Source organism: Schistocerca americana, chromosome X (genome assembly GCF_021461395.2).
Source record: "Schistocerca americana isolate TAMUIC-IGC-003095 chromosome X, iqSchAmer2.1, whole genome shotgun sequence".
Taxonomy (NCBI): Eukaryota; Metazoa; Arthropoda; class Insecta; order Orthoptera; family Acrididae; genus Schistocerca; species Schistocerca americana.
In genome coordinates this window covers 413,786,822-413,931,000 of record NC_060130.1, presented here as the reverse complement: position 1 = coordinate 413,931,000, position 144,179 = coordinate 413,786,822, and the positions used below count along the sequence as shown (strand labels likewise).

Sequence of the window (144,179 nt, the reverse complement as noted above, 5' to 3'; positions counted from 1 at the left end):
CATACATTTCTTCAATTTCTTCGTCATCTGCAGAGCTAGTTGGCATATAAACTTCTACTACTGTAGTATGCGTGGGCTTCGTGTCTATCTTGGCCACAATAGTGCGTTCACTATGCTGTTTGTAGTAGCTTACCCGCATTCCTATTTTCTTTTATTCATTATTAAACCTACACTTGCATTACCCCTATTTGATTTTGTATTTACAACCCTGTATTCGCCTGACCAAAAGTCTTGTTCCTCCTGCCACCGAACTTCACTAATTCCCACTATATCTAACTTTAGCCTATCCATTTCCATTTTTTAATTTTCTAACCGACCTGCCCGATTAAGGGATCTGACATTCCACGCTCCGATCCGTAGAACGCCAGTTTTCTTTCTCCTAATAACGACGTCCTCTTGAGTAGTCCCCACCCGGAGATCCGAATGGGGGACTATTTTACCTCCGGAATATTTTACCCAAGAGGACGCCATCATCATTAACCATACAGTAAAGCTGCATGCCCTCGGGAAAAATGACGGCTGTAGTTTCCCCTTGCTTTCAACCGTTCGCAGTACCAGCACAGCAAGGCCGTTTTGGTTAGTGTTACAAGGCCAGATCAGTCAATCATCCAGACTGTTGCCCCTGCAACTACTGAAAAGGCTGCTGCCCCTATTCAGGAACCACGCGTTTGTCTGGCCTCTCAACAGATACCCCTCCGTTGTGGTTGCACCTACGGTACGGCTATCTGTATCGCTGAGGCACGCAAGCCTCCCCACCAACGGCAAGGTCCATGGTTCATGGGGGGTGGGGGGGGGGGGGTCGTAATAACGTCACTTAATCTCAACCTATCGAAACCTTTTACGGCCTTATTTCGTTCAGAAAACTGGGTGTCATACAATTATATGGACCTATCATAGGCACAAACGAGTTCCTAATCACCCCATCAAAAAATGTGATAAAATTAACAATATCAGATACAGGTACGATTTACACTCAGTGACAACTGAATTTATCGTTAGGCCACTCTTTTTATGGGAAATGGATCTTCTCAAGGCGCAGGTGGCAGTTGGTAATACGCAGATATTCAGGAACACCTTGCATTATCATATGTTGTTGTTGTGTGGTCTTCAGTCCTGAGACTGGTTTGATGCAGCTCCCCATGCTACTCTATCCTGTGCAAGCTTCTTCATCTCCCAGTACCTACTGCAACCTACATCCTTCTGAATCTGCTTAGTGTATTGATCTCTTGGTCTCCCTCTACGATTTTTACCCTCCACGCTGCCCTCCAATGCTAAATTTGTGATCCCTTGATGCCTCAAAACATGTCCTACCAACCGATCCCTCCTTCTAGTCAAGTTGTGCCACAAACTTCTCTTCTCCCCAATCCTATTCAATACCTCCTCATTAGTTACGTGAACTACCCACCTTATCTTCAGCATTCTTCTGTAGCACCACATTTCGAAAGCTTCTATTCTCTTCTTGTCCAAACTGGTTATCGTCCATGTTTCACTTCCATACATGGCTACACTCCATACAAATACTTTCAGAAACGACTTCCTGACACTTAAATCTATACTCGATGTTAAAAAATTTCTCTTCTTCAGAAACGATTTCCTTGCCATTGCCAGTCTACATTTTATATCCTCTCTACTTCGACCATCATCAGTTATTTTACTCCCTAAATAGCAAAACTCCTTTACTACTTTAAGTGTCTCATTTCCTAATCTAATCCCCTCAGCATCACCCGATTTAATTTGACTACATTCCATTATCCTCGTTTTCCTTTTGTTGATGTTCATCTTATATCCTCCTTTCAAGACACTGTCCATTCCGTTCAACTGCTCTTCCAGGCCCTTTGCTGTCTCTGACAGAATTACAATGTCATCGGCGAACCTCAAAGTTTTTACTTCTTCTCCATGAATTTTAATACCTACTCCGAATTTTTCTTTTGTTTCCTTCACTGCTTGCTCAATATACGGATTGAATAACATCGGGGAGAGGCTACAACCCTGTCTCACTCCTTTCCCAACCACTGCTTCCCTTTCATGTCCCTCGACTCTTATAACTGCCATCTGGTTTCTGTACAAATTGTAAATAGCCTTTCGCTCCCTGTATTTTACCCGTGCCACCTTCAGAATTTGAAAGAGAGTATTCCAGTTAACGTTGTTAAAAGCTTTCTCTAAGTCTACAAATGCTAGAAACGTAGGTTTGCCTTTTCTTAATCTTTCCTCTAAAATAAGTCGTAAGGTTAGTATTGCCTCACGTGTTCCAACATTTCTACGGAATCCAAACTGATCTTCCCCAAGGTCCACTTCTACCAGTTTTTCCATTCGTCTGTAAAGAATTCGCGTTAGTATTTTGCAGCTGTGACTTACTAAACTGATAGTTCGGTAATTTTCACATCTGTCAACACCTGCTTTCTTTGGGATTGGAATTATTATATTCTTCTTGAAGTCTGTGGGTATTTCGCCTGTCTCATACATCTTGCTCACCAGATGGTAGAGTTTTGTCATGACTGGCTCTCCCAAGGCCATCAGTAGTTCTAATGGAATGTTGTCTGCTCCCGGGGCCTTGTTTCGACTCAGGTCTTTCAGTGCTCTGTCAAACTCTTCACGCAGTATCTTATCTCCCATTTCATCTTCATCTACATCCTCTTCCATTTCCATAATATTGTCCTCAAGTACATCGCCCTTGTATAAACCTTCTATATACTCCTTCCACCTTTCTGCCTTCCCTTCTTTGCTTAGAACTGGGTTGCCATCTGAGCTCTTGATATTCATACAACTGGTTCTCTTCTCTCCAAAGGTCTCTTTAATTTTCCTGTAGGCAGTATCTATCTTACCCCTAGTGAGACAAGCCTCTACATCCTTATATTGGTCCTCTAGCCATCCCTGCTTAACCATTTTGCACTTCCTGTCGATCTCATTTTTGAGACGTTTGTATTCCTTTTTGCCTGCTTCATTTACTGCATTTTTATATTTTCTCCTTTCATCAATTAAATTCAATATTTCTTCTGTTACCCAAGGATTTCTATTAGCCCTCGTCTTTTTACCTACTTGATCCTCTGCTGCCTTCACTACTTCATCCCTCAGAGCTACCCATTCTTCTTCTACTGTATTTCTTTCCCCCATTCCTGTCAATTGTTCCCTTATTCTCTCCCTGAAAATCTGTACAACCTCTGGTCCTTTCAGTTTATCCAGGTCCCATCTCCTTAAATTCCCGCCATTTTGCAGTTTCTTCAGTTTCAATCTGCAGTTCATAACCAATAGATTGTGGTCAGAATCCACATCTGCCCCTGGAAATGTCTTACAATTTAAAACCTGGTTCCTAAATCTCTGTCTTACCATTATGTAATCTATCTGATACCTTTTAGTATCTCCAGGATTCTTCCAGGTATACAACCTTCTTTCATGATTCTTGAACCAAGTGTTAGCTATGATTAAGTTATGCTCTGTGCAAAATTCTACAAGGCGGCTTCCTCTTTCATTTCTTCCCCCCAATCCATATTCACCGACTATGTTTCCTTCTCTCCCTTTTCCTACTGACGAATTCCAGTCACCCATGACTATTAAATTTTCGTCTCCCTTCACTACCTGAATAATTTCTTTTATCTCGTCATACATTTCATCAATTTCTTCATCATCTGCAGAGCTAGTTGGCATATAAACTTGTACTACTGTAGTATGCATGGGCGTTGTGTCTATCTCGGCCACAATAATGCGTTCACTATGCTGTTTGTAGTAGCTAACCTGCACTCCTAGTTTTTATTCATTATTAAACCTACTCCTGCATTACCCCTATTTGATTTTGTATTTATAACCCTGTAATCACCTGACCAAAAGTCTTGGTTCAACTGGTTCAACTGGCTCTGAGCACTATGGGACTCAACTGCTGAGGTCATTAGTCCCCTGGAACTTAGAACTAGTTAAACCTAACTAACCTAAGGACATCACAAACATCCATGCCCGAGGCAGGATTCGAACCTGCGACCGTAGCGGTCTTGCGGTTCCAGACTGCAGCGCCTTTAACCGCACGGCCACTTCGGCCGGCCCAAAAGTCTTGTTCCTCCTTCCACCGAACTTCACTAATTCTCACTATATCTAACTTTAACCTATCCATTTCCCTTTTTAAATTTTCTAACCTACCTGCCCGATTAAGGGATCTGACATTCCACGCTCCGATCCGTAGAACGCCAGTTTTCTTTCTCCTGATAACGACATCCTCTTGAGTAGTCCCCGCCCGGAGATCCGAATGGGGGACTATTTTACCTCCGGAATATTTTACCCAAGAGGACGCCATCATCATTTAATCATACAGTAAAGCTGCATGTCCTCGGGAGAAATTACGGCTGTAGTTTCCCCTTGCTTTCAGCCGTTCGCAGTACCAGCACAGCAAGGCCGTTTTGGTTAATGTTACAAAGCCAGATCAGTCAATCATCCAGACTATTGCCCCTTCAACTACTGAAAAGGCTGCTGCCCCTCTTCAGGAACCACATGTTTGTCTGGCCTCTCAACAGATACCCCTCCGTTGTGGTTGCACCTACGGTACGGCCATCTGTATCGCTGAGGCACGCAAGCCTCCCCACCAACGGCAAGGTCCATGGTTCATGGGGGGCATTATCATATATGACACAGAAATACGATTAAAATGATCATATATGACACAGAAATACGATTAAAATGATCAGAACGGGAAACAGAATCTACCGATACTTTACAAGAAATGATAACTAGATAGAAAGACCTGAGGACTTTACATGATGATAACTTGGTGCAGGGGTCACACTCATTATCCTAGAAATAGAAATAAGTCCATTCTGTCATTCACTTGACGTGATACAAGAAAGCTTTAATCAATTAGCAAACACAGAAGCGACTCCTCAACCGAAATAACGTTGGTGCAGAAAACAGTCCATCAGCACCATGCCTATCTGAAAGTATGGAGTCACCAAATCCACATTAAACCGAGGAAACAAAAATGCAGCCTTTCAGGATTAAATCCCTTGACTGTTAATTTAAGCAAACACGATGATTGCCTACAATGCAACACGAAAGGTTTAACGAATCCCTGCCAAACCTGAACTTACGCTAGACGTAATCCAAGTAGCGCAATGTAGTCACTATAATGCACGAGTGTATTCAAAAAACATTTTGCTGCTTCTGCTCGGCGCCGTCGTCCGCCGCCTCTCTACAGAGTAGCGAACCAATCGGGAAAATGCAAAAAAATATCGCTTGACGCTTCCCCAATCGAAGGGACGCTAACATGTTGGGCGACCGTTTTCTGACTCATGCTAGTTCACCGAACAAATTTCTGAATAGAAATCCAGTGGAAAATTTCCACGATTTCGTATGGTGGGTGCTTGTCCAATCACAAAACACTAAAAAGGTGGGATGTCTGTCACTCTAGATTACACCAGGCTGCATGTCAAAATTTCCAAGTCTTATCAGTACGGTACCTTAACATGAAATGAGGGTTTTCACTAAACCATCTTTACAAATAACATCAGCGCAGGGTCTTCGAGTGACACAGGTACTTTAAGAAAGGTAACAAATTCTGATTCTAATAACACGCGATTATTCAAAAGATAGAAAACAGCGGAAGGAAATTACACAGTATTCACGTACCAGCATGCACTAATATTACAGTCCACATATTGCTGAGGGGGCTCATTAGTTATAATGACCTGAGCACTCTACATGCTGGTAAGTTGGTGCATGGGAAGCACTCTATATTACAAATAAAGGAAAAAAGCAACATATTTATTCAGTCCGTTCAGTTTAAATGATACAAGAAAGCGTTCATCAGTTAGCACACACAGGAAAAAGGGAAACTACTCTGATCAGTACTGGCCCCTCTGCACATTCAATTACCCATTTATTACAAAGCTTATTCATGATGGGGATTATGGAAAAGCTAAAGGTTGTTGAACGTCAAACAGAAAATTAAGTAAACTGTTCCCAGAATACAAGCAGGAAACCGATCTTACCACAGCCTAGCACAACTGCTTCGGTCCAAATATCTCTCCATACAGGTCAAGATTCGACTGTACAAAACCCTGATACAGCCTGTTCAAAATGGTTCAAATGGCGCTGAGCACTATGAGACTTAACATCTGAGGTCATCAGTCCCGTATAACTTAGAACTACTTAAACCTAACTAACCTAAGGACATCACACACATCCATGCCCGAGGCAGGATTCGAACCTGCGACAGTAGCGGTCGCGCGGTTCCAGACTGAAGCGCCTAGAACCGCTGAGCCGCACGATGAAGCCTGTTGTTCTATATGGCTGTGAGACATGGAGTATCCGGAAACAGGACTTCCGTAAGCTCCTTGTTTTTGAGAGAAAAGTGCTTCGGAAGATCTTCGGTCCGGTTCTGGATGCAGATACAGTGGAATGGAGGATCAGATACAACCAAGAGCTTGAGGAACTATACCAGCAGCCCAACATAGCAGGAACTGTCAAAGCCAAACGAATGCAGTGGGCCGGCCATGTGGCCCGCATAGAGGATCACAGATGGCCTCGGAAGCTCCTGGATTTCACACCTACAGGAAAGAGACCACCAGGGAGACCCAAGAAGCGTTGGAGGGATGGACTCCATGAAGACTTAAACCAAGTTTCAATAGATGTGAACGGATGGCGGATAGCAGCAATGGACGGAATACAGTGGAGGAGGAAACTTGTAGATGCAAGCGGTCCACTGGGCCTGATCACGTAGTAGAAGTAGTAGTAGTAGTAGTAGTAGTAGCTCCCAACGGATTCTTTCTTCAAGTACGCAAAAGAAGTATAAGAAATAGAACAGAAAACTAGGCAGCTAGACTGATTCAGAGTAAGGAAGGTATGACAAGTGACACTTACATGAAACGGGGTTGAAACATATATCTTTCAAGTTTAAAATGTTGTGTAGTGAAGTCCTGGGCACGTGGTGACCACTCGGCCTGATCTCTGCTACCTGTTCGTCTCGGGGGAAACAGGACAGCCTGACATGTCTCTACGGCCTGTCCGTAATGTGGTGTGGCAACATCGTTTTAATGTATCATATACCCCCCTTTCCATTTGAAAATTATTGGTTCCATCCTCGATAGTCGCCATGTTGATGACACAGCGTCACGGTTTTGCTCTTTATCCCACCCAGTGCAAACTGATTTTATATCTCTGTTTATCCACCTGTGTGTTTCAGAAGGGTGGTTCCGCACCTATCTATGTAGGATTTACAAGTGGCTGACAAAGAACTACACTCCTGGAAATGGAAAAAAGAACACATTGACACCGGTGTGTCAGACCCACCATACTTCCTCCGGACACTGCGAGAGGGCTGTACAAGCAATGATCACACGCACGGCACAGCGGACACACCAGGAACCGCGGTGTTGGCCGTCGAATGGCGCTAGCTGCGCAGCATTTGTGCACCGCCGCCGTCAGTGTCAGCCAGTTTGCCGTGGCATACGGAGCTCCATCGCAGTCTTTAACACTGGTAGCATGCCGCGACAGCGTGGACGTGAACCGTATGTGCAGTTGACGGACTTTGAGCGAGGGCGTATAGTGGGCATGCGGGAGGCCGGGTGGACGTACCGCCGAATTGCTCAACACGTGGGGCGTGAGGTCTCCACAGGACATCGATGTTGTCGCCAATGGTCGGCGGAAGGTGCACGTGCCCGTCGACCTGGGACCGGACCGCAGCGACGCACGGACGCACGCCAAGACCGTAGGATCGTACGCAGTGCCGTAGGGGACCGCACCGCCACTTCCCAGCAAATTAGGGACACTGTTGCTCCTGGGGTATCGGCGAGGACCATTCGCAACCGTCTCCATGAAGCTGGGCTACGGTCCCGCACACCGTTAGGCCGTCTTCCGCTCACGCCCCAACATCGTGCAGCCCGCCTCCAGTGGTGTCGTGACAGGCGTGAATGGAGGGACGAATGGAGACGTGTCGTCTTCAGCGATGAGAGTCGCTTCTGCCTTGGTGCCAATGATGGTCGTATGCGTGTTTGGCGCCGTGCAGGTGAGCGCCACAATCAGGACTGCATACGACCGAGGCACACAGCGATCTCCTACACTGGCCGTACACTACTGGTGATCGTCGAGGGGACACTGAATAGAGCACGGTACATCCAAACCGTCATCGAACCCATCGTTCTACCATTCCTAGACCGGCAAGGGAACTTGCTGTTCCAACAGGACAATGCACGTCCGTATGTATCCCGTGCCACCCAACGTGCTCTAGAAGGTGTAAGTCAACTACCCTGGCCAGCAAGATCTCCGGATCTGTCCCCCATTGAGCATGTTTGGGACTGGATGAAGCGTCGTCTCACGCGGTCTGCACGTCCAGCACGAACGCTGGTCCAACTGAGGCGCCAGGTGGAAATGGCATGGCAAGCCGTTCCACAGGACTACATCCAGCATCTCTACGATCGTCTCCATGGGAGAATAGCAGCCTGCATTGCTGCGAAAGGTGGATATACACTGTACTAGTGCCGACATTGTGCATTCTCTGTTGCCTGTGTCTATGTGCCTGTGGTTCTGTCAGTGTGATCATGTGATGTATCTGACCCCAGGAATGTGTCAATAAAGTTTCCTCTTCCTGGGACAATGAATTCACGGTGTTCTTATTTCAATTTCCAGGAGTGTATATTAATAGAATCACAACAAAGCAGACATTCAAGGAAGACAGGCATTCTGTTGGCACTGAATGTTTTGGTACGTCTTGATTTACGATTTCATTTGGTTCTTTGAATAAGCTTAATTTAATAGTAATGGAGAAGTGTTTGATTCTGAGAAATGAACACTAAAAATAAAGACGAAGATGCTGGATAAAATAAGGAATTTTTTTGAGTCTGCAATACCACAAGAATTGAAAAGTGGTGCAACCGCAGTTTAAGGGGCAGAAATCAAAACTATCTTTTACTTTAAACGACTTCTAAACCATAGCTTCTCAGAATAAGGTGTTGCCTCCTGGCTGTGTAGATATTGCGGTATCGACGGCGTCTTCGTCGACCGCAGGCGGCGCCGCACGCGTCGCTCACGGCTAAGCGAGGGTGTGGGGGTGGCGGGGGGGGGGGGTAGGGGGGGAGAGAGAGAGAGAGAGAGAGAGAGAGGGAGAGAGACGGAGAGACGACGCCTTTGATCCTGCCGCCGGCACGCCGCTGGGCGAGCATCGCTCTCCCACCGCTCGCTGTTCTTCGTTGGGTGGCGCCACGCATACCCGCCACTACATAGCTTTAAAATCACATCACCCCGCTGCTCCCGACTCTGATCGGCCGGAGCATCATTTTAAGTAGCCGCAATTCAGAGCTCGGCCCAGATACCGCGCGTCTAGACCGGGGCCGGCCACAGCATGCCAAACTTCACACGTGTAGCGTATCCGGACCGCTTGCGGGCCAAGGCCCAGCCCGTCATTCGGCTTTGCTCGGTCGTTCTCCGACCAGCACGAGATTTCTTTCAGCAGTGAAGCGCTACGTAACTCAGTCCACACAACTCTCTCAGTTTGGCGGAGTCGTAGTGTCAGCGCTGTATACCCTTCGCTATTGTTCCGTGGCGTGAAGGACGTTCACAGGTCCAGTGCTTGTTTGCAAAAACAGAGGAAGTCCAGCGATCTATCGTCACATTCCTTTGAAATGAATGTGAATGACAGAAGACAGGGATAAGAATTCTCAAATCGCAAAAGCGACGGGTACTGCATATTTTCTATGAAACGACATTTCAATACCATGCAGAAGTATATAGTTGACATACGAGATTCGTTGTTCTGTACATCAAGAAGTACATTGTGCTGAATTTGCAGGTACTGAGCACGTCGAGAGATTGGTGGTACGAGTATTAATATTTTTGAAGTCGCACGCATTGTTCCATTTCCTGCTACAACAGTTTTTAATGGAACTGAACGGAGAGTATGGAGACTTCGTATGTTACTGCAAAATACGTTGGTTAAGTCAACGACATGCCTGGAACGATTTTTCGACTTAAAACTCTTTCTTGTTGAATTTATGAAGGAAAAAGGGATGCAGGAATGAAAGTCAGAACATCCAGAATGGATTGCAAGCTTCGCAATTTAAGTGGCCTTGACTGTACACAGTCCATTGTAAGATACTGCAAGGTAACTTCTTTCTGATTTTATGGGGACGCATTTAAAAAGAAATTAGCTTTGTAGAATGGTCGCATTCCGACAAAGACACTCCAGTTCCCTATGCTCGGCCGTCCGTGGTGGCCGAGCGGTACTAGGCGCTACAGTCTGGAACCGCGCGACCACTACGGTCGTAGGTTCGAATCCTGCCTCGGGCATGCATGTGTGTGAAGTCCTTAGGTTGGTTAGGTTTAAGTAGTTCTAAGTTCTAGGGGACTGATGACCTCAGAAGTTAAGTCCCACAGTGCTCAGAGCCATTTGAACCATTTGAACCCTATGCTCACTGGCGTTAAAGAATACGAGAGGTTTGAAGAAGTCATTGTGACCTTGGAAGAACTACAAAAATAGTTTCCTAAACGTTTTGAGGATACTGCCAGTCTTACACGTGTTTTCATGGTAAATTATCGTTTCAGTTGAAAGTGCCCCTATGCAAGTGCAGATGTAACTGTTTGATCTGCAAGGTAAGTCCCGTTTTAAAGACAAATACTTTTAACGTTGAAACTGTCTAGGACGTCTATATTGCTTTAATCAGGCAAAGTTTCCACGTCTCCATAATGAGGTTGCAAAAGTGCTACAATATTTCCAGCAACATATTCGTGTGAAAGACATTGTTTCGATTATGAAAATTGGTGAACTGGAGCCGAGCTCGCGGGCGCAGACTATATGTACCTGGCGCGCCAATGTCCGAGGGCTTCTCCGCGGTCATTTCCGGTGCGGTTCTCCTCTTGCTACCTGCGACGGTCGTTCGCTGCAGTACGGGAGGCCAGGATCCGTTGACCTTAAGGCTTTCCTATTTCTTGTGCAAACTGTTCGCGTGTTTTTGTATTTCTACAGCTTCTCTGAACAATCGCGTGTGATAGTGCTTCTCTACAGCCAGAACTCCCGTGTCGGCGAATTTTATTACGTGGTCGGTCTCATTCAGTGCGTGCTCTCCCACGGCCGATTTCTCCACCTGCCACAACCTGGAATGTCGCTTATGCTCTTTGATCCTGGTGTTGATGGATCGTCCAGTCATTCCGACATAAACTTTTCCGCATGTGCATGGTATACGGTATATTCCCGACATTGCAAGTGGGTCTCCTTTCTCCTTCGCCGATCTAAGACACTCTTTGATCTTCCTTGTCGGTTTGAAAATCGTCTTTATGCCATGTTTGCGCAATATACGGCCGATTCTGTCCGTCACTCTGGGAATGTATGGCAGAAAGGCCGTACCCGACATTTCTTTTTCTGGTTCCTTACTTCGCCGAGTGTTTGGCTCTGTTACACTTCTAATACAATTTTTGGAGTACCCATGGCTCCTCAGGACAGTTTCCAGGTGTTGCATTTCTCGTTTGAGGTGTTGCAGCTCACATATTCGTCCTGCTCTCGTTATGAGCGTACTAATCATGCCTCTTTTCTGGCTCGGGTGGTGGTTTGACAGTTTGTGCAGGTATCGGTCCGTGTGTGTCGGTTTTCGATACACGCAGTGTCCCAGGTTTTCACCGTCCCTTGTGACCAGCACATCTAGAAATGGCAGTTTCTTGTCCTTTTCTACTTCCATGGTAAATGTTATGTTGGCATGGAGGCTGTTCAAGTGTCTTAGGAAGTCACCGAGCTGTTCTTCACCATGGCTCCACACCACGAAAGTATCATCGACCTACCTGTACCACACCTTAGGTTTGCAAGTCGCCGAGTCTAGAGCCTGTGCTTCGAATTGTTCCATGAAGAAGTTGGCCACCACTGGACTGAGAGGACTACCCATGGCGACACCTTCCAACTGTTCGTAGAAATCTCCATTCCACGTGAAATAGCTCGTGGTGAGACATGCATGGAAGAGCGTTCTGATATCCTGCGTGAAAATGGAACCGATGTGCTCCAGAGCGCCACTGAGTGGCACTTTCGTAAATAACGAAACAACATCAAAGCTGACCAAGATGTCGTTTGGTGCAAGTTTCAGTTTCTTCAGCTTCTCAATGAAATGTCCTGAGTCCTTAATGTAGGTGTCGGTCTTCCCCACGTGTGGCTGGAGCTGTCGGTCATCCAGGAGCGCTAACGATCGGTCTCAGTGGAACGTTCTTATGGATCTTGGGTAATCCATACAGCCGAGGTGGTAGGGCTTCTGTGCTGCGCACGTTTCTCTGTATGTCCGCCGGCAGAGAAGACGCCTTGATTAGTCGATTCGTATTCCGTGTGACACGCTGCGTCGGATCTGCGCTTAGTTTTCGGTACGTCGTCGGATCTACTAGGTCTAGGATCTTTAGCTCATAATATTCCGTCTTCATTACGACGGCCGCATTCCCCTTATCGGCAGGCAGTACCAATATACTCTTGTCGGCGTTGAGATTCTTAATGGCTTGTACCTCTTCTTTCTTCAGGTTGCAAGCTGGTGGTTTTGCTCGGCGCAGTATCCTGGCTGTTTCCGTGCGTATTTCCTCTGCCCTTTCACAAGGAAGGGTCCGAATGGCTGCTTCGGTGTTGGCAATGATATCCTCCATAGGCATAGTTCTCGGGATGATAGCGAAATTCCCTCCTTTTTGAAGAACAGACACTTCCTCTTCGGTCAATTGTCGTTCAGTGAGGTTGACCACTGTGTGTGACATGTTGGGAATCGCCTTGTCGGTCTGCTTCCGGCATCTTTCAAACTTTTTCTTCTGTCGCTCGGTGCAGCGCTCGAGTTCGTTCTGCATGCTCCTGTGAGTGATGCTGTCGATCTTGTCCCAGTCATCTCGATGCATTCTGCTACTTAGTTGATAGAAAATGTCCAGAAGTTCCTGATCCATTCTTGCCAAGTCTCTCCGTGTTGTATGTATTCGCTCACGAAGAAAAGCTCGTTCCATTCTGTCGTAGATACGATGTGCTTGGGCGGTGGTGAATAGGCGCTTACATCTCAAGAACTTCGGTGTAGCACATTCATCTCGGCACCGTGACAGAATGGCGAGAGAGGACATCAGTCGCGCTTTCTTCTTCCGTCGTTGGTCAAGGCGTCGGTACAATCTGCAAATCTCCTCCCCGTAGAGGCGTAATACAAAATTGTTAACGATTTCGTGGGCACTTGTTGATAAACTGCCCATTGGCTTCTGTCTCGGGTTCTTCGGCCGACGTTCATCTAATGATTGTTCTGACGTTTCGCCAGCACGAGTGACTGGCATTGTCAAAGCTTCACCCTCCATTGCCGGTGGTGAACTGGAGCCGAGCTCGCGGGCGCAGACTATATGTACCTGGCGCGCCAACGTCCGAGGGTTTCTCCGCGGTCATTTCCGGTGCGGTTCTCCTCTTGCTACCTGTGACGGTTGTTTGCTGCAGCACGGGAAGTCAGGATCCGTTGACCTTACGGCTTTCCTCTTTCTTGTTCAAACTGTTCGCGTGTTTTTGTATTTCTACAGCTTCTCTGAACAAGCGCGTGTGATAGTGCTTCTTTACAGCCAGAACATCCGTGTCCGTGAATTTTATTACGTGGTCGGTCTCATTCAGTGCGTGCGTGCGTGCGTGCGAATACATACAACATGGAGAGACTTGGCAAGAATGGATCAGGAACTTCTGGACATTTTCTATCAACTAAGTAGCGGAACGCATCGAGATGACTGGGACAAGATCGACAGCATCACTCACAGGAGCATGCAGAACGAACTCGAGCGCTGCACCGAGCGACAGAAGAAAAAGTTTGAAAGATGCCGGAAGCAGACCGACAAGGCGATTCCCGACATGTCACACACAGTGGTCAACCTCACTGAACGACAATTGACCGAAGAGGAAGTGTCTGTTCTTCAAAAAGGAGGGAATTTCGCTATCATCCCGAGAACTATGCCTATGGAGGATATCATTGCCAACACCGAAGCAGCCATTCGGACCCTTCCTTGTGAAAGGGCAGAGGAAATACGCACGGAAACAGCCAGGATACTGCGCCGAGCAAAACCACCAGCTTGCAACCTGAAGAAAGAAGAGGTACAAGCCATTAAGAATCTCAACGCCGACAAGAGTATATTGGTACTGCCTGCCGATAAGGGGAATGCGGCCGTCGTAATGAAGACGGAATATTATGAGCTAAAGATCCTAGACCTAGTAGATCCGACGACGTACCGAAAACTAAGCGCAGATCCGACGCAGCGTGTCACACGGAATACGAATCGACTAATCAAGGCGTCTTCTCTGCCGGCGGACATACAGAGAAACGTGCGCAGCACAGAAGCCCTACCACCTCGGCTGTATGGATTACCCAAGATCCATAAGAACGTTCCACTGAGACCGATCGTTAGCGCTCCTGGATGACCGACAGCTCCAGCCACACGTGGGGAAGACCGACACCTACATTAAGGACTCAGGACATTTCATTGAGAAGCTGAAGAAACTGAAACTTGCACCAAACGACATCTTGGTCAGCTTTGATGTTGTTTCGTTATTTACGAAAGTGCCACTCAGTGGCGCTCTGGAGCACATCGGTTCCATTTTCACGCAGGATATCAGAACGCTCTTCCATGCATGTCTCACCACGAGCTATTTCACGTGGAATGGAGATTTCTACGAACAGTTGGAAGGTGTCGCCATGGGTAGTCCTCTCAGTCCAGTGGTGGCCAACTTCTTCATGGAACAATTCGAAGCACAGGCTCTAGACTCGGCGACTTGCAAACCTAAGGTGTGGTACAGGTAGGTCGATGATACTTTCGTGGTGTGGAGCCATGGTGAAGAACAGCTCGGTGACTTCCTAAGACACTTGAACAGCCTCCATGCCAACATAACATTTACCATGGAAGTAGAAAAGGACAAGAAACTGCCATTTCTAGATGTGCTGGTCACAAGGGACGGTGAAAACCTGGGACACTGCGTGTATCGAAAACCGACACACACGGACCGATACCTGCACAAACTGTCAAACCACCACCCGAGCCAGAAAAGAGGCATGATTAGTACGCTCATAACGAGAGCAGGACGAATATGTGAGCTGCAACACCTCAAACGAGAAATGCAACACCTGGAAACTGTCCTGAGGAGCCATGGGTACTCCAAAAATTGTATTAGAAGTGTAACAGAGCCAAACACTCGGCGAAGTAAGGAACCAGAAAAAGAAATGTCGGGTACGGCCTTTCTGCCATACATTCCCAGAGTGACGGACAGAATCGGCCGTATATTGCGCAAACATGGCATAAAGACGATTTTCAAACCGACAAGGAAGATCAAAGAGTGTCTTAGATCGGCGAAGGAGAAAGGAGACCCACTTGCAATGTCGGGAATATACCGTATACCATGCACATGCGGAAAAGTTTATGTCGGAATGACTGGACGATCCATCAACACCAGGATCAAAGAGCATAAGCGACATTGCAGGAGAAATCGGCCGTGGCAGAGCAGGCACTGAATGAGACCGACCACGTAATAAAATTCGCCGACACGGAAGTTCTGGCTGTAGAGAAGCATTATCACACGCGCTTGTTCAGAGAAGCTGTAGAAATACAAAAACACGCGAACAGTTTGAACAAGAAAGAGGAAAGCCCTAAGGTCAACGGATCCTGGCTTCCCGTACTGCAGCGAACGACCGTCGCAGGTAGCAAGAGGAGAACCGCACCGGAAATGACCGCGGAGAAGCCCTCGGACGTTGGCGCGCCAGGTACATATAGTCTGCGCCCGCGAGCTCGGCTCCAGTTCACCACCGACAATGGAGGGTGAAGCTTTGACAATGCCAGCCACTCGTGCTGGCGAAACGTCAGAAAAATCAGTAGATGAATGTCGGCCGAAGAACCCGAGTCAGAAGCCAATAGGCTGTTTGTCAACAAGTGGCCACGAAAGCCTTAACAATTTTGTAGAAACAAATTATCTTATATATTCAACGTACCAAAAATAATTAAGTAATACTGAAAATTTGCTTTTTTGTTGACATGTGTTGTTGAGAAATGTGAAATATAAAACCAAGCCGTATGCAGTGTGACTTCACTGCCATTCAAATGCGGCAATTTAAGTCTCCCCCTCTTCCCCATAGGTAGCGTAACGTTCCAGTGGGGAAGTGTGACAGCCCGTTTGAACGTTATAGCACTCTTGGCAGGGTATGGGTCGTGAGCCGAATTGTTAATCATTCCTGATGTAGGCTTACCAGCATTATTGTGGAAGACTGCAGTGAGAACGATACAGAGCGTTGACATCATATGGATGTAGTGTGGTCAGAAATAGTCTGAATAGCTTGTAAGGGTGTTGCAGCGTCAGTAATGCTGAGAAATAATTTCTAAGAAACGTTTCGCAGTTTGCAAGTTAGTTAGATCAGAAGTTAGCCAGTTGCAGTATTTCTGACTTTTCACCCATCATATTCAGGTACAAGAAGCTCTTAGAGCAGTTGAGAAGGCAGTAGTTGCAAGATGCCGTAATGTGGTGTGAAGTACCGATGACAGATAGTTTGTTCGGAACGGGTATCGTGAGAAAGACGGCCCAAATTGTGGTCCTCCTCCGTGATTAGCTAGTGCATTCAGGAGCTGCGCGCCAAAATGCCAGTATTCTCTTATTAATATTAGACAAGCTAAACAGCGTATTTACTTGCATGTCACTTTTAAAGCATCTCTCAATAGCGTGTTATCATTCCATTATTTCACAAGTGTTAATAACCAGCAGAATAATAAACAACTGCGAATCTAAAAGGAAGACGAAGCACTTCGGTGATCTTCGGATCGCGCCGAACTTGGATGGCGGGCGAAGTGGTTCGGCTGTAAGATCAGAGCTGGTTCGGCAGCGTCGGAGGGCAGACATGTCTTCCGCTGTCGGTGTTTGTTAAGACTTTATTAGCAATGCATGGTTATTTGGTATATACAGTTGAGAACAGTGTGACAGTAATTACGGAGATAGGAAGTTCATTAATTTGTTGAAGAATAGAAATTATTTGTAACTCTAAAGTGGAATGCAATTGTGCAGCTTCTCGTGTTCTGCTAATAAAATGCGAGTGGCATCTCATATAAACAAACTGATTGGAAATTAAACACTCCTAAAATAACAGTTCCTCCCTAAGAGTTTCTTACAGCCTCAAGATAACGGATAGTGCTGTTTTCTGTGCAGGGGACAACAACTATAGAAGGCTGCAGATTGGTAAACACTTATTAGAACTTATTCATTCCATTCTGTGCGGTGGAAGCAAATAGGCACTTCGCGTGTATTGCAATCTCATTACAAATGAGATCAGTGACACGTCATCTGTGTTAACACAGAGAAGGTATGAAGGAGAGATATATTTTTGAAGGAAGGGGTTTATCATACGCACGTATATATCGCTTCTCCCTTACACTCTCTCTCTTGCAACTTGCCGTAGTCAGGCCATTGTGCGAAAAAATACAAGCGGCCCTCCAGAGAGGGTGTAACCAAAAGTGTTCTTCGTTTGGTTTCCACAAACCAAACAAGAGAACGGTACAAAAGCTGGACATTTCATGGTTATAAGGATCGAACCCGAGCCAAATGCTGGCAGTCTCGTGCCCTATCATCTACGCATGTTAAAGGCGCTGCAGTCTGGAACCGCAAGACCGCTACGGTCGCAGGTTCGAATCCTGCCTCGGGCATGGATGTTTGTGATGTCCTTAGGTTAGTTAGGTTTAACTACACTCCTGGAAATTGAAATAAGAACACCGTGAATTCATTGTCCCAGGAAGGGGAAACTTTATTGACACATTCCTGGGGTCAGATACATCACATGATCACACTGACAGAACCACAGGCACATAGACACAGGCAACAGAGCATGCACAATGTCGGCACTAGTACAGTGTATATCCACCTTTCGCAGCAATGCAGGCTGCTATTCTCCCATGGAGACGATCGTAGAGATGTTGGATGTAGTCCTGTGGAACGGCTTGCCATGCCATTTCCACCTGGCGCCTCAGTTGGACCAGCGTTCGTGCTGGACGTGCAGACCGCGTGAGACGACGCTTCATCCAGTCCCAAACATGCTCAATGGGGGACAGATCCGGAGATCTTGCTGGCCAGGGTAGTTGACTTACACCTTCTAGAGCACGTTGGGTGGCACTGGATACATGCGGACGTGCATTGTCCTGTTGGAACAGCAAGTTCCCTTGCCGGTCTAGGAATGGTTGAACGATGGGTTCGATGACGGTTTGAATGTACCGTGCACTATTCAGTGTCCCCTCGACGATCACCAGTGGTGTACGGCCAGTGTAGGAGATCGCTCCCCACACCATGATGCCGGGTGTTGGCCCTGTGTGCCTCGGTCGTATGCAGTCCTGATTGTGGCGCTCACCTGCACGGCGCCAAACACGCATACGACCATCATTGGCACCAAGGCAGAAGCGACTCTCATCGCTGAAGACGACACGTCTCCATTCGTCCCTCCATTCACGCCTGTCGCGACACCACTGGAGGCGGGCTGCACGATGTTGGGGCGTGAGCGGAAGACGACCTAACGGTGTGCGGGACCGTAGCCCAGCTTCATGGAGACGGTTGCGAATGGTCCTCGCCGATACCCCAGGAGCAACAGTGTCCCTAATTTGCTGGGAAGTGGCGGTGCGGTCCCCTACGGCACTGCGTAGGATCCTACGGTCTTGGCGTGCATCCGTGCGTCGCTGCGGTCCGGTCCCAGGTCGACGGGCACGTGCACCTTCCGCCGACCACTGGCGACAACATCGATGTACTGTGGAGACCTCACGCCCCACGTGTTGAGCAATTCGGCGGTACGTCCACCCGGCCTCCCGCATGCCCACTATACGCCCTCGCTCAAAGTCCGTCAACTGCACATACGGATCACGTCCACGCTGTCGCGGCATGCTACCAGTGTTAAAGACTGCGATGGAGCTGCGAATGGCATGGCAAACTGGCTGACACTGACGGCGGCGGTGCACAAATGCTGCGCAGCTAGCGCCATTCGACGGCCAACACCGCGGTTCCTGGTGTCCGCTGTGTCGTGCGTGTGATCATTGCTTGTACAGCCCTCTCGCAGTGTCCGGAGCAAGTATGGTGGGTCTGACACACCGGTGTCAATGTGTTCTTTTTTCCATTTTCAGGAGTGTAGTTCTAAGTTCTAGGGGACTAATGACCAAAGAAGTTGAGTCCCATAGTGCTCAGAGCCATTTGAACCATCTACGCATAAGAGCAACTGACACTAGTTGCATCTGGCGGCCCGCTTGAATTTGCTCACGTAACGGCCTGATTGTTTACCTTCTATGCTAAGTAACTCGGAAACGGTTCAATGTATACAATTTTTTCTTAAGAATAATTTCTTAGCACAACCTACCCTGCAACATCCCTTAAAATATTTTCGGACTGTTTCTGACTACCTTGTATAGCTCAGCGCCACAGAAGAACCTACCAGCATTAAGAGTTGTTAAGTGCACGTAGTGCAAATAAACTTATTAACATGAAACCTCTTTGTAGATGTCTGAATGTATTTATTGGCCACCTCAACTACTGATACTACAGATATATTTTTTTTTACTTTTTTTTAATTTTAGGAAGACTCATGACGGGGACAAGTGCAACAGTGCTGCAACAGACACTAGGCAGTGAGGTACAGGCGCAAGTAGGAGTACTTTACCCTAGAAGCTGGAAAACAGTTGTTGTGCATCGATATGTGGTACAGCTAGTCTGTATTCACTTCTCACTTGCAGTACATCTGAAGCTTCTCTGCTTGCTTAAGATCACTCTGCGTTTCTGAATGTGTTAAAGTGTGTGGTGAAAATAAATCTGGATTCCGAAGATCCTGGTAAGTACCACTGTATATAATTAGTTTCATTCATATTATTTACTACTTTTATCAGTAATCATTTATTCTTGTAGTTCAATGTGTTTCCCTGCATATTTGTTAATACAGTGTGACAGAAAAATCATTCCTTTATTGCAAATTTAAAAGAATAGCCGATGAATACTGTAGTTTGATTTTGCATATCTTGTTTACATTATTGAGTTTGTAAGCTACAAAAAATGTCATCTCCGAAATGATTTCTGAAAGCATATTATTTTGATCCTGGACCCTTCGAAAGTCAAATTTAGACACGAAAAGGCCTCTATGGCCTTATGAAAAGATCTTCTGAAAACGATTTTGTAAAAATAGTGGACCTTGTGAAGAATTATACATCATCAGATCCTACTTTCCCTGATGAAGAAAAGAAAGGTTCGAAAAGTAAGCCGTCTTATAAAGTCACAATTAAAGAAAGTATGGCTTGCTTCTCACAAACTTACCTTCTTAAAAGAAAGCTATAGCTGCAAATTACCATCAAAATTCCATGCTGGAAAACTGGAGTTTGTAAGCCCTCAAAGTTGTTCATAGAGTTAAGCGAACGCAGTAAAGCACGTATGACACAGCTACTGGGAAACAATTTTGAAGCCACAGAATTTATGTATGCCAGTCAAATGGAGCTCCGAGATTATGAAAATGTTGAGGGTTCCTAAGTGGTTAAAGATATCATTTCATCTCCTACACGAGGGGCTAAATAAAGACAAGCGTTAGAGCGGAGTCGTAGATACTTAAAAGCAAGAAAACGATTTTCACGTATCCAAGACTAGTCAATATTTGTGGAAGCTCCGTTGGCTAGGAAACAATACAAAATAATCCGAACAGTGTGTAAGGTCACGAGCAAAGATTCAACTTCTAGCCCTGCTTAATCATACATGTGTGCGATCAATACTGTATCTGGAAGAGGTTTTAAATAATCTTCCAAATGATGACATAAACGCATTGGAACTTGTGTACAAATGAGTCTGTGATAGTTCACACGATATTCAGCTTAAATAAAAATTTGAAAACAACCTTGACTCCGATGTGAACATATTTCAGTCATCTTTATTGCCTCTCGAAACTCGAGCGAATAAAAACCTAATTGTTTGCAAAAGTCCTACACCATCATCTCCTCGCTATTGAAGACTTGGATGCGGCATTATCTGAATAATGAATAGTAATAAATAAAGACACTAATAAAAATTCAATAATTTTCTCTTATTTCATGTTACAAGTACAGTATCATCCTACAAATACGTTGTCTAGGGTCTCAGAGTACAGGAAACACCAAACACTAATTTTGGCCAACTTTTTGCGTGAAATACCCCTATATGTGGCGTGGGGTTTCGTGCAATGTCGGAACACTGCGCAGTGCTGTAGGACTCGATCGACTAGTCGCGCTAATCTCGCTGACAGCGTCCTTCGGCAAATTCTGAGGCAGACTTGGTACGACAGCGTCCGTGGCTCCGCGGCTTTCGAACGCAATTCACGCTCCATGCGAGTAAACAGGTTTTGTATGCGATGTGTCACCGGCAGAGTGAAATTGCTGTCGGTCATCACCTCAGGCACTAACTCCAGAGCCGTAGATGTTTGCTTATGTATTTGTGTGTACACTGACGGAGAACTCAATTTCGAAAATTGAGCTAACGTGTTCCGCAGTCCTGAGTTTGTGTACGTATATAAGACTCAACAACCCTACTACATGGTGAGTAATTATCTTTGCTCTTCACAATGTTTGTTCAAGGAATAGGGGTTTCTCACTGTACCGTCCAATTACATCTATTAGTTCATTAAGCACATTACGGACCATTAGTAACTGTTACGCTAACAACTCCAACTATGATCACTGAGCAAGAGCCAAACATTCACAGTAATTTAAACACAAAGAAGCATTTCTTACCAGGAAAACGTGTACTCTAAATTGCCCACGTAGATTAGAGATAACTTCAATTAACGTATATTAAAGATAGAAAAAGCGTACATCATTCTTAACGTTGAAGATTATTTCGATAACACGCTGAATGTGCTATTTCTACATTTGCTGTAAATTAATTATTAGATACCTCTTTCGTTCTCCTGGGAGAGGGGGGGGGGGGGGGTTCAGACTCACCGAAGAACATTGTGGGAAGCTTCTCAGTGACAAGTGATGAAATACGAACGGGAAGTGTAACGCTAGCTTTAGTGTAATGAAACTAGGTATATGTGAGATCCTGTCCACTCCCGTAATAAAGGGTGCCTAGGAAGCTGTTTTCTCGGATAGCTAGACAACATACAAGCAAATCATATTAATGGAGTTTATTACAGTAACTGAACTTAACAATACTTAGTTTTGGGTCGCAGGCAAATGGCGACACGAAAATAATCAATTACCTTCGCTATACACAATTTCCGTGGAAGCAGTCACACAAGTTCATAAATCACTGCTACTGAAGTTCTTCCAGTGCGCCGGCCGGAGTGGCCGAGCGGTTCTAGGCGCTACAGTCTGGAACCGTGCTACCGCTACGGTCGCAGGTTCGAATCCTGCCTCGGGCATGGATGTGTGTGATGTCCTTAGGTTAGTTAGGTTTAAGTAGTTCTAAGTCTAGGGGACTGATGACCTCAGAAGTTAAGTCCCATAGTGCTCAGAGCCATTAACTATTTTTTTCTTCCAGTGCGGTTCTCCTAGTGCAGCCTCGGCTAGGCGGCGCGTCGCTTATATCCTCTTCGTGTAGATGCCGCTCCTGTCGTGGTGTCGTCCTAGTCAGCGTACTATTGGCTGACGTCTCACGGCCTTCTCTGCTGTATCGTTCATGCCGACTGGCCGGCGTTTGATGTTACGCGATAACAGTGTACATGAAAAAGACATACCAAGTGAGGCGGCACAGTGCCGAGGTGAGACGCCAGATTTGTGCCTTGAATTGATGCCGGTTCAAATACCAGTCCGGCCTTCTAGATTTGTTTTTCTTAATCTTATTAAGCCGCTTAAGACAACAGCAGAGATGGTTCCTTCTAAAAAGGCAAAGACGATTTCCTCCGTAGTCCGAGTACATGATTTGTCCGTAATGACCTAATCATCGACCTGACGTTGAACCATGATCTTCCTTCCTTTCCTTACACATGAGGTCGTCACAGTAAAAGCAGAAATTCCTGTTCACTGACACGTGTAAGAAATTATGTGCCGGAATGTATGAATTACGTTCTTGAGAATGATTTTGTGTGTATTAAATTAATTTATCCAACAGAAAAATGGTTCAAATGGCTCTAAGCACTATGGGACTTAACAGCTGAGGTAATCAGTCCCTAGACTTAGAACTACTTAAACCTAACTAACCTAAGGACATCACATATCCATGCCCGAGGCAGGATTCGAACCAGCGACCGTAGCAGTAGCGCGATTCCGGACTGAAGCGCCTAGAACCGCTCGGCCCTAATAGAAAAGAGTCACGGCATGAATAATCTACATCTAACAATAATCTTGACCTTATTGGACTCCTACAGCTGATTAATATGAATGTTAGTAAAACCACAGCTGCTTTGGTGCATCAACGAGGGGCGTTCAGTAAGTAATGCAACACCTTTTCTCCTCATCAGATTTCGCTTGAAAAAATGTTGAATTTGTTGTGGGATATCGTAGAATATTTGCTCTTCAACCCTTACAGTTTCACGAAGATCCAATTTGTACTGCTGCTATCCGCAGCCTTCAAAATGGCGTCTGTAACGGAGCTGCGTTCCAAGCAGACAGCTGGTATTGAGTTTCTTTTTCCGGAAAACCAGAGCGTCACAGATGTTCGTAGACGCTTGCATAAAGTCTACGGAGAACTGGCAGTGAATAAAAGCAGAGTGAGCTATTGGACGAGACATCTGTCATCATCTCAGTAAGGTCGCGCAGACATGCCGATCTCCCACGTGCTGGCAGGCTGCACACAGCTGTGTCTAAAAACAATGTTGACACATGCGGACACTCTCATTCGAGGAGATCGATGGATCACAATCAAACACTCGCTGCTCAGCTCGACGTCTCTGTTGGTAGAACTGACACATTCGTTCACCAGTTATGGTACTCAAATGTGTCAGCCCGCTGCGTTCCTCTTCACCTAACAGAAGACCATAAAGAGCAACTATAAAAAGGTCCATCTGTGACGAATTGCTTGCGCGTTACGTGGCTGATCGTGACAATTTTCTGTCTAACATCGTCACAGGCGATGAAACATGGATTCATCACTTCGAACTGGAAACAAAATTGCAATCTATGGAGTGGCACCACACTACCTCTCCTCCGAAGAAAAAGTTCAAAGCTGCACCTTCAGCCGGTAAAGTAATGGCGACAGTCTCCTGGAGCGCTGAGTTGGTTATTCTGTTTGATGCCCTCACTCATCATGCAACGATCAACCTCGAAGTGTATTGTGCTAGCCTTGGGAAACTGAAGATATGACTTCGGCGTGTTCGTCGCCACAAAAACGGAAACGAACTTCTCCTCCTCCACAGCTACACGAGACCTCACACATGTGTGCTCACCCAAGAGTAGCTCACAAAAATTCAATGGACTATTCTTCCTCATCCAACCTACAGCCCGAATCTCGCATCTACCGACTTTCATTTGTTTGGCCCAGTGAACGACACACACTGTGGGAAGCAGTAAGTGGATGACAGGGAGGTTATTGAGGCAGCAAGGCATTGGCTCCGGCGTCTACCAATTCGGGTATACAGCTCCCCCCCCCCCCCCCCCCACCCCCCGCAAGTAAGGTGGCTCAAGACCGTTGCATTGAACGGGGATTATGTTGAAAAATGGAGTTTTGTAACCAAAAGAGTGGGGAACCATTTAAAGTATTGGAATCCTGTATAAAACAAATCTGCTTTCAGAAAAAAATGTGTTGTATTACTTACTGAAAGTAGTGAGTCAATGGGGCTAAGAGGACAAATAATTTATTCAAGATGGCAGCTGCATTTGCCCTACCCCCTAGGATGTCACAGCCCCTCCATGACCTTGAAATGGCAGGAAATGTTGGCAACAATACGGCGATTGGGGTACCCCCCCCCTAATCTAACCTCCCCTCTGCCTCTCTCATGATGTCACCTGCCCTCGCCCCTCCCTCCTATGATGTGACGCTGTCTCTATACAGTACAGCTGCCAGAGAGGAAAGTTAGGTTAGTGCACAATACTTATTTTTGATCAGAAATGGTAATCCTGTACTGAAAAAGAAGGCAGGGTATTTAATTTATTAATTTAGTTGTAGCTCAGTTCTACTACCTCCAGTAACCTAGCTCAGAGACATGTTTGTTCACGCCGGCCGGTGTGACCAAGCGGTTCTAGGCGCATCAGTCTGGAACTGCGCGACCGCTACGGTCGCAGGTTCGAATCCTGCCTAGGGCATGGATGTGTGTGATGTCCTTAGGTTAGTTAGGTTCCAGTAGTTCTAAGTTCTAGGGGACTGATGACCTCAGATGTTACGTCCCATAGTGCTCAGAGCCATTTGAACCATTTTGTTCGTTCACCTCGATTTTCAGGGACAGATTAAACTAGTTTGCACTACAGCCACCACAGGACACTGTTGGCCTCCCACTCCTCCCCCACCCTCTACCACTCCTATGTCGTCCCCCCCCCCCCCCCCCCCCCCCAACACCATCCCTCTCCAGGAAATTGCGCAGAGCTGACTGTCTCTGTCCAACTGCCAGGGAGGATAGTGAGGATGCTTAGGTTAGTGAACTTTACTTATTTTTGGTGAGAAACTGAATTAGGATAGCTCCTGTGCTAAAAAAATTGCTCTGAGCACTATGGGACTTAACAGCTAAGGTCATCAGTCCCCTAGAACTTAGAAATACTTAAACCTAACTAACCTAAGGACATCACACACATCCATGACCAAGACAGGATTCGAACCTGCGACCTTAGTGGACACGTGGTTCCAGACTGAAGCGCCTAGACACATCTATAAACATGGTGTTACATGAGCGTCTAAAAGTGCAATACAGCTCAAAATTGACGATGTCATACAACTGGTGTTATCTTACTGGAAAAAAATTCACAATATCGCGTGAAACTAGTATCTTGAAGACACAAAATAAATAGTAACTCTACATAAGACGCCCCATTCACCTACAGCTCGAAATAAGTCTCTCTGCTTCACTAGTGAATTGGTGGAAATAAGTCTGTCTAAAACGATAACTGAAACAATCCCCAAACTGGTATATACATTATGATGTGTTGAAGAAAAAACCAGAGCTACATGATGTTAAAAAATCAGACCACGCATACCTGCTACAGAGGTGTTCATCACTTTTCTGACGCGCTGAGTGGACTTAGTTTACATTTGTTACTGCAGTCAGGGATGTTAAGTCACTATTTTTAGCGTTTCTCACTTTTCGAAGCACAGTTCTGCAGTGGGAAACCCACACTGGTGTCTAAGAACACACATGAAATTCAGTACAATTACATATCTAAAAGTTCATGAAATACTCGTATTTCGAAATCCACAACATATCATGAAAAAAATCACTGACACTCAGCAGATTGGATGTCTAATAAATTCATGTAGAATTCGAAGCACTGTCCTACAGACGAGAAAAATGGCTGGAATTTTCGGTGAATTTACGATGTCCTATAACTACTGGTTTGGAGATGCTCTAAAGCCACAATGGTTGGTGGGGGACAGCATCCCTCCTGTCCGAATCGGAGGAGATTGGTTTGCAGGATTTTTCTCTGAACACACGAACAAAAAAAAAATCACAGGACTCTCTGATGTCACGGAGTTTTCTGTAGATGCCTTATTCTGCTTCTGTCTTGTCCAAACCGGTCTGTAGAGTCTCCTGTGCCCTCCCCTCCCGTCCCTCCCCCCCCCCCCCCCCCCGCCCACGCAAAGGGTGGCTTGTGACTTTCTGACGTCATGGAACTTCCAATGAATGGAGCCTCCCGATATGTTCTTTCTGCTGGTGTGGGAGCACAGTCCACCACTTTCTATAGATTGACATATTACGAGAATTTCAGCGGAAAACTAATGTGTACAGATCGAAGAAAAAATGCAGCTGTCACACTGCACTGACAGTTAAACCCAGTGAAAGTAGTCTAAACATCATGAAATACGGGAACTATTGCCAGAGATACTTAGTCAATTACACTTCTCTGCCACTATTGAGAAAATCTTGAATGTTTCGGCGTGAAACCGATATCCAACCAGATTATATTACCACAAACGATGCCATATTGCTACGTCGCTGAAGTAAAAGCGGTTCAAAACCTGCACCACACAAAATCTTAACTTCCGCATCCTGCATACAGCTGTCACGCCCCAGGCACTCCTACATACACCACGAAGACACACAGATCCCAAAAACAGATGGTGATGGTGATGATGATGACACAAACACCAAGTCCCCAAGCATGGAAAATCCTCAACATGGCCGAGGACCCCATAATCCAGAGGCAGCAACAGTAGCCACTAGACCACTAGCTGCGTACCCAAAAACAGAAGCATATGCGTTGTATATAGTCGCGATGCTCTATACCCCCAGCGAGGTCGGTCAGTCATCCACCGCAGGCAATGCTCACGAGGCAACGGCCACCGCACGCGTAGGCCAGATGCGAGATTGGGAAGCACTCTGCGGACAACGGTGACTATCAAAATTGGTCTGCAAAGGCTGGACTGTTTCATACGGCACAAAGGCGTCCGCTAACAGTACTGTTTCTGGCCGGGGCTGCTTGTTGACATCGTTTCTGCAACGAGTTGCGACGATCTCCAGACTACTACAGAGGAATACCGATTTCAATGATAGAACACATTCCAGATTGTCATTGTACTCTACAAACTCAACTAAGGTTTAAGTGCGCATAATCATATGTGTTGCAAGTATTTCTCCATCTTGATGCAAACAACGCATCGGAATCGATGGCAGTAAACCCCACAGTCGAACAAGAGGCTTCTGTTTCCGGTCTGCAGAAATCAGTCACAAATGGACAAAGGAATCAAGCGCGGGTCACTTCCTGGAAGCCATTAAATGTATTTCTAGGAGAGACATTCTGGACGTGCAAGCACTGAGTAAAAGTAGTCCTCAGGTAAGTAAAATCAGGCTTATGTAGGAAAAACGTTAGGTGGCTCAAAGCTACTCTTTGACCTTTCACGCTGACGATACGTCTATTCCTTCCTCATACCTGTAGCTATCGGAAACTTTTAGCAGTGAAAAATGGTCTCCTGTGCGTATCTCTGTTCGACTGATTTAGTATTACACATTAAATAAGTGTTATTTTGTGTTAAGGTTTTCCAAAACAATTTCTCTGCATCCCTTCAGCTAGTGTGCGAAACTGGTCGAAGCCACTCTCAAATCTTGAACGTTTCACACTGCTGATATCTTCATGCCTATACCCGCCAGAAACTGTTATGATCTGTCGTTCATTGGATTTAGTATCAGGAGAGAGATGTTCACAATATTGCTATCGAAAAAATTTACGGGAACACTGCATTGCTGTATAACCTAATCCACATGAATTCGTCAACGAAGTTCACTCAAAAATCGTTTCTAAGCACTCTTACAGATCGTGCGCAAAGACTGCACAGCGAAAGCGTGCCGAGCCGCGGAGGGGCTGTCAAGAATGGCCTCAACTGCGTGGTGAGAGAGCATGCGGAGTCGTAAGAGTGACGTGGTCCATTCTGCAGGACCCAAACACAAATATGCACTCAGTCTCACGAGTAAAGATGGACAAAAGCAAACAAACTGTTGCCGGTCTAGAACGATAGCATACTTTCGCAACACCTGTATGTGCGTGGCATGCAGCCAGTAGACCTCTCCATTCGTAAAAATCTGTCAATCATTTTCACCTACAACTTCCTTTCAGAGATAAAGCTCTGCTACCTCCCAATTGTCAAATCTTTCAACAATAGCCTCCAATAATACGGCTATTTCTAGAGCATTCTGCCGTCAATACTAAAATCTTTCTCAGCACAGAGTGAGGTAATACCCGTCGAAACCAAACAGTTCTTCGTAAACAAAATTGCTGTCTACAGTACCTCATGAACCGTTAGCGTTCTGACTTCAAAGACATTCCACAGCGCAGAGGGGAACTGCTTTTTGCGAACTGAAACATGACTGTCTTTGTGAACAATAGCAAAATACCTGTCTCCGGACCATCCCTTTACAAATGTATATCCCCGTCTCATATTCATAGCGACTGAGCAAAAACACGTTTGCACATCGCTAAAGTATCGTGAAAGTAGTTTACAAAAGTATGTCATAGACTACATATTATTTCTGTGGTGTCACCATCAGACACCGCACTTGCTAGGTGGTAGCCCTTAAATCGGCCGCGGTCCGTTAGTATACGTCGGATCCGCGTGTCGCCACTGTCAGTGATTGCAGACCGAGTGCAGCCACACGGCAGGTCTAGTCTAGAGAGATTCCCTAGCACTCGCCCAGTTGTACAGCCGACTTTGCTAGCGATGGTTCTCTGTCTACATACGCTCTCATTTGTAGAGACGACAGTTCAGCATAGCCTTCAGCTACGCCATTTGCTACTAACTAGCAAGGCGCCATATTCAATTAGTAATGATAGTATCTTCAAGAAGTATTCTGAACAGATAATATTGTGAATCATGTACCGTCAAGAGCGACGTTCATCATTAATGGATTAAAGTTAAGTATCAAACTAATTACGTCAGCTTTCTGAATTCTAATTCCTTGTCATGTTCCATACCTCACGTCAGTACTGTTCTTCCCTCCTCACGCCAGCCTGCGTGAGCTAAAACGCGTGCATTTCAGCCTTCTCTAGTAACATGGTGTTGGCTCTTCAGGCAACACAACAATTTCTTTGATTACTAAGCTAGAAATTTGACAATGTAAAGGAACCAGAAAGTTTTCGTTGACAGCATAACGTTTTTTGAGAAATACATCACCTTCTCTTTAAAAAATGGAGACTACCTCCTTAATATGAATATAACAGAAACACAGAGTTTCCATTACACTACCCATTGAATCATTTACACATGTGCAATGACCTCACACCTCCACGCACGGTTTGGAGCTACTCCAAAAGTAGGGGCAGACTTGGGACTTAATCACAGCATTGCTCTTTCTTTAATCCCATTCCCTGTTCAATAGCGAACCTGTCATGATACTGTATTCCGCCTACAGCTAAATATCTCCACACCTGGCTGAGAATGGCTTACAAGTTCGTGGCGTCCTCCATCGGTAATGCTGAACTTCAGTATGGCGTTGGCCAAACCCTTAACCTTCATGACAGCTTCCACTCTCGCAGGCATACCTCCAGTTTGGTGCTGGAAGGTTTCTTGGGGAACGGCAGCCCATTCTTCATGGAGTGCCGCACTGACGAGAGGAATCGATGTCGGTCGGTGAGGCCTGGTGCGAAGTCGGCGTTCAAAAAAAACATCCCAAAGGTGTTCTATAGGATTCAGGTCAGAACTCTGTGCAGGCCAGTCCATTACATGGATGTTATTGTCGTTTAACCACTCCGTCACAGGCCGCGCATTATTAACAGGTGCTCGATCGTGTTGAAAGATATAATCGCCATCCCCGAATTCTCTTCAACATTGGCAAGCAAGAAGGTGCTTAAAACATGTGCTGTGTGCTGTGATAGTGCCACGCAAAACAACAACGGGTGCAAGCCCCTTCCATGAAAAACACTACCACGCCGTAACACCACCGCCTCCGAATTTTACTGTTGGCACTATACACGCTGGGAGACGTCGTTTACTGGGAATTCTCCATACCCACACCCTGCAATCGGATCGTCACTCCGCACTTCGTTTTTGCACTGTTTAATCGTCCAATGTTTGCGCTCATTACACCGAGCGTGGTGTGGTTTGGCATTTACCGGCGTGATGTGTGGCTTATAAGCAGCTGCTCAACCATGAAATCCCAGTTTTCTCACCTCCCATCTAACTGTCATAGTATTTGCAGTGGATCCTGATGAAGTTTGGAATTCCTGTTTGACGGTCTGTATTGATGTCTGCCTATTACACCTTACGACCCTCTTCAACTGTCGGTGGTCTCTTGTCAGTCAACAGACGAGGTCGGCCTGTACGCTTTTGTGCTGTATGCGTTTCTTCTCGTTTCCACTTCACTATCACATCGGAAACAGTGGACCTAGGGATGTTTAGGAGTGTGGAAATCTCGCACACAGACGTATGACACAAGTGACACCCAATCACCTGACTACGTTCGAAGTCCGTGAGTTCCCCGGAAGGCCCCATTCTGCTCGCTTGCGTTGTCTAATGACTACTGAGGTCGCTGATTTGGAGTACCTGGCAGTAGGTGGCAGGACAATGCACCTAGTATGAAAAACTTATGTGGGGGGGGGGGGGGAGTCCGGTTTTTTTTTTTGTCATCAGTCTACTGACTGGTTTCATGCTGTCCGCCACGAATTCCTTTCATGTGCTAACCTCTTCTTTACCTTATCAGACCACCTAATTTTCAACATTCGTCTGTAGCACCACATCTCAAATGCTTCGATTCTCTTCTGTTCCGGTTTTCCCACAGTCCATGTTTCACTACCACACAATGCTGTACTCCAGACGTACATCCTCAGAAATTTCTTCCTCAAATTAAGGCCGGTATTTGATATTAGTAGACTTCTCTTGGCCAGAAATGCCTTTTTTGCCATAGCGAGTCTGCTTTTGATGTCCTCCTTGTTCCGTCCGTCATTGGTTATTTTACTGCCTACGTAGCAGAATTCCTTAACTTCATTGACTTCGTGACCATCAATCCTGATGTTAAGTTTCTCGCTGTTCTCATTTCTACTACTTCTCATTACCTTCGTCTTTCTCCGATTTACTCTCAAACCATACTTTGTACTCATTAGACTGTTCATTCCGTTCAGCAGATCATTTAATTCTTCTTCACTTTCACTCAGGATAGCAATGTCATCAGAGAATCGTGTCATTGATATCCTTTCACCTTGTATTTTAATTCCACTCCTGAACCTTTCTTTTATTTCCATCATTGCTTCCTCGATGTACAGATTGAAGAGTAGGGGCGAAAGGCTACAGCCTTGTCTTACACCCTTCTTAATACGAGCACTTCGTTCTTGATCGTCCACTCTTATTATTCCCTCTTGGTTGTTGTACATATTGTATATGACCCGTCTCTCCCTATAGCTTACCCCTACTTTTTTCAGAATCTCGAACAGCTTGCGCCATTTTATATTGTCGAACGCTTTTTCCAGGTCGACAAATCCTATGAAAGTGTATTGATTTTTCTTTAGCCTTGCTTCCATTATTAGCCGTAACGTCAGAATTGCCTCTCTCGTCCCTTTACTTTTCCTAAAACCAAACTGATCGTCACCTAGCGCATTCTCAATTTTCTTTTCCATTCTTCTGTATATTATTCTTGTAAGCAGCTTCGATGCACGAGCTGTTAAGCGGATTGTGCGATAATTCTCGCACTTGTCAGCTCTTGCCGTCTTCGGAATTGTGTGGATGATGCTTTTCCGAAAGTCAGATGGTATATCGCCAGACTCATATATTCTACACACCAACGTGAATAGTCGTTTTGTTGCCACTTCCCCCAATGATTTTAGAAATTCTGATGGAATGTTATCTATCCCTTCTGCCTTATTTGACCGTAAGTCCTCCAAAGCTCTTTTAAATTGCGATTCTAATACTGGATCCCCTATCTCTTCTAAATCGACTACTGTTTCTTCTTCTATCACATCAGACAAATCTTCACCCTCATAGAGGCTTTCAATGTATTCTTTCCACCTATCTGCTCTCTCCTCTGCATTTAACAGTGGATTCCCGTTGCACTCTTAATGTTACCACCGTTGCTTTTAATGTCACCAAAGGCTGTTTTGACTTTCCTGTATGCTGAGTCTGTCCTTCCGACAATCATATCTTTTTCGATGTCTTCACATTTTTCCTGCAGCCATTTCGTCTTAGCTTCCCTGCACTTCCTATTTACTTCATTCCTCAGCGATTTGTATTTCTGTATTCCTGATTTTCCCGGAACATGTTTGCACTTCCTCCTTTCATCAATCAACTGAAATATTTCTTCTGTTACCCATGGTTTCTTCGCAGCTACCTTCCTTGTACCTATGTTTTCCTTCCCAGCTTCTGTGATGGCCCTTTTTAGAGATGTCCATTCCTCTTCAACTGTACTGCCTACTGCGCTATTCTTTATTGCTGTATCTATAGCGTTAGAGAACTTCAAACGTATCTCGTCATTCCTTAGTACTTCCGTATCCCACTTCTTTGCATATTGATTCTTCCTGACTAATGTCTTGAACGTCAGCCTACTCTTCATCACTACTATATTGTGATCTGAGTCTATATCTGCTCCTGGGTACGCCTTACAATCCAGTATCTGATTTCGGAATCTGTCTGACCATGATGTAATCTAATTGAAATCTTCCCGTATCTCCCGGCCTTTTCCAAGTATACCTCCTCCTCTTGTGATTCTTGAACAGGGTATTCGCTATTACTAGCTGAAACTTGTTACAGAACTCAATTAGTCTTTCTCCTCTTTCATTCCTTGTCCCAAGCCCATATTCTCCTGTAAACTTTTCTTCTACTCCTTCCCCTACAACTGCATTCCAGTCGCCCATGACTATTAGATTTTCGTCCCCCTTTACATACTGCATTACCCTTTCAATATCCTCATACACTTTCTCTATCTGTTCATCTTCAGCTTGCGACGTCGGCGTGTATACCTGAACTATCGTTGTCGGTGTTGGTCTGCTGTCGATTCTGATTAGAACAACCTGGTCACTGAACTGTTCACAGTAACACACCCTCTGCCCTACCTTCCTATTCATAACGAATCCTACACCTGTTATACCATTTTCTGCTGCTGTTGATATTACCCGATACTCATCTGACCAGAAATCCTTGTCTTCCTTCCACTTCACTTCACTTCACTGACCCCTACTATATCTAGATTGAGCCTTTGCATTTCCCTTTTCAGATTTTCTAGTTTCACTACCACGTTCAAGCTTCTGACATTCCACGCCCCGACTCGTAGAACGTTATCCTTTCGTTGATTATTCAATCTTTTTCTCATGGTAACCTCCCCCTTGGCAGTCCCCTCCCGGAGATCCGAATGGGGGACTATTCCGGAATCTTTTGCCAATGGAGAGATCATCATGACACTTCTTCAATTACAGGCCACATGTCCTGTGGATACACGTTACGTGTCTTTAATGCAGTGGTTTACATTGCCTTCTGCATCCTCATGTCGTTGATCATTGCTGATTCTTCCGCCTTTAGGGGCAATTTCCCACCCCTAGGACAAGAGAGTGCCCTGAACCTCTATCCGCTCCTCCGCCCTCTTTGACAAGGCCGTTGGCAGAATGAGGCTGACTTCTTATTCCGGAAGTCTTCGGCCGCCAATGCTGATTATTTATCAAAATTTAGGCAGTGGCGGGGATCGAACCCGTAACCGAAGACGTTTTGATTATGAATCACGCTTATCAAACTACCGTACATCGAGAGCCAGTTAATAAACAAGTACGAGATGGAACAAATCAGTGTCAATGTTTTCTGCAGCAACAGCTTCGGTCCGAATTGTAATGCCACATTCTCTATGTGACAAACCGACAGGACTTGTAGTCACTCGCCTTCAATTAGATGCATTGCTGGAACGTACCTCCACGAATTATAGCAACTAGAAAAGATGGAAAACAGAAAAAAATGACGATATGCGTTCCACTTCAGGTCAAGCCAGATGCTCACTGATAGGCATTTTACGGCAGTTAACGCTCCCAGTGACATTGTATGGGATTTCTAGTCCTACTAATGTGCGAATTATTTTACGTTGAGGTCAACAACCAACTCCGCCACATATCTTCCCGCATACTTGCATCACCTATGAACATTCCACATCTAAAACAAATACACTGCAAGCGACTGTGCAGTACGTCATATTTCCCAGACATTTTTTTTTTTGTCACATTTTAGAATGGGGTATTCCAACCAATACGGTCCTAGCAGCGTCCATATGATGCTTTCGCTTGACAGATCAGTCACGTAACATGAACAGATGTGAGCTCACAGGACTGGTACACAGCAACTATGAAGTGTCAAGCTGTCGTATTGATGTTACCGTTCACCAGTACGTATCATTTAACCTTAAGCTGATCTGCGCATGTTAACGTCGGGTTTGCTGCTGACAATGACCTCAAACTTATACTACAAATTGAAAATGTATAGTTAGGTAGGAAGGGGGAGGGGGGGGGGGGGGAGGGGCTCGTTCAAAGACAGTAGGGTACGGTGTGCGGCAAACTGACATACAGTTGACGCCTAAGTACGACACATTCTGTCTCAGCATTCAAGTCGTCGACAGCAGAAGTGTTAGTGCAGCAATTAGTCAAAGTGCTTGGTATTGATACGTTGGAGTTGACAGCTTGAGAGGCATCACAGGACGTATTTATAAACAAAAAAAGTGCTGTGAACACACATGGTCTGCAGGAAGTGATATGTGCTACACTGGAGTGAGAGTAGACCTGTGTTACCGTTTTGCCTAAGATGGTGGAACACTGAGATTTAGATGTACTGTTCATGATTTCGGCCACTCAATTATTCTGAGGTAAACGGAAGTTCACTGCAAGATGATGTATCTACTCCATCAGGCGTTGCATGCAAGTAATGTGGAAATCAAAGCATACAGAGAAAGTTATTAGCGAAATACTGTCGGATAGTTTCCAAATGTCAGTGATTGCTATTTAAGAACAGTGATTCTGTGTGTGGTACTCCCTCCAACCATTAACAGATGTTCCATTCAAACTAGAGTCTTGAATGCCACGCCATATATGTGCATACAGACTCCATCCCGATTTCCAAATGTAATCGGCTTACAATGAAAATACAGCCCATCCAGCGAAGCAATGGAATCAGATGTCTGTAACACAGTTACCAAACGTCTGTGCAGAAGCAGAAAGCATATATTTAGTTCGGATTCATTTACTGGAAACTTAAGGAAAGCTAGGGAGTACCAAGCCAATGAGCTAAAGCACGGATAAAGTGTAACAGGTAGCAAGGTGACTGCTGTTGCTAGAGGACACACTCATCCTGATTTGTACCGGCTTCTACTTGTTTGTTAATTGGCTTTCGAATATGATAGTTGGATAATAGTGTAAGTACTGGATTTGCTTCTCAATAAATAATTATCACTAGGCATATGCGTAATACCCATGTAGATATAACCTACTCTAGACGGAATACGGTATAATGATCGGTTCATTTTTGACAGTGAGTGGAGGCATATAAAGGGCAATGCTGTGATTACGTCCCGAATCTCCTCTTACTCTTGCAGTAGCTCCGAATAGTGAATTGAGGCGTCATGCCATTGCACCAATGTAAATGATTCAATGGATAATGTATTGCAAACTCTGAAGTACTGTTATATTCGTAATAAGGAGGTATGCTACATCTGAGAAAAACGTGAAGTACGAGTATTTCTCGCGAAACATTATGCTGTCATGAAGACTCTGATATCATTTCATCGTCGTATATCTACCATTGTACTCATATAAATAGTATATTGTCTATGACATACAGTTATACGTGTTTTTCACTATACTTTAGCGATGTAGTTCAAATGGTTCAAATGGCTCTGAGCACTGTGGGACTTGACATCTGAGGTCATCAGTCCCCTAGAACTTAGAACTACTTAAACCTAACTAAGCTAAGGATATCATACACATCCATGCCCGAGGCAGGATTCGAACCTGCGACCGTATCGGTCGCGCGGTTCCAAACTGAAGCGCCTAGGACCGCTCGGCCACCTCGGCTGGCTAGCGATGTGAATATGTGTGTTTGCTCAGTAGCTACAAATATGAGGCAAGGATAAACATTTCGAAAGGGATGGTCAGGAGGCAGGTATTTTGCTGGCATTCACATGCCAGTCATGTTTCAGTTTGCAGAAAGCATTTTCCTGCTGAGCTGAGGAATGTCTTTGAAGTCAGAACGCCTAACGATTCATGAGATACTCTAGACAGGCATTTTGTTTAGGAGATACTGTTTGGCTTCGACACGTAATACCTCTATTTCTGCTGGGAAATCTTGTGCCATTAATGGCATAATGCTATGGAATAAACTGTATTATTGGAGACTGCTGGAGAATGCTCTAGAAATAGCCGTAATATTGGAGGCTATTGTTGAAAGTTTTGACAATGGGGAGGTTAAGGAGCTGTATCTCAGGAAGGACTTCGTCTGTGAAAATGATCGACATAGTCTATTACTTACTAACGGAGAGGATTGCTGGCTATATACCACACAGCCAAAGATGTTGCGAAAGTATGTTATTGTTCTAGACTGGCGACAGTTTCTTTTTGCTTTCGTCCATTTATACACTGAAAAATAGATATGTCACTCTTGCGAAATCAGAATAGGACTCCACGTGCCATCTGAACATGCAGTTGACGCTATACACACAAGCCACCACCGTTGACTCCGGCCCAGCAGCTCGGCATGAGTTCACTGAGAAATCTTTACACACGATTCATAAGTGTGTTTAGGAAGGATTTTTGAGTGAACTCCGTCAAGAGATTCATGTGGACCACATTACACAGCAATGGAGCGGTCCCATCAATTTTTCGAAAGTGGTATTATGAACATCTCTCTTGTGATGCTAAATTCAATGAACGATAGATCATAAAAGTTTCTGGCACGTATAGGTACGAGAGAGGAATAGAGGTATCATTAATCTGAAGTATCAAAGAGCAGCTTTGACTAACCTAATGTTTTTCCTACATGAGTCTGGTTTTACTCAGGCGGAGACCACTTTTATGCAATGTCAGCACATCCAGAACGTTTGAAAACACACTGCTGTTGACTGCTCAGTTCTTCATCCATGATGAATATCAGGTATTTTGCGGTCGTTCCATGGCGTAAGGGGGGGGGGGGCATTTTCCTGAAAATTATGTTTAACGGCTTGCAGGAAGTGTTCTGGTCTTGAGTCTTTTGTCCATCTGCAACTAATTTCTAAAGACCAGAAACAAAAGCCTTTTGTTCGACTGTGGGGTATACCAGAATTCTACACACTTCCCACCATTATTTGGCTGAGGGAACATCGATAGTGACGCGTTGCTTGCATAGAGATGGTGAAACACTACTGTAAGAGACAATTGATGGTTTTATAGATCTGAGAAACACGTATGATTATGAGTTTTACGACCTTAGTTGAGTTTGCAAACTACAAGCATGACCTGGAATATATTATATCATTGGAATCGGTATTCATCTGTAGTAGTCTGGAGACTGTCGCACGGCAGCAAGCAGGCATGGCCAAAAAAAGTACTACACGAATATGTAATAAAAATGGTGGTTCCTATTTTTTAAAAACGCAGTTGATATCCGTTTGACCTATGGCAGCGCCACCATCGAGCCAACCATAGCGCCATGTGGTTTCCCCCTTGAAGCTAGACGAGTTTCGGGCTTTGTATTTTTTGTTTGATGGTTATTTCGTGAGATATTTGGCCCAGTCACTATCAATTGACCACCCTGTATATATGCAGGATGTGGAAGTGTAGATTATGTATGGGTATCAATTGTGCATAGTACTGTGACATAGTGATATGGCATGGTGATACAATCGTTTGTAGTGGTACACTTTCACGCCAAAACATTCAAGATACACTCAACAGTAGCAGAGCAGTGTAACTGAGTGTCTTTGAGAATATTTTCCATATTTCATGATGTGTAGGTCACTTGCAGGGTTTAATTGTCAGTGCACTATGACTGCTGCATTTCTTTTTCGATCTATACAAAAATAGTTTTCCGCGGAAATTCTTGTAATTTGCCCTTCTGTAGAAAGTGGAAGACAGTGCTCCCATACCAGCAACAACTTTTTGGCAGATAAATTCATTAACTACCAACTAGTATGCTCCATTCACTGCAGGAGTTTCTACACACTGGATTGAACAAGACAGGGGCACAACAAGGCATCTACGGAAAGTTCTGTGACGTCAGAGAGCCATGTGATGTCTTCTTTGTTCGAGTGTTGAGTGACAAGTCCTGGCAGAGCAGTCTTCTCTGGTTGGATGGGTGGGATTCTGTCCCCCAGCAACCATTGTGGCTTTAGAGTATCTCCAGACCATCAACTGTAGTACATCGTAAATTCATCGAAAATCCCAGTCATTTTTCTCGTCTGTAGTACAGTGCTTCGGCCTTAAGAAGAATTCTTTAGACATGCAATCTCCTATGTGTCTGTCTTACACGACGTGTTGTGGGTTTGGCAGTGTGATTTGTGATGAACGTTTAGATATTTAGTAGTTCTGATTTTCCCGTCTGTGCTTAGACACCAGTGTGGATTACCCATTGCACAACTGTGATTCTAAAAGTGAGGAAAGTGAAAAACGTGCCTTAACATCTCTGACTGCAACAGAAAATATAAACTATGCCCACTCAGCGTTTCAGCAAAGTGATGAACGCCACAGTAGGAGGTATGTGTAGTCCGATTCTTTAACATCACTGCAGTTCTCGTTTTCCTTAGCGCACTGTAATTTGTATGCATATCAGTTTAGAGGGTTGCTTCAGTTATAGCTTTAGACCGAGTCCTTTTCCCGCCATATCACAAGTGGGGCAGAGCGATTTATTTCGACTTGTATGTCAAGGGGGCGTCTATGCAGAGTTGCTGTTTTCTTGAGTCTGCTATTAGTTTCGAGTCGTATTGTGAATTTGTTTCTGGCAGGATTACAACAGTTGCGTGACATCAACAATTTTGAGCCATACTGCGATTTTAGGTATTCATTGCGTAGCACTACAAGTATAGATGTGTAATGAGGAGCGATCTTTACTTCGTTTCCCAACAAAAATGAAGTACACTAACCCAACCATCCTCTCTGGCAGCTGGAGAGACACTGTCTACAGGGGAGGGGTGATTGAGTAAGTGGGGCCATGGCGTCGTGGGAGTGGGGAAGGGAAGGGCAGGAAAGGAGGGAGAAGTCAATAGCACCCTCTGGAGGATGTAATGTTAACTAGCTCAGTCAGTCCTGGCACACATGTCTCCAAGTTAAGTTATTGAAGGTAGCCTAATTAAGCTATAGCTGTTTAAATAAATAAATTAAATACCCTGCCTTCCTCTCTAGCACAGAATTTCCATTTCCCACAGAAATTAAATGAAGTACACAAATCTAACCTTCATCTCCGGCAGCTGGACAGAAACTGATGGTTTCCTACCATTTCCAGGGGTGACGTCATAGGATGGGTGGGGGTTGAGTGATGTGATAGTAGTTGGGGAGGTGTAGGGAGTTCTGTTAGTGGAGGTAACCAAATTGCCCTATTTCCCGCCAAAATTTCCCCTACATTTCTAGTGGGTGGAGGGGTGTGTGATGTCATAGGGGGTGGGAAAAACTCAGCTTCCGTTTTTAATAAATTATTTGTCCTCATACCCCCATTGTCCCACTACTATTGAACACCTCTCATTTTAAACCAGAACCGATTTCTTTTATATGGACGTTCTCAGGTGACACAGAGACAAATGTTTCTGTGCCATGATTTAAAATGCCTAATCGCACTTAAAAACTGCCACTTTGTCATCATAAGATGTTCATATACAGGGTGTTACAAAAAGGTACGGCCAAACTTTCAGGAAACATTCCTCACACACAAATAAAGAAAAGATGTTATGTGGACATATGTCCGGAAATGCTTAATTTCTATGTTAGAGCTTATTTTAGTTTCGTCAGTATGTACTCCAACGTAATCAAATTGTAAATTTTCACAATCAACATGTGTGGGCTGACGAGAATCTGCACGCAACTGTGCAATCACGTCATCAACACAGATTTTCTGTGAACGTTTAGGCAGGCATTGTTGGTATGTCTTGATTGGGCCCCATGTTCTTCCACCTACGCTCAATGGAGCACGTTATCATGATTTCATACGGTATACTCTACCTGTACTGCTAGAACATGTGCATTTACAAGTACGACACAACGTGTGGTTCATGCACGATGGAGCTCCTGCACATTTCAGTCGAAGTATTCGTACGCTTCTCAACAACAGATTCGGTGACCGATGCATTGGTAGAGGCGGACCAATTCCATGGCCTCCACACTCTTCTGACCTCAACCCTCTTGACTTTCATTTATGGGGGCATTTGAAAGCTCTTGTCTACGCAACCTCGGTACCCAATGTAAAGACTCTTCGTGTTCGTATTGTGGACAGCTGTGATACAATACGCCATTCTCTAGGGCTGCATCAGCGCATCAGGGATTCCATGCGATGGAGGGTGGATCCATGTATCCTCGCTAACGGAGGACATTTTGAACATTTCCTGTAACAAAGTGTTTGAACTCACGCTGGTACGTTATGTTGCTGTGTGTTTCCATTCCATGGTTAATGTGATTTGAAGAGAAGTAATAAAATGAGCTCTAACATGGAAAGTAAGCGTTTCCGGACACATGTCCACATAACATATTTTCTTTCTTTGTGTGTGAGGAACGTTTCGTGGAAGTTTGGCCGTACCTTTTTGTAACACCCTGTAGAATGAAGCCGGTTATGGTGCGATAAATGCGCCCCAAGACCAGTGGTGTTCTTTTTATTAACTCTCACAGGTAAGAATGACAGGTATTCTTTAAAAAAAAAGTTTTGAATAAACTAGCGCCTGTGTAATATAGTGCCAGTAACACATCTGCAAGCACTTTGTCCAATGGTTCACGTTTCTGTCGCTATCCAGTCCCACAGTTTTGGCGCTGCAGTCGCTGGTAGTCACGGGAAATTCAAAAATCCAAATGACAGATAGCAGAAAATTTAAAAGTACGTGAGAAATGTAAAAATCGAAGTCGGCATATGGTCCAGTATTTGTAAATAGGTTAGAACTTTAAATATCGAAGGTAGCGGAACTGGCCAAGTTGTGTTGGTGGAGAAATGAAAAATCTTCCCACTCTCCAGTCATTCAAAGCCTAGTATTATAATGAGATACCCAGTAAAAATCCATGGTCGCAAAGCTAGTCCAATTACGTTTGTGTGAGAGTAAAACATAAAACAAAATGATGGAAATAGCCCAGCTGTACGTTGTACCCCCTGCTCCCCTACTTATCTTCAGCCAATCTTAACGAAGTATTAATATGATGCCTAAAAATAGAGCCTGGTTACATTATTCGCTTGAAAGTCAAAGATATTTATGTAAATATTCATACCTCTGTATTTAATCTGCGTAATATTAAAATGATAGGAAAGACTGGTGTGAAGCTGTGTTATTTCCGTGAAGAACAGAGGATTTTGCTTAACATATTTGCCTATAATTTGGTTACACACACACACACATACAAATATTATTGCAAGACGGCGATGATGGGCAATTGACTGGATATTTTTGAGTGTGATGGTCATCTTACAGGGTGACCACCATTATCCTGCATACTATTACGTGGGACGTTCACAGAGTGATTGCCCATGCTGATGATAGTAGCTCTGACAGTGACAAAGCTACTACATTGAGTCTTCCTGCTTTTATTAAACGCCATCGTGCTCAGTCAGCCGGAAATATGTGATTACTAAGCATGAGTCAGCAGATTTTCTATCTTTTTATTTCCAAATATCGAAGAAATGTGATCGAAGGTTCGAGATATCCCAGAAACTCAGCCTCGGATGTGAATGTTGAATCTCTGCAACAGAAAACAGATAAGCGGGAGCATGCCATCTCTACACCGCAATATTGAGTTAAAAATTGTTTGCACTAATCATTCTTTACGGGCGCAAGTAATATTTGACGACAGCTGCAGATGGCAAGACACCGCAAGAATAGTCAGTAGTCCCCTAAAGCCTCCCACAATAAGATAGCATGACCTGAATCCTGGTTGCTGTTCTCTGTCAGTGTAATACTGATTGTGACTATATTTTCAGTTCTTCAGTAGAAACAAAATATGGTCCCTCACTATGTGTTCCCATAATCCAATTCGTGCTGCAAAATCCCGTGCAATAATTACGTAAAATGTTTCTGAATCTGCGAAATGCACTTTTTACGAATATCTTTCAGCTTATGGAATGCAACTGTAACAGAACCTTCTTAAATTATAAGCAATATTCGAAGCTAATCTCTGTAATAAAAAACGAGGGAGGGAGCAGGCAATTCGGCATCATTTTCTTATACAAGCATTTCCACTAGACGGAACAAAGGCCAACACGTGCACGGCTCATGTATGCTGCCTTACAGCCAAACTTTCGGGAAACATTCCTCACACACAAACAAAGAAAATATGTTATGTGGACATGTGTCCGGAAACGCTTACTTTCCTTGTTAGAGCTCATTTTATTACTTCTCTTGAAATCACATTAATCATGGAATGGAAGCACACAGCAACAGAACGTACCAGGGTGACTTCAAACACTTTGTTACAGGAAATGTTCAAAATGTCCTCCGTTAGCGAGGATACATGCATCCACCCTCCGTTGCATGGAATCCCTGATGCGCTGCTGCAGCCCTGGAGAATGGCGTATTGTATCACAGCCGTCCACAATACGAGCACGAAGAGTCTCTACATTTGGTACCGGGGTTGCGTAGACAAGAGCTTTCAAATGCCCCCATAAATGAAAGTCAAGAGGGTTGAGGTCAGGAGAGCGTGGAGGCCATGGAATTGGTCCGACTCTACCAATCCATCGGTCACCGAATCTCTTGTTGAGAAGCGTATGAACACTTCGACTGAAATGTGCAGGAGCTCCATCGTGCATGAACCACATGTTGTGTCGTACTTGTAAAGGCACATTTTCTAGCAGCACAGGTAGAGTATCCCATATGAAATCATGATAACGTGCTCCATTGAGCGTAGGTGGAAGAACGAAACTAAAATGAGCTCTAACATGGAAAGTAAGCGTTTCCGGACACATGTCCACATAACATCTTTTCTTTATTTGTGTGTGAGGAATGTTTCCTGAAAGTTTGGCCGTACCTTTTCGTAACACCCTGTATAGTTTGAGCCATGATTCAGAACAGCAGGCGTGATCATAAGAATTATCTAGTGTTTCACGTACTTTTAATAAGCGAAACAAATACATATTCACACCTGTCTACTTGTAAGTAAAGCTAATTCGCTTTCGGCTTTTAGTGCAAAGCTTGTGCTTATTCCTATGACTCCAGGTGGAACTTTTGGGTGCTTTAGCAATTTTCTGTTTCTTTTCCTATGATATCAATGTTTTTTCAATCAGTAACACTAGATATTTTCGATCGTTCACGCAATTTATAGGGTGAAAATTATTTAACTTTATGAAATAAAATCGTCATAACTTCTGAACACTTTGCGTTAGGACCTTCAAACTTCACAGTTGGCCGCAGAGCGTGATGGGAATTACTGTGCGCAGTATGGTTTGTTTTAGCGACGAAACCCACTTTGATTTGGATGGTTTCGTGAATAAGCCAAATTGGCGCACTTGGGAGACTAAGGATCCGCATTTCACTATCGAGAAATTTTTTCACCCTGGAGACGTGACTGTGTGGCGTGCAGCTTCCAGTCCCGAAATAATCGGTTCGATATTCCTTGATGGCACGGTGACTACCGAACGGTACGTCAAGGTTTTGGAAGATGATTTAGTCCCCATCATCCAAAGTGACCCTGATTTTGACAAGATGTGGTTCATGCAAGACGGAGCTCGACTCCATCGAAACAGGAGAGTGTTTGATGTCCTGGAGGAGCACTTTTCCGACCACATTCTGGCTCTGGGGCACCCAGAGGCCACTGCCATGGGCCTCGATTGGCCGCCATATTCTCCGGATCGGAAAACATGCGACTCCTTTCTGTGGGGCTAAGCTGAAGACAAGATATACGGCAATAACCCCAAAACCACTGATGAGCTGAAAACAGCCATTCAGGAAGTCATCGACAGCATCGATGTTCCGACACTTCAGCGGGTCATGCTGAATTTCGCTATTCGTCTGCGCCACATCATTGTCAATGATGGCAGGCATGTCGACCATGTCATAACCAAAATACGAATATCCGCAGTGACGTTTACATGTTGAATAAAGTGTATGCACGTCGTAGTTTTTAACTAATTTACGCTTTCTTTCATATAGTTCAATAATTGTCACCCTGTGTATCAACAACAGCAGAAGTAGAAAAGATAGACGAAACCCTTTTGTACCGCTCTGGACAAGAAATACCTGACAACCTAAGGAACACAACTGAACATGACTGAATACAGTTCGTTCACACACGCCTACAAAAAAAAAAATTCTCGGCTCATTCACCCAGACGTTTTTGGAATATGGACTCTGGGTAAGCCTCACCCTCTGTAATTCCTTGTGTTATGTACGGGTGTCGGATTTCGTGGGGTTTGTACTGTATATAATACAAATAAATGTCGATATTTTGATCCAGTTCGTTATTATTGGTTTTCAAATTTAACCCCGTCAGGCACGAAGAAACAGAAGTACGGGAACGGGCATGTCGCCCTACGAAGATATTCATGGAAGGAAGATGCCGTCGCCATTCGGTGTCATTAAGCTCAAAGAAGAAAGGAATGGTGAAACAGTTAGGAAATTTGCTCGAATCGTTAGGAAGACGTGGAAAAAAGTACAGAAAGCAAATACCAGAGCATTAGAGATGCAAAAGAAATCAGGGAATGTACACGCTAAGTATCTGGATTTCAAAATTGGACAATGGGTTTTTCTATCCACTCTCTATGCTGCTAAGGGAAAGACAAAAAAAATTGTGACAAATTCAAGTGTTCAGATGTGTGTGAAATCTTATGGGACTTAGCTGCTAAGGTTATCAGTCCCTAAGCTTACACACTACTTAACTTAAATTATCCTAAGGACAAACACACACCCATGCTCGAGGGAGGATCCGAACCTCCGCCGGGACCAGCCGCACAGTCCATGACTGCAGCGCCCCTGACCGCTCGGCTAATCCCGCGCGGCTGTTACAAATTACCAGGGCCATTAACAAGTTGTCGAAACCGCATCACCGCATCACGAGTTATCGTCCAGTCACAGCTACCCATAAAAACAACTATTCCGCATGCAAGCTGGCTGAAACGGTAGAAAATACTGTTCTGTAGAGTGCTGGACGGCAGAAACAGAACACACACTCTGGCCCGTAGAACCTCAATTACGCATCCACAATACAAAATCGACCGTTCTAATGCAAATTTTACTACAGATTCTAGCGATAATGCAGTAACAGGTAATCAGGTACAGAAAAGGGAATTAGCAAAATACATGATGGGTATTTCTGGGTTTTAAATAATAGGAAGTACCGACATATGATTAGACACCGTATGCTTAAATAAGTATTAGTCATGCAGTAGAATGTATTGATAGGGGCATCTAGGTCCCACAAACTGCACAATAATTTTTCTTTTGCCATACAATCACAATTATGTAAGATGCGCTTGGCAATACTACTTTCCATATTACAGGTATCCCCTTCTACCACAGTGGGGTCCCACATCGTTGCAGCACTGCTTTTCTTGTTTGTAGGTATGAATAACATGAGCTATGGATTACAGGTGTACCGGTTGAGGAGTGGCGCCATTTTTGCTAGACAGGGCACGGTGGTACTAACTAATCATCAGTGGACGGTAGTATTGAGATATAATCTACGGCAAATACGTAATAAGCTTAGGAGGTTAGAGGTACAATTTTGTACCTTAAACTGAGAAGCAAGAAAAGCACAGATATTTGATGAGACAGCAAGCGGATACAAAACTCTGCAGTACTCATGTGACCAGTTACGAAGCCAGTTGTGTCAAATAGAAGGATTAGTGCCACATACAGTCAAACGATTTAAACGAGGGTGGATGAACGCAGGTGGTAAATTACTAAAACCCATTATCTTCATGGCAGACGACGACGATACCACGCAGTTAAGTAATACATTACAGGACGTTACAGTTACAGCGGATCTCAATAAGGCCACTATTGCCTGGCGCACTAAGAGGGTGTATGACTTAGGACAGGCAGTAGTCAGTAACACCAAAGCCATTAGGAATGTTACGCAAGCACTGAACCAGTATCTCCATTGAATACCGATTTAAAGAGAATACAAACTAGACTATATATAGAGGATAAGAAGATCTCAGTAGCGAGGTTACTTCTATTACTCACAGTTACGTTAGTGAATGCACGGCCAAGCCATCCACCATGCAGAACAGGAATATTTGTTGCCAGTTTTACTATCGCCAACAAACTTTATATTCGGATTGATTCGGATCCGTAAACAGTTACTGGAGTCACTAAAATTAATCTTCTCTCCAGATAAGGAACACTTGCCACAGTACTACCACTTAGTTACCGTTATAGTGGGCGCAGATGACGTAAAGTTAAGAATTCATTTTTCCTTCTAGGTGACTGGCAAAACAGATGTCTATGACTGTCATACAGTGCACTCCTTCCCAGTGAAATGGAGACAACTTAATACATCTGTACAATTTCGAAGAGTTCAAGTATTCCTAATCTCCAAAACATCGAATGATACTGCAGTAATGACAGCTGCAGAATTACGTAACTGCATACACGAGTGGTCTACCATATGCCACCACGTGTCATGAAGTAAACACCGATAATTGTGAATCCCAGCTATTTTGTGAGCAAATCAAAGTCTCAAATTGCCCACAGGACATGCTAACTGCTACACCATATTGTTTCGGGCAAGTAGGAGAACACCAGCTTTACGCAATTAACCAACCGACCGATATCTTTGCACACTGTTTCGATCATGGTGCCGCTACTACAGTCGAACACGTTGAACTCTGCGATAGTGGACTGATAGTTAATCACACATTATGCTCACTCTCAGGCGTGAAATTTCACTTACCCGCCACCATAACAGGCTCAACCATTTTGACTTCATCGTACCCACTAATTTTCTGGCCAGAAACACCTATGCAACTATTGGCTCCTCAGAATCTGTTTTACCTAAACAACTCCCTTCATTCCTCCATCCTGCAGTCATTAGATGTTCTTATCACAGCACAAGGCAAGAAGATGCCAACGCTATGATGCAGCACACTGTGCAGTCGAAAGAAGATATCAAACGAGAATTATGATACTGCGTATAGGTATTTCTGGAACCATCTTCTTCACAATTATGCTTTTACTGTTTCCTGTGTATCAGACGAAAATCGAAGACAAACAATAACATATCACTAAACCAAATTCCAGCTGAATAGCTACAAATATCCTGAGCATACACGTGTACTGCTAACATGTACGTAGAGATAACTGTTGCATGCTACTTCACTGTATTGTTACTGATCGTCATTCTACCATATTACAAACAATACTTTCAGAAATTTTCTTAGTGCTAATGTACACTCCTGGAAATTGAAATAAGAACACCGTGAATTCATTGTCCCAGGAAGGGGAAACTTTATTGGCACATTCCTGGGGTCAGATACATCACATGATCACACTGACAGAACCACAGGCACATAGACACAGGCAAAAGAGCATGCACAATGTCGGCACTAGTACAGTGTATATCCACCTTTCGCAGCAATGCAGGCTGCTATTCTCCCATGGAGACGATCGTAGAGATGCTGGATGTAGTCCTGTGGAACGGCTTGCCATGCCATTTCCACCTGGCGCCTCAGTTGGACCAGCGTTCGTGCTGGACGTGCAGACCGCGTGAGACGACGCTTCTCCAGTCCCAAACATGCTCAATGGGGGACAGATCCGGAGATCTTGCTGGCCAGGGTAGTTGACTTACACCTTCTAGAGCACGTTGGGTGGCACGGGATACATGCGGACGTGCATTGTCCTGTTGGAACAGCAAGTTCCCTTGCCGGTCTAGGAATGGTAGAACTATGGGTTCGATGACGGTTTGGATGTACCGTGCACTATTCAGTGTCCCCTCGACGATCACCAGTGGTGTACGGCCAGTGTAAGAGATCGCTCCCCACACCATGATGCCGGGTGTTGGCCCTGTGTGCCTCGGTCGTATGCAGTCCTGATTGTGGCGCTCACCTGCACGGCGCCAAACACGCATACGACCATCATTGGCACCAAGGCAGAAGCGACTCTCATCGCTGAAGACGACACGTCTCCATTCGTCCCTCCATTCACGCATGTCGCGACACCACTGGAGGCGGGCTGCACGATGTTGGGGCGTGAGCGGAAGACGGCCTAACGGTGTGCGGGACCGTAGCCCAGCTTCATGGAGACGGTTGCGAATGGTCCTCGCCGATACCCCAGGAGCAACAGTGTCCCTAATTTGCTGGGAAGTGGCGATGCGGTCCCCTACGGCACTGCGTAGGATCCTACGGTCTTGGCGTGCATCCGTGAGTCGCTGTGGTCCGGTCCCAGGTTGACGGGCACGTGCACCTTCCGCCGACCACTGGCGACAACATCAATGTACTGTGGAGACCTCACGCCCCACGTGTTGAGCAATTCGGCGGTACGTCCACCCGGCCTCCCGCATGCCCACTATACGCCCTCGCTCAAAGTCCGTCAACTGCACATACGGTTCACGTCCACACTGTCGCGGCATGCTACCAGTGTTAAAGACTGCGATGGAGCTCCGTATGCCACGGCAAACTGGCTGACACTGACGGCGGCGGTGCACAAATGCTGCGCAGCTAGCGCCATTCGTCGGCCAACACCGCGGTTCCTGGTGTGTCCGCTGTGCCGTGCGTGTGATCATTGCTTGTACAGCCCTCTCGCAGTGTCCGGAGCAAGTATGGTGGGTCTGACACACCGGTGTCAATGTGTTCTTTTTTCCATTTCCAGGAGTGTATTTCAAGCTGTTATGGAAATAATGTATTATAAAATTTTCGTGACGGACTAAGGATTCCACTTTGTTTTTGTTTCTTGTTTGTTAGTCATTTGTTAATGGACATACGAGGAAATTCTAGGACGAATTCTTCCGGATGAGGAAAGAATGTAGGGTGTATAATAATTAAGTAAAATAATTACGTGTTATTTATGGTTGTCAAAGCAGAGATCCAGCAGAAAAATATTTGAAGACATATTATAGTTTAAGCGAATATCTTAGAGACTTTGATACGTTAAGCCACAATATTCGGAAGCGGCAGCAGTCGAACAAGCAGGCCGATGACCAGCGGAGTTTGCGCAGCAGCAGTCAGCACTTCGACAGCTCAGCGACCGAGCAGAGGGGCAATGCTTCCATGGATAACAACGACCAGCGCAGTTCGCACATCAGCGGTCAATGCTCCAGGAACTGTCATCGTGCTGAACTCACGGGCGTGACGTATCTGACGATGCGGAGGAGGGTGACAGGGCAATGCTCGACCACGCCAGCAGAGGTAAAACAAGAAAAGCTGGCACGTGTGTCGACATCGCTCAAGTTTCTGCCCAACGTGAGAAGCGTAGATCAATGCCTGAAGAGTCAGTCACCGCCCTAGAGACTTCACGACGTTGGCGAAAACACAGAATAAATGCCTCTGACAAATAAGCATGACGGGATCCTTTGAGGGGAAAGTAGTAAGAGACGAAGAAACGTTGCCTGGACACATGGACGTCATAGTTCGATGCAACGACGTAGCCGTTACGCTGCCTGATGGAAGAAGATCTTGGTACCGCGCCAGTAGGTCAACGCAGAAGATGCCATCCCAGATGCTACCAGGAAGGAGTTCGTGTTGGTCTTACCCAGGTGGCTGATGAGCACGAAGGGACCCTAGAGGTTGATGAACTCCGCCAGAAGGCGCCGAACCGGAGGGCCGTTGGTTCGATTCCGGGATGGAGCACTGTGCAACATGCCATAGCCGCTTGTTAATGACGGAACTAACGAATTCACGAGGAGAAGGCCAATTCACGAGGAGAGGACCGCGCCGCCGCCACAGTGGGTCACAGGTACGGTACTGAATGGAAGCATACCAGCCTGGCACTCCGCTCCAACAAGAGCCATCTCCGCATCAGCAGTCGCTAGAATCTGCACGCTGAATGACACTGCGCCGCACCGCTGCCGCGAGGAATTGAGCGAGCCAGAACACAATACGCTGTTTGTTTACAGGGTCTTATGTATTAATAAATGACTGATAGTGGAACCACCAATGTTTCACTCACACCTCGTCCTCTGAGCCAAGGAAAGAACCGGTTCCACAGCCCACAAAGTGTCGCTTTCCCTCCCGTTCATCATTGACAAAATAATGACCTCTGCTCCCCTCTGTCAACTGTCGTCTCTGCAAATGAGAGCGTATGTAGACAGTGAACCATCGCTAGCAAAATCGGCTGTACAACTGGGGCGAGTGCTAGGGAGTCTCTAGACTAGACCTGCCGTGTGGCAGCGCTCGGTCTGCAATCACTGATAGTGGCGACACGCGGGTCCGACGTATACTAACGGACCGCGGCCGATTTAAAGGCTACCACCTAGCAAGTGTGGTGTCTGGTGGTGACACCACATTCCTCCCCCGCAAATCGGCGGACGGTTGTGGTATAAGGCCTCCGCCAGCCGTGGGGAGGACCCCATGCTGACGTATTCGACGAGGTGGGGAGGATAACGACAGGCGTGGCTGTGCCACCCGCACCCTGCCATTCGGACCGCGGGGAGCTAGGGAACGCCTGAAAACCTACTCCAGGGTGCACGCCAACATGCGGTGTATGCGCCTGTAGGGAGACAGAAGGGGCCGAAGGGTCGACCTCCATCGGGCCGGGCCCCGACGGGCGAAGACGACATATGGTCCGGAGCGGGCAAGAGTTCCATGTCGGAGGACAACTGGTCCCTGGGAGCGATAGGCGGCGCGTGACCCAGGGGGGCGCCCGGCGGCTGCAGCGACGCGTCCAGTGCGGGCGTCGCCGGCGGGACAGGCGGCGGCACGTCGCCATGGGGCAAAATGGAAGGCAGCGTCGGTAACATCTGGGGCTGAGGCGAGCCAGTAGATGGGTCCCCGGGACGCTGACCGAACGGCACCGTCACTGAAAGCAGACGGGGAGCGGCAGATCCCGTGCGACGACAGAGGCGCAGCTGATTGAGATGCCAGCGCACCTCACCAGAGGCCCCCAAAACCAGATACATAGCGCGTCCGAGGCAGCGAAGAATGCTCCCTTCGAGCCAACGCCGTGAACCTCGATAGTGGCGGTAGTCGACAACGTCGCCTGGGGCAAAAGCAGGTGTCTGCCGCTGCACAGGATCCTGATGCGGCGGATGTAGCAAAGACATCAAGATTCGATGATGGCGACCGTGGAGCAACTCAGCCGGCGAGCGACCATCTCAGGGCTGAGAGCGATACGAGGACAAAAAGAGCATTAACGCGTCCTCCCGAGAATGCGACTCTTTCAACTTCAACATCTGTGACTTGAAAGTCCTGACCAATCGTTCAGCGTTACCGTCTGACTGGCGAAAACGGCGCGGACGTCAGATGTTAAATACCATTGGCATTCCAGAAGGACTGAAATTTTGCGGACATGAATTGTGGGTCATTGTCGGAAACAATTGTCCGTGGAAGACCTTCAATGCAAAATATAGCAGATAACGCTTGTATGGTGGCAGATGATGTCGTGGAAGACATCCGGACAACAAAAGGAAAATTACAGCCTCAGACATGGTAACTGGATGTCTCTATAGGCCCCCTGGCTCAGCAGCTGTTGTGGTTGAGCACCTGAAGGATAATTTGGAAAATATTTCGAGTAGATTTCCCCACCATGTTATAGTTCTGGGTGGAGATTTTAATCTGCCGGATATAGACTGGGAGACTCAAACGTTCATGCCGGCCGGAGTGGCCGTGCGGTTCTAGGCGCTACAGTCTGGAACCGAGCGACTGCTACGGTCGCAGGTTCGAATCCTGCCTCGGGCATGGATGTGTGTGATGTCCTTAGGTTAGTTCGGTTTAATTAGTTCTAAGTTCTAGGCGACTGATGACTTCAGAAGTTAAGTCGCATAGTGCTCAGAGCCATCAAACGTTCACAATGGGTGGCAGTGACAAAGAATCCAGTGAAATTTTTTTAAGTGCTTTATCTGAAAACTACCTCGAGCAGTTAAGCAGAGAACCGACTCGTGGCGATAACATATTAGACCTTCTGGTGACAAACAGCCCCGAACTATTTGAAACAGTTAACGCAGAACAGGGAATCAGCGATCATAAAGCGGTTATTGCATCGATGATTTCAGCCGTAAATAGAAATAATAAAAAAGGTAGGAAGATTTTTTTGTTTAGCAAAAGTGACAAAAAGCAGATTTCAGAGTACCTGACGGCTCAACACAAAAGTTTTGTCTCAAGTACAGATAGTGTTGAGGATCAGTGGACAAAGTTCAAAACCATCGTACAATATGCGTTAGATGAGTATGTGCCAAGCAAGATCGTAAGAGATGGATAAGAGCCACCGTGGTGCAACAACCGAGTTAGAAAACTGCTGCGGAAGCAAAGGGAACTTCACAGCAAACAAACATAGCCAAAGCCTTGAAGACAAACAAAAATTACGCGAAGCGAAATGTAGTGTGAGGAAGGCTATGCGAGAGGCGTTCAATGAATTCGAAAGTAAAGTTCTATGTACTGCCTTGGCAGAAAATCTTAAGACATTTTGGTCTTATGTCAAAGCGGTAGGTGGATCAAAACAAAATGTCCAGACACGCTGTGACCAAAATGGTACTGAAACAGAGGATGACAGACTAAAGGCCGAAATACTAAATGTCTTTTTCCAAAGCTGTTTCACAGAGGAAAACCGCACTGTAGTTGCTTCTCTAGATTGTTGCACAGATGACAAAATGGTAGATACCGAAATAGACGACAGAGGGATATAGATACAATTAAAATCGCTCAAGAGGAAAGGCCACTGGACCTGATGGGATACCAGTTCGATTTTACACAGAGTACGCGAAGGAAATTTCCCCCCTTCTTGCAGCGGTGTACCGTAGGTTTCTAGAAGAGCGTACCGTTCCAAAGGATTGGAAAAGGGCACAGGTCATCCCCGTTTTCAAGAAGGGACGTCGAACAGATGTGTAGAACTATAGACCTATATCTCTAACGTCGATCAGTTGTAGAATTTTGGAACACGTATTATGTTCGAGTATAATGACTTTTATGGAGACTAGAAATCTACTCTGTAGGAATCAGCATGGGTTTCGAAAAAGACGATCGTGTGAAACCCAGCTCGCGCTATTCGTCCACGAGACTCAGAGGGCCATAAACACGGGTTCCCAGCTAGATGCCGTGTTTCTTGACTTCCGCAAGGCGTTCGATACAGTTCCCCACAGTCGTTTAATGAATAAAGTAAGAGCATATGGACTATCAGACCAATTGTGTGATTGAATTGAAGAGTTCCTAGATAACAGAACGCAGCATGTCATTCTCAATGGAGAGAAGTCTTCCGAAGGAAGAGTGATTTCAGGTGTGCCGCAGGGGAGTGTCGTAGGACCGTTGCTATTCACAATATACATAAATGACCTTGTCGATGACATCGGAAGCTCACTGAGGCTTTTTGCGGATGATGCTGTGGTATATCTAGAGGTTGTAACACTGGAAAATTGTCTTGAAATGCAGGAGGATCTGCACCGAATTGACGCATGGTGCAGGGAATGGCAATTGAATCTCAATGTAGACACGTGTAATGTGCTGCGAAAATATAGAAAGAAAGATCCCATATCATTTAGCTACAATATAGCAGGTCAGCAACTGGAAGCAGTTAATTCCATAAATTATCTGGGAGTACGCAATAGGAGTGATTTAAAATGGAATGATCATATAAAGTTGATCGTAGGTAAGGCAGATGCCAGACTGAGATTCATTGGAAGAATCCTAAGGAATTGCAATCTGATAACAAAGGAAGTAGGTTACAGTACGCTTGTTCGCCCACTGCTTGAATACTGCTCAACAGTGTGGGATCCGTGTGGGGTTGATAGAGGGGATAGAGAGGATCCAACGGAGAGCAGCGCGCTTCGTCACAGGATCATTTAGTAATCGCGAAAGTGTTACGGAGATGATAGATAAACTCCAGTGGAAGACCCTGCAGGAGAGACGCTCAGTAGTTCGGTACGGGCTTTTGTTGAAGTTTCGAGAACATACCTTCACCGAGGATTCAAGCAGTATATTGCTCCCTCCTACGTATATCTCGCGAAGAGACCATGAGGGTAAAATCAGAGAGATTAGAGCCCACACAGAGGCATACCGACAATCCTTTCCACGAACAATACGAGACTGGAATAGAAGGGAGGACCGATAGAGGTACTCAAGGTACCCTCCGCCACACACCGTCAGATGGCTTGCGGAGTATGGATGTAGATGTAGATGTAGAACCAACCATCGAGCATTCCAGAATGGACCAGCAAAATCGATGTGTAAGTGTTGCCAAGGGAAAGTGGCTTTTGGCCATGCAAAGAATTTCCGCAGTGGTGCTGATTGTTGTTCGGCACATACTGTGCAAGAAGAGCACATATTTGTAATCGCGGCATCGATTCCGAACCAAGTACAGTGCTGACGAGCAAGTTGTTTCGTTCTCACTATACCCCAATGTCGTTGGTGGAGAAGCTTTAAGACAGAGGACTGTAACAAACGTGGGACCACGACCCTGGACTGATCATTACCAGAACGCAAAAGCAAAACACCACGTCGAACAAAAAGTCGCTCCTTGTGAGCAAAAAATCGGCGAACCAACGGGTCCCCGATCCGTGCCTTTGACAAGGGCCATTGCGTAGCAACAAAACGCAGAACGGTAGCAAGGACAGGGTCGGCAGTTGTGGCTGTAGCTACACGACGAAAATCAATCGGAAACGATTCGACCACGTCATCGGTTTCCGAATCAATGAACATGCAAGCAAGTTCGGAGGAATCGAATGCCCTATCCTCAGCAACAGGCAAACGGGACAACGCATCGGCGTTTCCGTGCTTAGCAGTGGGCCGATACAAGATATCGTAGCGGTACTGCGAGAGGAAAATATACCAGCGAATGCATTGCTGCGCTGTACGTGGAGGTACAGGCTTGTTCGGATGAAAAAGCGATGTCAAAGGTTTGTGGTCTGTGATTATGGTAAAGTGACGACCATACAAGAAGTCATGAAACTTTGTAACACCAAATACGAGAGCCAATGTTTCTTTCTCGATCTGTGATTAATTTCTTTGCGCAGATGAGAGCAATTTGGACGCAAAGGGAATAGGGCGATCGTGCGAGCCATCTTTGTGCGCAAGCACAGCACCGACCCCGAAATCCGATGCATCCACCATCAACAAAAGGGGCTTCTGGGGATCGAATGGCGTAAGGCAAGCATTGGAAAGCAACGCCGATTGCAACCGGCGAAAGGCGCGTTCGCATTCCGTCGTCCAGACGAACGGAACACCTTAGCGGCGTAAGCGATGAAGCGGAGCTGAAATGGAAGAGGCATACGGCACAAATCTGTGATAATAGTTGATCTTTCCCAGCACACTCTGGAGCTGCTTAAAATTCTGCGGCGAAGGCAAGTCTTGTATGGCACGGAGGTGCGTGGGACTGGGATGTATGCCTTGGGCATTGTGTACATGTCCCAGGCATGGCAAGTCACGAGCAAAAAACACAGATTTGTCCTACTGTAAGCGAAGACCATTTTGTCGCATGACCTGAAATAATGTTCTGAGATTGGCTGAATGTTCTTTTTCCGTCTTTCCGGAGATCACAATATCGTCCAGATAGTTTGCTGCAATAGGGACCGGCGCACAAACAGTTTGTAGATATTGCTGAAACAATGCAGGGGCGGATGCACACCCGGATGGCAGTCGTTTGAATTGATACAAACCAATATGCGTGTTAACCACCAAACGCGCTGGGATTCTTCGTCCACCGGTATTTGCAAGTACGCATCTGCTAGGTCCAACTTCGAAAAATATTTGCCCGGGCACAGTTTGTCAAAAATGTCTTCTGGATGGGGAAAGGAAAAGCTGCAATCACTAGTTGTGGATTCACTGTTGCCTTGAAGTCCACACAAAGTCTCAATTTTCCCATAGGTTTTGGCAAAATTACTAAGGGTGATGCCCAGAGAGAAGCCTGCACACGTTCAATTACACCTTGTGATTCCAAATCGTGTAATGTTTTTGCAACCTTATCACGCAATGCGTGGGGAACATTGCACGCTCTGAAACATTTCGGTTGCGCGGCTACTTTCAGTTCCAAATGTGCTTTATAGTTCTTAGCACAACCGAGGCTCAGTGCAAAAATGTCTGCAAATTCTTCACATAGGCGAGAAACACTGTCTGAAGGCACAGTCTGATTCACTGATAGGACCTGATTTACTGTAGACAACATAAACAACTGAAATAAATCGAAACCAAACAAGTTCACTGCAGAAGAAGAACGAAGGATGTAAAATGACAAGTTTTGTTTGTCCTTTGTATGTTGCAAGAAGGCTGCACTGCCCTAACACAGGGATCTCTTGACCTGAATAGCTAGCTAACTTAACATTTGCGGCACACAATGGAGGTGTGCCCAGCAGTTTGTAAGTGTCTTGATTGATCAGTGAAACTGCAGCTCCGGTATCGAGCTGGAATGGTATCACTTTGCCGTTAATGTCCAAGCCTACAAAAAGTTTATTGTCCTGCTAACGACGAGAGCGACTGTCTCGTTCAACGTGAACTGACACTGGTACAAAATCACTTGCGACTTGATGGGATTTCCGGCGATGTCGACGCACACTATTTGTGGGACGAACACAGTCACTGTTACAGAGAGTGGCACTGGGCGGAGTAGAATGAACAACATGAATTTCCATGGGCGAAGTTGCGCGAGCCTGAGTATCCTTGGTTCGATGCTGATTCCAGCGCAAAGCCAAGGGCCTGGAATGGTTTTGAGTTTCCGATCCAAGCTTTTTCTGGCAAACACTTTGAACATGTCCTTTTTTATTACAGTAAAAGCAAATAGCTTGGTGCGATGGGCAGTTCTCACGCGAATGTTTAGTAGCGCACCGCGGGCATGATTTGAGCACTGAATTTGCTTGCCGGCACGGCACACGTGGCTGAGAGCCTGGCGGCAGCAGCGCGGCCGGACGCGAGGGCTGTTTACTGATCCCTGCAGCTCGCCCGGCTGGCCAGTTAACCTGACACACAGCTGGCGAAGTTTCAAATCATTCCTGAGCAAAGTCAAGTGTGTCCTGCCGATGCAATATGTCCATCACTTGTTGAAGGGATGGATTGACTAGTTTCAAAATCTGTTCCCTTAGACGAACATCAGAAACGTTCTGTGCAATAGCATCACATACCATAGTATCTGAATATGGGAGTCCACATTGACACTCAAAAGCACAATCCCTAGTAAGGCCGTGCAAGGTTGCAACCCACTCCCGATTAGTCTGACCTGCCGTACGTTTTGTATGAAAGAAGGTATACCGTTTCGCAACGACATTGACTGATTGTTTGAAATATGCATCTAATGCAGACAAAATTTCCTCGTATGAAAGAGTTGCTACGTAGCGTCGGGGAAACAATTTGACTATCGCACGGTAAGTTTGCACACCGACGACAAAAGAAAAGGCTGCCGCTCGCTACCTTGAATTCTGTAGGCGGTGAGATGGAATCCAAATTGGCGTGACCACTCCATCCAGCTTTCCAGTGCAGCATCAAAAGATCGGAAGGTCGGTGCAACAGCGTGTTGTGGCTCCGTTAGCAGTGGAGCGGCGGCTGCCGCATCGTTTTGCATTGCACGTTGACCCTGGGCGAGCTGTCCAAGCGCATCCAGTAATGCCTGCGTCTGCTGATTCTGTAAGCGATAAAATTCGAACAGTACATCTGGAGATTGTGGCGGAGTCATTACACAATTAAATCAGTGAAGTATAGATAAGAACACCGTTTTTACACTCGTCACCAATGTTGTGTTGGCAGAAGAGCCAACACTGTGTTACGAATGGAGGCCGAAATGCACGCGTTTTAGCTCACGCAGGCTGGCGTGAGGAGGGAAGAACTATACTGACGTGAGGTCTGGAACATGACAAGGAATTAGAATTCAGATAGCAGACGTAATTAGTTTGATACTTAACTTTAATCCATTAATAATGAACGTCGCTTTTGACGGTACATGATTCACAATATTATCTGTTCAGAATAGTAATTGAATATGGCGCCTTGCTAGGTCGTAGCAAATGACGTATCTGAAGGCTATGCTGAACTGTCGTCTCTGCAAATGAGAGCGTATATAGACAGTGAACCATCGCTAGTAATGTCGGCTGTACAACTGGGGCGAGTGCTAGGGAGTCTCTGTAAACTAGACCTGCCGTGTGGCGGCGCTCGGTCTGCAATCACTGATAGTGGCGACACGCGGGTCCGATGTATACTAACGGACCGCGGCCGATTTAAAGGCTACCACCTAGCAAGTGTGGTGTCTGGCGGTGACACCACAGTCCCCATCCAGGGAAGTTCGGCCGCCGAGTGCAAATCTTGTTTCAGTCAACAACACAATGGGCGATTTGGTTGCTAGTGATGAGGAGGAAATGATGACAAGCAGAACACAACACCCAGTCCACGAGAATAGAAAATCTCCAACGCGGCCGGGAATCGAACCTCGGCTAGCAGTATGGGAGGCAAGCACATTAACACTGAGCGAACCAGGAGGACTTTGAAATGGTAACTGCATATCGAAAAACCAAATTAAATACAACTTTTGAGAATGAATGTCTGCAGAACTCGAGAACAGCACTGTGCGGCTGACCCCGGCGGAGGTTCGAGTCCTCCGTCAGGCATGGGTGTGTGTGTTTGTCCTTAGGATAATTTAGGTTAAGTAGTGTGTAAGCTTAGGGACTGATGACTTAGCAGTCAAGTCCCATAAGATTTCACACACATTTGAACTTTTTTTTTTTTTTTCGAGAACAGCAATATCTTGAAGGGTAGGGAAGATAGTAATGACACAGTTCTGCTATCCTGGGGACTCGTAGGCATTGAACTGGTGAGGAGCAAGGTGCCATAACGACACGACCCAACAAGGCGTTGAACTCTTAGGCAGTCACAAGCGAATATTTCGACGCCGCAGCTGAGCAGCTGATGAAAGTGCAGCGGACGACGTTGCTCACAGTAAGAGCGAGGCGACACAATGGCGGGCAGCGGTAGCGGCAGGAATGGTGGGGTCCTTTGCGGAACTCGTAGCAGTGATTTCAAGCGGCTGTTGGTCTGTCGGAACCCAGAATGTAATTTCCTTACAAAGAGCCGATCTAAGTAGATGCCTGCAGAAGAATACATCTGCCGTGTGAGGTGGACACGTGAGTGCACAGACGTAAATAGGACACGTGATTGCAGTGCTGTGTCTTGCCACTTGTTAGTCGACCGTAGTATCATTGCACCTGGGAGTTAGGGCACTTCTGTCGGCTTATCGTGAGCCAGCGCGTAATTAGGGCCGATAGCATATGCACATCTGTCCTGAAAGCAGTAGCAGTGCGATGCGTTTCCCTTAGTCACCACTGTACTTGCTTACAGTAAGGTCACCGCGCGTTTCCGATAACGGTAAAGTGGAAAATATCGTGATTGAATAGAACACGCCGTGTACTGGAGAGGCTGGGGCCCCCTGACGTTGTGGCGGCTGTAGGCGGCTTGACTGTAAACAGACCATGACTGAAACTTCCTGGCAGATTAAAACTGTGTGCCAGACCGAGACTCGAACTCGGCACCTTTGCCTTCCGCGGGAAAGTGCTCTACCAACTGAGCTACCGAAGCACGACTCACGACCCGTCCTCACAGCTTTACTTCTGCCAGTACCTCGTCTCCTACCTTCCAAACTTTACAAAAGCTCTCCTGCGAACGACGATTTCCTGAAAGAAAGGAAATTGCGCAGACGTGGCTTAGCAACAGCCTGGGGGATGTTTCCAGAATCAGATTTTCACTCTGCAGCGTGGTGTAAAGTTTGGAAGGTAGGAGACGAGGTACTTGCAGAAGTAAAGCTGTGAGGACGGGTCGTGAGTCGTGCTTCGGTAGCTCAGTTGGTAGAGCACTTGCCCGCGAAAGGCAAAGGTCCCGAGATCGAGTCTCGGTCTGGTACACAGTTTTAATCTGCCAGGAAGTTTCATATCAGCGCACAGTCCGCTGCAAATCACATTCTGGAGACCGTGACTATTTGCAAACGACATCCGACGTGAGGCAGGAGCCGTTTGTCCCGCGAAGCGTACTGGTTGTTCGGAAATTCCCGTTACAAACTTCTAGGGCTCGTAGACGGAAGTGAGTAGCTAATATTTTGAATTGGGATCCATGCCCAGAAAAGTGCCTTTTCCGTGCAAAACCATTTCAAACCATGTTGGTAACGCGACCACTTTTACAAGTAATTTATTAGGCGTGACCCAGTACATCACTTGTTTCAGAATACCACTCATTAACAGCAATACAATTCGCTCGTTTACTCGTTGACGTATTCTGTTCAATGTGATGCAGTACAGCCTCTTCCAGATCGAGTGGGCGTCGTCTCCATGGAGCCCCACAGTCACTCCTGACAGTAAAGGTAACCTTTCTCGAAGCCATTGCGTAATTGTGGCCCAATGGTTTTGCGACCAAGTCGGATGTTGCTAAGAGCGATCTTGATAAAGGCAACGAGCAACTCTTCCATTACAGTGAGCTTCGCCATTGAGGAGGATGATGTCGGTGTTTTCTGCAAACGTGTGCTCAGCCATGTTCCTCTAACTCCAAAGATACGTTAATGATGCTCGAACCAGGTCAGATAAGTGAGATAGACGTCAAATGACATCAGCTGATCCGATGTCACCCCCCCCCCCCCTCTACACTGACTACCTGTTGTATTCGTATCTAGCAAACTTGTTTTCAAACGGCTGCAGCATGGAGACGGTATCGTTCCGGACATGGGTTCCTATTCAGAATATTGTTACTCACTCCCCTCTACAAGTTCTAGAAGTTCGTAACGGGAATTTTCGAACACCCTGTATAACTAAGTGTGGTGGCCGAATACGCCGAGATTCTGCTTGGCGTGGATATTGTGAAGTCGTTGACAGGGCTCCAGAACTATGTGGTACCAGATGTCTATGCACATTTCAAGCAGTTTCCGCAAATTACGAGATAGTGGTTTACGGGAATGCAGCTGGCGCTCAATATGTGTTGCTGTGGGTGCGTATCAGGCACACTTGCTGACCAAGACAAAAATTTGATTTCACTATAATGTCCCTCAAACCAATGTAGCACGATTATGATATTGCAACACGAACACTTATCCTGCTGGAAGATGTCATCACCGTAGTAGGTGACTTCAAGCATGAAGCGATGCAGGTAGTCCGCAATAATGTTCACGTAGTTCACTGCAGTCATGATGCCCAAGATTTGCCCCACAGAAGCGATGGAAGCCCAACTCAACGTTCTCGATAGCATAATTCCGCCGTCACCAGTCTGCATCTGTGGCGCAGTGCATGTTTCGTGCAGCCATTCGCCTGGATTACGGCGTGAAAGGACCCAACCATCAACCTGGTGTAACAAGAAATGCAATTCATTCGACAGGCGATGCGTTGCTATCGATCCACTGTGAAAACTCAGTGATGCTGCGTCCACAGCAGTCACAAGTGACGACGTCGTTGTGTCAACACAGGAAAACGTAGGGGTCGTGCGTTGTGGAGTTCCATGTTCAACAACGACCATTGAACTGTGTGCTCCGAAACACTTGTGCCTGCACCAGCATCGTACTCTGTCGTCAGAGCTGACACAGGTCGCTGCCCATCCTGGCTTACACAGTTGGGAGATCTTCCGACCTCTGCGTTTTGCCAGAAGGTGTGGTCGTCCAAAAATATAATGCCTACTCGCTATTTCACGATCCTTCAAGGACTTTTCATAGGTACTCGCGACAGTAGTATGCCAGAAGCTACCAGCTTCTCCGTTCTAAAGATTCTCGTTTCCAACAGCAGTGCAGCAACAGCGTACCCTTTGTCAAAACCGCTTACATCAGTGGGTTTCTGCATTTACGTCCCGTATCTTCACTATAAAGACTGACCACTCGTCTCTGATCCCCTTACATTCTTTCCTTACTGTATCGAGTGCCCACAACACCAGCAACAGGCATTCAGTCTCGCGGCTGGCAAAGCTTTAATATTTTGGCTCATCGGCGTATCACACACTGGACCAGGGGTCTGCAAACTACGGCCCGCGGGCCGAAACCGGCCCGCGAGGCTGGCAACCGGACCCCGTTAGCTGGCCGGACATCCCTGGTATCCGGCCGGCCAAATATTTGAGGTGGTGCCTATACTGCCAACAACTAAGTTTCGAGGCCTGTCGTGACCAATACACCGCGACATTGTCGGAGCTCTATCTTCACAAAGCGGAAGGTCGTGGTTAAACTTGTGGCTATCCACAATAAACAGACAGGTCATGGTTAAACTTGTGGCTATCAACAATAAACAGACAGACCATTCTCCGTGCGATAGTGAAAAAAAAGGTTAACAGACTAGTTTGGCGAAAACGTTTTGAGTAAAATAATTCTTTGCATTTTATTCTACTCACGAGTCTGATGTAAGTCTTTCAAATGGACGCCACTTCGGCGATTAGCCTTAGTAATAGGTCGTTATGGATGATGCTTCTGCCGGCCGCGGTGGCCGTGCGGTTCTAGGCACTTCAGTCCGGAACCGCGTGACTGCTGCGGTCGCAGGTTCGAATCCTGCCTCGGGCATGGATGTGTGTGATGTCCTTAGGTTAGTTAGGTTTAAGTAGTTCTAAGTTCTAGGGGACTGATGACCTCAGATGTTGAGTCCCATAGTGCTCAGAGCCATTTTTGAAGATGCTTCTTAAGCAAGGTTTCACTTTCTTTACGTATTTCGATTTTCAGATTTTCCTTGTCTCTTCGAATTCAAACTTTGAATTGACCCACACCTATTAGTATAGCGCATAAAACACTAAAAAAAAACTCGTGAGACACTCGCAACATAGACACAATCACGCAACAGAACTACCAAATATATGCTCTGGCTCTGCTACTCGCTACAAGACTACATGACTAAACTTATTGTTGCGCTGCTTGAAACAACAATGCGTTGACATACTCTAACTGCGTTATTTCTTGTAGTAATAGTGTTGCTAACATTGATTTAGAGATTTAGCTAACTTTGCAGGACGCTTTCGTGAAGAATGTGCTGTGACATACTTTTTCGTCGGTGAAATTCGCCAGAATAAGATATATATGACGGTAGTATCTGTTCCCGAAAGAACAGTTACCGTGGATGACCATGCAGCTTTGCTAGAAATGAAATGATAGTTAAATGGACACCCTAGCTGCAAACAGGCGTTGATGTGCTTCATTGGGGACATGTTGAAAATGTGCGCCCCGACTGGGACTCGAACCCGGGATCTCCTGTTTACATGGCAGACGCTCTATCCATCTGAGCCACCGCGGGCACAGAGGATAGTGCGTCTGCAGGGACTTATCCATAGCACCCTCCCCGTGAGATCCACATTCCCAACATGTCCACACCACTACATTCGTAGTGCGCCTAATAGATGTTTGCCCTCATACTCATTACTCGTGGCAGATTAATCTACCAAGTCCCGTACGAGTTCGGGCATCGCTTGTGCGTTCGCACAAGAAGGTCAATGGCCGGGTAGCCATATATTTTTAACTATATATGACGGTAGTATCTGTTCCCGAAAGAACAGTTACCGTGGATGACCACGCAGCTTTGCTAGAAATGAAATGATAATTAAATGGACACCCTAGCTGCAAACAGGCGTTGATGTGCTTCATTGGGGACATGTTGAAAATGTGTGCCCCGACCAGGACTCGAACCCGGGATCTTCTGCTTACATGGCAGACGCTCTATCCATCGGAGCCACCGCGGGCACAGAGGACAGTGCGTCTGCAAGGACTTATGCCTAGCACGCTCCCCGTGAGATCCACATTCCCAACATGTCCACACCACTACATCGTAGTGCGCCTAATAGATACCCTGCCACGAGTAATGAGTATAATGGGCAAACATCAGGCGCACTACGAATGTAGTGGTGTGGACATGTTGGGAATGTGGATCTCACGGGGAGCGTGCAAGGGATAAGTCCCTGCAGACGCACTATCCTCTGTGCCCGCGGTGGCTCAAATGGATAGAGCGTCTGCCCTGTAAGCAGGAGGTCCCGGGTTCAAGTCCCGGTCGAGGCACACCTTTTCAACATGTCCCCAATGAAGCACATTAACCCCTGTTTGCAGCTAGGGTGTCCATTTAATTATCATTTCAGAATAAAATATGCCAGAAATTCGGTCAGGTACGTCCACCAATCAAAATTATGTAATTAAATAAAAATCGTAGTTCGTTTCAGTGCTAGCTATTCCCACAACCTTAGATTTTTGCGATTTCATCTTTCCTTTAGCCTTACATTACGGTTATCATGGAGCGCTAGGGTTCTTTAGTAACACTAGGTAGATATTGACCGTTATGACTTCGTGGAGGAATCAATGTGGCCCGCAGACTAAAACGTTTGGAGACTCATGCACTAGACAACCAAAGATTAGATGGAGATATCTCTACTAAAATTACTGCTATGTCCAAAGATGCTACTAGACTGGAGGAAGAATCAATGGTCGACTCAGTAAACAACTACACTTTTAGGTTCTCTTGTGACGGAGATGGAGTACAGATAAAGTGAACGCCTTTCAACATTAGTAAACGCAAAGCTAGAAAATTGTAGAAAAACGCACGAAGACCTGCTGAGGATCGACACATGGTGCATGGATTGAGAAATGACCCTCAACATAAACAAATTTAAGTAATTGCACATAAATATGCAGGGAGGCCCATTATTGCACGGTTACGCGATCGGGAAACGATCACTGGAAGTAGTCACATCCATTAAATATTTGGTATGCGAACGGAGCGATTTAACGTGGAACGACCACATGCAAGTAACTGTAGGTAAGGCAGATGCCGGACTAACAATCATTGATGGAATCCTCAGGAAGTGTAATCTATCCACGAAGGGAGTAATTTATAAAACCCTCGTGCGACAAATACTTCAATATTTCTCTTCAGTGTGGCATCCACATAATGTATTATTTATAGAGCAAATAAGTAAGATCGAAAGAACAACAGCACGTTTCGTTATAGATTCATTTAGTAAGGGCTAAAACGTGACGGAGATGCTCACCCAACTCCAGTGGCAGAGACTACAAGATGCATTCTGCAGTGCAGTGTGGTTCACTGTTAAAATTCCAACCACTGCTCCCTCCTACGTACACTTGGAAAAGGAAATGTAGGTAAAATTAGAGAGACCTTGGCTGACACAGAGTTTCACTAACAAATATTTCCTCACGGACCATTCGCTACTGTAATAGGAAATGGTGTGAGTGACAGTGGTACACATAGTACCTTCTGCTACACGCCATATGGTGGCTGGCGGAGTATAGATGTGGATATGGACGTGAATGTGGACGTGGGCGTAGAGCGCTGAAGGTATGTATATTGCATTATCTTGCAACTGGACGTAGTGACCACATGGTTACAACAAATAAATGACAGAAATGAGCAGAAATTTCATATCGCACTGAACTGTGTCGCACTATTACAAAAAAGTACAGAGTTTTTAATCTTTTATAACAGTAGCTGGCATAGTTATAGCCTCAAAATTCTTAAGTTCCGAACCAAGCTTCATCAACGTGAAGAAATGAGTAGTCATCCAGGAAAACTGAAAGGTATCAAATTTTATGCTAAAGTGGCGTGAGGCGCCCATATTAGTTTAAACAAAATCATCAGACGGGACTAGTAAAAGTTTTAATCCCAGTAGGTGTCAATAGCATTGGAGTTCACCTTCACTCTATATTAGCCTTGCTCATCCCCAGTTAGATATACAGGTTATGCTTCGTAAATCATTTTAAAAAGTATTGGAAAAAAACACTAAATAACTATTAACTTTCATAATGGTTACAGGTACACAGAAAAATGAACAAATTAAAGTTGCTTCGCTTGAGCTACTTCCAATTCACTTGTAATCTGCTGCTCGCCAAACAGTGTGATGCGCAACCAACTAGCTGTGAGAGATCCAGGACTAAGACAGCTGCATGCTTCCCCATACAACTGCTTGTGGAAACAGGCCACCAAATCTTGCTGAAACTTCCGACTCTTGGCTCAAAGGTAGTAATGTAACGTAGTGACCAATAATATATTTGCCACATAGGTTAGAGAGGAGGAAACTTATTGAGCATCAGTATAGGCAGTTAGTAAACAAAAACTGGATGTTAAAGTGACAAAAGTACTAGACTTCCTTCATATCACCGGCTAAAAGATCTTAACCGATAATCATAGCATATCATTAAGTGCCAGACCAATATCGCCTAGTAAATTTCATTTTCAGGAACGCTGTACTGCAGAACCTCGACGTATGTGGGAACACGACGCTACCTGACATCCGAGTAGTTCATAATGAAAGTCCCTCAAATGTTGCTGAAACATTGTGTGGGCTCAAAGCAAAACGAATCATGACACACATTAACAATTTTACTTACAGTGTGTAATCACAATATGATTTTCTCTACCGAGGTATTTCCCAACAAAATCTAAAACACAAATGACATAACCGATTCACAATTTGTTTGAAAATATTGGTTACCATGTACTCCTAGTGTAAGATATTCCACATTAGTTCTGATTCGTCTACCACGCCTACTACCTAGTTACAAGACAGTCTTGGGTTCACGAGCAGTCAGTTCCTATCAACCTCAGTTTCTAATGACCTCGATGTCGACGGGACGTTAAACTTGGATCTTCCTTCCTTCCTTCTTCCTTCCTTCCTTCCTTCCTTCCTTTCTTCCTAATGCCCTGTATCGTTCTTCTTATCCTTTTGGCTAGTCTTTGTGTTTTAAACTTCAGTCTCGAGAGCACTGAAGCTATTGGCGAAGATAAAAATGACACTGTCTGACATTGCACGTAACTTTCGCAAGCCAACAGCGACTGATTGTCGAAGGAATCATTTGCTCTGTTTTGACAGTAGAATATAAGTCCAGAAAGAAGCAAGAGTAATATAACATTCTCTTAGAGAAACTAGTATCTTTTTAAAAGTACACAGCAGAACCGGAACAGTAAAAACCAGCCGCTAAAATCTGATAACGTATTTTGATGCCACCCCTCAAATGGAGGCGATATCATGTTGACAAATAAACTACACATAGAAACAAGTTGAAAAATGATCAAAGCTCAAAAATAACGGCAAAACATTATTAATTACAACTGGCGTAAATTTGGACATTCATTCCACGTATGTTGCCGAAGCGATCGAGAGATGATAATGAACCGTTAGTCAGTTACAGATGTATTGTCCCCCACTCTTTGCGGTTCCTTACGTATTGTCATAAATAGGTCACAAATTATCAGCGAGATGATGATTTTCGTTAAGACGAAGCGTTTGTGTGAAGGACTTCATGTGCAGGGGTACATCCCAAGTTGAAATTCGCGGAAAAGGACGCCAGATCCTGGTGACCCAACATCACCTTGTTAGGTTTGACATAAAATGTAGTTCCACAGTCGTCAGCTGATTATTTCCTCTGGATAGGAGAATTTAAAGATTGCCATGGGAGAACAGCCACTTTCACTTTTTAGTTTCCGCAACTGGTATAGCGTGTCGCCAATACACATGTAATTGTGGTATCGGCACCATGATGGTATATGTTTCACTGTATGCTGAAGCCTCAGAAAAATACAGAAGGATCAGCTTGAACGAATATTTATTTCACTCGTTTTACTAGTTAGCACTAAGGAAACCCAGGTTACGATAACTGATCATGCCTAGGAGATCGGTGTGCTAAGCCCACGCTCCTCCATGCCGTATCCAGCGACACCTTCGGAAGAGGATGACACGACGGACGGTCTGTAGCGATGGCTCCGACAGCGACTGTGGCCGGAGTTCACATTACTAGGGACAACACATTGGCTCATTTAACGTTAGTAGTACAAATTTATGATCCTTACCATGCCTCAAGGTCAACCATATTCTAACGTAGGTAACTCCAAACACGTTCCCACGTTTAATAGAACTTAGCATCATGCAGTGGCTACTTGAACCACGGTCTCATGAAGAATTTTTGCAACATTGGCGAGACTATAACAGGACTTGTGATAGAATCCAGGACGACCAATTAGGGAAGGCAACAACGGAATTTTTCGCTATTCTTTTCTATCTTGCCTATCCTTCCAAGAAGAGCTCAGCCTAATCGGGGAGGTAGTAAGCTCCAGGAAACCTATAACGAAAGTAAATTTCACTATTACAGTGACTTTCTACACTTGCGAGACCAAGATCCACTGCTTAACTATTTGTTGGAGACTCCTCAGGAAAATAGCGATTTATAGCTACTATTTGGCAGATGGAATTGGCTGATGTAACGTTGTTAGCGAGTACGAAAGAAGCTGTTCATAGCCAGTCTGGAAGACAAGCTAAACGAGCTATATTACATAACAATAAAAATGATGCTCTGCCGTTATTAATATAAGACTGATGGGAATGCGGTTTCTCTCGGCGAATTTCTTTGATGTAATCTTCTCAGGTTATCCTCTCTATCAATGCATTGCTAACGTAAAGGGTATTAGGGTTACAAGTGCAAATATTTCCATTAACAACTGCGGACAGTGAACTGAACAACATTACAACCATATTTACTTCATTTGCAGCTGTTATGAGTAGTATGTTTTTAAGTTGGTTAGAACTTCCAAGTACACTTGGCATAAGCAAGTCCCTGGGCAGCAGGTTAGATATTGAAGATTGGATGCATGGACGATACTGACGGAACATTTCGATGAAACAGCTTTGGACACTGCGCTCCTGAAATCAAAGATGTTCTGCAGATATATGGATGACAGATTCGTAGTTTGCCACATTGTGAAGAAAAACTACAAGAATATCTGTGCCACCTTAACAGCACTCACGATAAAGCCAGGATCATCAAGGAGGTGGAAGAAGAGGGAGGCTTACCGTTCCTAGACATTCTGCTAAAGAAGAACCCTGTTGGCACCCTGGGACATTCAGTCTACAGGAAGATGGCACACACGGAACTGCACCTAAACACCAGTAGCGACAGCCACCCAGTGGAACGCAAATCTTTGCTCACCATCCTGGTACACAGAACTTGAGCCATATGGAACAAGTGGAACCTGCATACCGAGTTACAGGATCTGCGCGAAACGTTTCGCAAGAACGGTTGCTCAATGACAGAAACCAGAAAGCTCTCAAGCCGAGCAGAAAGAAAACAATTTAAAAGAGGTTATCAAACTCTTGCCAACGGCCTTGCCGCAGTGGTAACACCGGTTCCCGTCATATCACCGAAGTTAAGCGCTGTCAGGCTGGGCTAGCACTTGGATGGGTGACCATCTGGTCTGCCGAGAACTATAGGCAAGCGGGGTGCACTCAGCCCTTGTGAGGCAAACTGAGGAGCTACTTGATCGAGAAGTAGGGGCTCCGGTCTCATAAACGTATATACGGCCGGGAGAGTGGTGTGCTGACCACATGCCTCTCCATATCTGCAACCAGCGACGCTGAGGATGACACGGCTGCCGGTCGGTACGGTTGGGCCTTCCAAGGCCCATTTGGACGGAGAGAGTTTTTATCAAGCTCCTGGCGTTCCTTCCGTAAGCAGGGCCGTCCACAGCAAAGATTACCAGGATAATGGAGAAGCATAACATAAAAACCATTTGCCGCTAAACGGCGAAAGTCAGGCATATGCCTGGGTCAATCAGAGACCATCATCGGCTATACACAGGAATGGAACTCGCAGTGCTATCCAGAACATTTGGAGAGCATTCGTCTCAGCCAAATCGACGACTTTGCAGTGACAGAGGACATTATCAACGAAGGATACGTGTTTGTTTTTGAACAGACGACGGTGCTGTGCTGTGGCAACGGGTTTTGGGATTTGGTCATCAAAAAGGCAGGGAAATGATAGTAACCAACGATCTTGTCAACCACGATCATGGTTTGCCAGTGAGAGCAGAGGGCTTTAACAAAAATACGTCAGGAACGCTTTGATTTGAAAGCGCCGGAGGCAGCGGTCGAAATACAAGAACCTCAAAAAGTAGAAACGGATAAATTGCTCCAATCTGTAGTTATCAATGTATAGATTGAATCTGATATTTGTCAAGAGATAAGTGCGACCTAAGTAGATAGACAAGACCTGCATAGTTGCTGATCTACTATTGCAGCTTGAATCGATTATTACTACTGCATACCATTATATCTACACTCTTCATTTCGGTACAATTTTTTTCGTTGCGATATCTTCTGAAATTAATAACAATAAAATTACAATAAAATTGAAAGCGTGATGCTCGTTTAGATCATCTAGATATTACTGTTCCCTCCTGATGAATCAGGTGGGATGGCATGATCAGTGAACAGTCTCATAAAGCTTCCAACGTGAATAGTAGGGTCATATAACATTCCCTTCGGCTATTCCCAAAGTTACTTTTACATGAAGGATTGTAGTTGTTTTAATTTCGGGGAGGGGAGGGGGGGAGGAAGGTACGTTGTCAATTGGCCGTTCGTGATTTTTTATAAGAAATATCCCTTTTTTGTTTATAATGAAACACAAGTACTCGACTGAACCTTGAAAAAACGATACTTCTTGAGATGGTACTTTAGGCAAGTTTCCTGTAAGGTAGAAAAAGGTGAGTAGATTTTCGAAATGGTTGCGGGCTTCAGACCCCATGACCATTATATTAAAACGTTGGAATCTCTCGTATCATATGCTCCAAGTATTTTTTTTTAATGACAGTAGCGCTGTCAATGCCAAAAGACACCTGCTGATATTAGTAAGGGCCGAACGGTGTGTTCAAAACGAATACTCCTTTGGATTCCAGATGTAAGAAAAGTTGCAAGGACTTCTCTGACATATCGATTTTTCAGTAACATTCACCATCTTTTAATTTTGGAAAAAAGTTCTCAGAGCGTGGAGTCGACTTGGCGTCAACTAGCATACGGAAATTAACTGCTTAAAAGTCTCCACGCAGTCTGAAGGAGACCGTACTAAAGGTGGCCACAACAAGCTAGATGAGACCCGTGTGATCACTTCTTGCTGTGGGAGACAGTTAGGCCCTAAAGTTGTCACAGACAACTTGGGGTAAAGGAAGTGCTCGGGCAAGACATGTGACTGCATTAGGCTGCAAAAGGTTTATTTTTTGCCCCTATATCAGAGGTACAGCCCTTACTTCCTGACACACCACCCCAATATATTACACTTCAAAACACACCATTTCGAGAGCATGTTCAGATTATCTTACATAGGAAGTCTTAAAATCAGACAGCAAAATACAAGAAAGCGTTCCGTGAAATACACTCCTGGAAATGGAAAAAAGAACACATTGACACCGGTGTGTCAGACCCACCATACTTGCTCCGGACACTGCGAGAGGGCTGTACAAGCAATAATCACACCCACGGCACAGCGGACACACCAGGAACCGCGGTGTTGGCCGTCGAATGGCGCTAGCTGCGCAGCATTTGTGCACCGCCGCCGTCATTGTCAGCCAGTTTGCCGTGGCATACGGAGCTCCATCGCAGTCTTTATCACTGGTAGCATGCCGCGACAGCGTGGACGTGAACCGTATGTGCAGTTGACGGACTTTGAGCGAGGGCGTATAATGGGCATGCGGGAGGCCGGGTGGACGTACCGCCGAATTGCTCAACACGTGGGGCGTGAGGTCTCCACAGTACATCGATGTTGTCGCCAGTGGTCGGCGGAAGGTGCACGTGCCCGTCGACCTGGGACCGGACCGCAGTGACGCACGGATGCACGCCAAGACCGTAGGATCCTACGCAGTGCCGTAGGGGACCGCACCGCCACTTCCCAGCAAATTAGGGACACTGTTGCTCCTGGGGTATCGGCGAGGACCATTCGCAACCGTCTCCATGAAGCTGGGCTACGGTCCCGCACACCGTTAGGCCGTCTTCCGCTCACGCCCCAACATCGTGCAGCCCGCCTCCAGTGGTGTCGCGACAGGCGTGAATGGAGGGACGAATGGAGACGTGTCGTCTTCAGCGATGAGAGTCGCTTCTGCCTTGGTGCCAATGATGGTCGTATGCGTGTTTGGCGCCGTGCAGGTGAGCGCCACAATCAGGACTGCATACGACCGAGGCACACAGGGCCAACACCCGGCATCATGGTGTGGGGAGCGATCTCCTACACTGGCCGTACACCACTGGTGATCGTCGAGGGGACACTGAATAGTGCACGGTACATCCAAACCGTCATCGAACCCATCGTTCTACCATTCCTAGACCGGCAAGGGAACTTGCTGTTCCAACAGGACAATGCACGTCCGCATGTATCCCGTGCCACCCAACGTGCTCTAGAAGGTGTAAGTCAACTACCCTGGCCAGCAAGATCTCCGGATCTGTCCCCCATTGAGCATGTTTGGGACTGGATGAAGCGTCGTCTCACGCGGTCTGCACGTCCAGCACGAACGCTGGTCCAACTGAGGCGCCAGGTGGAAATGGCATGGCAAGCCGTTCCACAGGACTACATCCAGCATCTCTACGCTCGTCTCCATGGGAGAATAGCAGCCTGCATTGCTGCGAAAGGTGGATATACGCTGTACTAGTGCCGACATTGTGCATGCTCTGTTGCCTGTGTCTATGTGCCTGTGGTTCTGTCAGTGTGATCATGTGATGTATCTGACCCCAGGAATGTGTCAATAAAGTTTCCCCTTCCTGGGACAATGAATTCACGGTGTTCTTATTTCAATTTCCAGGAGTGTACGTATTTTGAATATGAAAGTTTATGCCACCAGCCTATAGGAGTGCAGGAAGGTCACGTGAGACGCCATCACTCTTGCTCCTGCAAATTATATGAAAATACACAGTGAGGTGTGGCAGATAATTATGCCTTTATGGAGGTACGAGTAGCTTACAGAAATACCACTTGCTCTAATACCATTAAATGATGTACTACATTTCTTTTGTATTTGGTAACTAAACCAACTGAACTGAAAGGCAAGTAATACTATATAACTACACTTGTACTGACATTTTAGCCTCCTGTTACCGGTTATGCAGACTTATCAACCACCCATTTACTGAAATCCACGATCTGCATGTCTTTCGCCGGCCGCTCTGGTCTAGCGGTTCTAGGCACTTCAGTCCAGAGGCTGCTACGGTCACAGGTTCGAATCCTGCCTCGGGCATGGATGTGTGTGATGTCCTTAGGTTAGTTAGGTTTAATTAGTTCTAAGTCTAGGGGACTGATTAGCTCAGATGTTAAGTTCCATAGTGCTTAGAGCCATTTGAACCTTTTTTTTCCCCTGTCTTTCAGTAGAAACCATCGACACGGTCGTCAATTTTTCCGGGGTCTTATAATTCCTTAAAAACGCTTCTATTCTTTTCAATGTAGAAAAACACGTTTCTGCTTCGATTGACGTCATTGGAATGGCAGTGAAAATTTTCTCCAAGTTTGTAAGGTGGCTATAATTTCGCACCTTACAAGCACTCATCTACTTACTTTGCCGTGATTTACAACCAGAATTAGGTATCGTTTGATCAGTTGTACATCGTATATATGATAATTTAAAGAAGACTGATATTGTGACGTACACCTACTAAAGAATTGTTAACACCTACTGCATGAAAGGTGATGCAGTGTGTCCGCAGCTCGTGGTCGTGCGGTAGCGTTCTCTCTTCCCACGCCCGGGTTCCCGGGTTCGATTCCCGGCGGGGTCAGGGATTTTCTCTGCCTCGTGATGACTGGGTGTTGTGTGATGTCCTTAGGTTAGTTAGGTTTAAGTAGTTCTAAGTTCTAGGGGACTGATGACCATAGATGTTAAGTCCCATAGTGCTCAGAGCCATTTTTTGATGTAGTGTCTTTATCATCAAATCGGCGTAATGAATGATTGCCTGTACTATTAGAGTTTGAGACGCGAGTGGAAATGAAAGGGCAGGCGTAACTATGGCCCTGGATGGAAAAGCCCGCACAGGTGTGTTGGTCCTGCTTAACAGAGGAAGTAGTCTTACCCGGACGGTCGCGCACCTGAGCGCTCAGGCATAATAGCGTGGCGGCTGGCCAGTATTGTTCAATATGGCTCTGAGCACTATGGGACTTAACATCTGAGGTCATCAGTCCCCTAGAACTTAGAACTAATTAAACCTAACTAACCTAAGGACATCACACACATCCATTCCCGAGGGCCGGTATTGTAGCTAGGCTGGAAGAATAACTGGAAACTCTGAAAATCTTGGACACAGCAGAAAGGAACATGGAAGCGTTACTTCAGAAATCATGCAGGCTGAGTTATTTCCGAGAATTTTTACTCTGAGAAGCATGCCATTGTACGAATTCCTAATTAACAGCGATAGGTATTTCCTCGCTAACTTTCCGCGTTGGACGGCAAAAGATTAAAATATGGTTGGTCGGCGTTCGGAAGAATCTTTAGAGGGAGAATATTCCGTGGTTTCGAGCATATGATTCGCTTTCTTCCGTTACGAGGGAGGGGATCCGAGTTTTCCTGGGAAGCTCGCCGTGGAGAGAAAGCAGATTTCCGTTTTGAGCGTCTGTGTTTGACGGTCGCTCAGTATCAGCTTTTATTGGTACAGACGGACGTGTTGTCTTTACTCCCAGGAGATTTTATAGTTACAACGGTTAGGCACTGTATTTTTGCGAATTTATACGACTCTGGACTTCGCCTCCGGATAGGGATTCATCTTTGAGTACGCAGCGTTCTTTTGCCTGTACTCACGTTGAGACGTTATCTGAACTCCGTCCTTGTGGCTGGGAGATTGAGTTTCGAATTAGCGTTTCTCATCTGTAGAACACAGAGAGGAGAAGACAGTATTAGATTATACTAGTCAGAGGACCGTCTTCTGCCGTCCTAGTGTTTGAATGAGGTTTTTTTTAAATATATATTTTGTGGCTGGAGTTCTTCCATTGTCACAGACATGTACGAGAACAATCACTGTGATGCACCGGATGCAGCACATACGGTGATATTGCTAACTGTTTTGGGATATTAGGGCTATAAAGCTAAACAGCTGTCATCACGCAAATTTTATTTTCATTCAGGTTGCACTCCACTTTAGACCATCTTTGAAAGTAGTGTCTTCTAGTGTTTGGTACGTAAATGATGTCAGTCATCTCCCATAATTTACATCACATCGCGTAGCCATAAAAGGGGGCAGATTTGGGCAACTTATCAATCATATTAGTTAGGAAATCCATTTGTATCTTTTTATGTCCATTGGGCATGGATATGCAAACATTTGTTATATATGGTGGGGTTTTAATCCGCAATAAATGTATAGGCAGAAACAGCATTTATCATTTGTGGCACGCCGGCCGAAGTGGCCGTGCGGTTAAAGGCGCTGCAGTCTGGAACCGCAAGACCGCTACGGTCGCAGGTTCGAATCCTGCCTCGGGCATGGATGTTTGTGATGTCCTTAGGTTAGTTAGGTTTAACTAGTTCTAAGTTCTAGGGGACTAATGACCTCAGCAGTTGAGTCCCATAGTGCTCAGAGCCATTTTTTTTATCATTTGTGGTTACTAGCTCACTTAATCATTCATTTATGTTGATGTTGTAATTTATATGTTATAGAGGAAGAAAGAGGAGATAATATCACCACTAGGAGATCCTAAGCTCTGCTTCAGGGGGTAGTAAGAAAGGGCCAAATCTTCATTTTCGCGTTCAGTATTTTCCGTTTCGCACATTCATTTTACACCCGTCTGGTGTAGCATCTTGGATATGCTTTAACCTACCAGGATCCTGCCTAGAGTCTTCTGATAGTAGCTATAAAGTGGTTTGAAACCTCAGAAATTTTCAAAGTACTTTTTTTCCCGTTAATAATGTTTAGGTGTTATTCATAGTTATCACCAGCTCGCGTGTATACTCTGCAGTGGTAAAGTTAAGAGATAACATTAAAAATAATATTTGTGTATTTTATTGTATTTCTTGTCAGAGGTGTTGCGCTTCAGCCCGCTGGCTGCAATTTATTGATATTTATATTATGTCATTTGTCGTTATATTTTGTATGTATTGTAACGACACTGCTCGTTCACGACGTTGCGATTAGTTTAGCTTGTTTGTTGTAGATATTTTATGTTGCATGACCGTTACTTAATAAATGTGAGCAGTGTAAATTGTGTGTACTTTTAAGAGAGAACTGTTGGCAGGGATTACTCCATGACAACTAGGGCGAAAGCGCGCTTAGTAGCACAACAGATCGCTAGTTGTATCAATATAGAAATGCAGATAGATGGGGTAGTCAAGAAAGCCAATGGGATGAGAAAGAGTTAGCTTTGTTAGCAGCACAAGGCACAGGTGCTGGGAATATCGATCCAAGAGAACTTTTCGAGGATGATATACACAGTCAAGCCTTTGGTGGGCAATCTGATAGCGAAGATGAGGAACAGTGATCCACTGAGGCAATCGTAAAGATACGGGACTATAATGTAGGGAGTCCAAGTGAACCTGAAACGACTAAGAATCGTGGTAGATCGCCATCAGTGACATTGTCACGAGACAGCATATCAGGGGCGCGCGATCATGACTTTTTTGAATACCAAGAAATTAAAAGGGAAAAGGGCATAAGACCACCTAGGAGTATAAGAAGAGAAAGACACAATAGGAGAGAAGATTTAGATAACACAGGTGTGTTGGATATCATTGCATACCCAAAAGCAATGGGAAGTGAAATGGGAAATAAAATTCAAAAGGTCAGCTCTGAATTGCGAAGTGAAATGGGATGTAAAATTCAAAAGGTCAGCTCTGAATTGGCAAGCCAGATAAAAGAGGGAAATGATGAAGTACGCTATGAAATGGTAAGTAAAATTCAAATGGTCAGCTCTGAATGGCTAAGCCAAATAAATAAGGGGAATGATGAAATACGCTCTGAAATGGGAAGTAAAATTCAGAACGTTGGTGTCGAGATTCAGTCGATAAAACATGAAACAAAAGAAGTGAAAAATGAGGTAGTGACGCTGCGAACAAAACTGGAACGAGAGTTTGCGGAGATCAAAAGAACCGCGAACGAGGCGCGATTACTAGCGAGAGGCGCAAAGCGGATTGCTCTTGAAACATTAGAGAAGACAGAAAATACGAGAAAGATAAGTAGATGTGCATTAACGAAGTTGTAGAGGTGCTTGAAACAAGTAGAAACAATGCACCTGTAAAAGACAGAAATTGCGCCAAATAAGGCCTTGACCGTGGAGCTCTCACAATTTAAACAAAACATAGAAAGCGAAACTAAACAATTATCTCAGGAAGTCAGGTCGCAACCTAGTCAAAAATCACATCTCAGAAAAGAAATAGTAGGTGATTTGGAAATAACAGAAACCGAAAGAGGCAGTTCAAACTCAGCACAATAATGTCCAAGGCCAGACGATAATAGAATGTGCTTGTATGTAAGAGTTGATCGTCAACTACAGGCTGAGGAGGAGGAGGAGGAGATTAGTGTTTAACGTCCCATCGACAACGAGGTCATTAGAGACGGAGCATAAGCTCGGGTTAGGGAAGGATGGGGAAGGAAATCGGCCGTGGCCTTTCAAAGGAACCATCCCGGCATTTGCCTGAGGTAATGTAGGGAAATCACGGAAAACCTAAATCAGGATGGCCGGACGCGGGATTGAACCGTCGTCCTTCCGAATGTGAGTCCAGTGTACTAACCACTGCGCCACCTCGCTCGGTAACTACAGGCTGAAAGCGTATCTGCAGAGCAGAGAAATATCGCTAGAGATATGGCCCCTGCGTCTACACAGGACACGACTGGGTCGCTAATTGCGAATACGGAGAACAGCAATGAGATATTTCATACGCATAATTTTTACCCAATAATGCTCTCCATGGGACATTTTTCCAGTGATGAAAACATGACAGGGAGTAGAAGAGTGGACGCCAAAGGTAACGGTAGACAGGAAACGTTAGTGTCAAGTGAGTTTGTGGTAGGCCGAGCGGGAAGAAATTGTAATGAAATTTTCGATTTTAAGCACTTTATCTCTGTACGAAAAATCCAGCATTACGAAGACGAGGGTAATGTTTTACACCCAAAAACTTTTATTCGACAATTTCATTTATTATTACCTACTCACTGGCCTCTGATGTACAAACTGGCCATTGTACGTTCACCTATCGAGGGAACATCGACCGAATGCATGCGGAACTTTGCAAATACGTGCACGTCTTACGAAGAGTTTCGTGACGCATTTTTAAACAAATACTGGTCTAAGGAGACACAGGACAGGATCAAGCAGCAAATAGTGATGAGCAGAGACCTGGAGATTTCAGGGTTCCGTAGTCCGGTGAAGTATTTCGAAACCTTGACGAAGAAAAATCAGTATTTGAACGACCCATGCACACCGACTGAGATCATAAGATTGTGTTACATAAAGTTGCCAATTTCCTACTAGCAAACGCTCGTCGGCCGATGTGGAAGTGATGTAGAAGGATTCAAGGGTATCCTATGAGAGTTGGAGTTCGCTTTCAGCAATCAGCAGGCGCGAGAAAAACGTAGGCAGAGAGATGTGCAAAGTGAAAGAAGGGAGACAACGAAGGGAATGATAGAGGCCATAATTGGCCAAACAATGTAAATCGGCAGCCTCACCAAAACATGGACCATAGATATAGTAGGGCAGAGAATATAGCCAACAAAATGAGCGCAGATGGGAGCCACAAAATAATGGCACTTCATGGGGCGACAATAGAGAAACTCGTCAACGGTCTGACCAAGGATGAGGTGGAATGAATAACAACAGGAATCGGGAACAATCAGTTGAAATTAAACCACCTAACCCTGGGAGAGTACGCCAAAATGGCATAGAAAGTGAATAATCACTAGGCCAGACGACGGGCACTAGTGAAAATGCGCTCGTGAACCATATCGGTGGTAATAACGTAAATATTATAGAATATGAGGACTTAGGGAGATATTACTCGAAGAAAAGGAAACATTACCTGACCAGGAAATCTATCCGGCGGTAAAAGTACCAATTGGAGGTATTATGGGTAGTGCTGTAATAGATAGTGGAAGCGAACTCTCAGCTATTTAGGATAGGGTGTTCGCTAAATGCAAGGATTCAGTTAATCCACCGACGCCCACAGTAAAAAAACAAAGGTACGAGGTGTGTTAGTTGGAAACGGTATGGAAATATAGCAACAAACACGTCTAGATTTTGAATGCCAAGGACACCAGATGACTGCAAATCTGTTCATAATACCGAAACTAAAAGCTGATATAATAATCGGGGTAGAATTTCTTTCAGCGCAGAAATCTACCGTTGATACAGGAAAAGGGGAGTTAACGTTAGGAAAAGAGAATAAAATAAAAATCAGATTTGATGAGAAGGCAATAAAAGCTCAAATTCCGGCGTGCTGTTTAAAACTACAATTCACGGACCAACATACAGTTCAGGGGGAAGAGTGTAAAACAAATAATGAGAATAGAGCAGAGTTCAAGTCACAACGTGAGCAGATCAATGAAATTAACAGTAAGATTGATTCGTAACTCGATATTCTGGAAAACATACATAATATGGACAGGAAAGAGTTTGAGCTTGCACTCAAAAATAACGCAGAGTTATTCTTTCCTAAAACCGGATGCATTAAGGGGTATCAACATAAATTTGAAGTAAAGAAACATAAACCATTTCGGGTACCTCCTTCTTCCATCCCACGGTCACATCGGGAAAGGTTCTCGGTGAACTACGAAGAATGGAGGATGAAGGCGTAATTGAGGACTCGAGATCTGAGTATTATAGTCCATTACGCCTAGTTGACAAAAAGGACGGTGTAATTCGACTGGTGTTAGACTCACGCCAAATAAATACCATTATTGTGCTAGAGACGGATTGTTTGAAAGGCTTGAGGAGCTCCTTCAATGTTTTCACGGGGTTTCAGTGTCTTCCTCACTTGATCTGTGATCGAGCTTTTGGCAGATAGAGCTCGATCCTGACTGCCGAAAATACACGGCCTTTATTGTCTTCGGAAGTTGTTTTCAATTCAAAAGGCTCCCTTTTGGATTGAATATATCTTCAGCTGCATTTATCAGGGGTTTTAGCAAAATATTGAGTGGAGGGTTAAAAGAGAAGCTCACATGTTATGTAGGCAATATATTGATAGCAGAAAATACCTGGGAGAGACATAACAAACTCTTAGATGAAGTGTTATGCCGTTTGAAAAGATATGGGGTGACTGCAAATATTGATGTCTTGTTTTGGGAGCAGTAGGGTTAGCTTTCAGGGACACATAATAACAGGAGAAGGGATTAGCCCTAACCCAGAGAGGATGACAGCAGTTTCAAAGTTTGCCACTCCTACAATCAGAAAATAGCTAGGAGGATTTCTAGAAATAGTAAATTTTTATAAAAGTTTATCTATGTAGAAGCATTAGCTAGTCCCCAACCCTACCAATTGACGGGAAAAGGAACATTCTACGTGTGGGATGAGTGTGCAGACCCATAATTCAATAATTTGAAGGTGGCACTCGTCAATGTTCCTTTTTTATCACATCCTGACTTATCACAGGATTTTTGTATGGCCACTGACAGTGCGAAGACCGGTCTGTGAGTTATGTTCTTTCAGGAGTTTGAAGAAGACCACAAATTAGTACATAGAACAACCGCCTGTGGTAGCAGGGTACTATCCAAAAGTGAAAGGAATTACTTTGTTATCGAACTTCAAGCCCTTTCAATAGTATGGGGATTTAAAAAGTTTAGATATTTTCTGTTTGGGAGAAAAACAAAAGTCTATTCGGACCAGAATTTCTCCTAACCGCCAAACTTCCACATGGAAGACTAGCGAGGTGGGTAGCTGTGATTCAAAATGAGGAGTGTCTGTTATTTTAAAAACATGGAGAAACGCATAAGGAAAGCAATAGCCATCTGTAAAAACGGCCAAAAGGCGCAATCCATTACCATAGGGATCCAGGCTCCTTTATACCCCATTATTCCTGAGAAACAAAGGAATAGGGCAGCGACGGATTTAATGGGACCATTACCCAACATACCGAGGGGCCATCAATATATATTGGTGGTGCTGGAGCTGACATCCAAATTTTTGACACTGACACCACTAGAAATGGCGACTGGTCTAACTGTGAGTCGAGCCTTGTGCAGAGACTTCATAATCCAAGTGGGAACTATAGACTGTATTATCTCAGATAATTGACCTCAATTAAAATCTGAAGCATGGAAAAGAACACTAAGAGGGTATAAAATAAAGCCCATATTTATTAGTAGATTTCATCCGAGTTCGAACCCTGCGGAGAGAATGATGAAAGATTTGGGTAGTTTATGTAGACTATATAGTGGAAAGAATCATGCTAGCTAGGATGTATTTCTTAAGGATTTTCAGGATGTGATAAACGAGCTCCCCCACAGTACTACATTGTTGTCACCTATGGTGGTTCTGATGAATAGGGACCCTCCAGATAAAATTCGAGGGCTGATCGATTTTCCACAAAGGGCGCACTGACAACATAAAGTCATAGTGGAGGAGGCTTTGTACAATATTCGGGTCCCTGGAGAGAACCGCAAGGAGCACAAGGTGCACACGCACCAAAGGCGAACTAAGGGAATTTGTAGATGGACAAAAAGTCTTAGTTAAGTCTTATAGGTCGTCCAATAAACAAATGAAGCTATGTCAAAAGTTCTTCACGAGATGCAGCGGCCCTTTACGTATAAGAAGACTAGCGCATGCAAATGCGGTTGAAATTGAGTCTGTGACATCAGGAAAATCTTTGGGACTTCATCATGTGAGCCATTTCAGGCCATTTATAGAATAAGTAGCAAGAATTAAACTGAGCTTGTATGGCGAAAGTGAAGTATATTGTATATAGTTACCAATTAAGTTGTTGCATTGAAGAAATATGTAGATTTATCAATATTTTCTGTGCTAGTATCATGTTAAAATAGGTACTACAGTGCATAAAAGGGCAGGATATCGACAGTGAGAAAATTAGGAAATGTTTCTTTGTGTAGGCTATAACTATGTGCACAGTATACTGAGCGCACTATTTTAAAGATGTTTGGAGTTTAAGATGTGATATCTGTCCCTGAAGGAATAAAGTAAAAATGAGAAACGTGTGGTGCTGCAAAAATGTTGTAAACATGTGTGAATAGGTAACTTTGTTATCGAATTGATGTGTAATGTATTAACAGAGAATATCAGCATTTTAAAAACATTTTAGAACTACTTCATGAAATGAGTGTCAATTTTCCATTTTTAGTAATGGGTTCACAAATGAGTGACTTGCTAGTAGTGGTTTGCGGTGACACGAAGATCTGTCGTCCAAGTATTGTTTGTCTCCATTCAGAGAAACGAGAGTTCACTAGGTGGCTCGCTCCGCGTGTCTACGTGAGAGTGCACCATTATTTGTATGTGGAAGTGTTGTATTTATGCTGTTCAGAGAGATGGAAAAATCGTGTACATGGTGGCCAGTTCTGCGGAATACCATATGAGCGCACCGAAATGTTGAGTGTTATAGCGTCATGAAGTGGACGTATAATAAGGGGATATCGACACTTAAAAATTAATAAAGGAAAATATGAAATGCAATACATTCAAAGTACATGACATTGTGGGTAATACATAAGGGCATGGCAGTCGTGTTGATGAGCAGTGATTTGTATAACTTACTAAAATCTTTATACCTGTAGGTACCACTAGTAAAATAAAATCTTACTTTAGTAACATAAATGGAAGAGTTAATGACAGATAAAGGTAATAACAGCAGCTCCGGAGAAAGGACAGCGACAGATAAGGTATTACTGAGTAAAACATGAAAGAAGGTACGTGACACTATAATTAAAGAAGCTATCAGTAATTTTGTACCAAACTTGCTATGTAGTTTATGATTATCCACAGAAAAGAAGCCAAAGCACGCAATGAAGAAGAGGTCCGCCTAATCATTCATTTGTGTATGTTTGTGCTGACGTACACTTTCTTGTACACAGATGTTCACGACGACACCCACGACAAAACAAGAAGCCATGAGATCGGACGATCCTGTGATACCCAACGAAAGTGAAGTACTTAGAATAGAGTTATAGTTAGACTAGTATAAACATCCTACTGGCCAGTAGTTTAACAAGTAGTTTCATAGGTAGTATTTGCATTTATTAACTTTGTGATATGGTGATGATCATAATTCTACTGTTATGTGTATTTTTTCATAGGTATACAGGTGCCAAAAGATATTTAGTAAATAAACTACATAGGTTGACGAATATGTTCTTTTATAATTAACATTAACTTTGTACATGAAATTCTGATCAGATTGTAAGAGTAAATAAGTGAGCGTCTTGGATGATAGTAAGCTCGTGAATGAACGCAAAATGACTATAGAAGAACATATCATGATTCAGTTGTTCCTCTGCCATCGTATTCTTATTAGTTCACTTGTACAGACAGTTGAAGGTTATATTATTTTGTACTGGATGAGATAATCCTATAAGAATTACCTCATCCTAGTACAAAATAGTTCATTAGGTGGGGGTATTTTGAGGTGGCTATAATTTCGCACCTTACAATCACTCATCTACATTCTTTGCCGTCATTTACAACCGGAATTAGGTATCATTTGATAGGTTGCACATCGTATATACGAATATTTAAAGAAGACAAACATTGTCACGTACACCTTGAAAACAGTTTTTAACGCTTATTGCTTGAAGGTGGTGGAGTGTCTTGATTATCAAAACGGCCTAGTGAATGATTGCCTATACTAGTAGAGGTTGGAACGCCACTGGAAATGAAACGACAGGCGCAACTCAGGCCCTGGGTGTAAAAGCCCGCACAGGTGTGTTGGTCCGCCTTAACAGAGGAAATATCCCTAGCTAGACGGTCAGGGCACCTCAGTGCTGAAGCGCAATAGAGTGGCGGCCGACCGGTATTGTAGCTAGGCCGGAAGGATAACCGGAAACTCTGAAAATCGTGGACGCGGCAGAGAGGAACAAGGAAGCATTACTTCGGAAATCACGCAGGCTGGGTTATTTCCGAGGATTTTTACTCTGAGAAGTGTGCCATTGTATGAATTCCTGATTAACGGGGATAGGTATTTCCTCGTGAACTTTCTGTGCTGGACGACAAAAGTCCATAGTATGGGTAGCCGGCGTTCAGAAGAACTTGTAGAGAGGGAGAATATTCCGTGGTTGCGAGTATATGATTCGCTATCTGTCATTACGAGGGAGGGAAGCTGAGCTTTACTGGGAAGCCCGCGGTGGAGAGAAAGCAGTCTGCCGTTTTCAACGCCTGTGTTTGACTGTTGCTCAATATCAGCTTTTGTTGGTACAGACGGACTTGCTGTCTTTGCTCTCAGGAGATTTTATAGTTAGAACGGTTAGGCACTGTACCGTTGTGAACTTATACGATTCTGGACTTCTCCTCCTGGTAGGGCGTCGTTGTTGAGTACGAAGCGTTGAGTGATTGAGAGCACTTCTTCTGCCTATACTCATGTTGAGACGTTATCTGAGCTCCATCCTTGTGGCTGGATGTTCACGTTTCTTGTCTGCAGAACACAGAGAGGAGAAGACAGTATTAGATTATACTACTCAGGGGACCGTCTTCTGTCGCCCTCGTCTTTGAATGAGTTTATATACATATATACATATATATTGTGGCTGGAGTCCTTCTGTTGTCGCAGACATGTACGAGAACCATCACTGTGACGCACCGGACGCAGCACATACGGTGATACTGCTAATTGCTTCGGGTTATTAGGGCAATAAAGCTAAACAGCTGTCGTCACGTAAATTTTATTTCCACTCAGGTTGCACTCCACTTTAGATCATCTTTGAAAGCAGTGTCTTCTAGGGTTTGGTACGTAGATGATGCCAGTCATCTCCCGTTATTTATATTAGATCGCGTAGCCATAAAAAGGGGCAGATTTGGACAAATGATCAATCATATTACTTAGGAAGTCCATTTGTATCTCTTTATGTCCATTGGGCATGGATATACAAACATTTGTAATATATAATGGGGCTTTAATCCGCAATAAATGTATAAGTAGAAACAGCATTTATCATTTGTAGTTACCAGTTCACTTAATTATTCATTTATGTTGATGCTGTAATTTATATATTAAAGAGCAAGAAGGAGGAGATAATATCACCATTAAGAGATCCTAAAATCTGCTTCAGGGGTTAGTCAGACAGGGTCAAATCTTCATTTTCGCGTTCAGTATTTTCCGTTGCGCACGTTCATTTTACAACAGCCTGGAGTAGCATCCTGGAAGTTGTTCGTTATTATAAATTCCGTTAGACTAACAGCATCTGATAATAATCTGAATTCTTGTGCAAAACAGATACAAGAGAGTTCATGGTGTTGTAGTTGTCCAAAATCTTATACACTGAGTATATTGTCTTCTAAGGCATGTTTAGGGAACTTAGACCAATACAAGGGGAACTTAACGTCCACAGTAACTCCACCAGTACCATGTCGCTGTAGCCTAGTCACTTTACTACGTATGATTGTTTTGGCACTAAGTTCGATTTACAGTTGACAAAAATATGAAGTGAAGTTGCGCTTGTGAGAAAATATTTCATCATGTTCAATTAGTGGATGAAGCAAAAAGTTTGTGATTGCTGTTAAAATACCAGTTTTGGTAATGTTATGGATTGAAGGTGTGGTGTGCGTACTGTAAGACATTCAGTACACACACCATCAAGTTATTTGACTTGTCGCTCTAACGAAGTAGACGAGTGTCAGCAATATGTCTTGTGGTCTTATCGTGGCGTGTTTATCTTCTGCCATTAGGTCAGACGATAGAAATGCCACTTGCGCGCTTAGAGTAGCAGATTGACGGTGACCAACTTTAAACAGAACTTGATTAATTTTCACACACATTTATTAAAGTAATAACAAGCATAAAAATTACTTAACTTGGCTCTGGATGCTATTTACAATTGACAATCTGAAGTTCCTTTGGTATTGGTACGTTAATCTTATTCTCATATATATCTCTGATACTTGACATTCACCTTCATGGCTATGTACAGGAATATGGTAATCTTATTGGGCGCAGACTGAAACCTGATTATAGACTGGTACAGACAAATGTAGAACTCGTACAGACTGGTACAGACTAATGCAGACTGGTACAGACTGGTGCAGACAAATGCAGACTGTACACTCGTTATAATACCTCGCGCGTTCATGTATCACTGCGCGAGTGTGATCCGCGAGGAGAAAAGGTTCTACGTTAGCAGCAATCTCATTGGCTGCGTTACATATTAATACGCAGATCGGCGGAAGCAGAATTTCGTCCGTCTCTATGGCAGCGCCATCTTGTAGTGCGGAGACGGACGAGCGCTGCGCCTGCGCTGTTGTGCTTAGCGGGGCGCGCTCTAGTGGGAAAGTTGTGTACGCGCTGACTATCCGGAACTATGTACACAACAGAAGTTTTTTTTTTTTCCTTTATTGTAATTTTAATCACCTATACAGGCGGGCTGGCAGCAGCACATTACGCTGCTCTTCAGCCTTAAGTGGAACAATAACATGACAGAGGTGATACAGACTATACAAAAAACGGCGATACAAAAAAAACAATAAACGTGAAGCCGTTCACGTTGGACGATAAAAACACTAACACTTGTGGACACGGCACACAAAACACGGAGAACGGCGATGGCACATGTGAACAGTGGAATTGTAACTGCACGAAACACAAAACGAAGCACACACACGAGATACTGATGTCGATGATCGCCGGCGCACGAATGTTCACTATGCGTGTGCGAGTCCGGGGACCTGCCAAGAGAGGAGGAGGAGGAAGGGGAGTGGGAGAGCGAGAGGGGAGAGCAGAGATGCCACAGGCAGGGGAGAAAGGGGGGAGGGAGGAAGGGGGAGGGGAAACCCGGGGGAAGAGGGGTGGAGGGAGGGGACGTGGGAAAAGGAAAGAGAAGGGAAGGGAAGAGAAGGGAGGGAGGGTGCCCAAAGGAAAGGACACCGGGAGTTGGGGGTGGGGCAGGGTCAAAGTTGATAGGAGGGGTAGATGGAGGGGAGGAGGGCATCATCAGGGAGGGGGAGCTGGCGGAAGCCACCTTGGGAGAGGGTAAGGAGGGTGGAGAGATGAAGACCGGGTGGGACGTGCGAATACAGGCGCGGCAGCGGGCGGGGGTGGGAGAGGATTGGGGAGACGAGCGGGTGAGGAGGATCGAGTTTGCGGGAGATGTACAGGATCCATATCCTTTCAAGGAAAAGGAGGAGGTGGGGGAAGGGGATGAGAGGTTGGAGCCGAACGGGGATCTGGCGGTGGTGACCAATGGCAACTCCGCCACGCGCAATTGGGAGGGGGTTATCGGAGCGGTGGAGGAGATAGGGTGAGGTGTGGATGGAGTGGTGGGGTTGGAGGAAGGTTTCATTGAGGAGGAAGGCATCCACGCGTGGGTGGCAAGGGTGTGCAGGAAGAGGTTCTTGTTGACGGAGAGGGAGCAGATATTGTTGAAAAGGATACGTTGCTGTCGCGCCATGACAGGGATTTAGACGAGGGTGTCAAGACGGGAGAAGGTGAAATGGGCCTGGTTGTTGGAGTAGGTGGCGTACATCTTGAGTTGGAATATGGAACGGGCGGCAAGGGAGATCTGCTGGAGAGTGTGGGGGCGCTGAAAGGGATGAACATTTTGAAGGACGATGGTGATGAACCTGATGATGTCCTCAGCATTGGGGGGGGGGGGACGAAGGGAATTGCCAGGAGGGGTGGGGGCGTCCAGGGGATGGACAGGGATGGTGAGTTCAGGAGTGGTCGGAGGGGGTCGGGCTTTACACTTTTGGGAGTAGGTGGGATGGGGGAGATTGCAGGTATTGCAGGAAGGAGGGGATTGGAGGTTAGGGCACTGCCAGAGGAAGTGCGCTTGCCTACAATGCGGGCAGGTGGGGGCCTCGCGGCACTCAGCTGTGGGGTGCGTGTTATAGCACAGACACCTCTGGCAGCGCAGGGATTGAGGAGGAGAACGGGAGGGGTCAACCCTATAACGCTGGTTAAAAAGGAGGGCACCCTCCTTCAGGAGACGGTCTATGGAGGGGGTGTGCTCAGAAAAAACCCGCGTAAGGCGGGTGGGGCCGGCAGCGTTATGGATCCGGCGAACCGCACGCACCTCCAGATGGGGATGGGCCTGAAGCTCCGCCAACACCTCCTCCTCCGTGATCACTGGACTGAGCCGAGTGATCACGGCGGTGAGGGTCGGCGGGCGACGCGGAGGTTGGGGTTGGCGGGAGGGAGGTGGCGAGGGAGCAGGGGTGAGAGAGGCATGAGGGCCAAAGCGGGTGACAGGGATGCGGGAAAGGAGGTCTGAGTGGAGGGTAGGGCTGGGGGAGGAGATGAGTACCAAATCACGGCGAGGAGTGAGGAGGGAGATGGGGGCACCAGGACAAATCGTGCGAAGGAAGAGGGTGAGGTTCCGGGCTTCAAGGAGGGAGGGATCCGGACGGGAGAGGAGGTAGCGGTAGGAGGAGGGGGTAGAGGAGGAGGAGGAGGGGGCAGGGACGGGTGGGGAGACATCCATGGCATCAGGGGTGGGGGAAGGGGGACGAGGCGGAGCCTTTTTTGGAGCAGACGAGGCAGGGGTGCCACTGGGGCGCTTGACGGTGGCGGAGGAGGTGTGGGGGATGGGAACAACTGGAATGTGGCGGGGAGTGGCAGGTCCCGGGGCTGGAGTCAGCGCCGGAGATGGTGACGGTCACGGTGACGGCGAAGGCGACGGCGACGATGACGATGACGGTGGCGGTGGCGGTGGCGGCGGTGATGGCGAAGGCGACGGGGAGAGCTGGGCATGGACAGTGGCCCAACGGGCCACCACCCTAGCCGGAGCTGCAGTGACAGGCTGGGGGAGTGGGGGGAAAGGATCAGATCGAGAGGAGCGGGAGGAAGGAGCTGGAGAGGGGGCGACAAAGAGCGAGGGCGAAGGGAGAGGGAGAAGAGGTGGGATGGAAGGAGGGGGGTGGGACTGGGCACACCACGTTATAGTGGTGGAGGCGGCGGAAGGGGAAGTGTAAACTATGGCGGTGGTGGTAGTTGTGGCGGTGGTGGCGGGGGCGGACATGACGACAGGGAGAAACAATAACGCACAGAACGAAAGGGAAAGGACACAAACCGGGGCAGACGAAGACAAAGACGGAGGAAGACGAGGACGGCCGAAGACCAGGGTCGGACGGCGACGGCGGCGGCGGCGGCGGCGGCCAGGCGGCGGCGGCGGCGAGCACCGGCTGGCGGCGGCGAACAGACGGACGGACGGACAGCAGGCAGCAGCGGTAGCGGCGGAGACGGACAGCGAGCAGGCAGGGGGACGGACGGACGGACGGACGGACGGACGAACGAACAGCTACAGCAGTAAGCGGCGGGCAGACGGGCAGACAGACAGACAGACAGACGGACACAATCTTCGAAAGCGGAGATTCCAACCTGAGAGTAGCCCAGGCTTTGCAATCTGGCGCCTTCGAATGAGGGGATCCAACCCTCTGATGAGGCACAACAGAAGGTAAGACGCAGCCTTTAACGGCAAGGAAGAAAGGTGCCGTTTTGAGAGCCAAGAAAGCTTGGCTGAAATTATCCTCGCAGAGTGGAGCAATCTACGGGGCATCTGGAACGGTTTCTTCATAGGGGATTTGCAGGTGTGCTGCAACACCCAAGTGTAGGTAGAGCTGAATGACCTACCTGCTGCTACATGCAGGTGCAAGTTCGTCCCTGCTGAGACTACACTGTGGCGCGCTTCCCACTGGGGAGACGCCGTAGCAAAGTAACCTCCGAGTTTGATCGAAAGCCGGGAGCATTTATGGGCCCATTACGAAGCATTATGGCGTTAAACGTCCAAAGATTGTTAGTTTTAACATATTCTGGAAGATATATTAGTTTTATTAAACCAAAGATTAGAAGAATAGGCGGGAAGTGAATGTAAAATTTTTGGATGTAGTGCAACACCGCAACATTATCATTCACTGTCCCTGCTTAGAAGGGAACTGCAGTTGAAACAGTGTGTACTGTCTTATCGATGTAAAAATCCAAAATGATTAAATACATCGATGCGGAAAATGTTATCTGTAGCAAGGGTACTAGAATCTTCAAATGTGACGCGTCGGTGCACGCATTTTTATGTTATCTCAGTTTGGAAAAGTTCCTCTAATCTTATGTTCATGTGCTTTGTGGGACATAACCTACTTTGAAGAAGTTTACAACGCCAGTAAACCTAACTTCATGTATGTGTTCCAGTTTATCACTGAAGCTGAATCTCCCTTATAAACTTGAAACAGTAACAGCTCGTGGAAAATTTTAGATTCAGTTAATAACTTCCGTGATGTGCCTGCCTCAGATATTACGTTGATTTAGATTTTATTTGCGAAATACTGCTCCTGGTTAATAACATTCATTCTATGTGTAGACACTACCTATGTGGCTGTATTTGCTACACCGAAACCATCTGGGGCATCGGTGTCTTGGAGGTGTCAAAAACAATTTTGATAGGGCGGCAACTGCCGTTTGCAGTAGGTTGGCATAGAAAGAGAGCTGGAATAATAAGACGTATGACTTCTATTTCGAAGCACGTCGCCAGAAGGCTGTTTGCGTAGACCGCTACGAGCCTTGCACGTAACTGGGTTGTATACCACGCAGAGGTGACGGAAGTCATGGGATACCGCCTGATATCGTATCGGGCCTACTTTTTCCCGGAAAAGTGCAGAAGCTCGACGGGGCATGGACTCAACTAATCGCTGGAAGCTCCCTTCACAAATACTGAGCCATGATGCCTCTATAGCCGTTCATAATTGCGTAAGTGTTCCAGTACAGGATTTTGTGCACGAACTGACCTCTCGTTCATGTCCCATAAATGTACGATGGGATTTATGTCGGCGATCTGGCTGGCCAAATCATTTGCTTGAATTGTTCAGAATGTTCTTGAAGCCATTCACGAACAGTTATGCCCTGGTGACATGGCGCATTGTCATCCATGAAAACTCATACGTTATTGGAGAACATGAAACTCATGAATGACTGTAAATGGTCTCCAAGAGACGAACATAACCGTTGTCAGTCAATGATAGGTTCATTCCATGTAAACACCATTATGGAGCCACCAACAGCTTTCACAGTGCCTTGCTCACAACTTGGGTACATGGCTTCGTGAGTTCTGCGCCACACCCAAACCCTTCCATCAGCTCTTACCAACTGAAATGGGGACTCATCTGACTAGGTCACGATTTTCCAATCATCTAGGATCCAACCAATATGTCACAAACCCAGGAGAGGCGCTGCAGGCGATTTCATGCTGTTAGCAAAGGCCTAGCGTCCGTCGTCTGCTGCCAGAGCCCATTAACGTCATGTTTCGCCGCATTGTCCTAGCAGATACGTTCATCGTCGTCTCACATTGATTTCTGCGGTTATTCTGTGCAGTGTTGCTTGTATGTTAGCACTGACAACTCTACTCAAACGCCGCTGCTATCGGTCGTTAACTGAAGGGCGTCGGCAACCGCGTTGACTGTGGTGAGAGGTGATGCCTGAAATTTGTTATCTTCGCAGATTCTTGACACTATAGGTCTCAGAATATTGAATTCCATAACGATTTTCGAAATGGTATGTCCCTTGCGTTTAACTCCAGCACCCATTTCGTATCAAAGACTGATGTTTCCCGTCGTATGTTCATAATCACATCGGAAACCTTCCATATGAATCACCTGAGTACAAATGACAGCTCTGTCAATGAACTGTCCTTTTCTACCTTGTGTACGTAATACTACTGTCATATGTATATGTGCATGTCGCTATCCCATGACCTTCGTCACTTGCACCTGGCTGCGCTCTCGCCGAGGGAGCCAGTTGTTTGTTCAGCAGTGCTACGATCAATGAGGAAATTGCAGAATGGTTTCGCCAATATTGTTCTATTTCCCGCCCAAATTGGAAACTTTGTGCAACGTTGAGGACTTGTTCTAATGAAGGCTCTGAACATCTTAAAGCTTGCACGAGAACCGTGGGCGCACCAAATAACGCAGTCTGAAGTGAGGGAGTCTATGTATAATCGTTTGCACATTTTATGCGTACATACAAAGTTACAACGTCGGCTTAAGCGTTTTAGTACTGCTTCGGAAAGTGATTTGTGACGCCGAAAAAATTCAAACCTAGCGAACGCTGTATGGGCGTTGCGGTGAGCTCGCTGCCTACTGCGTCTCTGTGATGCCGTCGGTTGTGAGACAGAGTAAATATTCTCGCTCTTTGGGCGCTGGACACAGCAGCCTTTTCTCTGTCATCCCTGTTTCGATGCCATTATGGACACTGAGAGTCTGAGCAGACGGATTTAGAATTAGATTGGTCTTTTTTGATGCGGGACGGGCGGGGCATGGCCTATTTATGTTAGCATACTTTCCAGGCACTGGTTGGCGCAGCAGAATGAGGGAAGAATGGTAGACCGAGGTTGGTAGGGTCAAGCCCGTATGCCGAAACTTTTTTTTTTATTTTCAATTTGTACGTTACCTACACTCCAAATAAACCAAAACAATGCCAAATATATTGCATTATTAATATTTTAGTAAAAGGCACCGAGCGTTTCTAGGCGCTTCAGTCTGAAACCGCGCTGCTGCTACGGTCGCAGGTTCGAATCCTGCCTCGGGAATGGATGTGTGTGATTGGTTGGGTTGTTTGGGGAGGAGACCAGACAGCGAGGTCATCGGTATCGGGAAGGACAGGGAACGAAATCGGCCGTGCCCTTTCAAAGGAACCATCCAGACATTTGCGTGGAGCGATTTAGGGAAATCACAGAAAACCTAAATCAGGATGGCCGGACGCGGGATTGAACCGTCGTCCTCCCGAATGCGAGTCCAGTGTGCTATCCACTGCGCCACCTTGCTCGGTATGACGTGTGTGATGTCCTTAGGTTAGTTAGGTTTAATTAGTTCTAAATCTAGGCGACTGATGACCTCAGATGTTAAGTCCCACAGTGCTTAGAGCCATTTGCATTTGAGTAAAAGGCATGAAAAGAAAACGCAAAGGACAATCGGTGATTGGAAATAAATTTCCGAGAAAGGATTGTATCTACAGCGTACACAAGGACTCTGCAAATAACTTTCCGAGAACTGATTGTAATTAAAGCATACAGCTCTCGCTGTCTATTTTTATCATCAGGCAAAGAATTTGATCAAAAAGTTTCAAAACTGCCGTTATCTCATCGAGAGAGAAAAGGAAATCGCATTCCGAGAGTACTGCATCAGAATACCCACTGTATATCACCAGCTATCCTCGCCAAGCCCGCATCTCGTGGTCGTGCGGTAGCGTTCTCGCTTCCCACGCCCGGGTTCCCGGGTTCGATTCCCGGCGGGGTCAGGGATTTTCTCTGCCTCGTGATGGCTGGGTGTTGTGTGCTGTCCATAGGTTAGTTAGGTTTAAGTAGTTCTAAGCTCTAGGGGACTTCTGACCACAGCGGTTGAGTCCCATAGTGCTCAGAGCCATTTGAACCATTTTTATCCTCGCCAATATCAGTAAACGATGCGTTGCGTGTGGTTTCCTGCCAAATTGTAGGATGAGAGAGGAACTTTTATGAATGTAAGACAAATTCTTTTCTATACAAAAGAAACTTTATAAAGCTCGAAATAAATTTGCTGAATGAGAGTATCTTGGTACCAGCTGTGATACGTATAGATAAACAACATATTAATGACATATCAAAATTTGTACTACTAAAACGGGACTCAAACCTTGATATCCGTTTTATCGTGAATGGTCGCCTTTAAAAAAAAAAAAAAAAAAAAAAAAAAAAACGGGGTGCGGGGGGGGGGGGGGGGGGGGTGAAGAACGATCAACAGAGTCAGCTTCAGGCTGGATGGAGACAAGGTGGGCGGCTGTCGAAACCCGATGCCTGGCCACGATGCCACATTCAACCCCCCCCCCCCCCCTCACACCCATGCCTGTCAGAGTCTCGGTCTCGCGAATCACACCGCAAGGGGTGCTGGACGCATTCGAAATCTGAACAGCAACCTACGTGCTATCATCCGGTCTGAACTAGGGGAGGGGAGAGGCCTCCTCCAACGGAATCTTTTCAGTATAACGGAGAAGGGAAGAGGAATCGTCTGACTCTTCACAATCTTGCGCCCGTCGACGATGTTTTAAAGTGGAAGCGGGGGCAGCGAGGAAGCTACAGTGGCAAAGTCCCTACGCAAGGTTAACGGCGGAAATGCGCTAGGATCATCACGTAATGGCTCGAATGCCCTTCAGAAAATTTGTTAGGCTCAATGTTTGTCACTTGTGGAACCAGGTCTGCTAAAGTTAGCTTTTTACGTTGTTCATAAATGGATTTTAAGACCGTGACACGAAGCGGGCAATTTGTGCGGAGGTGTCAGCTCTCGTTATATATAAAACTGGTCCCTTTTTGTCCTGCGTTAATTAATGTACCCAGTATCCACACACCTGCTAATGAGGGGGGGGGGGGGATATTCCGTTTTACCACCATTCCACGGATCGAACTCCACTATAAATTTGTAAGCGATGTTGAGTGGACCAGCGTTCCCGCCATATGTTTTGTATGTGAGCAAACGGAATCAGGAGGGTCTTGTGAAAACTATTATCAATTTCGATCGGATGGTTAAACACCCTAACATTTGTCTATACCACCTCCGCGTTCGCCAGAACAGCCATACTATTAGAGCCATCTCGATGAGTGAGAGAGACTTGTTGTTCATGCGGCAAAAGGGGCCTGTCACCCTGAAGCAGGTCTATAAATTTCACATAAAACACACAAGATTCAGAATTGAAGTAAGCTGTGTGACCCTGTTCTGAAGTAACCTTGATCGTATCTACAAGCCAGTCATGAATTTCTAACGATCGGGCTGCACATGCCGCGTGGACTTATCAATACTAAAAGTGAAGGTACCAGTGTGTGGACTGTTCCTGTGAGCCATGGGCGACATCACGGTGCAAGACAACGTCGCGTTAAAATTGAATCATAAACACGAGACGCGTAGAGAGAAGCACACAATTACTCTCACGACACTGAGGACAAATAAGGAAGCTCTCGCAGCTTTACGATATAAGCGGTAACAGGCAGAATACAGCCGCCCGGTGTGCGAAGCGAAAATGTGTCACTACCACCGTCCATGTATGCCTCCCGGCCCGACCCAAACTTACATATCTAACACTGCATCTCTATACCATATTCCCTCTATATGCATCACTTAACGCTCGCAGCGTCACTCTGCATGCACCAGTGAGAACGAAACTATGAGGGCTCATCTAGACACATGATGATATCGTCTACCTCCCTCCTTGGTATGTAATATTTACTTGCATGTCTGGATGATCAGACATTAACGAAGATTGGCGATTTATCTGGTAATAAGTATGCAACCAGTCGCTTTTTTACGATTTATTCAACAATTTCAGTCACAAACCCAGTCCAAATAAATCAACATGGATACAGCACCTCCAAAGACAAATTACCCCAGTGGGTCAAATCCCACGGTTGAAAAACCGCAAGTGGTCTATTTGGATTCTGGGGAGACCACAGAAGTGTGCATGGAGGTAAATCGGAGTACATCAAAACCCCGTAATAACAAAATCAAACCAAAATCTAGAATTTGGCTAATGACATTTAATGTAAAATCTCTCTTAAAAATGGGAAAACTAAAAAACATCCTGGACAAATCAAGAGAACGTAAAGTCAAAATTATTGCATTTCAGGAATCACGATATACAGATGAAAATCCTTTTGATTCAGAAGGATACAGGATATACAAAGGAAAACCTAGAAAACGAGCTATGGCAAATTGTCCACAATTTGGAACTGGATTTATAGTAGATACATCAATACTTGATTCAGTCTCGACTTTCAAATCTTACTTGGGTCGACTCTCCACGATGACAATAAAATCAGCTAATAAGATATACACCCTAATCAACGGACATACACCAACTAACATCACTAACAAAAACAAAGTAGAAGAAGTAGAAGAATTCTGGAACCAATCAGATAATATTTTCCAAAAAATCCCAAATAACCATGTCAAAATCGTTATGGGCGATTTCAATGCACAAATCGGTAAAGAAAAGAAATATCGATATTGGGCAGGTAAATGGTCAGGGCATACACAGACCAATCGGAACGACATGCGACTCATTGAAATCTGCAAAAACCACGACCTATTTTTCAAATCAACATTTTTCAAGAAAAGAGCCTCGAAAACGAAAACTTGGATCTCACTTAATCAATTAGTAGGTGAATATCAGTTGGATCATGTAATGATCTCCCGCGTAAATACAGTAGAAAACAAGAAACTTAAAGTCCTTAATGGACTAGACCTAGACTCCGACCATTACCCAACAAAATCCTCCCTATATGTCATTCCAGAAAAAAGAAAATTCACTAAGAAATCTCCACACCGTAAATATAATGTACAAAAGATAAATGGTAATGAACAATTCACAAAATAAACACAAAATTTAAAACCACAAAATTGGCAACAACTGCAAGCAGGACTTTTAAAAGCAGCTGAAACTGTAGCACCGCAAACAAGAACACGTAAACACCCATGGTGGACAGTTGAGTGTGACCAACTGATAAATCTCAGACAACAGGCGTGGCTAACTTGGTTGTGCAACAAAAATCAAAAGGCCTTGGAAGATCTCAAAGATACCAGGAAAACAGTCACAAAAGCAACACGAAGAGAAAAAATTGCAAGACATAGAAATTGATTTCAAGAAAAACAATTCCCGAAATTTCTACAGAGTATTCAAACAAAAATTAACAAAGTACTCTCCTCCATCACTCCAATTCAAAAATGAATATGGGGAAATTGTCCATATCAACACCGAAAACTGTGAAATTCTTGCAAAATACTTTTCTAAATTACTGAATTGTGAAAAGCCTGCTGAAAATTTGAGTTCCATCACACACAACGAAACCCAGACTCAAAGCCACCAAGTTTACAGGAGATTAAAGAGATAATTCAGTCACTGAAAAATAACAAAGCATCAGGAGAAGCCCAAATCATCGCAGAATTATGGAAAAATGCAGGAAAAAATCTTATTGCAAAACTCAAAGAAATTATACATGAAATCTGGAAAACCGAAAAAAATCCCTACAGATTGGAAGACAGCAATCATACATCCTCTGTACAAAAAAGGAAGTAAAACAGACCTCAACAACTATCGTGGAATATCTTTATTGTCAATAACATACAAAATTCTGTCTAAAGCTCTACTAAACCGAGCAGAACCTCAGCTGGGTTCAAAACTAGGCGAATACCAAGGTCGATTCAGAAAAGGTCGATGATGCGTAGAACAAATCCTTAACTTGAAAAACTCAATGAAATATTTCCATAGTAGTTCAAACAAAAGTTATGTCATCACGTTTGTCGACTTTAAAAAAAAGCATATGACAGTATAGACCGAGAATCCCTTTTTGAAGTATTAGGAGAATTTGGACTAGATCAAAAGACAACAAACATCATAAAAGAAACACTTAGGGAGACCAAATCCAAAGTAAAATTTATGGGAGAATTGAGCACAGAATTTGAAATAGACACGGGAGTACGACAAGTGGATGCACTGTCCCCAGTGCTCTTCAATTCTGCTCTTGAAAAAGTTGTTAGAGAATGGAGAAAAGCAGGTGTACCAGCACACAGACTGGGGCCAAGACGTAAGGGCGTAGAATTAGACTGTTTAGCATTTGCTGATGAGATGACACTGATCGCACAAGACATTACCGATGCACAGAAACAGCTTGAATTATTACAAGAGCAGGCAGCAAAAATAGGATAACAAATTTCATTTGAAATAACAAAATTTATGACTGACATCAAAGATGCACCTTCTGATCTCAAAATTGGTAATAACTACATCTCTCGAGTAAAAGAATTTAAATATTTAGGTGAATGGATTGCAGAAAATTGTAATGTTGTAATGAAAGGAAATCTGTCAGATCAAGAGTCCAGAAAATGGAGACGGCGTTTCAATCAACAAAAAATATTTACAACAAAAAGAATCTCTCGTGGAACTGCAAAATACGACACTACACTACAGTAATTAAACCCGAAGCTCTCTACGCATCTGAGACACTAAACCTTCAACACAGAACACTAAAAGAGGAATTAGAAGCGAAAGAACGTAAAATAATGAGGAAAATCCTAAGACCAAGAACTAAAGATGGTGTGCATTATCCAAAACCCAATGCAGAAATTTATAAAAATATCTCCAAAATAATAGACACAATGCGCATCAGAAAAATCCAATTCATGGGGCATTTAGAAAGAATGGACTCAAAACAGTTTAACGCACAAAATCCATACATTTTTAAAGAATAAAACTACAAGACCGAACTCGTAGAAACAGACGGAAAACGACCTGAAGAATTAGGGTCTCCAAATCTACATGATAGAAATGAAATCAGAAAAATCACAAACACACGGGGTTTTGAGGAAGAAGAGAGAAAAACTAACCGACATACGTGGTATACGCAACGAAAGCTAGCCCATTCGTTGTTTATGAAGGAATACTAGGCGACAAGGAAGGCCAACAAATGTTGATTACGCATGGTCCTAAGTGATCCATCCGAGAAGAAGAAGAAGAACATGTTTTCGTGCCACTGTAGACTCATCATCAGATGGAGGTGTTACAAGAACATTATACCAGAGCATTATGCAGTATCTCTAAAACATGTTCATGGTTGAACAAATCGTAAAAAGCGACTGGCTGCATATATATTACCAGATAAATCGCCAATTTGAATCACAGTCGCAGTTCGTCATACATGGATACACTGAAATTAATGAAGATTGACGGGAAATCCAGGTTCGAGAACTGGTACGGCGCAAATTTTCATACGTCGCTAATAGTTACTATATCTACACCTAACATAGCTGATGCAGAGATATTCGCATTCAGCTAATTTATTTAGAATAAATTTCCGATGGTTGTCAATCGTCATTAATGTATGTTCCTCCAGACACGCAAGTAAAAATTCAAAACATCTATCGTGGGAATAACCCGATAAAATTACTGCTTCCACTGTTTTTACACTGAATACCTCCCCAGTACGTGTATATCGTTAAGTGTAAAACAATTTAGGTATCTCACTTTACATATGAAGTTTTCGTGTACGCCTTACAATCTCTTTCTGGAAATTAATTTGCAGTCCCAAATTTTTCACTGCTTTCCCTTTCATGCCTTTTATGAAAATGTTAATAAGTAGCATATATTGAGCATTACTTCGGTTTATCTGTAGTGTAACGACTGCAAATAAAAAAGTTTCCACGTAGGGAGTCGACCCCACTACCCTCAGATTACTGCTCTGTACGTTTTCCACCGCCCCAAACGCTGCTTGCAAACTATACTAACTGCTCATGCCTCGCCCGACCTGCACCAAAATTGCATTTTTGTCCAAGCATTTCATCATCTGGATCTTCCACTTCTGTCACATTCATTTCTGACCAGGCTGTACATATACCATAAAATTGGACTAAATCGGTGATGGCGAGTACGTGCGGTCCCCTTGTAAAGTCAGACAAGACGTTTGTCATTGGCGGAAAACCTGAGAAGGAAATTCTAACGGAAGCCTTTTCTGTTATTATACAGGGTGTTCGGAAATTTCCGTTACAAACTTCTGGGACTTGTAGAGGCGAGTGAGTACATAATATTTTAAATGGGAACCCGTGTCCGGAAACATTCCGTTTCCGTTATACGATGATTTCAATTCAGATATTTAACTCATCCACTTCTACTTGAGGAACTGAATTAGGCTTGACGTAGTACAATTATTAGGCAACAGTTCGAAAGGAAACATAGCGAAACATCGACTTAACACAGCTTATGCAATAATTTACGAGACTTCTTTAGATACATTGGAAGATCTACTTGCACGAGTTCTGGCCGCTTCACTAAAAATTAAAGAGACTCCAGGTAGGATCAAGGGTGTATACCAGAACGCGCTTTGTATGTACAACGTCTATAACAACATTGGTGGTCGCCACTTGAGTCGCTGCTGTAATGCATCAGTACTGTTCTGTACGTACAGTATGACGGGTTCTTTTCTGTTTTTGAATAATGCAAACACATAATGTTTAAACGTTAATGCAAATAAATGTGCTTAATGGATGTTTCGTTACGTTTCTTTCGATATTAAACCTAATAACTGTACTTCGTCATACATAATTCAGTTGCTCAAGCAGAACTGGATGAATTAAATATCTGAACTTAACTACCGTAAAAAGAAAAAAGTACGTTTCGAGACATGAGTTCCTATTCAAAATATTATGTACTCACTCTGCTGTGTCGTCCGAACAAGACACAGCCAAGGCAAAAGCACCACAGCACAAAGATACGAGCTGGTGACAGAGCCATAGAAACTCGTCACTTGAGCGAGTTCCACCAGCGCCATGGGCGGCGCTGAGGGTGGACATATCGACTTCGTCTCCGTCAATTTCCGGCCGAGTACAATCCGCCAATGACCGGACGACAACGGACTGGAGCCTACTCGGAAGGCAGAAGAGCAGCTCTCAGCGGCTTCGTTGTAGAGCATCGTTTAGGGCTGACTTAGAAAGGGAACGTCATTTAGTGAACTCTTAGAAGTGAACAGACGGTTGTTGTAATTGTATTTGCTATGTACTGTGAAGTTTACCTACGATTATTTGCACTCAGCCACTGAGGGCCTTTTTCGTGTTATATTTCAAGCAGTGTTTCAGACTTAATAATTCACCAAGTCATAAAGATAAGTAAACCTTTTAATTTCACTTGTGTGACTTCATTACTACTTTGTTGGAGTGTTGTGGAATCATCGTTCTCCTATCCTGTTACCTCACTCTGGGGCATAGCAGTGTAATAGTGGCAGGGAGAAATTATCTTAACGATGAGCTGCACCAGAGGCCGTTTCACGAACTCACAGACCCGGCCTACCGTAACAACGGTGGCAACTCGGCCTTACAGCAGTAGCGACGAGGCCTTTACAAAAACTGGCGACGACGGTTTACGAAACTGGTGATGAGGGTTTACAAGACACTCCCGTCTACAAGACCTAGAAGTTTGTAATGGGGATTTGCGAACATCCTGTGTAAACTCTTATACTACACTACTGGCCATTAAAATTGCTACACCAAGAAGACATGCAGATGATAAACAGGTATTCATTGGACAAATATATTATACTAGAACTGGTATGTGATTACATTTTCATGCAATTTGGGTGCATAGATCCTGAGAAATCAGTACCCAGAACAACCATCTCTGGCCGTAATAATGGCCTTGATACGCCTGGGCATTGAGTCAAACAGAGCTTGGATGGCGTGTACAGGTACAGCTGCCCATGCAGCTTCAACAGGAAACCACAGTTCATCAAGAATAGTGACTAGCGTATTGTGACGAGCCAATTGCTCGGCCACCATTGACCAGACGTTTTCAATTGGTGAGAGATCTGGAGAATGTGCTGGCCAGGGCAGCAGTCGAACAGCTTCTGTATCCAGGAACGCCCGTACAGGACCTGCAACATGCGGTCGTGCATTATCCTGCTGAAATGTAGGGTTTCGCAGGGATCGAATGAAGGGTAGAGTCACGGGTCGTAACACATCTGAAATGCAACGTACACTGTTCAAAGTGCCGTCAATGCGAACAAGAGGTGACCGAGACGTGTAACCAATGGCACCCCATACCATCACGCCGGGTGATATGCCAGTATGGCGATGACAAATACACGTTTCCAATGTGCGTTCACCGCGATGTCGCCAAACACGGATGCGAGCATCATGATGCTGTAAACAGAACCTGGATTCATCCAAAAAAATGACGGTTTGCCATTCGTGCAGGTTCGTCGTTGAGTACACCATGGCAGTCGCTCCTGTCTGTGGTGCAGTGTCAAGGGTAACCGCAGCCATGGTCTCCGAGCTGATAGTCCATGCTGCTGCAAACGTCGTCGAACTGTTCGTGCAGATGGTTGTTGCCTTGCAAACGTCCCCATGTGTTGACTCAGGGATCGAGACGTGGCGGCACGATCCGTTACAGCCATGCGGATCAGATGCCTGTCATCTTCACTGCTAGTGATACGAGGCCGCTGGAATCCAACACGGCGTTCCGTATTACCCTCCTGAACCCACCGATCCCATATTCTGCTAACAGTCACTGGATCTCGACCAACGCGAGCAGTAATGTCGCGATATGACAAACCGCAATCGCGATAGGCTACAGTCCGACCTTAATCAAAGTCGGAAACGTGATGGTACGCATTTCTCCTCCTTGCACGAAGTATCAAAACAACGTTTCACCAGACATCGCCGGTCAACTGCTGTTTGTGTATGAGAAATCGGTTGGAAACTTTCCTCATGTCAGCACGTTGTAGGTGTCGTCACCGGCGCCAACCTTGTGTGAATCCTCTGAAAAGCTCATCATTTGCATAGCACAGCATCCTCTTCCTGTCTGTTAAATTTCGCGTCTGTAGCACGTCATCTTCGTGGTGTAGCAATTTAAATGGCCAGTAGTGTATTATACTTATTATTAAATAAGACAGTGAGTTTTTTATACAAAGAAAATAACTAATACATTTTGGTGACGCCCTGAAGCACACAAGGATCTAAATTACCACCACTAAAGATACGACCAATGAGAGCTCTTCTTGGTGGGGCAGTAGAGTGGTGAAAGAGACACGAGAGTTGGTCCTTTGTGACGGAAGCAGGCACAAGATAGGGAAGCGCAATCTAGCCACTGTGTGTGGGTGAGGCACGGGTGGAAAGTAATACCCAGCAGGTGGTCTTCACAGCGGTCCGGCGGAGAAGGAAGCGACACTATTCTGACGACATAGAGCGTCCAACAAAACTTATGGGCTAAATCAGCTACATGAGCTAGATGGGTACTACTATCGAAAGTAAAGATGGCTGCTATTTGCTGCTCCACGTAAAGGAAGGGACTGCTGCTGTCTTGCTCAACGACCCCTGATGGAAGGGCGTTCTATTAACTGATTTTATCTCCATAGCAATGGTTGATAATCACATTTAAATAAGATTCCAGCTTTGCTGAGACTACTTCGTTCGTAAAAGATACCTGTACTAGTTGTTTATTATTTCCATCAGTCATGGTAGATTACTGACTGTGTCACTGTTGCAAACCTTCCTCTGAAAAATTTAGTGGGAACGATATCAGCGTATGTAGGGAGCCGCCTGACATCATCTTACCAAAATCAGTACTATAAAGATAACACAAGTAAGTGAACTTCACGAAAACACAGAACACCGGCCAACATAATTTCAAAATGCCTATTGGCTTCTGTCTCGGGTTCTTCGGCCGACGTTCGTCTAATGATTTTTCTGACGTTTCGCCAGCACGAGTGGCTGGCATTGTCAAAGCTTCACCCTCCACTGCCGGTGGTGAACTGGAGGCGAGCTTTTTTTTTTTTTTTTTTTTTTTTTAAACTATTCATTTCCGCTCCTAAAGGGAGGCAGATGGGCCGCTGGAGAGCTTGTTGCTCTATTGGGGCCAGAGATGAGGGTATTACATTTTGGTTTTCTTTATTTATTTTGTACTTATTGCTAAATTACATACTAATTGCAATTTTCTTAAAATATTGTTTGATCATATATAAATGTTTTGTTATCTTAAGAACTAATTACAAATTTTCAAGCAAAGGAGGTAGAAATAGAATTAGAAATGGAGATAGGGGTGACAGTGGAGGCGGATTTATGTGCCATTTTGTTGCACTTGAACGTTTTGTTGCAATCGATTAGGTCGAGTTTATGGTGGCGGGCGGTCGGGGTTCAGTGCCTGGAGGTGGGAGGGTGTGGGAGTGTCGTTATTCTGTATGAGTAATTGTCTTGCGTGTTCGTGTTGGTGTATTGTGTCAGGAAAGATGTGGAGGGTGTTGTTTATGATTGTTCTTGGTGGGTAGGTGTATTTGTGTTTTGGTTTGTTTCTGTGTCTGGTTCTGTGTGTGTATATTGTGTGTAGGTCAGGACGGGAGGTGAGGATGGTTTTCCCATAGCGGGCTCTCAGGATGGCTAGCCTTGTTTGAACGGGGGTGACTTTAGCTTCCTCAAAGACCTCTTGTCTGGGGGTGGAGGGTGGGAGGCGAAGGATGCTGCGTAGTATTCGTCTCTCGGTGCGGAAGATTCTTTCAGCTTGGGTTTTGGAGATGCAGGCGAGAGGCGCTGCTGCATATTCAAACAGTGGGCGGACGAACGTTTTGTAGGTGTTTACAGCTGTCCTGTCACTGCAGCCTGTAAATTTTCCTTGAACACGTCGTATGAGTTGTTGTCGTTGACGTACTTTGCTGAGGGTCTCCTTAATATGGTTGTTCAGGTTGAGATACTTGTCGAGGTGGACGCCCAGGTATTTTGCATTGGGAGAGGGGAGGAGCTGGGTGCCCCACAGCGTGAGGGAGATGTGGTCGGGATTTTGGTTTGTCTTTTTGGGGATGTTGCGGTGTTTGAATAGGATGAGTTGGGTTTTGGTGGGGTTGGGTTTGATGCGCCATTGTCGCATCCAGTCTTCTAGTTTTGTCAGGTAGGTCGCTGTCTGGTTGTTGATGGTGTTTGTCGAGGGACCAGAATTCCAGTATGCTGTGTCGTCTGCGTATAATTGGAGTTGTTCGTTAGTTCTTGTCGGGGTGGGGATGTCAATGGTGTAAAGGGAGTAGAGCAGGGGGAAGATAATCCCACCCTGAGCTACTCCTGCTTCGGGGCGGAAGGGGGCCGAGGTGGGAGGCGAGCTCGCGGCCGCAGACTATATGTACCTGGCGCGCCAACGTCCGAGGGCTTCTCCGAGGTCATTTCCGGTGCGGTTCTCCTCTTGCTACCTGCGACGGTCGTTCGCTGCAGTACGGGAGGCCAGGATCCGTTTACCTTAAGGCTTCCCTCTTTCTTGTTGAAACTGTTCGCGTGTTTTTGGATTTCTACAGTTTCTCTGAACAAGCGCGTGTGATAGTGCTTCTCTACAGCCAGAACTTCCGTGTCGGCGAATTTTATTACGTGGTCGGTCTCATTCAGTGCTTGCTCTGCCACGGCCGATTTCTCCACCTGCCTCAACCTGCAATGTCGCTTATGCTCTTTGACCTTGGTGTTAATTGATCGTCCAGTCATTCCGACATAAACTTTTCCGCATGTGCATGGTATACGGTATATTCCCGACATTGCAAGTGGGTCTCTTTTCTCCTTCGCCGATCTAAGACACTCTTTCATCTTCCTTCTCGGTTTGAAAATCGTCTTTACGCCGTGTTTGCGCAATATACGGCCGATTCTGTCCGTCACTCTGGGAATGTATGGCAGAAAGGCCGTACCCGACATTTCTTTTTCTGGTTCCTTACCTCGCCGAGTGTTTGGCTCTGTTACACTTCTAATGTAATTTGTGGAGTACCCATTGCTCCGCAGAACAGTTTCCAGGTGTTGCATTTCTCGTTTGAGGTGTTGAGGCTCACATATTCGTCCTGCTCACCAACGTATAAACTAGCGAAACACTTGGCCTCTCTGCTCCAGCCACACGTGGGGAAGACCGACACATACATTAAGGACTCAGGACATTTCATTGAGAAGCTGAAGAAACTGAAACTTGCGCCAAACGACTTCCTGGTCAGTTTTGATGTTGTTTCGTTATTTACGAAAGTGCCACTCAGTGACGCTCTGGAGCACATCGGTTCCATGTTCCCGCAAGACATCAAAAAGCTCTTCCATGCATGTCTCACCACGAGCTATTTCACGTGGAATGGCGATTTCTACGAACAGCTGGAAGGTGTCGCCATGGGTAGTCCTCTCAGTCCAGTGGTGGCCAACTTCTTCATGGAACAATTCGAAGCACAGGCTCTGGACTCGGCGACTTGCAAACCTAAGGTGTGGTACAGGTACGTCGATGATACTTTCGTGGTGTGGAGCCATGGTGAAGAACAGCTCGGTGAATTCCTGAGACACTTGAACAGCCTCCATGCCAACATAACATTTGCCATGGAAGTAGAAAAGGGCAAGAAACTGCCATTTCTAGATGTGCTGGTCACAAGGGACGGCGAAAACCTGGGACACAGCGTGTATCGGAAACCGACACACACGAACCGATACCTGCACAATCTGTCAAACCACCACCCGAGCCAGAAAAGAGGCATGATTAGTACGCTCGTAATGAGAGCAGGACGAATATGTGAGCCTCAACACCTCAAACGAGAAATGCAACACCTGGAAACTGTTCTGCGGAGCAATGGGTACTCCACAAATTACATTAGAAGTGTAACAGAGCCAAACACTCGGCGAGGTAAGGAACCAGAAAAAGAAATGTCGGGTACGGCCTTTCTGCCATACATTCCCAGAGTGACGGACAGAATCGGCCGTATATTGCGCAAACACGGCGTAAAGACGATTTTCAAACCGAGAAGGAAGATGAAAGAGTGTCTTAGATCGGCGAAGGAGAAAAGAGACCCACTTGCAATGTCGGGAATATACCGTATACCATGCACATGCGGAAAAGTTTATGTCGGAATGACTGGACGATCAATTAACACCAGGATCAAAGAGCATAAGCGACATTGCAGGTTGGGGCAGGTGGAGAAATCGGCCGTGGCAGAGCAAGCACTGAATGAGACCGACCACGTAATAAAATTCGCCGACACGGAAGTTCTGGCTGTAGAGAAGCACTATCACACGCGCTTGTTCAGAGAAGCTGTAGAAATCTAAAAATACGCGAACAGTTTCAACAAGAAAGAGGAAAGCCTTAAGGTAAACGGATCCTGGCTGCCCGTACTGCAGCGAACGACCGTCGCAGGTAGCAAGAGGAGAACCGCACCGGAAATGACCTCGGAGAAGCCCTCGGACGTTGGCGCGCCAGGTACATATAGTCTGCGGCCGCGAGCTCGCCTCCAGTTCACCACCGGCAGTGAAGGGTGAAGCTTTGACAATGCCAGCCACTCGTGCTGGCGAAACGTCAGAAAAATCATTAGATGAACGTCGGCCGAAGAACCCGAGACACAAGCCAACAGGCAGTTTGTCAACAAGTGGCCACGAAAGCCTTAACAATTTTGTAAATTTCAAAAACTTGATTTTCTGCCTGAGTTACCATTTGGTTGTTTAACTTGTCACTTTTGTAGCTTGTAGCTGAAATGTCAATTACCATTACTTATTAATATATCTGTGGTAAAATTAGTAGGAGACTTCAGTTTTTCGTGTCATTCATGTGTTTATGGACTCAGATTCTTCCGTGAAGTCGAGGAACACACTTTGACATTGTTGCTCAAAGCACTCTGTTCAGAGCTCAGGTTAATGTGTAGTAGTGGTATGAATTTAAAAAGTTATACTTTGTAAAGTCAGATTCATCCGCTAAAAACAAACGTGAGGAGGATTGTAGGAGGCTGAGGAGACTGAAGGTGGTGGTGGTTGCTGCCCGGCCTGTAAAGTTTTTGTACAGCATTTACGGCCACAGTGTGGTGAAAACAGAGTACCAACTGAAACCTCCTGGCAGATTAAAACTGTGTGCACGACCGAGACTCGAACTCAGGACCTTTGCCTTTAACGCGTAAGTGCTCTACCATCTGAGCTACCCAAACACGACTTATGATCCGTCCTCACAGCTTCAATTCTGCCAGTACCCTTCACATCCCGAGTTCGAGTCTCGGTCCGGCACACAGTTTTAGTCTGCCAGGAAGTTTCATATCAGCGCACACTCCGCTGCAGAGTGAAAATCTCATTTTAGATTTCCAACTGTCTACGTACAACGCGCATTTCTACCATCAATAACTTTTGCTCTAACCTTGCAGATACAGTATTATTGAACCTTACTCAGTACCATAGCTAAATTGAAGTCCGATGGCTGAAAAATTGTTGCAACATGATGGAAAAGGCATTTGTGCACTATAGGCACCTTTGGTGCATTATACATTTGCGACTTCAGTATCCCAAGCGTTAGCAAACGCTACAATTGTTCATCGTAGGGTTCGGGTTTTTGTAACCAGGAGATCTAAGATCTTACCCTTGCTCGTCATTTCTCTGATTAGCTGATTAAGGTAATTTTCAGGTAAGACATTTTGCACAATTTCGCATTATTGCCTGTCTCTATTACCTGCGCTAATCATTCGAGTCTTCCAGTCTATAGTTGGTACATTGAAATCTATCCCTAATATTATAACATGACCAGGATATTTATATAACACCCTTCTCCAATTTTTCCGTGAAATGTTACATCACAGCTGCTTCTGACCACAGACTGCGAAGTACGAAGAAAACTGTCAGTAACATCAGTAATTCGCATGAAATTCTCTTGCGTTTTATAGCAAGTGCTATGGGTTCAAGACAGTCTAAGGAAGGAAATGACCGAAACTAGACAGCAGATAGAAAGATTCGTCGAACGACAGTCCATACTAGACACGTAAATTGGGTCCTGCCGTCAGAATTTCGAGAACACGATGACAGAATCTAAGGTGCCAAATGGGGTGAAATCTCATGCACCCAGTCACCATGAGCAGTGAAAACAGCAAGTTGCCTGAATAGAATCCCACAAGTAGTTCCCGTGCGAAGCATAAGCACATGTCCGATTTTTGAAGAATTTGAAAGTTTTAGTTAGCAAATACAACTAGTAGATTTCGCGAATACTAATGTGAACTATTTGCCGCAACGCAGCTGGCTGCAATCCATAGAATTCAGCATATCGCCAAACGAAGAGAAAATGGCATATTAATTGACAATCCACTTGACCACCTGAACAAACTCACGGAATCCAGTGTACATCGTGAGCACAGATTTATTTATAAAGTCAGAAAAATAGAAATAGATGCTTTCGCTCTTCTATTGAAAGTCTTCGCTAATTGGAGTAGAACAGTCGCAACATCCCAAGCGACAGAAATATGTTGAACCCAATGTCCATTACAAGAATTGCTGGTGTTGCAAGGCAACATTACTAGTCTTTTGGGGAACAAGCGAAACTTCCAATAGACATTGGCACAGTTATCTCAGCAGTGGCTGATTCATATTTTGCGCTAATCAAGAAGCCAGTCAAGAAACAGGTCGTATTAGCCTAGTCAGTCGATCAGCTATATTGGTCCCAACAAGCATCCGCGGTTGCTGGTCCGCCAGTGCCTCTGATCCTTGACACAGATTGGCTAGTGCAGTCCGAGGCGGTTATTGGTTGCGCGGTGGATGCGGTCGCTGTGAGGAACAGTAAAAGTAAAGTGCGACTGTCTTTTTGTGAGAAACAACAGCCGCTCGAAATGAGGGCAGAGCCGAAATCGAAAAAGAGCTTTACGACCGCTGGGCCGCTTGCGGAAGCGAATATAGTAGAGCGTCCCTTTCTCGCTGGGACAACCAACTTCCTGAGGCACGAACAGCCACCTTTTTGCCGGAGATCAATGAACTAGTACACGAGAAAGTCACTCAAAGCAGCTTTTTATGTAATGATCAACGAGAGCAGGTGTTACAGATATTTTTCTCTGTACACAGCAAAGTCGACTGTTAATTTACATCTGCTACCCGAAGATAAAGCAGTAACAGAACAAGAGGTAACACAAGCAGGAATTGACCTGATGGAATAGGGAGTGATTACCCAATCTTCTGGTTAGTACAAGAATGTGGCACCTGCAGACGGAAGGGCGAGTGGTGGTATATGGGTAGTGATGGATGAACGTTACCTGAACGGGACGCTAATCATGGAGAGAGGCCGTCCGGAAGCTGCTTGCCCGTTTCAATGGCTTCAATTTTCTTCACCACATTTGATCTTACGGCCTTACATTCATAGATCCCGCATTCTGAAGAATCTCTGAACTACGTACATTGTGTGTCTATTCAACGGATGTACCAGCAGGTATATCGTTCTCTTATGCGGTCTAAACCTGAGTGTAGCGAAATTCGTCACGGCTATGGATTTAGTTCTAGGTTAGGACATCAGGAACAAGCTGACACTATACGTAGATGTCATTCTGTTGGCATCACAAACTTTCGAAACGCCTTTTAAAACAGTAGAAGTAATATGCCGATATCCGCCGCTGCATTACAAGTGCAAGTTCTCTAATCCGGAAGTATGATTCCTGGAACATGTACGGAGCCCAAAACAAACTCTGTATGGTCAAACACATTTACCAGCTATCACACGTAGAGCTTTGATATTGGTCGATATAATCGAGGAGCTACCAACAGACTGAATAAAACCGAATTATTTTTTCGGAACATTATATGTGTTCTCAAAGCTCAATAAGCGACGAGATTTTGTACTAGATGCCTACATTGCCTTATTTCATGATGTTATATATCAATGGCCTTTTTTTCCCTTATTGTCATTTCCATTCCCCATCAGGGGCACTCTGGCAGCAGCATAAGCGCTGCTCTTCAGCCAAGAGACATAAATAGACAGGAAGGCATTTAAAAACAATATAAAGGAAATAACATGGCGGAATATAGAAACGAAAAAGTCTGAACAAAAACAAATAAGACACACAAAGCGGTGACTGTAAATCGGAGACAAAAATCTATAGAAATATGTTACACAAAAAAAACACACACTACATTAAAAGGCACCAGGCAAAGTACTGTCGGAGCATAAAAGTCCAGAGAACGAGTAAAACAGCCACATGACGGGCGGTTCAATGGCCGAACGCTACTTCTATGTATAACTTGACCTGTCGTCACGTAGAACAGATTGCGTCATTTATTTGTTCCATTTTCTTACGTTTTTCGTTATACTCTCGTGTTTGATTCTCCCTTCTCTGTTTATCTAATACATTTCGTTAACAAGATAATCTTACTAAGTGACTGTTACAATTTCTTATTGTAACAGTTATGTTTCTTGGAACAGCCTGTCGCAAGGTACGTGAGGCCCTCTGGCGGTCAAGTTCCTGCGAGTTCTCCCCAACAGATGTCGCTAATTACCTACTTTAGTCTTTTGTTGTCATCCTTTTTCACTTATTACGTTAGTTGTTTAGCAGCTTTACGTTATTTAATTATCTCTATATGTTTTTTCTTGTGTATGTTATTATTTGTATCTAAAATGACCACAAGAGTGACTCAGAATTCTATATTATCACTTAACCATTTCATTTTCACAATTTAAAATTGAACTTTGTTCATGTATTAATTATTAAACTTTGTCACTGGAATAACCTACACATTTGGCAGCCCACCATAGATGTTACCTATTCTACTCTTCACTTATTGCACACTGTACAGTTTTTATAATTGAGGAATATGTGTAGCGACGTCTAACGAGCTTACGGCACACACATATGTTATGGCTACTGTACTGCAGTTTGTTATGACCAAAAGCGATAGAGACAGTTTGACTGCGAGAACTGTGGTCTAGTTTACATCACATTTTAAATATGTGCTGTGATGCTATGCTGGTTTTATGTATATTTTGTGACGATGCAACTATGGCTTCATTATTATAGGGCAAGTTATAAAACGTATGCTTTATGCTTTCGCATCAGTTAACGTAATCATTTTTCGCTATGGCATATTTCATTGCTGTAAGACTTGTATCACATTTCTCATGATATGCTGCAAATCTAAAGATGGTCATTTCCGACTGAAGCCGGTAATCTAAGGACCAAAAGTTTCGAGGTCACTGGCGGAAAAAAAAGAAATTCAAAGCACAATAAGTTTTATCCGGTAAGGACCACCCCTGATGCAGTCCTCATTAGGTGTCTGAGGACATATGTGGAAGAACTAAAGTGTCTTATGAGACAATAGACTCCAATTTATTTCTCAAACTTGAAAGGGCTAGAAAAACAGGATGCGCATTATTATTCATCATACCACTTACTACCACGCCGCCAGAAACCCTGCCGAGTGCAGGTTTTGCATAATAGGCATATTGGCACCTATTCATTGCCACCAAAACCATACCACACAGGCTGATTCCTTGCCGAAGTTCGATGACGTCATCAACTCGCTGGTTCACTCATCCACCGAATTCCTGCAGAGTTAGTTGCTGCTTAGATATATGGGAGGACATTGACAGACGTAGTTGTAACCCAATTAACTTTGTGACTATCTTTGAATGGACACCAGTTTGACACGGGGCTACTGATCTTTGTTAAACGACCCAAGAAACCCGATATCATAGAAAAAATATCGCAATGTCTAGTGTATTGTGTGATAAACCATTCCGTATAAAGTAAAGAACGGAAGACCATTCCTGTATATTGTCAAAGCCCACAACTAGAGAATAGTATGGTATCTAATTTATAAGTCATTTAAGGAAGTGCATTTCAAAAGAAGAATCCACAAGGAGCGGAGCATGAATTTATGCTGAAAAGGAATTGAGTAAATGAATAAAACAGTTACTGTGAATGCTATACCGTTGGCTACGCCTACACTGCCAGCAACACACATTACACCCAAGTTACGTGGGCAGTCTGCTTCCTAGCAGACGACACACGAGGCCTGCCAAGTCACATACAGCTAGCAGACGGCGACTTAAGCGTCGGCAGAGGCCGCTTCCCCACCGGCCCCACGAACCTCTTTCTTACACCAGCCACGTGGTCAGAAGCAACACCGACTATATCCTGGCGCCAGGGGCTGTACTGAGGCAACGCCACTTAAACGACAAAGCCTCACAACTCATCTACGACGTCACGCAATCCATGCGAGGCACTTTCCGTCAACCGTGCCTTTCGCCAAATCGTTGCGCTAACACTGTTTTAGAAATGGATAAATATAAGACAGTACAAGACATTAAGACGATCGAACTTGCCTACAAATGAAATTATTGTGAGTTGCTTTGTTATCTCGTGGAAAAAAGCGGTAGCATGTACTGTTTTCAGCTCTGTCAGATACAAAAGAAAGAAATTTGTTGTGCTTAACACAAATTTGGATGCTGAAAAGTTCTAGGCACTAAAAGTTCTCGAGCTGTAAGAGATGACATTACTGAGACTTAAAGCATTTTATTTTTTTCCCTAAGGTATGTTAGGTGTAAAATACATATGACACTGAAGCAGATGGCGGAAGAAGTGCTAATTAACAACAGCATATTTTGAGTTATTGTATGTCACATGTTTCGTAAATTTTAAAGACAAGGACACAAACAGAGTAGCACAGTGCATTCTGACGGCACACATGAAACTACTACCTCTCAGAATGTTGTGTATTGGGAAACAACAGCTAAAGTTATCAGTTTAATCCTTAATTGATGGCTAGCATTTTCTTCCAGCGACCCCTTCAATTGTACCAAAGTTTTTATTTACGCTGGCACAGTTTTATTCTCGTAGCACTGACACAAACAAAATTGTAGAATATACAGCTTACATATCTAAACGATTTTTAACAAATAATAGTATGCATCAGTAACATATTTCAAATATATGGTTTGAAGTAAATTGTAAACAATAAAAGTGGAAAAAAGATTACTGATAACTCTCACTAAACCTGTAAGCACAATCAAAACATACAGATATATCTATGAATTGCATGAAACAGCCCAGCATTACTCTAACAATGAAAGCATTCATTCCACAAAACACTTACGGAAACATTGCACAGAGTTACAAAGTATCAGTCCTCGTGAATGTAACCTTGTTTTCATTTGCTGTGTTCGTTTCACAGACATAATGACTGATGCCACATCCTCTTAATAGTTAAAGTAAGGACAGATGGTAATAGTTACTCAAACTACATCACATTTGAAATTCTAGATAGCAAAGTTTCTTATATAAAACATGTTAAATATTGAAAGTGCGGTTCTCAATTATTGTGCTAACGGGAATAGCACAATATGTAGGGAAGATAATAGATTTCAGTTTTCAAATGGGAGATCACATCCCACTAACTGATTTCTAAAGAAAAATGTATCTCACACAAATAGAGGAAGAAAAACAAGACAATCCATGCATATGATCAGCAGAATATTTCACAGAAAAGCAGACATCATCTCAGATCACAAGTGTTGAACTTCACATTTGGACTGTAAAATACACTTAAAAATCTTCAGCATGTAGCCATATGTACAAATAATTTGCAATGTGAATTTAAAATCACTCATTTCAAATCGTTATGGTTTACCATGCAAAATGATCGATGGAACATGAAACTGACTACCTAACTAAAACTGCAACACTTCACATCAGGAACAAGAGCCAAATGTATGGGAATAACAAGTGTCAGCAAAAGCGCTCCTCTCATCCAGCCAGACAGCAAAACTCAACAATAACAGAAAATAGACATATCGTAAATAACCTGGCAGATATCAGAAACCAAAATATTCCGCAGTGAAAACAACAGGGGAAGCAAGACCAGCAATTATGACTAAATGCACTTATTTGCCATTCCTCTTACCACCCAACAACTCACTCACTCCATCCCATATCCACACTATTTGAAATTTTCATACTATCTGAAATCACATCACCTCATATCAAGGATAAGAGTCAAAGGACTTGAACCAAAAGTGTCAGCAACAGCACATACCTCATTCTTAAGGAAAGCAGCGCTCAAAGAACAGTAGAAATTAGAAAACTCTTAAATGGCCTATTGGATATCAGAAACCAAATATTTTCAGAACACATTAAAAATTATAGGAGGAACAAGGGAAGCAATTATGACTAACAACACTTATCTCCCCCTTCTCTTAACCCCTAACTGCACGCTCGCGCCATCCTGCACCCACAGAAATATTTGACATTTGCATAGTACCTAAAATGATAATATATTACATCAGATACATGAGCCACAAGTATGGGAATAACAAGAGCTAGCAATATATTTAAAACACGCTTAGAATATGTATTAGGAGGAACATGACAAACAGTTATGACTAGATACACTTATTAGTCCTTCCTCTTAACACCTAACAGCTCACTCACCATCTTACACTCCACTAAATAATACTCACCACAGTAATATAGTAGACACAAAGTATATTCTCTCTATATTGAAAATGGTGCAATTTTTGTAACATCAGAGCTGAACAAATAAATATCTACAGGGAGAGCTTACATTTACTGTAGTTAGTATTGAAAATTTTCTTAGTGAAGTTAACGAAAGTGAATGTCTACTCATGAAAATTACGTACACTTTTTTACTTTGTTTGTTTAAAATAAGTTCTTCCACCACAGTTTTCAGTTTCCTTTTGTTTAATGACCTACGCACCTTGTAATTTTCAATTTTACAATAGTTATTAAGCAAAATATTAACACCTGTCCAAATAACAGATTTACACAATTCCTATGCTGAATGTTTGTCACAGACATCTACTGCCAAATCATAATTGGTCTTCAAACAATCAAGAATTAATTTGCATGCTGTCTGCCATTGGTTTTGAAGCCCGAGAAAGGAATCACAGTGTTCATCTGATAATAGTTTTCGCATGAAACAAAAAGAATGCATTACTATCAGCAATGGCATTTTCTGTGGATATTGCAAGTCACCTCTATCAAGGTCTTTAATTAGTCTGTGCTCAGCATCACATGCCAGCTGTTTATCTATTGTTAAAAACTGAGCACAGTTACCACACTGTAACTTCTTTATTGTACTGTAGCAACAGTATCCAGAAATGAATGTAAGCACTGGCAACTCTGGACTAATAAGTACCAAATCACACTGACTAAAACTTAATTCACAAATACCTGATGCTGAGATGTTACAGACAACATCAAGACATTCAGACTGATCACAGCTTATACAGATCTAATTGCAATTTTCTTACCCGAGTCACCTTGTAAAGGAAGCTCTAACAAAGTTGATAATCTCAGCTTTTTCTCTGCCTCAAATATTTGCCTCATTGACACATGGTACTGGGATTCAGATAACTGTCGATAGAATCCAAACCTGGCTTCCAAGGCATCAGTCTGAAATTTTCCAGGCAGCGAGTATGACATTTTAAGCTCTGACAGACAATACCTTCTCAGTTCTAATAATGTATATGTTGTACGCTTGAGTGCAGAGTGTGTTTCTTTTCTGAGCTTACTACTTGACAAATTCATGGAGCTCCAGTTGTCCAACCAATTTAGAAAATTTTCTAGAAATTTACACCTCTCGTCATCCTTCTGGCTTGTTAGAGGCTTTTGTATTTCCTCTCTAAGTCTCAGGCCTTTCAAAGGGAACTTGACATTCACATTTTTCCATCATGTGCTTATTATTATAATAAATTCAGCAGTTCCTTCATAATTTTTAATGTTATTTGTAGGCCCAACTCCAGTAAACTATACTTAATGTTGTCATTACAATTTTGACAAACAAGCTTTACATTGTTTTTCTAATGAAGAGGACCACACAGCTTTCATACTTAAATCATACCCAAATTTCGATCATTTATTTCTCTCAATGTCAAATATGGACCTAATTGCAGAAAATGAAGCTTGCATTCTCACAGATGTGTTTTCAAAGCTGGGGAAGAAAAATGTCAGAAGTTCGTTTCTAAAATTCACCCAGCTATTTCTGATGTATTTATAAATGTTTACTGGGTCTATAACATAAAACAATGGTCTGGAATGATCTGAATGGTGTGGGTACGCAATACTAAACTGTGGTAGATTTGAAAAATTACTACCAGCTTTTCTATTAATTGAGTTATTGTCAGAACAAATACAAATAACATTTAAACCTGATTGTTCCAACCCAATCGATAGAGGTCAGCAGCCATTTTATTTACAGGCAAGGTGTGGTCAACATCTTTAGATGATGAAATTACACCTTGCACCATGAACACATGAGCCGTTGTTGCAAGAGCAGTGATATCATTTGCCATACCAACTAAATTTCCTCCTTTGTAGTCCATGGCTGGCTTAATGTGTATTTCATCTAACATAAGTGTCACAAGAAAATCATGATGATTCAGGTTTGATACTTTCTGCCTAATGTAAGCCAGAAAGTTTGGACTTTTAAGGTCAACATCAGTATTTGAACAGATGTTTCTTATAGTATTAAGATTGTAAATAGGCTGTTTAGGTTTTTGTATTGGTAACGCCACGTAGCGCTCTGTCTGAAAATCACTGACTGTGCTGTGTGCAGTCTGTGGCTGGTTTGCATTGTTGGAATTTTTGCTATCGTAGTGTTGGGCAGCTGGATGTGAACAGAGCGTCGCGTAGCGCAGTAGGAGGTGAGCCGCCAGCAGTGGTAGATGTGGAGAGAGAGATGGCAGAATTTTGAGAGCGGACGATCTGGACTTGTGACCATCACAAAGAGTAAATTTGTAATATTGTATATCATGAACTGATATATATATATGATGACTTCTGAACACTATTAAGGTAAATACATTGTTTATTCCCTATCAAAATCTTTCATTTGCTAACTATGCCTATCAGTAGTTAGTGCCTTCAGATGTTAGAGTCTTTTATTTAGCTGGCAGTATTGGCGCTCGCTGTATTCCAGTAGTTCGAGTGACGAAGATTTTTCTGAGGTAAGAGATTCATGAAAGGCATAGGTTACTGTTAGTCAGGGCCATTCTTTTGTAGGGATTATTGAAAGTCAGACTGCGTTGCGCTAAAAAAATTAATTTTTCTAAGGGGATGTTTCATATGAATTAATGAAACACTGTGCTGATAAACCTCTTACGTTATTTGATTAAAACAGCTGAGCAGAACTGAACGTACTCACACATTTCTCTTTTTACTTACTCTGATCATCGCTAAACTGACACACAATATTTTTAGCACAACGCAATATGACTTTCACCCACACTGATGAGCAATACTCAAGTATAGGTCGAACGAGTGTTTTGTAAGCTACCTCCTTTGTTGATGGACTATATTTTCTAAGGACTCTCCCAATGAATCTCAACCTGGCACCCGCCTTACCAACAATTAATTTTAGATCATTCCACTTCAGATCGTTCCGTATGCTTACTCTCTGATATTTTACAGAAGTAACTGCTACCAGTGTTTGTTCCGCTATCATATAATCATACAATAAAGGATCCATCTTTCTATGTATTCGCAATACATTACATTTGTCTATGTTAAGGGTCAGTTGCCACTCCCTGCACCAAGTGCCTATCCGCTGCAGATCTTCCTGCATTTCGCTGCAGTTTTCTAATGCTACAACTTCTCTGTATACTACAGCATCATCCGCGAAAAGCCACATGGAACTTCCGACACTATCTACTAGGTCATTTATATATACTGTGAAAATCAATGGTCCCATAACACTCCCCTGTGGCACGCCAGAGGTTACTTTAACGTCTGTAGACGTCTCTCCATTGAGAGGAACATGTTGTGTTCTGTTTGCTAAAAACTCTTCAATCCAGCCACACAGCTAGTCTGATATTCCGTAGGCTCTTACTTTGTTTTCAGGCGACAGTGCGGAACTGTATTGAACGCCTTCCGGAAGTCAAGGAAAATGACATCTACCTGGGAGCCTGTATCTAATATTTTCTAGGTCTCATGAACAAATCAAGCGAGTTGGGTCTCACACGATCGCTGTTTCCGGAATCCATGTTGATTCCTACAGAGTAGATTCTGGGTTTCCAGAAATGACAAAAAAACATGTTCTAAAATTCTACAACACATCGATGTCAGATATATAGGCCTATAGTTTTGCGCATCTGCTCGACGACCCTTCTTGAAAAGTGGGACTACTTGTGCTCTTTTCCAATCATTTGGATCCTTCCGTTCCTCTAGAGACTTGCGGTACGCGGCTGTTAGAAGGGGGCAAGTTCTTTCGGGTACTCTGTGTAGAATCGAATCGAATTGGTATCCCGTCAGGTCCACGCAAGATGCCTTTCTGGTTTCATAAGCGTTTCGCCATAAACTTAAGTGAAAACAGTTACTGACCTTCAGCCTTGCCTTCTTTAGTCTACATCACACAATTAACTTCTAGTTTGTTGGTTAAATATCTAAGCTGTAACTGGTTTGAATCAGAGTGCTTCTTTGGTTCTTTAAATACTCAGGACTTAACCGTATTGAAGTCTGTCTGCTTAATGCTCCCTCCAGGCCGAGCTGATTTCGTAAGTTTAATAAATATTTTGTTTAGCATGTTCTACGTGTTTGTGTTTTCCTTGAGCCATCTTAGGCGAATACTTTAGTTTAAGAGTCCGTATTCATATAATTATTATAGGAAAACACACAGTTTTAATAATTCACAGGTCAAGTATGCATCTGAGTAATTTTTAATTAGTAGTGCCGATGTAAGTCCCATGATAGTCGACGACTTCTTGGAAGTTAGCAGGGTCGGTGGAGCAGTTTATTACTCTGAGATTCATTCCACCTGACTACCATTATGACTAAACAGAATGCTGGAATGTGATGTAATATGAGTTGCATATTATTATTAATGTATCGGTACCAGTGGTTAGCCACTTGAAAGCCTTGATGCCACATAGATTGTATTAAATCAGGAGCGCAACGTGTCAACGTCCACCTAAAGATTGTAACGTAAGCACCACAGACCTTTACATTTCTCGAAGATGTTTGGCTCTCAAAGATAGTCCTGCTCTCTCGCTTTAGATGCTACTCACTGTAAGCAATCTAGGGAAGGAGCAAATCAACCAAGTAATATTGTAATGAAAAAGGCTGTTGCAGCAAATAAGAACACGGACCTACCTTGATAAACAAAATATATTTCAGACTCGCAGTGTCCTCCAAGAAAGCACATGTTACCACATCAAGGGCTTGCTATTACAGTAATATTTGGCACTTGCAGTTAATCCGAGAGCACACAGGTGACAAAGTATCAGGCTAACGTCTTCCCTTACGCACCCTATTATGACAGATCTCTCATTTATGTTCATATACTTTCTTCACAATAAATCAGGCTTTATCCTTCAGAACAATGCAGAACAATCTATTTTCTTTTTACATGTATAGAATTTAGATACCGGTTCCCCGCAATTAGTTTTGCACTGCCATCCGAGACTTCTAACGATGTAACTACAACAAACATTCACTCTCCTGAACATTAACACATTTCACAATGAATTTAGGTTCGTTTAAGTGCACTTGACTCTACGCCCATATTGCTTACAGTAAAACCTTGAAAACTTATCACAAATTCACACCAGCGCCGAGCCATCCAAGAAATCACTTATCCATGACAATGAGACTGTATCTTAATTGTGATACGCAGTTCTATCTTTGTTCTTAAGTTCATCACAGTTCCAATGAGACTTCGTATCACACAATTAAAATTACTGTCTCACGTACTTTTTTGCTGGCGTATTAAATTGCGGAATAACCTGTCGCTACTCAACTGTTGTTCCAGACACTCGGAGCAGTTCCTGGAAAGCCATTTGTACTTTAAAAGTACTTACTGACCGAATAAAGTTAGCATTAGAGGTCAGATACGGGTCTGACCCATCATGAAGGAACCAGGGCGACTCTCCAGAGCGAAAGTACCAACGCCAAAACTAGCGCTCCCCTCCACTTCATTCGTACCTCCCCGCCGATGAGTAATTACGTCGTTACTCATCCTATAAACTAACGAGAGAAAATAGTATGTAAGAGAGGAGATGGTTTCCTTAATCCCTGTCCTCAATTACATACTTTAGATTAAATTTACAATATATTTTTCTTATCCTGAAGGATTAAGAACAAGTGGGACTCTTTTCTCTCGACAACGATATCTTTTCTGATACTGGAGCGGTATCACTAGGCTGGAATTGTTGCAGAAGATGCTCGAAACCTATCATTTTCCCACGCAACTGTCACTCCCATCTACATCCGACCACTTAACCAGTACGCCTTCCTGCTCGAGGTAAATCTGAGCCTTCTTATACTGATCGTTCGACGCATGCCTATCCACTGCCTTCTGCATACTGTCATTTACATTTACTGTGATTAATAACGAAAATATATTAATTCACATCGCCTGATGGGTGGCGTGAATTACCTTGGTTATATGTGTGTAAAGACCTTACGTTATTATTATTATTAAAATTACTATTGAAGCCTTTAAATAAAATTTTGAAACAGGGTGGGTATATTTATACAGACCTACGTAACGTAGTTGCTACGTTACCATCTGTAACACTGTGTGAGAGTGTGCTGCGTGGAAGTAGAGACGAGAAGAATCGGGGAAGTGGGAAAGCTTCACTACTTCTGGTGATTAGCAGTAGCCGTGCTTGTATTTTGCAAGGACCTTCAAGACTTTGGTCGCGGCCACGACTACGTTCAGAGACCACAAATGGCCACTCTTCATGCGGCAGTGACGTCACATTTACTGACAAAGGCCTTCGAAGCGTGATTACTTCTTTAGAGTACTGTGAAGCATGTTACATACAAACAGGTTGAGGAGAAAGAAAGAGGATCCTATAATATCTGATTTTCGAGAGTTTCCTGCTAACCTCATGGCAAACGACTCAGGGAATAAAAACATCTAACAGTTAGCAAAACCTTAGCTTGTCAAGAGGCTACACGTATAAAGGAACTGGTGAGGATACTGTTCTGTGTTTGGCAGGTGATAATTCCAATGATGTACTTTATTATTTTTGTACTTTATTTTTTTCTGACGTTATTCTTGTACATGGAGCATGCACATTGCAGCCATAGCTGAAGCAGCTTACTTACTGCTGTAATGATTCCACAGTTTTCATAAATGACGCTTACTACAGAGGTACACTCTGAAGCAAAGCAAGTTAAATTTATCATTAGGCCAAGAGAATTTTGTAACGTCTGTCCAAGCTGACGTGAAGACTAAGGGAAAGAATATCCTAAGTAATTGTGATCCTGTGCGAAACTGAAGCCATGTTATTTAAGAAATGGCCGAGGAAATGATTCTTGGCCTTTGGCAGTAACGCTCTTTAAGAATTTGGTAACGGCCTCAGATTCTAATGCAAAAGTAGAACTTACTGCGTAAATATGTGTGACATGTGTTACTTTTAGAGTATTGTTTCTTCTTTCTTTTTGTGTTTATTTTAATCATAGTAATGCAACTAACTATCAAAGAAGTGCCTTGGCTATTTTTTTGTTGTTTTTAATTTGTTGTACTTTACTGTTATCATGTGTAAGGAATATCATATTTAGTATCCTCTGTTACCATTGATAAGCACTGCAGTGCGTAACTGGATGCCAAGTCGGCCAGTATTGATGTTACTATGTTAAACCAAATAGAAAATTGGTTGAACGATGGAGCATTTCAACACCAAGATTAAGGTGTAAGTAGGCTGCTTATGTTTTCTTATTGGCAACGTTACGTAGCGCTCTGTATGAAAATCACCGGCTGTGCTGTGTGCAGTCTGTGGCTAGTTTGCATTGTTGTCTGCCATTGTAGTGTTGGGCAGCTGGATGTGAACAGCGCATAGCGTTGCGCAGTTGGAGGTGAGCCGCCAGCAGTGGTGGATGTGGAGAGAGAGATGGCGGAGTTCTGATATTTGTAAGACTGGATGTCATGAACTGCTATATATATTATGACTATTAAGGTAAATACATTGTTTGTTCTCTATTAAAATCTTTCATTTGCTAACTATGCCTATCAGGAGTTAGTGCCTTCTGTAGTTTGAATCTTTTATTTAGCTGGCAGTAGTGGCGCTCGCTGTATTGCAGTAGTTCGAGTAACGAAGATTTTTGTGAGGTAAGTGATTTGTGAAAGGTATAGGTTAATGTTAGTCAGAGCCATTCTTTTGTAGGGATTATTGAAAGTCAGATTGCGTTGCGCTAAAAATATTGTGTGTCAGTTTAAGCACAGTCATGTATAATTGTTGAAAGGGGATGTTTCATATGTCGACCCTTAGCCGAGGATACCTCACTGGAATCTTCTGATTTTTTCTTGTAGTTTGTGTAATTAGTGTAGCTTTTGTTTATTGCTAGCGCGTAATTATAGAGAGAATTTCCTTTGTAGTTGTAGTTTTTCATTGTCGTACACAGTTGTGGCATGCATGTAGACTTGCACCAAGTATTTCGCAGCTGCGCTTGCAATTGACTAGATATTATTTTCAATGCTATGTTAATGTGTTTTTTTATTTTGCTCTTCAAATTGTGCTTTTCTGTGTTGTCGTGTGAAATATTGTGACAATAATGGCGTGTGAAAAACGTAATACTAGGCTTCAAAATAAACTGAGAAATGACAGTGAAGACGAAAGCAGTGTGTTAGCGCCGCAGAGTAATGAATTAACTAATGTTCAAAGTAGTAATTTGGTAACTGTGCATAGGGAAATGGAGCGGGCTGCAAATAATGGTGTAGGCAGTGAAACAATTAGTGAACAGGGAAGCATTATCGATCGATCAGTCGGCAACAGCTCGCCTCAGGAATCCGAAAAGACAGAACACAATATTGCAAATACTGTAGACTCAGGTTTTGGGTCCTCACCGTTTTCTCAAATGAGTCAAGACACATTATCTGCATGTCAAAACGTGAATGTTGCCGGTCAAAATGCACTGCCAAAAAGGATAGAGAAACACATTCCAGACATTAATACATTATTATTGCAATTAATACAACAAATGGAACAAAATCAGAGACAAACACAGCAACAGTTAGACGCAATGGAACAAAATCTTCACACCACGCTTGAACAAACACGTGAAGATTTAACTACTGAGTTACATAACATTCAATCGAAATGTCAAAAAGCCTGTAATAGTGTAAAAACACAAATTTGTGAGCATTTTCAACCTATTTTTTCGCGGCATGAAAATGCATTACAGAATCACGAAGCAGCCATAAAAGAACTGAAAATTATTGTTCATGAAAATCATGAGACCTTGCAAGCTAAAATTGACTCAGTTGAATCTACCGATTCGGTTACGCAACTTGCAAAAACTCAGGAAAACTTAAAGGACACAGCAGATACGAATTCAACACAAATGGACACTCTGAAACTTGGTTCAGAAAAACACACAGAGGAAATAATTTCACTATCGGATAAAGTAGCAGAACTTTCAGATCAGTTCACTAACTTATCTACAAAGGTAGATGATGATCTGAATGACACAAGACCTGTAGCTTCCACTGACACTGAAGAGTATGAACAAATTAGAAAATTCAAACAAAATCAAAATCAAATCAATACACAGTACAAAAGAGAAATCCGGTAAGTACAAGATCAGTTGGCACAAGTAATACAAGAATTACTTATTTCAGAGGACACTCGCGCTCCAGTACGGGAAGAGGGACATAGAAATACGGAGCAACCACAAAATAATAACACAGGACACTTCGGAAATTATGAAAGAAATTGGCAAGCCGCATTGAATTTTGAGATGGAACCGCCGAAACGAAGTAACAATGAGCGATGTGCGACTCGCCGACACGATGATTTTGACTATAAGCTGTTCATTACTACACGTAAATTTAAAACATTTAAGAATTCTGGCAACGACATTCATCCACGAGCATGGCCTCATCAATTCTCTCATTGTTTTCCTCCCAACTGGTCATTGCAGCACAGATTAGAATTTATGTGTGGCTACTTAGAATGAACCAGCTGTAAGAATGCGATCGGTCATTACGATTGTCACAGTGAAGGAGAATTTTATCATGCCTTCCTCTCAGCATATTGGTCTCAAGCTACACAAGACCGAGTAAAACATAGCATCATAATGATGAAACATTTCGAACAATCTGAATTCTCCAGTCTTGTGAAATGTTTTGAAGACATGTTGCACAAGAATCAGTACCTGTCAAACCCATACAGCCCCTCAGAACTCATCCACATTTGCTTAATCAAATTGCCTGAACATTTACGACATATTATTTTGGCAGGACGTTGCAAAGACGACAATGAAGCGTTTCAGGGACTCTTACAAGAACTAGAAATTGACATTGACAATCCCGGGACGCGAAAACAGGAACACAACAATTACAGGTCACATCCGTCACAATTCTGCGATGAAAGAAATAATAACTGGACACGACAAGGCTATTCTCACAACACAAATCGTGACCAAAACAGACACCACCCATATGACAACCACTGGCAGAGTAATAGTTACAGAGAAAGTTCGCATTTCCGTAGTAATGAATATGACAAGGATAATCATAGAAACAGACAATATGGTAACCAGAACTATTATTATCAAGGGAGACAGAATAATTTCAGACGCAACAGTTCAGCGCGCAGTTACGATTCAGGGAGAAATTCTCCACCACGTGACCGACAAGAAAGAAACTGTGGAATCTACCGACATGACGACAGACGATATAATCATAACGACAGACCTGAATTTTATCAGAACTGGCGGGATTCAAACAGAGCAGGGCACTCTCGACAAGGTGAATTTGTAGAAGTTAGGTCTCCTAATCCTAATAACGAAGCGCGCCAACAAAGAAACAGACAATGACTCGCACCGGCAGGCAGCCACGTGCGCCAGCTGGCTCAGAGAAAAATAACATAGATGCTAACCTTGAGAAAAATTCCAGTATTCTTTACCGACATATACCACATGATGATTCCATTGAAGCTGGAGCTCTGCATAGTAGTAAGAGTAAAGGCTTGCACCACATTTCACATGTAAAACCGTTTATTGAGAGATAATCTATTTTTTTTTTAATTTAGTCTTTGCCATAAAATTTTTCACTTCACATTTCTAGTATGCTTTGTTAGACTTAAGAAACTGTTAACATGCAACAATGTTTGAAGTTAAATATCCAGTCAAGAACCAAGAGAATATATTTAAACAGAAATTACGAATGCATTGTTAAGGTGAACAGACGACACAGTGTTATTGTGTGTGTACATTCTTGCTTGTTAGTTGCACGATTACGTAACGACTATAAGACTTACATACTTAGAACACATACTGGTATTGCTAATGAGATTTTAATGCAACCTTTTGGTTTACTTGAAAATACATTCTGGATTTAAAGTACTTTCTGTGAGACACCAGGTGGCACAGTGGTTAGTTTATGTGACAGCTACACGATTTTATCACGACGCTACTAATGAGTGACGATTTACAATGTTGCTTTTGCGGTGTTTCTGTTTTATGTCTGCACAGTTTTATGTATTATTCTGGAAAGTAAAACATGTTTTAGTAGTAACTTTTGTGGTATAGCTGCAATGAGACAGTCTTTTCCGTAGCACAACAATACGTTACATTATAGTACTTTCTTGATCACGGTAAGGTATGTAATAACTACGATATCTATACGCAAGGCATTTCACTTTTGTTTATGATGAGGTAAGTACATTGACTTCAGCAGAACGTTGCTTACAGAGGACGATAGCTACGACACTTCCACAGAATTATCTTACAGCAAGATGCACATTTAGCGCTACAGGACACGCATTTGAGTGATTAATTTTGTACTTAAACCATTTATTTTTCAAGATTTTTCAATTACAAAGAAAGTTTTCCGTGATACATTTCATTCCATTGCTGTAATCTGTAACACGTAAGGGTATAATTACATTAATCCTCATGGGGGTACACACTTACTTTGTGTGCCATGTGTTTGGCAAGCACAAGGAGCCCTAGCTAATATGGTATTTGCTTATACAACATTACACATCGGTACCATGTTTCTCCAACACACAAATTACACAGCTATCTGATCATTTAACTGAGAGATAAACATTTTTCTTACTACATCAGTGACACATATTTACGCAATTACAGAGTTGGATTACTTCACACTTACGAAATTGTATTTTGTCTGTACTTTGTGAACTGTTCATATTTTTTCAGAACCGTTGTGATACTATGAGAGCTTTGAATGATGTATTTGGTAAGGGAACATGATTTTAAAGTACGTTTGCGGTAGATGACACTATTGAAATGAGCAGAGGATTTTTTTTTTTTATTTTGACATTATTGCAGAAAGCTATGACGTTTTTGAGATTTGACTGAGGTGTTATAATGTTATTTTTACGACGACGATGTGTATTATGCTGTTGAGATATGTTTATGATCAATAAGCCGATGTTATATGAGGAATTTGATTATGCTACATACTTATTAAGATGAAATATTGAAGAAGTATCGATGAATACAGTAATAAGGTAAGGAATAATGAGTAGTGGTTAGGGACTCTGACTTGTGAAAAAGGATGTTGGAAACCAAGAATCGTACTATAAGAGTTATGAAATGTGTGTAAATGCGTGAATGTATCACAATGCAGGCGAAAATTTTTTGCACACTGTTATATTCATAGGATTTTGTTTCTAAACATTTGCAATGCAAATTCTCGACCTGTGAAATTTTTTATATGAGACTGTCACTGTAATGCAAACTGGTGTCGTAAATATTTCAGTAAGAAAGTTAAGTGACCACCTTCGCGTAATGAGTTGTGGTCACCCAGCTGTGCGACAGTCGCCTGGAACAAAGCCATTAGTGTGTGCCTTTCAGAGGCACAGGTGGAGAAAAAAAAAGAGGCCATTATCCTCGCTATTGACATTCTTTTGTAGAAAGCATCGCAAATACGACACGCTCAAACTTGAAAACATATGATTATACTGTGGAGCTCTTAATTTATATTTACTAAAATGCCTAATGAAATGATGAGAAACATTGCACGGCTATTGTCTCGCTAGTTGAGAGAAATGCCATATGGCTTGCTTTATGTATTTATTTACTAATTTTGTTTAATATCTAGTTTCTAGCTGCACTGCAGCATTGGTTAAAATAAAATTTAATAGATGTACTAATATAGTTATTTTATGCCTACAGATCCAGTCAATTATAAATTTATGATCTACTTCCAAGAAAACGAGGGCACATAGACATTTCCCTTCACAGGAAATGCATAAATAATTTTTTTACGATTTGGTAACTTATCTGCTAGCGTAAGTTTTTGTGATGCATCGCTCTAGTGTTAAGATGTGACATAGGTATTAAAAATGGTCATTTTTACTGTAATATTTTTTCTGCTTGAGCTATGTCATGTTTAGATATAAGTTATTGCATTTGCTGCTGCTGTTTGCCAGTCATAGTGCTACTAAATTTTACTTTACATTACTCTGTTAAGCCAGTTTTACTACTCATTTATTTTTCTCGTTGCTGCACATTGGCTCATATTAGTTGTAATGTTGCATTTGCTTGGTAATTTAGATTTACTGTATCTAGGTTTGCCAATTTGCATTTTTTATCATTGCTTTTTGTGTGAATTGGTTTGTGCTGCTGCATTGCCTCGTCCCTTAGTTTAGCATCTGAGCTCAGTAGATTTAAGTTAGATTAAGAGGGAGTAGACTATATAAGAGAATGAGTTGCGATGCATTGGAAGAAATGTATTGAGAAGTTATACAAAAAAAGTACAGAAAGCAGGTATAGGTAGGATTTTCTTGGAAATAAATGATGAGATAAGATAATGGAAAATAAATAATGAGGTAAGAAATAAGTGAACATATAAATACAAAAAGCATGCTTGGATAGGATTTTTTTTTTGGTGGAAACAAATGTTGAAATAAGACGAAAGATCTATGGAATGAAGTTTTGGGTTGGACTGCAGTACCAAATGTCACACTGAAAACAAACCCTGTCCTGTATTTTTTGTGTTATTACACTATGTGAATTTGTGTTTTTCCTGTCTTAATGTGTTATGTTGTAGAATTTTTCTGACAATATGTTATTTTCTTTGTAAAGAGGTTTAGACATTATTTACTCTGTTCTGTTTTAATGCTCATGTGTGAAGTTGATGTTTCGAAAGTTATTCTGATCTTTTATGTATGTACTCATGTCATAATTCCTGTAACACTGATGTATATGTTATTTCGATTCTTTTGTAAAGCCTGTACTACAAATGTTATTTGTATTGTTATGTTCTTTAATGATGTATTTTGTACCTTTGTAATTGTATTCTTATGTTATAAAATTGTAATTGACACCAGTTCATCATATTATTAACTTGTAAGTTCCATTTCACTGCACACGTTTCTGTTGGTCATAGTATATGGACAATATGTGAGAAGAAGGGACTGTTAGTGTTTGCATGTGTGTTAATAATTCAGCAAGGGACTGGATAACAGCATTGCTGGTTCTAAGGACAATTCCAAAAACTTTGTGAGCGCACAAGTGGTAGTTTATGGACTTGCTATATTGTCCGCAAGACTCTCCGATGGTGATTGTGCACCTGCACAGTTGCAACAGATGGCTGCTAGCCGTCTTTACAAGGACTGCAGTGGGTCTGCATCTTTGATGGCCCACCAATACCATTATCTCTACAAGGACTATAGTGGTTCTGCATCTTTGATGGCCCACCAATACCACAATCTCTACCAGGACTACAGTGGGTCTGCCCTTTGATGACCTGCCTATCAATATTCTTCAAAACTTCGACTGACTCTGCGGTGGGTTTGCTCTGTTGTGGCCCATTACCTATCTGAATGTCGAGAGTCAGCACTGTCTTTTCGTTGGAAGGACAACACTACTTCTTCAAGACTGCATGGAAATCCACTACTTCTGTGTGCATTTTCTTCTACTGCTCACACTTTGAGAAAAACACTGCTATTTTACTGTGATGAACGATCAGGACTGTCTTTATGGACTGTGAGAAAATTTTAGCATTTGACCAACATTGTATCAATAAGTGTGTGCATTTGATTTCTTTGTTATTGTAAGTATGAAAAATTTTATCAAATCATTATTGGCCACTGCCCAAAACAATTTGTAAAATTTTTTGTGGGGAGCATGGGGGCTATGTAAGTAGGCTGTTTATGTTTTCTTATTGGCAACGTTACGTAGCGCTCTGTATGAAAATCACTGGCTGTGCTGTGTGCAGTCTGTGGCTAGTTTGCATTGTTGTCTGCCATTGTAGTGTTGGGCAGCTGGATGTGAACAGCGCGTAGCGTTGCGCAGTTGGAGATGAGCCGCCAGCAGTGGTGGATGTGGAGAGAGAGATGGCGGAGTTTTGAAATTTGTAAGACTGGATGTCATGAACTGCTATATATATTATGACTACTAAGGTAAATACATTGTTTGTTCTCTATTAAAATCTTTCATTTGCTAACTATGCCTATCAGTAGTTAGTGCCTTCCGTAGTTTGAATCTTTTATTTAGCTGGCAGTAGTGGCGCTCGCTGTATTGCAGTAGTTCGAGTAACGAAGATTTTTGTGAGGTAAGAGATTTGTGAAAGGTATAGGTTAATGTCAGTCAGGGCCATTCTTTTGTAGGGATTATTGAAAGTCAGATTGCGTTGCGCTAAAAATATTGTGTGTCAGTTTAAGCACAGTCATGTATAATTGTTGAAAGGGGACGTTTCAAAGGAATACTTTGTGCATTGAATTTGACAGCTTAACAAGGTTTTAAATGATTTCGGTAATTAAAAATTATGTTTATGTTCGCAATAATCAAGAGCAGGAACTACTGACCTATAAAAAAATGTAGTCATATGTTGGCCTATCGAGATACGTTACTGGAATTATCAGTCAGTGGCAAAATATCTTAAGGAAGGAGAATGGGGTCGTAATGTTCAGTTACCACCCTAGCTGTCTCGGCAACTAACAAACCACGTAACAGGATGTGGGTGAGCTCCACCAAAAGGGAAGAGCTGATGTGTTCACCTACCCTAGATGCTCGCATATTTCCAGAGGACAGAACTAAAGGAGGGGACAGACAGGTTCGTGAGGATTATAGGCCCTTGCCTGCTCCATTGCTGTTGGCTGCTGCACCAGCTGGCGGTCGGAGCGCTGCTTCGCTTCTGTGAGCAGTGAAATCTGTACAGACTGGATGTACGTGCAAAAGTACTTCAAAAAATATTCTCTGCTTTCGCACAAATACATTTGTGTGTTTATGTGTGTGCGTGTGTGTGTGTGTGTGTGTGTGTGTGTGTGTGTGTGTGTGTGTTAAATTTTGGAAATTTATGGTAAGATCTTATGGGACCAAACTGCTGAGGTCATCGATCCCTAAGCTTACACACTACTTCATCTAACTTAAACTAATTTACGATAAGGACCACACACCCACACCCATACCCGAGGGAGATCTCGAACCTCCGATGGAGAGAGCCGCGCGAACCGTGACAAGACGCCTCAGACCGCGTTCGTATTGACACAAGTGGAACAGGTGATCATAGCCTAAAATTGACAACAATAAAATGTTTATTATTAAGTACTTTAATGTTAATTTTATTTATGGTCACGAGCCAAGAGAGATGACGACAAAGTAATAACGTTCTTCAGGTTAAATATATTTTTCTTCATTTTTACGACTCATTAACTATTGGCATGGATTACAAATTATCGCTAAGATGACGATTTCTATTAAAACAAACTCTTTCTGTATAGGTGCCCGCTATCACGCGCTGGCATACGACTGGAGGGTGAAACAGTCACACTCACTTTTTATCTGGACTTTAAGGAGAGAACAAGCGCTTCGGCAACCGGTATAGCTTGCCAGCAAGCCACGATGTCGTTTAACTGAGTGCTGAAGACTCAGAATAATACCGAGGACCACTATATCGAAGAGAAATTACGACCTTAATTTTTCTATTAATGAGTCACGATATCACAGTCACTAATTTAATGATGGTCGGCGAAATGTTGCTGGAAGTTTCACTGGGTCATAAGTTAACCTAACCTTTGGATGCAGGCGAGACGGTGTCATTTCTCGCTGCCTTTAATTTAATTTGTTAACAGGGTTTCCACAAATCATTTCGTCTGTATTACGGGGTAAATTAGCGTATTAACGCGTGTTCCAATTCAAAACACTAAATTTTCGTGTTCGTAGTCTTAAGCGTGAAAAGTTCGTAAGAAGGGAAATCGCGAAATGGGTTTAAATTTATTTACGATGAACTTTGGATAAATTTCGTCTTGATTTGTTTGTTTGCGTTTTTGTTTCATGTAAAAGATAAAGATCGAAGAAGTCAGCGTTTATAAACGTAACTTTGTACAAGATTATTCAGTGGTAGAAGTCACGACCGGTTGGTCTAGCTTGTTTACGCGTATTCACGAGTGTAAAAACAGCGGTAACAAGTCACTCATACGTAAAAAGACACAAAACACGTAATTGGTTGTAATAGACCGACCAACAGTGAGAAATTTGCATGCTGTCGTGCGTTAGTTAATAGTTTGGGATTGGTCTGTGGAACATTGCGAGTAGCACAGGTACGTACTATCCAGCCCCTTTACAAAGGAACATTCCCAACTGTAAATGAATGATCTTGATGAAACGTGGGGGGTGTGTAGAGGGGACAAGATAATGCAATACGTATTTTTTTGTCTGTGCTCTCTTTCACTTTTAAAATCTAAACATTCATTATTTTTCTAATTATTTATTTTACTTATGATTCTTTTATGTTTTAAATTAAGTTTAAGTTTTACGTTCAATTTACTTTTTGTTGTTTTTCAGTTTACCTTTTCGCATATATGTTTCTTGTTAATTGAAAGTAGTTATTAACTCATTATTATGATACAAAATCATTACAGCTATCACCTGTAGATAATTGCTTGAAACAAGTTTCTTCTTACACCATGCACATAAAATGAATGAAATCAATTCACATAATATACACGACGGGGAACACACATAAAACAAACATCAGTGGGGTCTGAAATGGTCGCAGGCAGCACACTGAACTCCCCGATTTGTGTCAGGCATATTTCAGTACTTTGGTAAGCCTTGACAAAGAGAACTAATTATGTACTAGTGACTGTAGCTTGATTATATTGTTTCTGACGCGGTGAATTACATCAAAATCATTCAACAGATCTAGAGCTGAAAATCTTCTCACGAAGTTCTTCGAACATCGAAAGCCATACACGTCCCATGGCCGTATCTGTGCCTTCGAGCCTTTTGCGGTAACTACAAGTTTCTTGTACTTGGGTGCGGTGGTCAGAACGGTTTTTTACTCTGACCGCCCGCGTTTACATAGTTTTAAAAGAAACTAATGCCGAGATTTGACTGAAAATTCGACAGTCTCTTTTTGAAGCACCCAGTTGTCCTTGTGACAGCATCTAAACCTGGTTAACCCACACCTGGCCTGGTCAAGAAACATTTGAAAGACGTTTTCTCTCCCAGAGAAGTCGAAACATCTGTATTACGGTTAGATTCTTGGGGGTGGTAAATGTGAAAGAACCGTTTAGAGCAGGCTCCGCGGGCATAAGGCGTGTAGTTCAGCATCCCGTACGCGACCTTGTGTCGCTAGTGTCGGCATAGGAGCGAGGGTGAGAGCTGCGGACCGAGTGAAGGCCGGTTCCCACTAGGGCTGCCGCGCGTCAAAACGGCGCGTCAGCGGCGTGGTTGCCATGGAAATGGCGTCAGCGGCAAGGCGCGGCGGGCTCTGCGTCGCGGTTTGACCATGTCGAACCGCTTCCGCTGCCGCGTGCCGCGCTCCAGGTGCGCGCCGCCAATCACAGAACGCGCTGAGCGTGACGTCAGGTACGGACTCCCGGGCCACACGAAGTTTCGCCGAACCGCTGGCGCGGACGCGGCGGCAGCTATGAAATACTTATCATCCGATTCCAAGGAAACTATTCGGTAGAAAAATTTGATTCTTGGGCATGTTACAGCCTGATATCTTCTCTCGATAAAGTACCGAATTTCTTTTCGTTATTCGTCGTGGTTACTTGCTGTATCGCATTTACGTAAACCTTTACACGAAATTTTAATGAGTGTGCAGAGGTAAAAACGCATTGCGTGGACTTTGCGTACAGTTCATTTTAGGTAATACATTATTGCGTATGAAATTTAGTCAACATATCGAAATTGTTTTTAAAGCTGAGAGCAGATCGATAGCTATCACCGTTCTCGAGATATTGTCTGATATGTCGGCGGACGGGCTATGCCGTGACCGCGCGCGGGTTGCTCGGCGACGCGACCGGTACTTCGTCCTGCTCGTCGTAAACCATGTGGTTGTATCAACCGCAAATTTCGTAAACGGTTCAAGAAATCGAAATGGTTTTTTTTTTTTTTTTTTTTTTTTTTTTTTTTTTTTTTTTTTTTTTTTTTTTTTTTTGCAAACGATAACTTGTGAAAAGTCATGTATTTCGTCGCATGATAAATATCCTAAATCTGTTTATCTACCAAGATATGAAAGTAACTACAGTTTTTCAGAAGGGATAGATGAATTTTTTTAAATGGCATTAATAGCATGTCGAATGAGAAGTTAAACCGAAACTAATTTGCTGGTATGTCATAAGATGTAATTTACTAAATATGTAGAGCTATTGATTATTTCCTTTCTTTTTTCTTTATCCAGTGTACTTTACTGGTTCAAGACGCGTTTCGCCTTTTACTTTAAGGCATCTTCGGTGGAATCTAGAATGACTCAGTTTTGTTTTGATCTGTGATACTTGGAGATTAAAGAACAGTTCACATCTTTTTTTACGTGAATGACTGATTACTTACAGTGAATTGAGTTTTTGGCGGACATATACGTTTCCCCTCGCCTGCTCACATGCTGGAGGTTGAACTAAAACTTAGATTATGGAACATAAGCACATTTTCATGTTCGCTCTTTTTTCTTCTGTCACTAGCAGTAGACGTTTTACCGAAAACTCTGATTTAAAGTCGTAACTACAGTGTGTTCAGCTCATGTCCCTTCCTGTCTGGTTTGTTTATGTACATGTTGCCAACCTGCAGAATTATTTGCTGAAAACTAATGTTTGTTTATTTTTGTTCTCCTTATATCTGTATGTGTGTGTGGCTAGCCAGTGATAGTTATAGAAAGTTGAAAGTGAATCCAGTAGTTGTCAGACAGTGGTTGAAAGATTTGGTGTTCAGCTGATTTCAGTTTTGGTTTAAATGTTTTAAGGAGTGCATGGAAGAGTAAATTCACTGCTTACATTAATAGATAAAATAGTAGAATAGTATTTCAACAGATGATTATTATCAGAATACTATCACCCAACCCCTTTGTCCTCACTCTTTGACGCCCCACAAAACGCCCTGTCAACTAACTCCTATTGTCGTCAAAGTTGTACCGTAATTTCCTCTTCCTCCTCTATTTAATTCCGTACCTCTTCTTTAGTCACACGATCCTCGTATCTAAAGTTCAGCATTCTTATGAATCACCACGTTTTGAAAGCGTCCATTGTCTTCTTGACAGAAGTGTTCATCGTCCACGTTTCACTTACATACGAGGCTGCACTCCACACAAATACCTTTGTAAAATAGTATCCAACCATTAGCATTTATATTCGGTGTGAACAAATTTTCTTTTTCAGAACGCTTTTCTTGCTATTGACAGTCTTCAGTCAGGTTTGCGTCTGCACCAGGAAATGCCTTACAATTTAAAATCTGGTTTCGAAAACTGTTCCAAATATATATTATTCTTTCGTGATTCTTAAGCAAGGTGCTGGCGATGATTACATTATGCTCTGTGGGAAATTCTATCAGGTGGCTTCCACTTTCATCCCTTCCCCCTAGCCTTTGTGTTCTTACTGTTTTCGTGTACCTGCTACCGTATCACATTTTAAATTTTTGTCTCGCTTAACTATATGAATAATCTCTTTTGTCGTACATTGTTTCAATGTGTTAGGAGATAGTGAACAATCGTGAACGGTAGTCATGAAATCTGTTTATGGTGAAATGAGAAAACATGAATAATGAAATATGTGAAAGAGTACATTGTACAGAAAATGAAAAATTGGTATGTCTTCACCCAACTTCGTCTTTCCTTCATGTAGGTGTAAGATATAGCTAATCAAACGCACCGCGCGTTTCAGTGGGTCCTGCCCCGTACCTCAGTGGCTGTCTGTCATTGGCTACCGCTAACGTCTGCCGCTTCCAGGTGGGAACGCCAATTCCGCGAGCCGCCGCGTCAAAGCGGAAAACGCTTGCCGCTGCCGCTGCCGCACGACGCGCTGCCGCGCTCTAGTGGGAACCGGCCTTGAGACAGCACACCACTGCTCTGCGCTGGACTGTCCCGCGGTCAGAACCAACGTGAACAAAATAACAGAGGAAGCGCACCTCTGTAAAAGAGGTCCATGAGGGTAAAACAAGCATACCATTTACTGTTTAGGTAATAATTAGTGTTCGTGCGGCAGAATTAGTACGCAAAGCTTCAGAAAGCAATATCCAAAGCAAGAATCGAAGAACAACTTAGTAGTTTTCTGACCCACATGTTGATTCTATTAGTATTGCACATGCACACTCGTCATATGTACAGTAGGCGTCCTCTTAAAGATATATTGCACATGCACACTCGTCATATGTACAGTAGGCGTCCTCTGACAGATATATCAAGTTTTAGAAATAATTTAACGTAGGGGATATAGAGTACCATTTTTAACGTTAGTAGTTACAAGTAAATATTTTTTGTTGTACTTCGTGCTACAGCTTTTTGTATCCCTTTTCAGAGTTTAGACATTGGAGCCTTAGTCTGCTGTTTTGTATGTAATAATTTTAATTGATCAAGTTTGAAAACTTATTAAAAAATAGAATTAACGTTATAAAAACATGTAATACTTACAGTCAACATTGTTAAAGAAAGCAATTAACATTTTACATGTTTTTCTTTTTCGAGGAAATGGTTTTGTCTAGGTTTGGTACAATAGTCCGGGAGACTGCTAAGCTCTGAGAATTAGTCAAATTTTTATCTCTAAGTAGTGAACGATTCTTAGTTTTAGCAAGCTTTGAAAGGGAGAAAAAGCACTTACAATTATACGTGGAATCAAATTTTTAGAGAACTTGGGCCACGTGCTTGTGAATATTTCTCTCGTGGAAAGCAGCTGTAAAAGTCGTCCAAAGTTTTACGCACAAGGAAGCGGTCATTCAGGCGGATATCGCACTGCAGGTCCATCAGCTCCAGTTGAAGCACTTGTGAGACGTCCTCTGCCCGAATGGAAAACGGGCGAACAAATAGATCTAAGGCCTGTTGAAGCTCACTTATCTCCAAAAATCTGTTTTCAAACCGTTCTTGTAATTCGCAAATGATTTGAACATAATCTGAAAAATCCACATCTTCTTTAACCCTGTCTAATGCAGGGAAGTGTCCACAATTCTCCTCGCGCAACTCTTTTTCCCACATAATAAGTCTTTTTTTTTTTAAATACTTGAATCGTCTTCACTAAATCAACAACAGAGTGATTTTCGCTTTGTAGCGAAATGTTCAAAGTATTTAACTGACCAGTTAGGTCACTTAAAAAAGCCAAATTCGCCACCCACTTAAAATCACGAAGTAATTCTTATAGACGTCCTTTCGTTTCTAAAAAGGTATTGCTTTCGCCTCTCACGGAGAAAAACGATGGAGCACCTAACCTCTGCTCGTCCATCTTACTTCGGCGTGGTAGGGGATGTCCGAGTATTCCGCTTCGATATCAGCCAGCAATTCTTTAAAATGGCGGTATGTGAGTCCATGCGAGCGAAGATAATTAACTGTTCGAACAACTGTGTCCATAACATTTTTTATGTTGACAATCTTCGCACAAAGTGCCTTCTGGTGTATCAGACAATGGACTGCTGCGAATAAGAACAACCGACTTCAGCCATTTTTGACCTGACGTAACTCAGGAATCCAGTGCCTATCCCTCGTAGCGCAGGGGCTCCATCCGTTGTTACACTGGTCAGACGTTCCCATTTTAAACCCCTTGACTCGAGCACGTTTAGCACGGCTAGAAAATATCCAAACCCGTCGTTGTGTCTTTTAATGGCATAAAATCGAGAAATTCTTCGGTGACACATATAATACCGCCGACACCCCGAATGAATATGTCGAGCTGAGATATATCCGCAACCTCCGAAGACTCGTCAAGAGCGGTAGAAAATGAAACGAAGTTTGCCGCTCTCTCCATTAATTGCTGCTCCATATCTGAGGCCATATCTTCGACTCGGCGAGCACCAGTTTTTTCAAATTTTTCCGTGAGGTCTGCTGGACATATAAAAGCCCCCGAGTCGATCAGGCCACAAAGGGTTTCCCTGCTTTCGCAATTCTCAGCGAGCATTTGTAGCTTGCACTCAAACTTTCAACACCTGTTTCCTGCTCCTACTAAGGCATGTCCGCCACTGGTAGCTAAGTGGTCAGTGCAACGGACTGTCGAGCTTAACGGCCCGGGTTCGATTCCCGCATGATTCGGGGATTTTTCTCCACTCAGGGACTGTGTGTTGTGTTGTCCTCATCATCATCATTTCGCCCCATCGACGCGCAAGTCGCCGAAGAGGCGTGAACTCGAAAGACTTACACCAGGCGAACGGCCTACCCGACGGGAGGCCCTACCCACACGGCATTTCCATTGTTACCACGGCATACGAAAATTAAAAAAATCCTGTTTTTAAAACACTTTTATCATTTTAGCATTTGTTTGATTCATTGAAACTCGAATAAAAAATTAACAAAAACATATTGGTTTTGGGTGAGTTTTCCCCCTGTTCCTCTGAAAAGAGAAAAGATTCTAGCAAGGACAGTTATATATGGTCGCAAAATAATTTTTTATCTATTGGAATATTTGCGTTTTAATTAATTGAAAACATAGATCAAATTACAACATACGTTTTCCCATTCATCAAAACCCAAATACACAAAAACAAAGAATGACTCTTAATGACACTTTGCTGTCCAAGAGAGCGTTGTGACGGCTTTTCAGAAAGCGGCAAAAAATAATGCACCTGAAACTTTTTTTATGACCTTGCAACGCCTTTTAAAGCAACCCAAATATACAAATTGACCGATAAGAAATGTTCCTTGATGATGACAATCTGATAGTCGATAGCTGGCATATTGCTAAGTGACATATCAGATTTATAAAACATAGTTTTATTTATCATATTTATAAATAATAAAGAGTCATACGATAGGAAACGCTTACGTTCACTGTAATGCAGCTTGAAATTTTCTTTCAGTTCTTCAAGCTTTGACTGCCGTTCCTCTTGCGACAAATTTTCGAAATGATCTGTGTGACAGGTATTAAAGTGCCGTTCAGTCGAGTACTATTTTAAACACATGAGGTTCAGATGACATACTAAACATTTGGCATGATTTTCGACAGCACTACAAGAGAAATTAATTTCCTACTCGGGTTTAAATAGTGCGGCCGTGCCGCTCGGTTTTTTTTTTTTTTTCCTTCTGCTGTGAACCACCCATCTCGATCTACTGGCTTTGTGTCGTAACAAGCTTTTGACCTCTGCTGGCGCGGCGGTGCGTCTTCCATACGAAGCGTGCGTACAGCGGCATGGTGAGGCGCGGCGGGTGGACCGCACGGTCAGCGTACCAGGTGTACAGTTTGGACGAGCCTGGTTTAGAGCATCAAACCTGAAGACAAGGAACTCATTCACCTTATGATCCCAAAGGGCTCGACGGCACAGGTAGTCACTGGATGTATACACCTTTCGATGTTGGAAGAACTTGGTGAGAGAAATATGAGTGAAATAAGTTTTAGTGGCAGTGGCATTGACAGATAGCTGAAGTCATGAAAACTGAACAAAGCTCCAGGATCCGATGGAATCACTATCAGATACTACACTAACGTAGCCCCTCTTTTAACTATAATCCATCGTAGATCCCTCGAACAAAATATCAATGCCCAGTAGTTGGAAGAAAACACTTGTCACACCCATTTACAATAGGACAGTAGAAATGATCCAAGAAATTACCGTCCAATATCCTTAACACCTATCTGTTCGGAATCTTAATACACATTCCAACCTCAGCCATAATGAGCTATTTCGAACAGAGTGATCCCCTCCATGCCTACCAGCATGGATTCCGGAAACATCGATCATGTGAAACAAACTCGCACTTTTCTCACATGGCTTACTGGAACATTTGGATCAGGGCAATTAAGTAGATGCAGTATTTCTTGATTTTCGAAAAGCATTTGACTCAGTACAACATCTGCGCTTATTATCAAAAATACGATCTGTGTGTACCAAGTGAAATTTGTGAACTAAATTGAGATTTTTTTGATAGGGGAGACGTAGTTACCTATCTTGGATGGAGAGTTATCGACAGATGTAGAAGTGACTTCGACTGAGCGCCAGAGATGTGTATTGTGGGGCCCTTGCTCTTCATGTTATATATTAATAACCTTACGGTCAGTATTAATAGTAACCTCAGAGTTTTTGCAGATGATGCAGTTATCTATATTGAAGTACTGTCTGAAGCAAGCTTCATAAATAGTCAGATCTTGATAACGTTTCACAACGAAGCGAATACTGGCAACTTGCTTTAAATGTTCTGATACGTAAAATTGTGCACTTTGAAAAACGGAAAAATGTAGGATCATATGGTTACAATATCAATGGGTCACAGCTGGAATCGGTTAACTCATACAAATATCTGGGTATAACACTTTGTAGGATGTGAAATGGAATGAGCACACAGGCTCAGTTGTGGGTAAAACAAATGGCAAGTCTCGGTATACTGGTGGAATAGTAGGGAAATGCCATCAGCCTACTAACGAGATTGCTTACATATCACTCGTAACTGTCGTAGAATATTACTCAAGTGTGTGGGATCCGTACCAAATAGGACTAACAGTTAATATTGAACGTATGCAGAGAAGGGCAGTACGAGTGGTCTGATCCGTGGGAGAGTGTCACAGAGATGCTGAAGGAACTAAACTGGCAGACTTGAAGACTCGTATCCCTCCCGTAGATGTACCCCCTGGCACGCACTTCACAGTGGTTTGCAGAGTATGAATATAGCTGCAGATGTAGAACTCGGAACCAGTTCGCATCGACACCACACAAAAAGCAGAACAGACCAGACCAGATCAGACCACTTATCGAACACAAAACCAGAAACATAATGACAAAAACTCATTCGAAAAATATCGCATCGTGGTTTCAAAACCGCGTAAGTCTGATGTCCTAAACCATCACCCAAAGGTAACAAATGCATTAGTGGCTAGACAAAGAGATTGATTGCTATAGTACAAACATACAGAACAAGTCGTCACTTGTGAAAAGCAAAAGCATTGTGAGCAAAAAATGAAATCGCAAAATAACAGGCAACGTTCAAAGTCTAAAGAATTGCTTTGCGTGTCAGTTATAAGTTTTCAGACAATCTGTTCAGTATTACTTCGCTAGACTGTTTTTCTTACCACCTTTTATGTATGCCTAGTTTTCTGAGTCGATACTGGTTGGCTTTAAGTCACCACTTGCTACTGCTATGTGATCGGGGTATTTCCATGGTATCGAGTTTAGGCTATCTTTTAATGACTCTATAATCCATTTGGCCGAATCTGGTGGTTGATAGAAACATCCGACGGTTAATTTAACTCCAAAGACACCAATTATTCTTACGCATAATAGTTCGCGTTTGCATTCATTTTGAACATCACTGGACCTAATGCTTCTGTTTATGGCTGTAAACACTCCTGTTCCTCATCAGTCTAATCTCTTCTTCCGATATACGTTACATGTGAAAATTTCCCTACTCTCTACTTCGGGCTTCAACTATCAGTTTCTATTTGGAAATGCGGGCAACTACTTTCTAGTAGCGTCGCAAGCGTTGGGACTTTGCAGCGAATACTCCCGCCGTTAATATTTCGAGATCCTCTCCCTCCAGATTTGCTATCCTGCCTGTTGATGCAACTGGTGTACCGTGCGTACCTGCTCTATCCAGTGCGACTTCAAAGTCTCTGCCGTGTAGCATAGGTCGAGGAATCTACAGCCAGCCTTGTCACAGCACCAGCGAAGTCTCTCGCTTAAACTCATAGACCAACCACTCAGCACCAGACCAGAGGATCTTCTTGGGAAGGATGCTGCATATCGACAGCTGTACTAGGCCTCACGAAAGGGGCTACATATCTTCAGTGTCTGTGGACTCAGAATGGTCTCAGAGCCCAGAAGACAGACATCGACGAGGGGCTACATATCTTCAGTGTCTGTGGACTCAGAATGGTCTCAGAACCCAGAAGACAGACATCGACGGTGGTGACGTGAGCGGCGATCAGCAGCTCACTGCAGCCTGTGCTCTCAATTGCCTCCTGGATGGCCTCTTCCACCTGGCGGACCAAGGATGCACATAGAAGAGACGTTTGGTTCATTTACGTCCCCTGACACTTGTTTCTTAAGAAGGGCCATCACCACTAGAGCAACATCTGTTACGTATCTAAGTATACGCTACAACTATGATAAATATCAGCAAAATCATGGTTCGTTTTGTCTATGCTTCCCTTGACGAAGTCTACAGACAGAAGACGGACACGGTGAGCGTCCGGTTACGACCACCTGTCTACTACTGCCTTACAGCAGGTATCCAAGATTCAGAGGCGAGAAACGAGGCAGTGACTACAACCAAATTCCGAAGGGACAACGCCTTACTGTCGAAGCGAGGTTCATGAACACCCATAACAGCCGCCAACGCCGATACCACGCTTCCACGTTCTCGCAAACATCGCGCAAGCAAAAAATACGAGTGTCGTTGAAAAACGATCATTTGGTCTAAATGCAGAGCACAGTCTGGCGTGAGGTCAGTCGCTTGACGGCGCGTTTTGGCGCGGGCCCGCCCGTTGCCGGCGCGCCGTAAGGCACGGAGGCTCGCACTGGGGCGTATCGCTTCCCAGTCGGGTGTGCCGCGGCAGTCCTCACAGGGGAAGTGAAGCGTCTCTTATAGCCTCTCCTTCCCAAGTGGCTCTTTCCGCCTTCCCGTGGTGCCAGATGTTAAGCTTGGCATTCTGCCTTGCGACAAAAGGGAGAGCTGCGACCCAACCCGATGCGAAAGCGAAGGGTGCGTGGCACAGGGGGAGCTGTGTCGAGGGACCGAACATCAGTCCCTTTCTGTACGCAGGGTACAGACCAGCACGTGCTCTGCATGCCGGCGATCTCGTTTGTCGGCGTGGGATCGCGGCGCGAGTCGGCAAGGGCGCTTCGCCGCGCCCCTGGGTAACCGGGGCGTGTTCTGCCAAACCCAGGAGGTGGTGACATCACCTGGGCCAGGTTAGATGGGTCCAGACCGCCGAACGTCTGGGGGATCGGCCCGCCACCTGAGTAGGAGCGGGTCCCTGGCCGGAAGGTGGAAACTCGGGCAAGTAGGCGGCGAAGGGCGAGAGGTGCATCCGCCTCTCCGGAGTGCGGGGTGCAGTTGCCGAGGAGCGTTGCGTGAAGGAATTCCTTGCTAGAATCTGTTCTCTTTTGAGAGGAACAGGGGGAAAGCTCAACCAAAACCAATATGTTTTTGTTAATTTTTTATTCGAGTTTCAATGAATCAAACAAATGCTAAAATGATAAAAGTGTTTTAAAAACAGGATTTTTTTAATTTTCTTATGCCGTGGTAACAATGGAAATGCCGTGTGGGTAGGGCCTCCCGTCGGGGGCTTTTATATGTCCAGCAGACCTCACGGAAAAATTTGACAAAACTGGTGCTCGCCGAGTCGAAGATATGGCCTCAGATATGGAGCAGCAATTAATGCAGAGAGCGGCAATCTTCGTTTCATTTTCTACCGCTCTTGACGAGTCTTCGGAGGTTGCGGATATATCTCAGCTCGACATATTCATTCGGAGTGTCGGCGGTATTATATGTGTCACCAAAGAATTTTTCGATTTTATGCCATTAAAAGACACAACGACGGGTTTGGATGTTTCTAGCCGTGCTAAATGTGCTCGAGTCAAGGGGTTTAAAATGGGAACGTCTGACCAGTGTAACAACGGATGGAGCCCCTGCGCTACGAGGGGCACTGGATTCCTGAGTTACGTCAGGTCAAAAATGGCTGAAGTCGGTTGTTCTTATTCGCAGCAGTCCATTGTCTGATACACCAGAAGGCACTTTGTGCGAAGATTGTCAACATAAAAAATGTTATGGACACAGTTGTTCGAACAGTTAATTATCTTCGGCAGGGAGCCGGCGTGCGCTAAGTGTGGGGAACATGGTCATGGCCGCAAAGATTGCAAGGCGGCGGCAGTCTGTATACCATGCAAGAATTGAGGAAAGAAGTCTTGCGGAGCCACGGGCAGGAATTGCCCGACATACAAAATGTTGGAGCAAAGATTAATTTCCAGAACCGACTATGGCTGAGCCAGGCATACCGAATAGGATGCCAAAACGAAAGTCCCCGAGCAAGAGGAGGAGGGACGCCATGAGGGCAAACAGATTCAGGGATTTTCTGAGGTCGCTCTCCTGCGCCACTAAAACTGAAATACAAGATAAAGCAACTCAGACTGACTTCCCAACAATGGACATTGGCATACAAACCAATCTCCCCCTCATGGCTGAAACTCTCTCCTCTGGAAGCTGGGGAACAAAGCCGGAATTATACCAACAACGGCAAGGGCATCCTGTGACTGTGGTAACGCCTAAAGA

At 44.0% G+C, this 144,179-nt stretch overlaps 1 non-coding gene across 1 annotated transcript; it reads left to right on the top strand.

The window, feature by feature from the left end:
• The first annotated feature begins 64,502 nt into the window (after positions 1-64,502).
• Positions 64,503-64,577, top strand: Trnat-ugu. The gene has a single exon. It is a non-coding gene; the product is annotated as a tRNA-Thr (tRNA).
• Positions 64,578-144,179: the final 79,602 nt, after the last annotated feature.